Source organism: Crinia signifera, chromosome 7 (genome assembly GCF_055691185.1).
Source record: "Crinia signifera chromosome 7, ASM5569118v1, whole genome shotgun sequence".
NCBI lineage: Eukaryota > Metazoa > Chordata > Amphibia > Anura > Myobatrachidae > Crinia > Crinia signifera.
In genome coordinates, this window is record NC_139223.1 from 39113494 (window position 1) to 39257672 (window position 144179).

The following is a 144179-nucleotide window of genomic DNA, read 5'->3' on the forward strand; positions in this document are numbered from 1 at the left end:
GTATGGGGACACCTTTTTAGTGTTGGTTTTCACCAGCTGCCAGCTATAGCGCATTTATAACCATCGGTTTATTTTCTTTATATACTGCTGTATTGGCAGTCTAGCTCTGTCATTAATAGCTGACTGTAGCCATACACTGTACTGCAGTGCTTTTCAACCACTGTGCCGTGGCACACTAGTGTGCCTTGAGCTGTTCTCAAGTGTGCCCCCTGATCTAGAGATGCCCAAACCAGTTTACAGCCACCACCAGTTCATCTGTTATTTACTGGTCGCCTCTTTTCATGTAAAGGGCCAATGTATTTTATTTTGTTACCTGTGGGGACCAGTGTGGTTGTTTTTCATGTTTTTTTTATTTTTTTTCCTGTGGGGGCCAATGTGTTTTGTCCTGTGGGGATCTGATGTTGTGTCTTGGCAATTTTAAAATCTTGTTTAGTGTGCCGCGAGGTAAAAAGGTTGAAAATCACTGCTGTACTGTATACATACCACTAGGGGCCTAAGTTCATCTAAGTTGCCTGGAGGCAATTTGGAGGCTGAGGCACCCCTCAGAAAAAAAAAAAATATGGTGTGTGCCAACAATGACCTGTGCATATCATCTTAGAGTCCAGCAGTTAGCACTGCTGCTTGTATAGAACCAATTAACTACAGGTGCACTACAGAGCTCCATTGCAAAAGCAGTGGTTAAGCTTGGATCGCGCTGTGAACCACACAGATGCTGCTTTAAATGCAGGTGCCCCTTCAGGGCTTCAGCCCGGCGGCTGTAGCCTGCATTGCCTCTGGGAGTTACACCCCCTGCAATTTAAGCTAAAAATGTTGCTGAAGGCCTTTGATGTAGACAAGGCTGGAATATTGGGTAAAACAACCCCATTATCCAATGCTCCAGTTTACATGCAACCAGCTACCTTAGACCATTTCACACCTGGTGCCTCCATCTGGGAGTTGGGTGTCTTCAATGTAGAGGTTTTTTTTTTTTTTTTATAGGGGGGTCTGATGTCTATTACGGTGCACTCTAACTTCTGCGTTTCAGTATCTGTTTCTAAATTTCATAAATAGCTGAAAAGATAAAAAAGACTAGAGTAGGAAAACACGGTACTTGTTTCCTAGCACGGCGCCCACGATATTCAATCGTATGGCATTGTATTCTTTTTATAATTGTATACCATTGTATATGGCATACAATGGCATACAATGGCATACAATGCAATGCGATGCGATTTTAAATTGTATAAGCACCCTAATGGGTCTTTTCAATGCTAAATGTTCCCCCTATACGATTTTTAATTGTATAAGCATCTTAATAGGTGCTTACAATGTTAAATGCACCCCCACGCCACCGCCACTATCAACGCCAACCTGAAGCGTGGCGATCGGCGGCGGTACGCGTCCTCCGACCTTTTCATACCCCCACTATCTACGTCGGCGTGGAGTTGATTTTATATAGCGTGGCGAGCGGATTCGTAATACTTTACATGTATTCTCGCTACGCTCGCCACCATCGGGTGCTATCGCGTCGCATCGCATACCATTGTAAGGCTTATGGTATATGATGCGATGGGCGCCGTGCTAGGAAACAAGTACCGAAAACACACCTAGAAACATGTATTACCATACACTGTTGCGGGAGTTACGTGCTCCATTTCAGCAACAGCTGGGCTGCCAGAAGTTGCCCATCCCAACATCTATGCTATCTGCTCCTCTGTCCTCCGGGAGGTAGCCTGCGAAGGAGGTTTTCTCCATGTACATAAACACTGTGTCTTGTCTTGAGCATCCTTATCCCCTGTAAACATAACACGTTAAAAGAAATTAGAAAACAACAAATCTCTTTGCCGCGCTGAGCCTCCCCCTGCAAGCTGCAGCCGATCAGACGGATAATCTCCTGAGAAAGGAATTACTGTCCCATGAACACCAATCTGATTAACAACTGCAAGCATGAATTACTTGTGACAAAGCTGGAACTGCTCTGGAGTCAGGGGACAGCGAGAGGCGCAGAGCTGGTAATAATGCTCCGTTGGCAAACGCTCTCTAATGCAGTGCTGATAGAGGGGACTTGCAAGCTACATTCAAGCGTTAAGATGCCAGTTAACTGAAAGAAATGGATCATCCTCCTGGGCTACATCCCTGGTGTACATGTAGTCTCCGATAGGCAATTCACACAGCTAACACAGCCGGGCCTGCGAATGAAGAAGGCGCAGCGCTCTGTTAATAGTCAAGCCTGCTGTGATGCCCATAAACTGGGACGATGTCATTAAAACACGCAGTAAAACCAACGTAATCCCTGAACTGTACATATTTGTAGATCAACGTAGTGGTAGCGGCTGGAGCACAGTGAGACCTCCAAGGTTTCAGTTATAATAGCCTCAGTTGTTAGTGATCTGGCAATTTACCGAAGGCTCTTGCATACAATTCATTTTATTTTCAGAAACAAGGCGATGTGGCAGATTTTTTTTTTTTTGTTCTACATTTTCTAAATTAATATCCTTCAATTATAATGATGTGCAAATGTGTTTGTATTTTTTTTTTCTGCCTGATCATTATGTCTGGTACCCACAGATAATTATGCTGCTGAAATAAGATACACGTGCAGACAAAAACCTTATACTTGGTCCTCGTTAAGACTGTGTAAGAAGCATATTGATGTATCGCAAAGATTCCTTGCAGCATGGCGGACCTGGTTGGGAGACGTACATAAACCCAGTGTAGGGATGCCATTGACCAATGATGATCCAATATTATCGATAGTCTTAAGCTGTGCACACACACTTTGTTTTGCTTTCGATTCGATGTTAGATTTGATTTTCTATTAGATCTGGCATTAGATCTTCCCATTCAATTTGGCATTAGATCTGTACTTTTGCATTATATATCAAATTCGATTTACATTCATTGTACATTGTACACATTCGATTTACTAGATCGAATTTGATATTTCCTTGGTTGCACAGTAGATCGTGCATCGATTCGAATGCAGATCGAAAGTGTCCTAAAAAAAACATTCGATGTGGATTCGATTTTGCTTCTATAAGCAAAATCGAATCGAAAATAGCCAAATATCGATGCATGTGTTCACAGCTTATTACTGATGTTGAATACTTGTATCATTGATGGGGGAGAACCGCATGATTTTTTTTTTGGTTTTAAGGAACGGGGAACGGAGTTTAGTTCCACCCCTGCAGCTGCCGTAAAGCCCCACCCTGGTCTTTGATTGGCCTGCAGCCAAGTGTATAGGAAAGCAGGAGTGACCATCGGTGGGGTGAAACAATTGAAGGTCCGATGCAAAAAAACTACGCCATCGATACTATCCATTGATGTTAATGTTGATGGTTATAATCGATAGTTGACCCACTGATGGTCCTTACCTAACACATTTTTTTATGTACATCCCTGATGGTGGGGAGCATGCGTAAGACCTGCACTACACAGGTAGGGCATGGTCACACGTAGTGTCCCCAAAGGCTAGCCTAATTGCCATTTGGGGCCAGGGGGTAGGTGCAGCTGTGCTGCATTCCTGAAAATAGGGGTGTTCTTGTCCCTGTTTTCTGGGAGTGGCAAGGCCAAGATTTCTTGGCCCCAGCATCCTGTGTCACCTTATTCCCAAAAAAGCAGCAGATTCAGAGGCATAGGCAGAGTGACTCAGGAGTACCACAAGCTTCAAGAGCTGAGGAGGAGGAGAAGGGACATGCCGCCGGCTCCCTCTTCTCCAGGGGTGCAGATTCTCTGTCCACATGCAGATAGAGACCCAGCGCCCCTCTAAAAATGGCTGCCGCCTTACCCGGAGACAGACTCTCCTTTAGTGTCTTGTCAGGGGAGCCCATCGCTACCAGGAAGTGTGGAATCCGGGAGTGCTGGTGTGCGGTGCCTCTACAACCCCTAGCAATGAGCATTTAACCCCCTGGCAATGAGCTTGTATCGTTCCCTAGCGATGAGCATTTAACCCCCTGGCAATGAGCTTCTAACTTCCCCTAGCGATGAGTGTTTAATCCCCTGGCAACAAGCATGTAACTTCCTGAGCAATGTGCATGTAATTTTCCCTAGCACCGAGCATATATAACCTCAGGCAATGAGCATGTAATCCTCTCTGTCATTGAGCCTGTAACCCCTGGCAATGAGCAAGAAACCCTGGCAAAAGTAAACAGCACTAGTGGGGGCATGTATGTAAGCAGCACTTAAGGGGGCATTATATTTGTAAGTGGCACTAGTGGGCGCATTGTGTGTAAGCGGCACTACAGGGGGCATTATGTGTAAGTGGCACATGGGGGTGCACAATTTATAATGATGCCATTGCGTGTATAGTGTTACCTGGAAGTGCCGGGAACGCTAACTCCACCAAGGGAAGATGCAGTAAGATTTATCTTTTGCCATGAAACATCTAGCAATGAGTAATAAGAAGTCTTACTGTGGGGCATCCTTTGTAAGAGGTATTTTTTTGTGTGGGACATAAAATGGTGTCAACGGTATAACTGTGTGTGGCATAATATATAATAGGAATTATGGTCTGTGGCATAAAGTGAAATAAGCATTACAGTGTGTGGCATAGTGTGCTATGTTTATTACAGTGTGTCATAAAGTGAATTAAGCATCAAAGTGTGTGGCATAAACAAACCATTGCTCCGGGCACCATGTCACCAAGCTACACCTCTGAGCGGATCACACAAGCATGCAAAAGCAGAAAGACGCCTCTTTCTGCTTTTGCGTATTTTTGGAAATCAGCTACAACCAAAGATGCAGCTGCTGTACGACCTGCGTCTATTCCGGAGAAAAGAAAGGAATATCAGTGGGAAGACTGATTAAGTACTGTGCTTGGATGGTACAACTGGCCTGATTCAAAGTCCATATTACAGTTCAGATAAACATTTCACAATTTTAAATGAATGTCCAAAGAGTGTGATGAATCTTCAAAAGTATCTACAGGGACTTTGTTCATGTATGAAAATGGTGGAAACTCTGTTCTTCTACATCTCACCACCTCCTGAGAATTGGATTTAGCCAATTAGAGTTAGCCATTCTAGAAACTGGGGCTTGTATAGATATACACCATTGTCCTCTGAATGTCTGAGTCCTACAGAACCTATGTATCTTTGGGGTTTATTCTGTTTCGTGCTGCTGGGCCGTAAGCGTACGTTCCGGGTTTTTTTTGGATCTGCGCATGCGTACCTTCCGCAATGCGCAGGCGCGACGACTGCACAATGCTCACGGACGGTTCTTTACGTGCGAAAAAACCTGTCCGCAAGAGTACAGTCATTGTGGGCGGCATAGGGGCGTGTTGAGGGGAGCGGCCGAAATAATGAGGAAAACTGGGCGTAAACATGGGCGTACACGGGGGTGTGCACAAAAAATGTATGCTGCTACTACCGCTCGATCGGCAAAAGCACCGTGCATTTTGGAAACAAAACAGGCGGCCGCCACCGCCACCTCCAGACCACCCCTTCAGATAACGCATGAGAGCGGACGCCTGGGTCTGCTAATTAACGCTGATTACTACTCAAACACATACACCTGAATGTAATAAGCAATGCTGCAGCCTTTTAAGTCCAAACCATTATTTCACTACCAGCAAGCCACACACAGCACTCAAACACATTGGAAGCATATCTTTCTACACTTCTCTACATGTAAAGGTTGGTTTAATTTTAGGTAAGATTCATTCTAAAGGTGCCCATACACTAGTAAGATTTATCTTCAGATCTGGCTGGTTGGAACAAAAACATGGTTATGGATGAGTGACAGTTTGTCAGGTTTCCAGCATTTCCAAGCAAATGGACAACTGTCATTTGCTCTCATCCATAACCATGTTTTTGTTCCAACCAGACAGATCTGAAGATAAATCTGTGTGTGTATGGCCACCTTAAGACCTGCTTATATAGATCAAGGTAGTTATTTTATAACCATCTACACCCATTCAATAAGTGTTTTTGTATACTTTAAAAAGCAGGACACTCAATTCACAGAAGTCGACATGTGTCAACGTTTTCACTGTAACACCAACATAACTTTATTTAACCCCTTCCCGACGCAGCATGTTTTTGCCTTCCTGACAGAGGCCTTTTTTTCAAATCTGACATGTATCACTTAAGTGGGGATAACTTTTTTTTGCTTTTACTTATCCCAGTGATTTTGAGATTGTTTTCCCGTGACACATTGTACTTTAAATTAGTGGTAAATTTTGGTCGATACAGTTTTTTTTTTTTGTGAAAAATACCAAAATTTCGTAAAAAAATGGAACATTTTGCTATTTGCAAAATGTAAAATTTTCTGCTTGTGAGACAAATAATCATACCACTCAAAATAGTTAATAACTTAAGGTGCGTACACACGTACAGATTTTTCTGTCTGATCTATCTGGTGGGAACAAAAACCTGTAAATGTATGGGAGCATATGACAATCAAAAAATTCTACCCACATTTCCACCCAAATGCAGGAAAACAGAAAAAAATATATGCTTTGAGAAATTTGTTATATCAGAATGATTTACACAATTTGTCTGACTGATCACTGTCTGTTTTCAAGCGTTTGGGAACAATTTTTTGATTGTCATTTACTCCCATACATTTCCAGGTTTTTGTTCCCACCAGATAGATCAGACAGAAAAATCTGTACATGTGTACGCACCTTAACATAGACCATATCTAAACTTTATTTTTAAATCATTATTTCAACCTCCTTTAATTTTTTTTGGACACTAGGGGGCAGCAGAGTCTAAATTTTACACATCACACATTAAAACGCTGTTTTTGGCTGTTCACGTTTGAACAGCCAATCGCAGCGATCGCCCATGACGGGGGGCATCTCTGCCCCCCCTGGGCAATGAGGGGGATGTCTGCTGTCAGGGACAGCAGACATCGTCCCTCTGTCTGTAGACGCGGTGGCACTTTGAAGTCATGACGTACATGTACATCATGTGTCGGGAAGTACATCCCGGCCATGACGTACATGTACGTCAAATGTCGGGAAGGGGTTAAATGTAAAACCAATTTGGGGACACATAGATAGTGATTAAAATGCAACATTAGAAGAACATAATAAATATACATGTAAGGAGGGGTAAAATGTATTTTTATTAGGCTGTTCATTAAAGTAGACAATTGAGGTAATAAAAAACAATAATTGATTAACAAATAGAATAATTATTTTAATTGGCTTAATCACAGTTGAAAGGCTAGATTAGCAGGTCCATATATGTGAAGGGTATGCCAGCGTGCACGGACGTACGCTCACTCTCACGATCGGTGACATACGCTGAGTTTTCCATTGAAAACGATAGAGACCCGTCCATGCACTGTGGCGTACGCTCAGATAGCCGCAAGATGTCGGTGGGAAAACGGACGAGAGACGTCCGTATACGGTGGCGTACGCTCAGATAGCCGCAAGGTGTCGGTGTGAAAACGGACGAGAGACGTCCATATACGGTGGCGTACGCTCTGTTGTACACCAGTTGTCGGAGTCGAAGCGGTGATCCGTCCGTTTACGGTGGCGTACGCTCAAGTGTACGCCACTCCCCATTGTCGGTGTTTGTGAGCGTCCGTATGCGGATGTTTTGTGGGTGGACTTTCGCTCAACGTCCGCGTACGGGAAACGTACGCTGATACGGAACGTACGTACGTTTGGCCACCGCAACCAGAATAAGGTCCTTTATGAGGTCAGAGAAATGTCTGTACCATCCCTTTCCCTCTTGCAAATTCATTTGTGCTTATGTGGTATAGTAACCAAGTTTTCACATCCTTGTGTGAGCCATGTTCTATTAAATGTGTGTCAAAATGTCAGCTGATAGGTTAGAAATCCATTTATATTATGGGGTTTTACTTTTTCTTACAACTGTATACAGTACAAAGTAATTTTGTCTATGGCGAAGTCCATAGTAAAAAATTACTACTTTGAGAACCTCCCGAGTTTATGATATCTCTGAATTACTACCAGAGCTGGATTAAGGGTTAAGAGGACTCAAAGGGACACTGTGTCCTGGGCCCACTATTGTAAGAGAGCCCCTCAGTTGGAACAAACTAACATCACTGGCTCGGGACTATGTAAAAACTGGACCCGGACCGCCGGACATCAAAATCTGCAGTCCGGAGCTTGTAGTGTCCGGTCCGGGGGGTGTCCCATCCAGGGGGTTTCTTGTCCGGGGGGTTCCCTGTGATAGCTATCATCAGGGACATGGGGAAGGGTAGATTGCTGCCTCCCCGTGTGGTCCGGACCGTCCGGTTTTTGCTATCTGCCCGGACCATACAGGGAGGCTTTATTCTCCAGGTGTCACAGGCAGCCCCCCCCCCCCCGGACAGGACACCCGGGGGTCTTGTCCTGGTCCGGTTTTTACTTTTTACCCATACCCTTAATGGCTCTCCCTCTTGTGCAGCAACAGAAGGAAGAACCAGACAGGGAGAATGTGCTGTGCAGGCAGACTCCGAAGTTATCAAGTTTCATGAGATTCCTGACAAGAGGAAAGCTAGGATGAAGGAAAGGACTGTAAGTGACCCAGGAAGATAGGAATGGGGGCTTGTTTAAAGTGCCCAAAGCAGGGCCGGCGCCACCACTAGGCAGGTCTAGGCATTTGCCTAGGGTGCCGGCCACCGGAGGGCGGCAGTTCGGGGGGTCCATGCCGGCTTCTGACAGAAGCCTGCAGTGGTGTCCTTGCTGCGCGGGTACCTCCTGCGGCGCTGAGATTCAGCCAATCAGCGTGCGCCATGCGGCCAGTGTTTTCAAAACAGAAGCGCTTCCCGCGCCGCCGCATAGCGCTAGTGATTTCTTATTCACTGAAGGGATCCCCCACCGCCGCCAGCTTTATATTCAGCTCCGCAGGAGGTACACTTGCGGTGCTGGCTCCTGTCAGACGCCAGCCTGGACCCCCCTGCCCGCTCCCCAGATGGCGCAACAGGTTCTCCGGCACCGGGGCGCCCCCACCCCGACTCGCCTGGGGCGCTCCGGTGTCTTGCACCGGCCCTGGCCCCAAGCCCCTGTAGTCAGTCTTAACTTGGCCCCGGTTATTATGGGGGTTATTTTGGGGCACTCTTTCTGACAAATTCCTTCTTAGATGGACAAAACCATGTGCACTGCAGGTGGGGCAGATGTGACATGTGCAGACAGAATTAGATTTGGGTGGGGTTTTACTTCAAAGTGAGATCTATATTGCAGTGTAAAAATAAAGCAGCCAGTATTTACCCTGCACAGAAACAAAATAACTAACCAAATCTAATTCTCTCTGCACATGTTACATCTGCCCCACCTGCAGTGCACATGGTTTTGTCCATCTAAGAAGGAATTTGTCAGAAAGAGTGAACCAGAATAATTCCCTATGTGCTGATGTATAGCATCCGTCCTCAATCAAAAATACTGGAAAATACCTACTTGTGATGATAATTTCATTAAGAACATTAATGTAGTCAAAAACTATCGGAGGAGAAAAAGGCCAACACACGTACAAACATGATTTTATCCCTCGAGGAGTTGTCATTAATTTGCGAACTGCTTCTGTTCCTGCTCACGAAATGTTAACAGATGCAGATTTATTAATACTAATCCTTGGAGTCTTGTCGCTGTTCCCCCTGCCTTCTCAATTCCTACTAATACACTAGAAGCAAAATAGTGCGCAATGAAGCTGTAGGTAATATTCACAGCACTCTATGCCCACCCCCTACGTCACTCTCACCTCACTCTCTCCATCAAATGTCTTTAATAAGAGCTGCCATTTTGTCTGTCAGGACATGGTACTGGTGTGTGACAGGGAGAAACATGGGGCCTAATTCAGACACCATTCGCAGCCCGAGCGATAATGGAACAAATGCACATGCACACAGCTGGCATGTGTATTGTCTCCCTGTGAAGAAACTCAGGGATAACTTTTCATTGTCGGCCGTACGCAGGCTGATTGGCAAGTGCCCAGCCAATTCCTGGAAATTTCAGTTGAAATTGGAGGCGGAGCCAGTCATTTTCAAGGAGAACCTCTGATTTCAGCAGATTTTCATAAGGCTGCAATGCAATTCGCAGCCTTGTACATGGGCGGGATTTCACTCTGGCGGGTCGGCGGCTAAATGATCAACGAAAAGAGTAGCAGCCCAGCAATCAGGTCTGAATCAGGTCCTTTGTGCTAGCAGAGCCGCAGTCTGCGGCGTCTCCAATGCTGCATATACTCTGGTCACCAGAGTGTATGCAGGACCAGGAGTCGGCAGGGGGAGTGACTTCCAAAGATGCTACTGCATCTTGTTCTACCTGTTGTGTAAGCTCAATAAACCCAGTATACTGACATTGAAATCCCGACCGCTGGTATGCCGACAGGGAGGGGAGCTTGCTGCACTCACCACAGAGCGGGCCTGGTTGCTCGCTTCGGCCACCACAGGTTCTAATCCCCCTCTATGGGGGTTTGTGGACCCCCCTGTTGGTCAGGATTGCATCTGTTGGGCAGTTGAACAATCGGGATTTCGCCGTCGTTATACTGATCGTCGAGTCATCTGGTACCCAGGAAAACAGATGCTATGCATTGTCACACCCCTGTACCACAAGGTATCTGTCATTTGTCACCCACCGGGTCCCGTTCCTCATTTACCTATAGTTGGGAGGAGTGATTAAAAGAATGAGTGATAGAGGGGACAGAGAGATGGAGGGGGACAGAGATAAAAGTGACACAGGGGCATAAGTCAGGAGAGACACATAGGGTGGGTGGCATGAGGCTGTACAGAGCTGAGAGATAATTGGCTAGCTATGATACGCAGGTTGTCATTAGGCAATTTACATCTCATCTGTAGATTTGCATTTCGGGAGTGATCTAGTTTTTTGTTTTTACGTCACAGATGTATTTTAACATCCATTTATTTATTTTCTTGTATATGAAAACCGCTCTTTTTTTTTGCATTGTATCAATTTTCTTTTTAGTCTTATCTTACCCTCCTCCTTGTCTAAAGAGAAGGCCTTTATCTAATAATATATATATATTCATCCATCATCTTATACTCCCTTTATGTGACCTGGTTTCCTGATAAACTATTCACAATATATAAAGGCTATTGCTGCCTTCTTACCTTGAAAAACATATCGCTGTTATCCATCTATTTATGAAAGGGTAAAAATAATCCACTACGCTAACATTGATCTGTTCTACCACCATTTATCATTGTCACTGGAAACAGCATGAAAATAAATTCATTAGGTGTGCTTTGTTCCTACTTGGGGGAATTCAAATGTGCAGCTAGGTCTGTCTGGCCGAGCTTCCGGTATACCCTGCGACCATTTGTTTTGCACTTCTACTTTTTGGCATCAGTGACCTTTTTGTTTCTTTGGCATGATTAGGGTCCATGCAGTAAATGGCAGAGATTTTGGACAAAAAAAAAAAAAATTGTGTTGCAGCTAATTCTTTGCTTGTGGTGTTCCTCTATGGACTGCGGATCACACCCGTAATGGACCTGTCTCTTGTTAAACAGATATACTTTTATTGGTTTGTGTGGATCGTTCCTGAAGATTCTTTCAGCTGCTGTTTAGAGGCATCTGGAAAGGCAGAAAGTGGATCAATAAGAATTGATTCTGCAGAGGACCCGGGGAGCACGTTTAATAATCTCGTTTAGAGGTTGTAAAAAACATTTGATTCAAAGGCCAGCGGAGAGGTGGTGGTGGGGAATAATGCTGTGAGCTCATTTAAAAGTCTCTCCACCCAAGAAAGAAAGCGGTGATTAAACTGCCAAACAATATGATTCGGGTCGCATCGCCACTTCCTAATACTGTGTGATGTCCTGTGCACATGCTCAAAGCGTTGATGTTCATAGGTAAATCGTTATCCTCCAATATTTTTATAGAATGATTTCAGCAGAGGAATGCCTTTGATCACTGGCTGCCTCTGTATGGTGGCCTGTGGCTTCCTCTATATGGTTGTACTATACATTAGCCCCTTTAGGGTGATCAATGAGTCTGCATTGATGACTGCCAATACTCTGATTGATTTTAAATGTGTAATAGACCAACAAGCTGTATGTGTGAACTTTGTTTCCTTTAGTGGTGCATTTGAATCTACAATCTTTCAGCATCCGCTCGACAAGAACCACGTCTGTATGGAGTTTGTATGTTCTTCTCCTAAGACTTAAACCCCTTTTTTACACTAAAAAAACCCAGGTCCGACCTAGGTAATTGAACAAGAATTTCAAGCAAGTGATGAGCCCGGCTCTCCATTGACACTGCATCCTGGGTCCAACCCTGGTTTCTCAGCTACCAGGGTCATATTCCATTGAACTGTGACCCAGGAAGACCCAGCCATTTTGCCAGTGGAAAAGGGGTATTACATTGTCCTGTCAGAGGACCCTGCTCCTTCTACTATCCAACTCTGAGTCTTTCTGCTTATGTGAAACCCCCTCCTCCTATCAGGGCACTGCCACTGTGAAATGCAGCCCCGTTCTCTAACCTATGCACAACCTGGACTTGGAACAACAACGTCAGGACCCTAATGCCCTGGCATACTCTGTGCTGCTGTTAAGATTAGGACGATCTGCTGTTCTATGCACACCACTTCCACCACACAACAGGCGTAGTAACAATAAATACAGTAGGGGGAACTTTGACCATAATTTAATTTTAAACCTAAACCACATAACAGTGCTTTCCATAGGTGGGCCAGGAGGAGGTGGGGATAGCGGTAGCCTACTTCTTGGGGAGCACATTTGGTTCCAGCGTGGTGGAAGTTCAATGTCGGTGAAATTCAATGTCGGTGAAGTAGAAAGTGGTACTTTCTAAGCGGAATCATCGCTGAATATTCTTTTGAGAAAACTAATAGAAAATAAGTTCATCCTTTAATCTCAAATTCAGATCTTGACATATGATGAGGAAAACACATTTTGATGTGGAGATTAAAGATGATATTCTGCAAAGAGCAATGTTCTGCATTTAGGGCACAGATAATTAAAGATTGAAGGAGGGATTTAAAAGAGAAAGTATGGATCCTGTGACAATGTGTAGGTTTCCTTTGTCAGACTACAGTATTGTAGTCCAATGCCTACCACAGGAAAAAAAATCATATTAACTTCTAATTCCATAGAGCTGGAGGCGACGTAGCTAAATCTTTAATCCAATCAGATATTAATAAATCAAAGCTGGAGGATTTAATTGCATTTGTACAGACGAGATAAGGTCTGTATAGCAAAGAGTGAGATCTGAAGCTAACATGGCAGCAATGTACATACTGTATGTGTAAGTAAGCACAATGCTCACAGCCAGTGGCGTTGAGAGGGGAAGGTACTTTGTACCGTGTGCTGAGATGGGGAGAGAGACAGCTGCAGCGGCAGCCTCCATTTCACCGGGGCCAGGCCGACATGTCGGCACCCCTGCCCACGGCTGACACAAGTGAAATTCCACAAGTTAAGGACACTAAGAGATGGGCAAAGCAGAATCCTTCCACACTAGGGGGCAGATTTATTACGCCTGGTAAAGTGGTTGGTAAACACCGCCCTACCGGGCTCCCTCCCCCCATTCCTGTCCACACAGGGTGAAAGCCAATCACCATCTAATGATTTCCCCCCTGCTGAGTAAGATGGCTGTGGGGGGAAGGAGGCCACTGCTGACGACGGTGGCCCTTCCTTCCAATGTCAGGGGAACACCCCCCACCCCCGGAAGACCTCGTCCTGCACACAATCCCGTGGGAACGCCCAGTGTCTTCATGGGGCCGTTTGCAGTCGGGGTTGGCCATTGGGGGCAGGGGCCGAATTTGTCTCGCTCCGAGTGAACCAAAATCGGTCCCTGTGTTAGATGAACAGGTACAAATGATGCATTTAAAAAAAAAAAAAAGTAAAAAGAAAACTTACAGAACTTAAAGGTCAACAAAATAGGCATGGTAAATGCTATTGAAAACGATAGTAAATAAAAGTGAATGGAGTACAGTTTATTTTCAAACATATTTTTTTGGGTTCATTAATGGTACTTGGGGCTTGATGCGGGAACTGACCGCTATTTAGAGAATGCACATGTGCAAGGGTTAATAGCTGCAGAAAACGCATAAGGATTGTAAATGCCAAGCCAACCATTGACTGACAGGAAGCCGGAGCACGAGAGTAGAAACCTGCTGTTATCTGGCTGTTCGGAATAAACGCAGACGATCACAGGCTTTTTATGGGTGTCTCTGACATCAGCGCTGGCCTTGATCAGCTGGTCTCAGTCGAATATTAGAGGCAGCCGCCGACCTACTCACATTTGCATTTCCTTTCGATGGTTTGGGAATTGCATATGGATTTGTGAGGCATTTTCTGTTTTGGTGGCGGCTTATCTACTCGCAGTCCACTGCAACTTCTCACATTAGCGACCAGCTCTGAATCAGGTTCCTGGCCAATGTTTGTAGACCTCAGCTGTCAGAGGGCACTGTTGGCTGTGTAGAGACCTTTTCACGAAGTTGACAAATGAATGAGACCTTCTCCAGGAAATTGCAGCGATATCCCCAGAAATGACCCACTGAGTAATGCCAATCTTTGGGGTTCGACTACAAATGTGTAATACGGATTCAGGCCACCCTCTGGATGATATCATATTCAATACCAATTGGAAAGAAACTGTATTTCATTCACTTTTAGATTATGGACTCAAACTTTTAAGGTTTGGTCAACCCTAACATACAGGGGCACAAGCAGGTAGGCTGGGCCCCAGTAAAATAGAGGGGGTGTGGCTACTGGGCAGGGGTGGGGTCTCGGGGATGGGGTGTGGTTATGACCCTGTGGGAAAGAAATAAAACAGAGGGAGAGAGATGACAGGCTGCCGCAGGGCCGGACTGGGACCAGAAATCGGCCCTGGCATTTTGAGCACACAGGCCCACGTGTAGTAGGCGGGACCCTTGCAGCAAAAAGGGGATGTGGTCTCATGGAAAGGAGGCATTACACATTATGGAACACACCGTAATGCCCATTACAGAATATGACACAATCTGGACCCCATAAGCTGCTCCCCTTGTATAATAACAGGACACAACAGGCTGCTCCCCCTGTATAATGACAGAACATGCTACTCCACCTGTATAATAACAGGAAACCACAGGCTGCACCACTGCACAATAGCAGAACACCACAGGCTGCCCCCCCTGCACAATAACCACACACTGCTCCCCCTGCACAATAACCACATACTGCTCCCCCTGCACAATAACCACACCACATGCTCCCCCTGCACAATAACCACACACTGCCCCCTCTGCACAATAACGACACCACATGCTCCCCCTGCATAATAACAGGACAGAGGAGTCAGGACACCACAGGCTTCTCTCAGAGAAGTTCTCTGGGAGAAGGCTGTGGTGTCCTGACTCCTCAGTCCTGTACGGGTGCCGGACGGCTCATCGACAGTCTGGATTCCGACAGTCATTACTCCGACATCGGAATCCCGACAGCTCCCTCATGGGGGTCCACGACCCTCATAGAGGGAGAATAAAATAGGTGGCGAGCGCAGCCACCGTGCCTGCAGCGTGGCGAGCGCAGCGAGCCCGCAAGGGGCTTCATTGTGCTCCCCCCGCTGTGCAGACGGGATTCCGACGTCAGAGTAATGATTGTCGGAATCCTGACTGTCGGTGTGTTATACCACACCCTCCTGTACAGTCCAGGCATTGCTCCATCACCACCCGCCACCATGATTACTGCCTCCAGGAGTTCGGCCATCCCAGCAGCACCACTGTTGCCAAGCTAAGCCCCACGCTGCAGCAGCTCCCTCAGGCTGGGGACGGGGTGGGGGCAGCGGGCGCTCCAATGTCCGCGGTCCGAACATACTTGTATATAAAATGCGCTGATGGATCTGTGTGAGGATCGGCATTCGGCACAGGCAGGCTGCGCTGCTTCCTGGTTCCTCCTATGGCCCCCTTGTCTGCCCACAGCCCTGCCCTCTGTAGCAGCCTCCTGCACTGTCTAGACAGGTCCTCAGGGCAGGAGGCCGGCGGCCATGTTCCCTGAGCCGCAGCCATGTTCCCTAAGCCGTGGCCAGCGCCGCCGAACGCCGAAAAGTCCAGCCGCGGATAGCAGGACTTAAATTCGGCCCACCTGACCATCGGCCCTTCTGGCATTTGCCAGAAGAGCCAGATGGCCAGTCCAGCCCTGGGCTGCTGCTTCAGCTGTCTCTCTCCCTGCTCAGCACACAGCACTGAGCTGGGGAGAAAGGCTGTGCTATAGCGGCAGCCTGTGCCCACTGCCCGGTTCTCTAAAACTGGGGTGGGGAGAGTAGGACCTAGTCCCCTCCAGCAGACCTGAGCCCGGATAAAAAGCCCCCCCCCATCGACACCACTGCTGACAAATATCATATGCCCAAATGTAATAGAGTGCAAGATTTAAATCTGTTCATGTGGATCCACTAGCTCACCTGGCCACAGTCTGATCATCACTAGAGGATCATCAGTAACAAATTCCAGGAATATATGGGAGTAGAACGGGTCTATTTACTAAGATGGAAGTTCTGTAGAAGATGGGATGTTGCCCATAGCAACCAATCAGAATCTACTACTTATGTATTTAGCACCTTCTAGAAGATAACAGAATCTGAATGGTTGCCCATAGCAACATCCCATCTTCAATAGAACTCCCATCTTAGTGAATCCATTCCTAAGGGTGCACTTCATGTAGCACATGGTTTTGTTTCTATGTTTTACATCGGTACTAAGGGCATGATTCAGACCCGATTGCACTGCTGCGATTTCGCAGCACGGGCAGTTATAGAACGACCGTGCATGGGCACAGTCCGAAGGCAGCCAACAATGGCTGCTTGCAGGTTGATTGACATTTTGCGGCCGTTTGGGGGTTTTAATCCTGCATTTCTGGGCGTTCCCCAGCCGTTGGGAGGGAGGGTCTCTGACATCATCATCTCCTTTGCCAAGTAATGGGCCCCATACATCAGCAATCACAATTTATGGATTTTCAGATACAGGGATATTTTGGCCAGATAAATGGATTTTACAATCTATCTGACTGTGCCCACACATTACAGATTTATTTCAGTGATCGGCAGATTTTTCCATCTAAAGATTGCATCTTCATATCTGGAAATTGCCCAATCGATTGCTGTTCATAATGTAAATAGCTGAAGAAGACGAATTGGGAATGCCCACACATATAAAAAAAGATCTGAGGATAATACCAGATTATTAAACATGTTTAAAAACCTGATTAAGCAATCGATTGGCGATTTTGATTGGGATTGCCAAAAGGGGGAGCCCACACATCTAAAATTAATTGTGGCAATCATCTCCATATCGGAAAATTGTCACAATTAATTGCTGATGTATGGGGCCCATAAGTCCTGGCATACTCTATGCTGCAAACAGAGGGGAAAACCATACAATGGTGAATGGTTTTCCCCACATTTGCATGACTGCGATCGCACACGCAGCCGTGCACATGGGCAGGGGGAGTTCATTTGGCGGGAGCAGCATTTACCTGCAAACTCACAACTGAGCAATCAGGACTGAATCAGGCCCTAAGTGCACTGCTAGATATTTGGGCACTTATTCTGGTTCATTCGCAAAGGCACATTCCTTCTTAAATGGACAAAACCATGTGCACTGCAGGGGGGCAGATGTAACCTGTGCAGAGAGAATTGGATTTGGGTGAGTAATTTTGTTTCTGTGCAGGGAAAATACTGACTGCTTTATTTCTACACTGCAATATAGATCTCACTTTGACGTAAAACCCCACCCAAATCTAATTCTCTCTGCAAAAGTTACATCTGCCCCACCTGCAGTGCACATGGTTTTGTCCATTTGAGAAGGAATGTGCCTTTGCGAGTGAACCAGAATAAGGGCCTTATTGTACTAATCTGTACCGTTTTAAATAAACTTCTCTATGCTTTTCTTTCACATACTGTAGGTGTAATGTTTTCTGTGTTTGCACATCCAAGTGCAATAAAAAGTGGACAGATGGTGCAGGCTTTGGTGCAACAGTGATGAGCAGAAGAGAGGCTGGGAGAGGGATTATACCCAGCGTTACTGATAGCACGGGCCAGGTGTGACTTGTCCTATCGACAATCATTCCTGATAGTAGTGAAAGACTTAGAAATTGCAGCTTTGCTGGTAAAATATAAGGGCCCTAGTTTCTTAAGACCTGCAGGCGATTATCATACTGATGTAGACAACGGAATGTGGGTCAGACGGAAAGCACCAACCATGATTTTGCAGCTGTTCTGTATGCCCTCGGGGGAAGAGGATTGGTGTAATAAGGATTATGATTCCCACAGCACAAGCCTTTGAATAAATCTTTTAAACAATTTAATTGGCCATCACATCCATCCACAGTACCACTGTCTGTTGCTGTCACTGTATATTCTTCTTAGCTCTGTGCATGTAAAAGAGTAATCACATTTTATAAGTGCTCCAGAGCTGGCAGCATTTACAGAATAAGCTGGTCCCAAATGAGTTGTTCGTTAAAACATGGCTCTCTGCACTTCTATTGCCCTGATCTGTTAGAATAAGGAACGTAATATATGTGTGATTGAAAGGTCCGAGACCCGGGTCATTAGAAATCAATCTTATTAATTTAAGTAACTAATTTGGTGGTTTCTTCTTACTATTCATTTTAGTCTATTCTGGAGGAAAGGAGGGGGAGGGGGGGGGGGGTTGGACTTATGTGGACCCCTAACTTTATCTATGGTGAAATTATGTGGCTATTTGGCTACCTCTTCTCTCAAGATTTTGGAAGATTCAGATCCCAGTGTTTCGATTTTCTGGGTGATTACACTAGATCCTATGTATACGTCTATGTGCACTGGCTGGGGCAATAAAACTTCCAAATGCTTCCAAAGGGTCTCCATACCTCAACTCACCAGCGATAGGTGCTAACATCACCGAGCAGAGATATAAGGGTCTCCGTACCTCAACTCACCAGCAATAGGTGCTAACATCACCGAGCAGAGGGATGAGGGTCTCCATACCTCAACTCACCAGCAATAGGTGCTAACATCACCGAGCAGGGGGATGAGGGTGTCCGTACCTCAACTCACCAGCAATAGGTGCTAACATCACCGAGCAGAGGGATGAGGGTCTCCGTACCTCAACTCACTAGCAATAGGTGCTAACATCACCGAGCAGAGGGATGAGGGTCTCCGTACTTTAACTCACCAGCAATAGGTGCTAACATCACCGAGCAGAGGGATGAGGGTCTACGTACCTCAACTCACCAGCAATAGGCGCTAACATCACCGAGCAGAGATATAAGGGTCTCCGTACCTCAACTCACCAGTAATAGGTGCTAACATCACCAAGCAGAGGGATGAGGGTCTACGTACCTCAACTCACCAGCAATAGGTGCTAACATCACCAAGCAGAGGGATGAGGGTCTACGTACCTCAACTCACCAGCAATAGGCGCTAACATCACCGAGCAGAGATATAAGGGTCTCCGTACCTCAACTCACCAGTAATAGGTGCTAACATCACCAAGCAGAGGGATGAGGGTCTACGTACCTCAACTGACCAGCAATAGGTGCTAACATCACCAAGCAGAGGGATGAGGGTCTACGTACCTCAACTCACCAGCAATAGGTGCTAACATCACCGAGCAGAGGGATGAGGGTCTCCGTACCTCAACTCACTAGCAATAGGTGCTAACATCATCGAGCAGAGGGATAAGGGTCTCCGTACTTTAACTCACCAGTAATAGGTGCTAACATCACCAAGCAGAGGGATTAGGGTCTACGTACCTCAACTCACCAGCAATAGGTGCTAACATCACCAAGCAGAGATATAAGGGTCTCCATACCTCAACTCACCAGAAATAGGTGCTGACATTACCGAGCAGAGAGATAAGGGTCTCCGTACCTCAACTCACCAGCAATAGGTGCTAACATCACCAAGCAGAGGGATGAGGGTCTACGTACCTCAACTCACCAGCAATAGGTGCTAACATCACCGAGCAGAGGGATGAGGGTCTCCGTACCTCAACTCACTAGCAATAGGTGCTAACATCATCGAGCAGAGGGATAAGGGTCTCCGTACTTTAACTCACCAGCAATAGGTGCTAACATCACCGAGCAGAGGGATGAGGGTCTCCGTACCCCAACTCACCAGCAATAGGCGCTAACATCACCGAGCAGAGGGATGAGGGTCTACGTACCTCAACTCACCAGCAATAGATGCTAACATCACCGAGCAGAGGGATGAGGGTCTCCGCACCTCAACTCACCAGATATAGGTGCTAACATTAACGAGCAGAGATATATGGGTCTCCGTACCTCAACTCACCAGAAATAAGTGCTGACATTACCGAGCAGAGAGATAAGGGTCTCCGTACCTCAACTCACCAGCAATATGTGCTAACATCACCGAGCAGAGGGATGAGGGTCTCCGTACCTCAACTCACCAGCAATAGGTGCTAACATCACCGAGCAGAGGGATGAGGGTCTCCGTACCTCAACTCACCAGCAATAGGCGCTAACATCGCCAAGCAGAGGGATTAGGGTCTACGTACCTCAACTCACCAGATATAGGTGCTAACATCACCGAGCAGAGGGATGAGTGTCTCTGTACCTCAACTCACTAGCAATAGGTGCTAACATCACCGAGCAGAGGGATAAGGGTCTCCAAACTTCAACTCACCAGCAATAGGTGCTAACATCACCAAGAAGAGGGATGAGGGTCTCCGTACCTCAACTCACCAGCAATAGGCGCTAACATCACCGAGCAGAGGGATGAGGGTCTACGTACCTCAACTCACCAGATATAGGTGCTAACATCACCGAGCAGAGGGATGAGGGTCTCCGTACCTCAACTCACCAGCAATAGGCGCTAACATCACCGAGAAGAGGGATGAGGGTCTACGTACCTCAACTCACCAGCAATAGGCGCTAACATCACCGAGCAGAGGGATGAGGATCTCCGTACCTCAACTCACCAGCAATAGGTGCTAACATCACCGAGAAGAGGGGTGAGGGTCTCCGTACCTCAACTCACCAGCAATAGGTGCTAACATCACCGAGCAGAGGGATGAGGGTCTCCGTACCTCAACTCACCAGCAATAGGCGCTAACATCACCGAGCAGAGGGATGAGGGTCTACGTACCTCAACTCACCAGATATAGGTGCTAACATCACCGAGCAGAGGGATGAGGGATCCGTACCCTTAACTCATCAGCAATAGGCGCTAACATTACCGCGCAGAGGGATGAGGGTCTCCGTACTTCAACTCACCAGCAATAGGTGCTAACATCACTGAGCAGAGGGATGAGGGTCTACGTACCTCAACTCACCAGCAATAGGCGCTAACATCACCGAGCAGAGGGATGAGGGTCTCCGTACCTCAACTCACCAGCAATAGGTGCTTATATCACCGAGCAGAGGGATAAGGGTCTCCGCACCTCAACTCACCAGAAATAGGTGCTGACATTACCGAGCAGAGAGATAAGGGTCTCCGTACCTCAACTAACCAGCAATATGTGCTAACATCACCGAGCAGAGGGATGAGGGTCTCCGTACCTCAACTCACCAGCAATAGGTGCTAACATCACCGAGCAGAGGGATGAGGGTCTCCGTACCTCAACTCACCAGCAATAGGCGCTAACATCGCCAAGCAGAGGGATTAGGGTCTACGTACCTCAACTCACCAGATATAGGTGCTAACATCACCGAGCAGAGGGATGAGGGTCTCCGTACCTCAACTCACTAGCAATAGGTGCTAACATCACCGAGCAGAGGGATAAGGGTCTCCGTACTTCAACTCACCAGCAATAGGTGCTAACATCACCGAGAAGAGGGATGAGGGTCTCCGTACCCCAACTCACCAGCAATAGGCGCTAACATCACCGAGCAGAGGGATGAGGATCTCCGTACCTCAACTCACCAGCAATAGGTGCTAACATCACCGAGAAGAGGGGTGAGGGTCTCCGTACCTCAACTCACCAGCAATAGGTGCTAACATCACCGAGAAGAGGGATGAGGGTCTCCGTACCTCAACTCACCAGCAATAGGCGCTAACATCACCGAGCTGAGGGATGAGGGTCTCCGTACCTCAACTCACCAGCAATAGGTGCTTATATCACAGAGCAGAGGGATAAGGGTCTCCGTACTTTTACTCACCAGTAATAGATGCTAACATCACCGAGCAGAGGGATGAGCGTCTCCATACCTCAACTCACCAGATATAGGTGCTAACAATAACGAGCAGAGAGATAAGGGTCTCCGTACCTCAACTCACCAAAAATAGGTGCTGACATTACTGAGCATAGAGATAAGGGTCTCCGTACCTAAACTAACCAGCAGTAGGTGCTATCATCACCGAGCAGAGGGATGAGAGTCTCCATACCTCAACTCAACAGATATAGGTGCTAACATTAACGAGCAGAGAGATAAGGGTCTCTGTACCTCAACTCTTCAGCAATAGGTGCTAACATCACCGAGCAGAGGGAGGAGAGTCTCCGTACCTCAACTCACCAGCAATAGGTGCTAACATCACCGAGCAGAGGGATGAGAGTCTCCATACCTCAACTCAACAGATATAGGTGCTAACATTAACGAGCAGAGAGATAAGGGTCTCCGTACCTCAACTCACTAGCAATAGGTGCTAACATCACCGAGCAGAGGGATGAGTGTCTCCATACCTCAACTCAACAGATATAGGTGCTAACATCACCGAGCAGAGGGATAAAGGTCTCCGTACCTCAACTCATCAGCAATAGGTGCTAACATCACCGAGCAGAGGGATGAGAGTCTCCGTACCTCAACTCACCAGCAATAGGTGCTAACATCACCGAGCAGAGGGATGAGGGTCTCCATACCTCAACTCACCAGCAATAGGCGCTAACATCACCGAGCAGAGAGATAAGGGTCTCCGTACCTCAACTTATCAGCAATAGGTGCTAACATCACCGAGCAGAGGGATGAGGGTCTCCGTACCTCAACTCACTAGCAATAGGTGCTAACATCACCGAGCAGATAGGTGCTAACATCACCGAGCAGAGAGATAATGGTCTACGTACCTCCACCTTGGTCCTTGCGCCTGCAAATAAAAGAAAGTTCATACTAACCTTTATTTGTAAAGGCTCGAGAAATCATTCGATGGTCGACACCATCAAATGATTTCTCCTGCAGCGGGGCATGTCTTTGTTGCACATTCCCTCGCATGGTTGCGAGGGAAAACGGCGAGTTAATCAGAATAACCCCCTATATGTGGTGTTGCCGACCTTTTTTTCTTAAACCGCCACTGACATCAAACGGAATAAATATCTGTGTTGAACGTGTTCTTTAAATTCTCCTTCAAACTGAGTTACATTTTCCAAGTATTCAATAGTATAAATGTTCCCACACTTATCAAAGTTACAATAACCCATCTCAGAGAATAAGGATGTCCTCCAAATACAATACAAGCCTCTCTACCTCGTGCGATAATGAATGCAGCAATGCGACTTGTACTGTAAGTCATTTCACACGCACGTGAATTACATTTTAGGGGTGCAGTGATTTTATCCTGCACACAGACAGATTCATTCTTCAGTAAGACTATAACTTACAATGCGCAGCAGCACCCTGCTCCGATATCTCTCTTTGCCAGGTGCTAGGCTTATGTATTGTAAATGGTAATGGGTAATATAGAACTTCGTTTTCCTGGGCTCCATCTAAAGATCAACGACTATGAGCTTTCTCTAATAAGAGTCAATCTGCCAAGTGAAACAACCTCTCCCCCCCCCCCCCCCCAACAATCACATTTCAATCTGGAGGCAAGTACCTGACGGAACATCAAGATGACAGTAGTATCGGAGATTGCCAAGCGGGTTCCTTGTCCCATAATAATATTAAATCCTATTACCTCTTTTTCACAAATAGATATACTTTCATTTCCGCAGTGAGAATGTCACGCATTTATTAAAGAGTAAACCGTGCCCAAAGTGAGTAGAAGCTTATGCGCATTAAAAAAACACGAATGTTAATCCCCTTATAGGCATTAAAAATAATTTCAAGCCTGAGTATTATCTGACGTGACATATGTCCCTGTCCTTTACTGACAGTTACCATCTTTGAAAGCGGACTGCCATAGTATAACATCTCTACCTGGTATCAATAGTTCTCAGTACTGGCTTGCACTGATTGGTAGATAAGTATACATTAGCATAATTGCAATATGAAGAAACAAAAACTGACATGCAGTGCTTTGCTACTGGAGCTTTTTGACAGTTGTTAACTCTTTTGGGCCTCATTCCAGACCTGGTCACTGAGCTGCTAATATTTGGAACCCTGTGATCAGGGATACACCGTTACCCCCCAGGCAAACCGTCCATTTGCTTAGAAGGTCTTGCAAAAATTAGCTGGATCGGCAAATTGCTGCAAATCCGTTCTAATTATATTTTTCAGTGTGGCGACTGTAAAAGTCTGGGCAGGAGCAGACATCACACTACTTCCCCTAAAAGGCCTTGACGTGTCTACGTTTTCCACGACACTCCCAGAAAACAGACGTTCCCACCCTCAAATGCCAGCTTTCTGTCAATCAACTTGCAAATGGCTTGCGATAAAAAAAATAGCAGGATTTTATCGCATGATGGCCTCATGCATCCGTACTACGGGCCGTACGCAAGCTCAATGTATTGATTGATTAAAAAAATGCTGTGCAAAAAATGCTGTGCAAATTTTTTTTATTTTACTCGCTATAATTACACAGAAGTGAACCGTAAACAACCGCCAAAAGTGCAGAACGTTTATATTTGCCACTTTAACATGGCTGCAGAATGGGCGTGTAAGGCGGAGAACCAATGAGAAGCAACAGTGTCTGTGATTCTGGCTCTCATTGGTCCTTCTGCTCACACTAAGCTGCACCATGTATTACCTTTAAACATCATTCATGAAGTAATAAAATAGAGACTGTTAATAATATTATTTTGCTATGTCTTTAATACAGTTATTTATATTGTTAGCATAATATTCCAGATAAACACATCAAACACTGTATGTCTTCTATAGAATGATTTGTGGTTGCTCTTCTAATTAAACTGTAACCAACCATATTACCTTTCAGGAATTGCTGAGGAAGACACATTGACCAGATAAAGGATTAATTAAGTCTTGTTCTGAGGCAACTAGCTGTGTATGGCTCTGGAGCCTTCAATCTAATTACAAATAGACATTTCTCCTGTGTAGCACCTGGTAGGCACAAGAAGAGCACATCCAACATAAATTGGGCATATTTTACCACCAGCAGATGAGGCAGTTGTGACATGCATACAAAAGGGCCCAGTGCCATGTGCAGCTCCATCTCATACTATTTCAGGACAAGAACTAGCATTTGTATATTTTCCAAAGACAATGGCCCAAAGATAAATTAATCATTGGGCCATCAGGCCCACAGAACAGTCTAGACCAGCGGTTCCCAACCTTTTTTCTCTCCTGTACCCATTAATTAGGCTTTTCATTTATGAGTACCACCTCCTCTAAATTTGAAATATCCACAGCACTTACAAGTGGAGTGGAAGTGAGCAATATGAGTATCCTTATGTGTTCTTATATTCAGGAGTAGCGGGGGAGTAGTGTGCGGACAGGAACTGGTTCCCTCTGTGTCTGGCCGCTGGCTGTGTACGGGTTCCCTCGGACACCTGAAGAATTAATGCTGCTGCTTCCTCCACCCGTGTCAGCGCGGGGCAGATGATCGCTGATGTCTGAGGGCAGCATGGGTAACTCCCAGTGGATTGCTAGTCAGGCAAAAGCACAAGGAGACACTGATGATGCTACAGACGGAACTGGAAGTAAGGCAATGTGCTTAGTCTCCATGACAATGGGAGTCTTCTTCTGCCATTGGGAGTCTTCTTCTTCAGACATTACCAATATTATTTTCATGTACCCCCAACTGGTCTGTAGAGTAGCCTAGGTTGGGAACCGCTGGTCTAGGCCTACAGTATAACCAGCAGCAGCTCTCAATGCCTATGTGGTGGAGACAATGGGGGCATTTTTATCAACGAGTGATAACCCTCATTGTGACTGATAAAACTTGTTGCGTTTGATAAATGGTGCTTCAGCCTATAAGATCCCAACTGTCATTTTGTTAACATGTGGCAGTTAGGAACTGATTAGCTTGAGCACCATTTATCATATGCAACAAGTTTTGTCATCCACCATGAGTTTTATCACTCATTGATAAATTAACCCCAATGTTTTTTGACATGCCCTCAGGGAATGTGCCTTTAAGCTATGAATGATTGAGAATTTGGCAATAAATGAAGAGGACCAGCGGATGGGCTCTACCAAAAAATATACTGAGCTTACGGCAGAAGATGGGATATCCAGACTCTGTGAACTAGCGACCTCTACATAGCTCAATCATCCATTGGGCAATGTAGCCTCCTGCTTAAGGCCCAGTGGATGCTGAGGCTGTAACCAGTTTGTTGACTAGAGCTCTATGCAGACTCTTTCTGGCTCTGAGACTCCCTCATTGTGCTGGTAATACACAGCTTCCCAAAGTAGTATACAGCTGCCATCATGTTCTCACCACAGTTGGCTGGCAGAAGCTCCCTCTATGATCATGATAGCAGAAGCCTTTGATTGATTAACAGAACATCAGCTACTGTACATATGGATGGTGGCCTTATAGTAATCATTAGTAATCCTGCAGTAACCTTGGTGGCAACTCCCAAAACCATTTGTCACTTCTTATCTCTGCCACAACATGGGTCTTCACAGTACACCATCATCCAAACAATTGGGACACGGATGGTTTTACGATCAATTTGGTTTTATGATGAAAGATACAAATTTCTTTGTAAACTATTTTGTGCATAAAAATATTTAGTTTGTTAACGCCGAGGAGTAGTTCAGGCCGATACTTACTATAAGATTACCTTTCCAATCTGACTCGTTGGAATGAAAATCTGGAAATTTTGGGAAGCAAATGACAATTGACCCTTTGCTCCTAAACATGGAAAAACAGACAAAACAATGGTCATTGAGACAAATTGGTTAAATCAAGTTCTGCAGATGACTGCTTTTGTCTATTTTCCATCTTTTGGAAGCGTATGGTTGATTGTAATTTGTTCCCAGAAATTTCCCAGATTTTCATTCCAACCGGCCAGATTGGAAAGATGTTATAGTTTGTATAGGCCTTTAGCCATACTATATATATATATATATATAGCAGGCGTTAGTGTGGCACTCCGGACAGTAGTAGAAGAATTTCAGACGGACACCAAATGTAGTCAACGTTTCATTTCTTTTATCAGAAATTTCATCAGGATACAAATAACAGGCACCACGTCTGTGTATGGACATGGGTTGCTATGGTGACGCGTCTCCTCTGAGCCGCGTGTGTGGACGCGGTACTGATGACGTCACAGACACCGGCGGCGCGGCGTGGCTCCCGGAGGTGTGGGATCTACTCAGCACTGATTATGTGGGTTATATAAGGTATGTACTACACTGTTATTTGTATCCTGATGAAATTTCTGATAAAAGAAATGAAACGTTGACTACATTTGTTGTCCGTCTGAAATTCTTCTACTACCGTCCGGAGTGCCACACTAACGCCTGCTATATTCTCCTTTATTGGATGTGGGGGCACCGGACTCAGCAGATTTGCCATTTTACACAGTGCCGGGTCAAGACGCTATATATATATATATATATATATATATATATATATAATCAGGAAAGAACGGGCACTCAGGGTCTTGTTGATGGTGAAACAAAGGACTGTTTATTCAGTCAGGTTGTCCGTCTACGTTTCGGGGTCTCCCCCTTCGTCAGGACAGGTAGTAGGTGTAACTGACGAAGGGGGAGACCCCGAAACGTAGACGGACAACCTGACTGAATAAACAGTCCTTTGTTTCACCATCAACAAGACCCTGAGTGCCCGTTCTTTCCTGATTATCTACAAGGGGCTGAAAGGTCCTTACTGTTGGCACCTGGGCAAGGATATATCCATTGGCTACCCTAAGACCTGTTGTGCCGGACCTTACTCTCTGTATATATATATATATATATATATATATATATATAGATAGATAGATAGATAGATAGATAGATAGATAGATAGATAGAGAGATATTCTTCTTCTGTAGCATACGATAATATAGGCTGCAACTTATCTATACACCACCGAAAGCATGGAGCTATACAGGCTGCTCAGTACTGAATAATATGGGAAACCTTTATTGCACAAAAATACATTTTTTTTATGATAACATTTCCAGTTTTGCCAGTTTCTCCATGATTCCATCATTTGTTTTCTTAATTTCAGTGTAGTAATTATTTACAATATGTAATAAATAACATCTCTTTCATATTCAAACAATGGGAGGGGAGCTGGGTGGATACACTATATATTATTAATACATTTTACATTCTTCAGTGTTTCTATTTTAAACATTCTTTTTATTTATTTATTTGATATAGATAAAAAGAGCGGAGAAATTGCCCAGTCAACCAATCAGCTTCTACTGACCATTTTATAGAATGTACTTGATAAATGGTACCTCAAAGCTGATTGGATGCCAAGGTCAACTACGTCATTGGCCACTTCTGCACTCTTTTTACTGCTGTATACATCAACCCCAAAGAAAGGCTGGCTTTCAAAAGTTACCCCTGAGTTCCCTATTGTTTTGTGGGGAACAGCGTGGGTCCCACAGGAAAACTTACAGTGGGAGGAGGGGCTATCAGAACACTGCAGCCCCCTGTACTTCCGCCATGGTGTCTTAACACGACACAGGCACAGTATCAGCCCTCTAGTTTGGGGTGGTGTTATATGGGCATATTTAATACTACAGTGGTTTACTAATCATTAAACACTGAATATAAAAATAATATAAAATAAGACTCGAGGATAAACTCTTATTTACGTTTCACAACCTGCTTTTTATGGCTGTGAATGTAGAGCACCAAAATAATGATCATTTAGCTGGTGTTTCGCTTCTATATTTAATCAGAGCAAAAAAGCTCAGAGAAAATAGGCTCAAAAAATGCTCAGTAACTCCGGACTTTTTTTTCCAGATACCAAAAAAAAAAAATAGCTCTTGACTTATAGTTTAGTGCATTGTGTGACCTGTCGCTGGGTTCTAGGAAATACAAATTAACAATATAGTCTTAGGGTTCATGCTATGGTCGTTTAAATGACCCTAAGCTCTTGAACTTGACTTGAAACGAGGATGTTGTTTGACCTACAGACTTGCGGGCCTTAGGACGGAAGACAAAATATGGGAGACACAAAGATTGTATATCTATAGCTTGTAAGCTTGTGAGCAGGGCCCTCCTACCGCTATGTTGGTCTATTATTACCCAGTTTGTTTTATCGCTGTTGTTTCCAATTGTAAAGCGCAACGGAATATGCTGCGCTATATAAGAAACTGTAAATAAATAACATAAAGTGCATGGAGGACGTTCAGGAACATGGGAGGAAATCTAACCATCCAGGCGGTGTCCATGTCCTGTGGTTACGGATACCCATGTGCAATTATCACAGGGAACCATCGATCACTGTCTCAAGTTCTATTTGCAACATGGATACTACAGCTGAAACGGAACTACATTCAGATGTTATTCCACCGAATCCAATATTCCTGCCTACTTAGAGAGTTATTATTGTGTACACATTAGTGCTCTTATGGTAGTTTTGGAGTAAGACCTCTTATTTATTATTAAAATTATTTCAGGTAAAAAGCAAAGTTCCAATGAGAGTTCTCAAATTGATAAAAATGTCCCCCCCCTCCCCCTCCAATAAAACAAAGCATGTTGCATGTTCTCAGAGTGGAATGGTTGGGTCTGTAATCTCTTATTACTGTCTGTTGCCATGACAGGGAATTTGGGACCTCGGTATTAAGATGTCTTGAGCTAAAAATCAATTATGTCTCCTGCTAGTACCTGCAATGGAGCAATGAAGTATGAAGTGTGCTTCATCTACTAGTCTTAGCATCTGGAGAAGATCCACCTACTGATGGTTTTCCTTGGACCTCTGAATTTCTGTTCCCTGTGATTAATTCTCCCACAGGTGGCTATTTTTGCAATAAATCAGTGGACGTTATAGATTCTTAGCATAACCTTACATTGTTCCCAGCCCCAAAAATTTTAGTTGTCCTCAAAGACTTTAGCCTTCACATCTTGGTCTTGTCTGATTGTCTGCAGTCTAAAGCTATGTTTTCCCCAAGACACCGTCCATTCTCTGCTCACTTCTCAGGGATCATATACGTATAATTTGTGCTTCTCTACTCAGATTCTACTCCCAGTGAAAGTCCTGCCCCACCGTCTCATAGAACCTAATATTATGGGGCCTATAGAACTCCCTTAACTGTTCTATATCTTCCGTGGTAATCTGTACATGATTCCGACCCTTCGATTTGCCCAGGCAGCGCGGTGCTCCACCACCCCCAGGCTTCTTGAGACAGGGAAATCCCTTTGTCTTGTTGAAGTAGAAATGTTTGTCTGTCACCAGACGCTTGAGGCCAAGGAAGTCCTGCACACGCGCCATCTCCCCAGCGGGGTCAGTGATCAGCCGCTCTCCACTTACAAAGTGCATTTGGGAAATTGGGAAGTGACTAAGCCAGGGCTGCAGGTGTAAAGCATAGAGCCCAATCCTGATGGCATTCCAGGAAGTGTCCACCTCCCCGCTGGTCCTGTTGCGGAAGGCCAACTCACTAAAGCTGGGGATGTCCGGTTTCTTGGATAGGGTCTGCGTATAGTCAGAAATGGCACGGGTCACAGGGTTGCGCACCACCACGATCAACTTCACCCGGGGGGACATGTATGAAATCCTACGGGGGGCCTCCCGCGTCACAAAGTAGCTGGGGGTCTTCTCCACGGTGATCTGCCGGTCCAATGACCGCGGCATCAGGTTTCTGTGGTTGGAGACAGAGAATGTGATTGGCTGTTGCTTAGACACAAGGCAAAACATGCAATACAGCTATAGGCATAAGAGCTGGGGGTATGCGGATTAATAGATCAACAGTGTGTAGGTCGACACTTTATTTTCAACATGCATTTGGTCATGGAATACAACAAAGTTTTGTACATCCAGAGCCGGCCCTAGCCTAAATGACACCCTAGGCAAGATTTTGGCTGGTGCCCCCTAGCACCGCCACTAGTTCCGCCTCTGACCCTACTCCCCTTTCCCAGCACCATCAACCCTCATCATAGCAGTCATCATTTTGGTGCCCCTACCCGCAATAGTTTAAATAGAAACAGCGCACACATTTGGTGCGCAGCCCAAACAGGGGTGTGTTCTTGCTGGGAAGGGGCATAGCCACACAATAGTACCCCCAATTCAAATTATGCCACACAGTAGTGCAACTTTATTAACATTACATCATGTGATGGTGTCCCTTATTCACGTTATAACACACAGTAGTACCAATTTACCTTATGTACATTATTCCTCACATTATTCATATTATACTCTTAGAAAAAAAATCCGGAGAAAATATTGTATTTTAAGCACCTCCATGGCCACACTGCAACCCAGCACAAAGCAATGTATGCTGGGCAGAGGAGAAGAGCTGCAGCTGCTGCTGTCACTTAAGGGGAGGGGGCCCGGAGCCCCCACTGGGCCCTTCCATCAGACTTTGGCCTGGGTAATTTGTACCCCCTACCCCTTTCTCTCGGCACCCCTGATAATACCACACAGTAATGCCCCTTACACATGACACACATTATTAATGTCCTTATAACCATAATGCCCCTTACACATTATGCCAACCTTTATTAATGCCCTTCATACACATAATGACACACATAATGCCCCTTACACATATGTTGCACATTATTAATGCCCTTATACACATGACACACATAATGCCTGTTACACATATGTCGCACATTAATAATGCGTTTATACATGACACACATAATGCCCCTTACACATATGCCGAACACTATTGCACAACCAACCCACCCGCATACAGCACTCGCACAGCTGCTAACACTGTGACCTCTGCCTTGGATACAGATGTTTCCTCATACATCTTGCCTCAATAGGCCATGCAGCTCCTGGCTAGTTCTGCGAACATTGGGTGCCTTTTTTGCTGAAAATTCATCTTATTTGCATTGTTATGACCAGGACACACAAGGAGCTTCCAATGATTAAAATGATATGCGGCATGCCTATATTCTGTGAGCGGCTGTGGCTGTACCTGCATACGGAATGCTATGTTACAGTGATTTCCATGAATACACTATTTCATATGCAGATACAGTCTCACTCACACACAGAATATAGGCATGCTGCATATCATTTTCATCAGCATAAGCTGCTGATGCCCCTAGGCATTCCAAATGCCCTAGGCAATTGCCTAGTTTGCCTATGCCTAAGGCCGGCTCTGTGTACATCCACTGGCGAGTTTTCACACAAATAGACGTATAAATCACTTACACAATGATTAATATACTCTAGAATGGAGTCTCTTTGGATCTAAAAGAAACTCAAACAATATTAGTCCGTCATTTCCGGCCAATTGGAACACATCAATTGGCAGGAAATGACGGACTAATATTGTCAGATGGAACGGAACGTCACTTCCGGTTTCGTAAACCAGGAAGTGAACGGCTGAATGAGCGTATCAGCTGTTGTAAGTTTGTAATTGGAGGGGGAATAAAAAGGCCCCGTCCGATGGTGTGCATTAGACTTCTGAGGAAGGGCTTTACCTGCCCGAAAGCGCGCTTAAGCTGGATGAACACCACCGAACGGACCCTATTCTGAGGCCATTGGAGGAAGCTGTATCCCCGCTGAGGACCGCTGGTCGGTTACCTAGAGGGTTTTACTTGATGCTCCACAGCACAGTCTGAGGATCCTATCACCCTGAGGGGTATTTTGTTTGTTTTTATCAACCACATGTGAGTGTAATAAAGAATTGTTATTTTTAATATAAAAAAACGGTGTTGCACTATATATCTTTCATCGAGTCCCTAGGGAACTTATATGTGGAGGATCATGTTGGAGTGAAAAAGAAAAAGACCTATTGATATGCGCATTTTATCCTATGGAATGTGAGTGCACTGAATAAATATTATCATTGCTTCACGTTTAAAACATTGCTGCACTATGGTCGTCTTTCTTTGTTTGAGTTTCTTTTAGATCCAAAGAGACTCCATTCTAGAGTATATTAATCCTTGTGTAAGTGATTTATACGTCTATTTGTGTGAAAACTTGCCAGTGGATGTACAAAACTTTGTTGTATTCCATGTCCTTTTGAGCTTTTTTGGTGAAGGCTTTATTGTATTTCCTGGGCAGAGTGTCACTAATTGCGCTGTGGGTGGCTCAGTAAAAATCCTCTCTATCCAACATGCATTTGGTCGACATTGGCAACATGGTTAAATGGGCAACGTTAGTGTTTTTGAAAAACTTTTTCATACTTTAGCTTAAAGCATGAAGAGTGAAGTGATCAATGCGAGGGGACACTGTACACTAAGGGGGTTATTCTGGTTGATGTGCTCGGATGCGTATGGACCTGAATACGATCCTAAATTAGGGTCCATGTGCTCAAGCAAATTGACACCAAAAACTCAATGCGGCCATTTTCTGTGTCCACCATTTCCATGTCGACCTTGTACCTGCTGACCTTTGGGGTGTTAATCATTTTATCGACCACACTTAGGTCGACATTCATTTGGTCGACACCGTTGGGTCGACAGGGGGGGGGGAAGGTCCACAGGGTTCTAGGTCGACATGGGTCAAGGTCGACAGGTGTCTAGGTCGACAGGTCGTTAGACTAACTACACACCTAGTGTGTCTAATACCCCACTTTCCCCTCCCCACTTACAAACTGTATATATATTTGTTGTTGGCTACATTGGGGTTTCCGTTGGACACGGTCCCCAATCAGTACACTGACACGGTCTCTGGCGCCAGAGCCGTGTGTGTCCCTGCCTGTTCTAGATCCACATGAGCGAGGGAGTGCACACAGGCACACCTCAGACTCAGCTCTGCGGTTGGAACGCAGGTTGTGGAACTACTGGCTCCAGCAAGCCTAACAGCAGCGCTGAAACGGCATCACATCCGTGTTCAAGCGCGTGCTGGTGGCTGCACTAAGTGAGCCTCAGGACTATTGTGATACATTGTATATGATAAAGTTACAAACCTGACTTATCCACATTACATGACTTTGGTAATATAAACAAGTCTTCTGTGCCACACTATATCTATTATAAATAATAACGGTGATAACGGGTAGTGGGGTCCCGCTAGGTGAGGATTCTTATCCTTTTTAAAAATCACTATTTGTTGTCTTACGTGTTGTCCAGTCCTTTTTATATCTTCGCAACTATTTTAAATGAACTCAATAAAAGTGATGTTTTACTAAGTATTATTTCTCTAGGTGCACCAAGAAAAGGCACTCTTTTCTGTCCTCCTTAAAACATTTTCTGTGTCCACCATTTCCATGTCGACCTTGTACCTGCTGACCTTTGGGGTGTTAATCATTTTATCGACCACACTTAGGTCGACATTCATTTGGTCGACACCGTTGGGTCGACAGGGGGGGGGGAAAGGTCCACAGGGTTCTAGGTCGACATGGGTCAAGGTCGACAGGTCGTTAGGTCGACATGGGGTTTTTCACCCGTATGTCGACACAGTCGACATGGACACAGTTGGAAGTCAACCGCAGCTGCTCGCTATGCTTCAGGTACGGTGCCTCGCTGCGCTCGGCATGCTATTTTATTCTCACGCCCTAGTGGATGGTAAGGCATGAAATACTACTTGTCGGCACATGTCGGCTCAAAAAACAGTGAAAAAACCCATGTTGACCTAACGCATATGTCGACCCAAACCCATGTCGACCTTGTCCCATGTCGACCTGGACACCTGTCGACCTTGACCCATGTCAACTATCAATACCTGATATTTATATGACCAAAGAACAATAAGTGAAAAGCATAGGTTACGTATTATGTCCGTAACCTGTGTACCCTTTATTCCTAGCTACTTGCGAACAAAGCGTAGCGCAGCGTAGCGTACCTTTACAGTGTATTGTACACGCTTGAATCAATGCAGTGATAAGAGATCCTTTCACAGTACTTTGTCTCTAATCTGCGAATACACTTAAAGGACAATGTCCGTAATACACCTTATCGCAAGATGCAAATAATTTAGACGAGACCACGATATAACAAGTGAGGAGATAGATTCTCCGTATATAGTGTATTTAGTCCCTAATGGACAACAGGGGATTACAGAAAGAAGAAAATACAGGGTAACACGTGATACAATTATCTAACAATAATTATACAATAAGACTCTACTTGGGAAAGAAAACAGGCACAGGATACAATCAGCCAACGATACAATAAAAGTAAGTACAGGGAATGCAACCGTTTACCGTCTCAAATATGCGCAGCGCAGTCCGGTCGGAGCTCGCTATATTCAGATTGAACTATAGCCCGGTCAATGGTAAGGGATAGAAGCAGTGTCGAAGTGACAGAGCCCGCCCAGGGTTAGCTATCTTATAGGGTCAGAAGGGGGAGGTCAAAGGCCATTCCTATTGGTCAGGGTTCGAATGTCCAGTCCTCAGTGATTGGGGCAAAGTATTACACCTGGTTTGCATAGGTGCAGGGGGAGTGAACTTTGGAGTCCTTTGTGTGTTGGCATCGTCGTCGGGGGTCGCAAATAGCTACAAGAACCGGTTATATCTAGATTCTTTTGACACACGCATTTTAACAGAAATAGTCCTTGGAATATAGATTTTGTCCGTAACTATCGGACCGTATGAATTGCGAATTATTCGCAATGACCGGAGCACTGCGCATGAGAAACGGAACGTAACGGTACCAAACATTATACAGACAGAAGTATGTAATGCTGATTAAACTATGTGTAGTGCTCTAAACCTTTAATTAACTATATTTTATTTGGTGTAAGTATGGTATTATGAATTTATGTGTAATAGGATGGCTGCGCTCCTGGTCCACTTTGTCACACAGACTCGGGTATGTATACTTTATTTGCGCAACTCTGCGAACCAAAATGGCGGCCATACTATCCTAAAATGGCGTGTGTGCAACTCGACTTTAACACAACCTAGAACCATGTCGACCCAACAGTGTCGACCTAATGACTGTCGACCTAAGTGCTGTCCACAATACGACCGTATCCCGACCTTTGCATGTTTTACTACATCCTGTGGTTACCGTCATACACTGCACATAAACATATCCCTCAAACAGTCCAGCGCTGTCATATATTATACCAAAACCCAATCGCTTGTTACGGTGAGCGCCGAGCTCTGTGTTTTTTTAGTAATGTGGTCACATACCATTTTGCACCCCAAACCTGGTGGTGGCGTGTGCTGTGGATTTGCACTCGCCACCACAGTGGATTCATAATTTTTGTTTATTTTATAATAGTATAATGATTTCCAATGACGTATGACATGGTGAACCTTCTTCCTCTATTACATAGGACCTCATTCACACCTGTTAGCAAGGCTGCATTTTTTGCAAACAGATAAAACCATGCTGCACTGCAGCTGGGGCAGATGTAACATGCACAGATTTAGATTTGGGTGAGTTATTTTGTTTCTATGCAGGGTAAATATTGGTTGCTTTATTCTTACACTGCAGTTTAGATATTCATAAGTGGAGGCTGTTATATTGCCCTACCTGGTGATAGATGCAGGGCTGCCATCAGAAATCGTTGGAGACGGGACTGACAAAATAGTCAGGGCCCCCCTTCCGAGCGCAGGGTAGCAGGTAAATAAAGGAGGCTGGCGAGCGGTGGGCTGCGGAAGATGATGACATGCGACCCGCCGCTATTAAACGGATGTTGGTGGGTGGCTGCGGCAGCGGGTGACCCATGGCCTGCCACTATTAAATGAAGTAGGGTGGCGGATGATGCGCGGCGCGCTGCGGCAGCGGACGACCCAGTCAAATCAAGGTGGCGGTCAAAGATCGGCCGGGGGTGGGGTGGAATGTGCAACAGAATGCCCGGGCTCTCCCCTCTCTGCCAGGGTGGCAGGGCCCAGGACAATTGTACCCATAGCACCCCCTGATGGCAGCCCTGGATAGATGTCAAGCATGGCGCCGGATCGGTCCATTGTTCCGGGGGCCGGACCGTTTTAGTTTTTACCCAATCCCCATAAAACACTACCCACGCCTCTGGATAAAATGCTCTACCTATAGTTACACTACTCAGCCATAACATCTAATTGACGGCTGGTGCTGTAGTTTAACAACAGATTTAAAAAAAAAACCACTGTCGCTACCATTAGCTTATTTATTCATATTACCTGAGCTGGGGCTAATAATAATTAGTCTAAAAGCCGCCAGTCTCACCCAAGAGAAATAGAATTTAAATACCTAAAGCCTTTCAGCACACACTACGGTGCCAGAAATCATCCCGAATACCATAATATATCCATATATATGTGTCTCTGCAGCCTCAGTCTCTTAGACAAGCATTTAAGTGCAGTTAATTTGTCTCAAAATAATTAATCTGGGGTGAAATTCCAACCCAGATAAAGCAAGCTACATTCATTAAAAACCTCATAATACGATACAGCTGCTGCAATTATTTCCTAATCAAAAGCTTGTCGGGATGAAGATTTATCCGTGTATTACGCATCTACATTGCGAGAAGCAGACTGGAAATTACTGCGCCCGCTCATGTGAGGCGATCTGTTAGGACCATATTTGCTTCCCCTGCTTGAAAAGCACTAAAAAAAAATAGGGTTAACGCTAATTCTCCTTCAGCACTGAGGGGGTGGAATGGATCAATTAGTTATCCCTTCCTCTCCCTGGGGAGTTCTGCTGAATAGACCTACTCAAAAGAATTAACTGTACCGCGCCAGAACCCAGGAACTCATAGATCTGTGGAAATGTGCTGAACTTTTACCGTTGTGCACCAAGAGGGCTGTGGTCATACCCCTTCAACCGCATGACACCCCCTACATGATTGGCTCAAATAAATAAAAATAACAGACTGTTAGCCATAGTCACAATACAGAGAGCATCCCTGTGACCAACATAAAGGCCCTTAATATGGTTCACTCGCAAAGGCAAATTCCTTCTCAAATTGACAAAACCATGTGCACTGCAGGTGGGGCAGATGTAACTAAATCTAACGGTACTTATGTAGTATCTGGGCTGCCGATTTTTTGATTGTATACCTTAACTTAAGGCATACAATCAGTGCGATGCGATATCACATCGCATCGCATGCGACCATATCGCATGCGATGCGATGACCCGATTTTTCCATAGGATTCAATGTTAAAATGGACTGAGTCCACTACTATCGTAGTGAGCATGGAGTTGGATATAAACCTGCCAGAAGAGTGGCGAGCGAAGCGAGCCCCGCGAGGGGACGGTATTCTGTGTCCGCACGCCACGCTTCGGGCTCGGTGGCTCGCTACGCTCGCCACAGGTTTATATCCAACTCCATGCCCACTTGGATAGTAGGGGTATGAAAAGGACCCCTTTTCCCATTGAATTCCATGTTAAAATGGACTCAGTCCATTTTAACATTGAATCCTATGGAAAAATCGGGTCCATCGCATCGCATCGCATGCGATATGGTCGTATGCGATGCGATGGACCCGATTTCAAAATCGGCAGCCCAGATACTACATAAGTACCAATCTAACTTTTATCTGCACGTTACATCTGCAACTGCAAGTGCACATGGTTTTGTCCATTTGAGAAGGAATTTGCCTTTGTGAGTGAACCAGAATAAGGGCCATAGTGCAGACAGTATCCATGTGACTCCCATAAAGTAAAAACAGCATCCACATGACCACCACACAGTAAAGACAGCATTCTAATTACCCCAGTGCATGTCCGTGAATACCAAACAGTACAGACTGCATCCCAGTGATCATCATGTAATACACAGCATTCCAGATAGCACCACAAACCACAGAGCACCACAGGCATACAGCACAGCACAGAGAACGACAAAGTATATTGAGGATCCCAGTGACCACAATGTACAAATACACTGAACATCCTAGTGACCACCATACAGGGTCTGATTCAGAGATGTACATAAACAGAATTTTTACGCAGTTAAGAAATTCCCAGCAGATGATCATGCAGCTGAGTAGCACGGTGTATGTGTTGCAGTGCCCTTATCAGGGCCGGATTATAATGGAGGCACAAGGGGTCAGTGCCCCTGGGCCCCCCTCTAGCTAGGGGCCTCTTGTGGTTGGCATGCATTTAAAAAAAAAAAAAAAAAAAATTTTTAATTTTTTTAGCTAAATGTTTTGTGCATGGCAGTGGGGTAGTGCTGCAGCTTCACCTATCTGCCAATGTGACAATGATTAATGGTGCTGAGCATCGGGAGCCAAGGCACACTGATTACATGAGTGTGCTGTGCATTACTGGGAGTTGACTAAGTCCCATGACACTTTGCACCAGAGGGCAGAGGCTGAGAGGTTTGTACTGAGCTCTGATTGGTGGAGCTCATTACATGCTTCTCAGGCCCATGGAGAACAGCAGCAGCAGCTTAGTCATGGAAGGCTTTTTAATCAGAGGCAGCACTAGGACTGTGAGGTCTCCAACAGAGTAAGGTTCAGAGGGACAAACACAGGCTTTTCATGTGGTAAGTATGTATGTGTGTATATATATATATATATCTATATATATATATATATATCTATATATATATATATCTATATATATATATAGATATATATATATATATATATCCCCTGCAGTTACCCATTGACCAAGTTTATACTGCCTTTACTTTGTGTTTTGACAGTGTAATATTCTCCCATGCAGTTTGCGGCCAGTAATGACAAGTGCAAGGGGGCCCCCCTGTCTAAAGTACCCCGGGCCCCCCGAAGGCTTAATCTGGCACTGGCCCTTATGACAGTGGTCGCATATTGGATTTATTAGCAAAGTGACTGACAGCCAGAGACTGGCGGATGTTACTGTCATGGCAAAAATGTAGATCTGGCACAACCATTTTTGGGGCGCTGACTGTGATTCTGTACTGACCTGCGACAGATGCTGTGTCTTTGTATGCAGCCAACTGGATTTGCAGAGCCACCGGTGGATGTCTCCGTACATGCAGTATTCAGGTGTTAGTGACATTGGAATATTTATGCATAGTTGCTGCGTAATAAATTCACAGCTCCAAATTCGGTTGTGTACATCTCTTAATAAGACCCACAGTACATTAAGCAGCCCACTGACTGTAATACAGTTCACAGACCATTCCAGTGACAGCTATACAGTAACAAAGCATCATAAAGTACAGATAGCACCTCAATGACTACCATACAGTACATTTAGCAGCAATGTGGCTGCCATGTGGACTAAGCGCGCCCAGTGCTCGCAGGTCCACCTCGCACGCTGGGTTGCCTGCACGGCTGTGAATGGATGTAAAACATGCGCATGTGGATTTAAAAACGCTGAGCTCACATTCGAATTTGCATGCGAGTGTGTAGACCAGAATAACCCCCTTTTAGTAGGAATGAATGCAGCAGGTTTGAAAATGTGACAGTTAGTAGTGACTACAGCTGTGTACCATTGGTAGATCTCGAGAACCGGTTTGGCCAAGCCTGCAGGCCTGCACTAGAGGATATTGCAGGGCTGCCGACTTTTGTAGTCTCCTCTCCGGCATCATTAAGCCCCGCCCCCAGGATGGAAAATAACCCGATTTGCCGACCTCCGTGGAGGGGCTAAAATGACGTAATTATGTTAGCACGTTAGCCCCGCCCCCTCCTTGGTGACCCACAGATGGCAATATTTAAACGTCACGGTCAGGGGGGAGGATGCGCAATCGGGGGGCGGAGCGTTAGTCCCCCACAATCCAGGAGGGTTGCCCACCTTTCCGGGGGTCGGGAGGGGGGACCTGATTTTCAGGACACTCCCAGCCATTCCAGGAGGGTCGGCAACCCTGGCGTATTGTGAGTTATTGTTCACTATATCCTCTATTTATGCTCCTGCACGCCGTTAATGATGATTGCTGTCATTACAGGGGTGTACAAGGACTTCTGAAGCAAGCCCCAACATTTTTACCATGACAAATATCTTTTGGACACACACACACACACACAAAAAACAATACAAATTTGTTCTGGAAAAGCAATGAGAGTGTGGAACTGAATTGGAAATGGGGCAGTATGGATGGTGTAATGGTTCGCATTACTGCCTCACAGCGCTGAGGTCATGAGTTCCATTCCCATCATGGCCCTAACTGTGCGGAGTTTGTATATTCTCCCCGTGCTTGCGTGGGTTTCCTCCGGGTACTCCGGTTTCCTCCCACAATCCAAAAATATACTGGTAGGCTAATTGGCTCCCAACAAAATTAGCCCTAGAATGTCTGTGTGCGCGTGTACATGTGGTAGGAATATAGATTGTAAGCTCCACTGGGGCAGGGACTGATGTGAATGTTCAAATATTCTCTGTAAAGCGCTGCGGAATATGTGTGCGCTATATAAGAAACTGTTAATAAATAAATAAATTTGCAGTGGGAATTTACTGTGACAATGACTCGCTGGAACCAACTCGCACCGAACTGAGCCAAGCCCTGGAGTGGAAAAGGTCTGACGTGATTTATCTGAATTTGAGGCTTCCCAAGTCACACATGTCACGGTGTGGAGACTTTATATTCACTGTAACACTATTTGTAGAAAATCTCTTCTTGTGGGATTGTCACTTTTTTCATTTAGAGCTGTGTCTAGGAATCAGGACATGGGGCCTGATTCTGGATCACTTTCCTGCAAATTCACTGTGGGGACCGATGTTTCGTGTCTGCTAACGGGAAAAAAAATATGATTCGATGGTTGGATACACATTAATTTACATGCTGGCGCTGACATTCGTGCTGTGGTGGGGTGCGTGCGGCCGTTCACTCACCTGGTAAGCCGCGTTACCTATGAATATACGCTGCTTAGCAAGTGGATCTGAATCAGGTCAACGGTACATAAAGCTGTACAATACCCGCTAGGATGATGATAAAAAAAAAAAAAAACGGGTATCTGGTCAACAGGTAGACAATGTCTAGGTCGACCTAAAGGTGGACCACTAATGGTCGACAGTGATTAGGTCGACACTTGAAAATGCTCAACATACACTAGGTCAGCAATGACACAAGGTTGACACAAGCAAATGGTCAACATAGCCATGGTCAATACAGCAAAAGGTCTACGTGAGTTTTTTGGATTTTCTTTTTAGCCGACTTGTTCATACTTTACCGTCTCTGTGGGCATAGAGAGAATATAATAGTGTGCCAAGCGCAGCGAGCTGTGCCAGGGGATGCGCTACACTTATACAGTGTCCATGTCGACGTAGACACTAAAAAAATACCGAAAACCTTGTGTTGACCTTTTCCTGTGTCGGCCATGTATACGTCGACCATTTACTCATGTCGACCTTGTGTGACTGTTAACCTACTGTCTGTCGACCATTTTCAGGTGTTGACCTAGTCACTATTAATGGTCAACCTTATGAATGTCGACATGGACATTGTCTATCATTTATCCCAGAACCAAAAAATGTGAGTTCTATAATCTATTACATACAAGAAATTCTATGAAAACAAGTATTTGCTACTTTATACAGGCCATTAGGCAGGGGCATGGTAAGAGATAAGGGGTCCGTGTGACCTGGACACCCCACCATACAGTGAGCCTATCCCCATACCTGTGCCAGCAGTATATGTGTGCCCAGTCATGCCCCAGGCCAGGTATTCACTATGATGGCCCCTCTCTTGAGGACAGGGGAGGAGGGGCTGCAGCACAGTATCAAAATTCTAATAGGGGAACCACACCCACTGCCACCAACTGCCATTCCAAATTGACTCCCTGGTGGGTGTGGTTCCCCTATTTGAATTGTGAACTGTTCTGCAGCCCCGCCTCCCTGGAGTTGCCACTGGTGCATGGCATCACTCTAGAAGTGGGGTGCGAAATAAATTTTCACAGATATATGGCAGCATTTAGTCAGCAACCGCCAAGTTATTTGCTGAGAACACAACAGCAGTGAAGCATACTACAGCACAGTCCACCAGCCTACATATGGTTTCATTCAAGCTGTGTGTGATATGCTCTTATTGTCATTCATAACTTCTTGTGCAATGTGATATATGCAGGAGATAGCGCACAGAATACACTATATACAAATAGCACACAATTCCTACTTACTGTAAGAGAACCTTTATATAACCTGCAGATTCCTATAGCAAGCTCTGTGCTATTCCTTGAGAAGCGATGCAATTCTCCTTTATATGCCCCTGCAGACTTTACAGTCACTGAAAGGCCGACAAGCAAATGTCAGGGACTGAATAATCTTTCAGCAAAAATTAAATCTTCCGTGGATGACTTAGACTTTTTTTTTTGCATCCTCGCTAGTATTGAGTGACATTCCGGAGAGACCTTGAAATGTGCAGATTGTATCCTCGGCCGGGTGCTAGAGCAGGGAATTCTACTGGAAAGAATATTGGGCCTGATTCATACCTGAGTGTAATCGCAGCCTAGTGAATAGTGCAGGGTTGCCTACCCCCCCTCCCCCCCCGAAATGGACGGGAGGCTCCCGAAAATCAGAAAGGTGGGCAACCCTCCCAGCTACCGCTGCCCTGCATCTCCCCCGTGGCAGCGTGAATTTCCAGCGATTAGCAGCTTTTCTGGGGTGGGGCTAAATATGCAAATTGGGTACTTATGTACTAACTGGGCTGCCGATTTTGAAATCGGGTCCATCGCATCGCATCCGACCATATCGCATGCGATGCGATGCGATGGACCCGAGTTTTCCATAGGATTCAATGTTAAAATGGACTGAGTCCATTTTAACATGGAATTCAATGGGAAAAAGGGGTCCTTTTCATACCCCTACTATCCAAGTGGGCATGGAGTTGGATATAAACCTGTGGCGAGCGTAGCGAGCCACCGAGCCCGAAGCGTGGCGAGCGGACACAGAATACCGTTCGCTCGCCACGCTTCGGGCTCGGTGGCTCGCTACAGGTTTATATCCAACTCCATGCCCACTTGGATAGTAGGGGTATGAAAAGGACCCCTTTTTCCCATTGAATTCCATGTTAAAATGGACTCAGTCCATTTTAACATTGAATCCTATGGAAAAATCGGGTCATCGCATGCGATATGGTCGTATGCGATATGGTCGTATGCGATGCGATGCGATGGGATATCGCATCTCATCGCATCTGATTGTATGCCTTAAGTTAAGACATACAATCAAAAAATCGGCAGCCCAGATAATACATAAGTACCGCAAATTGTGTCATTTAGCCATGCCCCCTCTGGGATTTCCAATACTGGGGGCGGGGCTTGATGATGTCTACACCGGGCCCTGCCCCCGAAGGGCTGCTGACAGTCTCTCTTCTCCGGGCTTCTCCCAGAGAGGAGACTTTAAAGGAAGGCAACCCTGGGTACATGCTTCCCGCCACGTCGCACGAATCCCCTCGATAGCAGGAGAGAGGATGTGTATGTGATCACATCCCCTTGCATGCGGCCGAATGGGAGAGAAATCATTCGATGGTCGCTAACCATCAAATGATTTTTCTCCCCTTTGGTAATTAAAGTCGTTCTAGACTGACTTTTATTCAGGACGCTATCTGCCAAATTTGGGGGCACCACTTGCGTCATGTGACGTTAGCCGCAGGCATCGCTACTCCTGCGTTCTCAGGGGAATGCCCAGCACTTTTATGGGGTCGCCCATGCTGAGCGTTCCCCTGCTGCTGCCCCCTGCCCTCCCTTCCTGGAGAGAATGGCTTGGCCAGGACCTACTCGACCAGTGCGATAATAACCGGCCAATAAGCCTGCGCTGATGTCACACGCCTTCCCTGGAAACTCCTGGGCACGCCTGCCATTTCCATGACACTCCCAGTAAACGGCCTGGTGACCACCACCACAACTGCTGGCTTTCTGTCAATCACCTTGCATACAGCCAGCAAGTAAATAGATCGATAATCGCTCGGCCTGCATCAGGTCTGGATAATCCCCTTTACAGTACTATGGGAAGGGTTATCAGAAACGGAAATGCGCCCACTGCAATGCTTCAAATTCTGCACCTTGGTAAATCTGACTATGGTGGCTATGTCCCTTGTCATACATTCTAGGTAATACTTATTAGCGGGTATCACTCAAAAACGTTAATTTTCATATGCTGCGAACATTAAATGATAAATAAATATCGCAGAGATCTGCAGACAGACTGGTTACCAGTCCCCCCATGACCTGCTCCGCAGTGCATTAGGCAGAGAGGGCATAAAGACAGGGAGGCATCCTAAGTGCCTAATTCAGCATGGATCGCTAATTAGTGACAAAGCAGTTGCCTGCGATCAAAAAGTCGTCACTCGGAAATATAGCATAAACGTGCCTTGCAAAACTGCGAACGCATCACAAATAGCTAGGCATTCGCAAAAACAGAACCATCAAACAGTTTTTTCCACCTGATTAAGTCTAGGGCTTCCACTACTCTGGTACAGAACCAGGCTGGTGGTCATCGCTGACGTCAGAGACCCTCCTGAAAAATGCCGTATTCTGCATTGCAGACCTACAGTATGTACACAAAGTGGAGAGATAATGCATCACTAAAATATGTAATACAGGTTCACCACCGATTTTCCGCCTGTCATCGGTTCCAGCACTGAGCCGGATTACTGATTTTGGCGGATTTTCGGTGGTGTCACCTGAATGCAGTGAGCTCCCTGCAGCGTGACCCCCGCAGCTCGATTCCCTCCTCCCCAACCCCCCACAGCTTGTCTCCTGCTTGCAAGGGATGCAAGCCTCAGTGCCCGTTCCCCCCCCCCCCCCAGTGTGACTCTCCCTTTGAACAACCTGATACCCTCCAAATTCACCTCTAAGCCCTCCTTCTGCCCTCACACTGGCGTCCTAAACCCTCCCACAGATGTGTCTGAATTAAAAGACATTGCAGACCATCGGTTGCCATAAAATCGATGGTGTACCTGTATTATAAAGATCTATGTACTTAGCCTTGGAGAGTAGGGGGTACTGGGAGACCACCCCAGCTACTCTGTTACTAATCTGGCTCTGCTTTCAGCCACCTGGAGGAAGCTTTAATATACTGTAATATAGGGGGAGAAACAGATTAAGTGAGGGTGGGGGGCAGTTTGGAGGCAGTCTGTGATTGGGTGCAGGGAGATCTGCAGACTCCATAGCACTTCTAATGGGTGTGGATCATATTGTTGACTGCACTTAGGTTGACAGTCATTAGTTCGACACCATTGGATCGACAGGTGGGAAGGTCGACAGGTGTCTAGGTCGACATGGGTGAAGGTCGACAGGTGTCAAGGTCGACAGAGGACAATGTCGACATAGGGTTAGGTCGACGCAGCGTTAGGTCGACATGGGTAAGGTCGGAAGGTCGACATGTTTTTTTTTACTGTTTTTTTTACCCAAATGTCGACCCGAAGTCGACTGCGGCCCCTCGCATCACTCGCTACGCTCGTAATGCTTCGGGCACGGTGCCTCGCTGCGCTCGGCACACTATTTTATTCTCCCACCACACCCTAATGGATGGTAGGGCATGAAATACCGCCTGTCGGCACATGTCGGCTCAAAAACAGTAAAAAAAAAAAAAAAAAAACACGTCGACCTTCCGACCTAACCCATGCCGACCTAACGCTGTGTCGACCTAAACACATGTCGACATTGTCCCCTGTCGACCTTGACACCTTTCGACCTTCACCCATGTCGACCTTCCCACCTGTCGACCCAACGGTGTTGACCTAATGACTGTCGACCTAAGTGCTGTCGACAATACGACCGTATGTCCTTCTAATCCAGTCACAACACATGCAGTTCCTCTTTCCTGCCTGTGGTGACGCTCTCTGCTCTGTTGCTTTTCGCGCACTCTGGTTCGATTCGCAGTACTGAGATACAGACCAAAGTGTGCTAGGAGTTCAGGGTGCTAGAATGATAGCATGAACACATGTTGCTTAGGTGACATTACTGTAGGGCGCTTGGCAGAATGGTGCAGTTAGGAAAGTGCACAGTTATTAAGAGCACATTCTCCTGGAAGGCTTCGGGAACCACAGCCTCGCACAGCAATAGAAACGCACTCTCCCATAACTATTCTGTAACACTGGTGTTCCTCTGCGGCCCAAGTCAGTTACTTCCCAGATCCTCCGATGCTGACACAACTCCCAGCTGACACATCACACGCGGCGCTGAGGCGCACAATGCACCAAGCCGCTTACATACATTAGATGAAACAAATCAAAGGACAAACTGGCGAGGGAGAGAGATCTCAGCGGCTGCCAGAATCTAATCACAGCCCTCCATAGATTTTCCCATTATGCCTCTGATCAGAATTATTGATCTATTTGGAGGACAGTCTATTAATTACAATCCAGATGGATCATTTTCTTTAGTTTTAATTTTGCTACTGATCAACTCGTCTCTTGAACTATTGAAATGAGTCTGCCCTTGCTGGCTGCAAGTATATTTATAAAGTGTCAGGACAGTGATGAGAAAAAAAGCAGCACAGAGAAGCAGCATTTTCTCATTGTGTAGCATTGGGTTTTATGTTGTGTGCAGTGTTCCCTCTAAGCTGTGCGCACGTGCGCGCGCACACAACTCGACAAGCGTGCGCACAGACATTACAACAGAGCGCACAAAGCAGCAGTGGTCCCTTTTTGCAGTTGTGGACTCAATTAATGTGTGTTTCACACATTAACTACATAGTGTGCTGTGTTTTGAATGTTTAAATGTTTAATATAATTTTGAAGTAAAGTTAACACAAATGCTGAACGTCATTTTCCAGTTATATATAAGTGACGCACAAAAATGTAAATTTCCTTCCAAAGTTGCACAGCCAAAATCTTTTGCCGCACACAGCCTTTGTAAAATTAGAGGGAACATTGATTGTGTGTATACTATAAACATACATTTTCCTGCAAAATATATGTAATAGGGGTCGAGTTTGCCGCTGGTGCGGGAGTTTGGCCTAGAATGGCCATATTATTAAAGCGGCAATCATTTACAAGGCAAAACCAAGAATGGACATATTTTAAAAGTGGCAATTCTCAACCGAAATCCTGCACCTCTGGCAAACTCGGAATAACCCCCACGGTTTGAAGGCGCACCCTGTAATGCAATGTAGAGATTATTGGTTCTTGGTGCAGGACGCAAATGTTTCATGCAGCGCAGGACATCAGCAGGTTGTCAGTGATTGTACGGGGTGTGAGGGAAAAATAAAGAGTCAGGGAGAAATTTACTATGGTGATGGGAGGACTATTTCAGGTGGGATGTTGCTATCTTCTAGAAGGTGCTAATTAAATGAGAAATAGCTTCTGATTGGTTGTCCACACGAACATCCAATGTGAAATAGAGCTCTCATCTTAGCAAATTTCGCACCCTTCAACACAGTCCCCGTATCTCTGACTAGCTCGCTGTCAGAGAATGAGGCCCAGCAGAGGCTGCATGCGGGTCCTCTCCTCCCTTGATAGGCGAAATCCCGCACGGCAAAAAGCCGTGCCGTGCAAAGTAGTTGTCAATGGACACTATTGTGTCCATTCATACGGGTGGTTGCAGCCGGATCCCACCACTGGAAGGGACTGCTGCTGGGCTGTGGCCATCCCCTCCATTCTAAACTTCTTAGTGCGGCACAGCTTCCTGGCCGGGCGGGATTCTGCCGTCCGGCAGGAGCCAGAATGTGTGAAATAGCCCTTAAGCTCCTGTACACACATACAGTAACACGCTTATACACATACATGCTGACACACACATATACCCATAAACACACACACTTATACACATACAGATTGTTACAGACAGTCACACACACGCACATATACATATTGGTCATAGAGTTATAAACATAGACATGTACCACATAAATATTACATACTATATATATATATATATATATATATATATATATATATATATATATATATATATATATATATATATATATATATATATATATATATATATATATATATATATATATTACACCATGAGGCCAAAACTGCACACACTTACTAAAATAGATTCAGAGTGCCAGGGCTCGTATATATTGTAATGCATCCATGCATTAGGAAGCCAGCAACATCTTTGTGCAAAAATATAAAAAAGTTTTATTTATAGTGAAAAAAGGCATAAGTGCACTTATGCCTTTTTTCATTATAAATAAAACTTTTGATATTTTTGCACAAAGATGTTGCTGGCCTCCTAATGCATGGATATATATATATATATATATATATATATATATATACACACAGTATAGTGTGACCTACTTACTACAGGGTGGGCGGTGCTGTTTGTGGACACTGTGAGTGAGTACAATAGCAGCTCCTCCCCTGCCATGCTGCTGCAGCACTCGTCTCACCGTGTAGCTCCGCCCCCTGGTCAGACTCCGTTTGCGCAGTTACACAGTCAGTATGCAGTCACTATGCGTGCGTGCGCTTCAGCTGTCATGAACGCTGCTGGGCTCGACTCGACTCGGAGAGCGGGGGAATGGGGGCCACCTTAACCTGACTCTCTGCCGCTGCCCATAAAACTGCTGCTGCTTCAGTCCCATGGAACCAGCCCTAGGTTAGGCAATTGATGCCCCTAAGCATTGGCTCTGACAATAGCAGGACCACAGGTTGTGTCTGTGGCGGCAACTGGCCGCGTGGGTCAGACGCCGAGCTGCAGCAAACAGAGGAGCATAGGCCGGAGTAGGGGCAGACATGGGAGGTTATTCTGGGTGGTGCGTACATTTCCGAAATCTTTCGGAGCGGTCCGCACGCCACGCTGTGCGGACATCGTCCGAAGAAACGCCCACCGGACCTCCGCATACAGACGGACTCACAGTAGAAGAACGGGGCGTGTTTACGGACGACATCCAAACCTTGCGTGTGCGGTGGAAACACACATATTCTGCACGGTCTTACAGCGTATGCACGGTCTTACCGCGTCAGAACGGACGGGAACCTGGCCGTACGCACCGATGCGGTGTATTTTCGCAAAAATCACCACTCTTATCTGAACTCCGAAATCGGTCACATGACACACTTATGCAATTAGGTAACCTCATTAAAAAGTGTTTGTTTGGAATTGGAATCAATTAAATCCTAATACATACTTAAACACATTACTACCACATCCATTACACACATTAACTCTTACATCATGTGAAGTGATATTTGTTGCATGTGTCAAAAAACATGCTTTTTCAATTTTGTGTTTGACCTTAGTGTAATAAATTTATATTTTTATCCCCAAATGTGTGGTTTTATTGGTGAATGTAGAAGTGACATGTATATTTATATTAGTGATAGGAAGTTCTGTCCATTGCTTGCAGTGTAAATGTGTGTCAAAAATGCAGCATATATTTGTGTGTTTAGTAATGGTCCATTTAAGCTGCAATGGTTCCAATTGAAGCAATGACAAGAGTGTAATTAATGAGTAATGAGTAAAGGAGTGGATTGTATTGTGTTCAGCTGACATTGGTTGAGGTGCGCCCGTACTGATTGGGCGTTCCGAATGCCTAGCACATGACCGAGTGGTGTCCGCAAAGCAATACTTGCGTATGAACACCGCATGTTTCCTGCCTTTTTGTTCGTGTGCATTCGGTGTGCTGTCCGAAAGTAGGCGTACCAGAATTAGTGCACTCCCTCGTGTACGCCCATGTTTACGCCCAGTTTAGCCCACTTTGAAACTACGCCCCTGTGTACTTCCGAATGACGCCCATATCTCCCGAGTGAATGCGGTGCACATTTCTGTCAGTATTAGTGCGAACAAGTACGGAGACCTTGCGTGGCACATGCGCATAGCGTTGCCCATGCATGCGCAGACGGCTAAAAAACGCCATCCGAAAGAGTTCGGGAAAGTACGCACAGACCAGAATAAGGCCCATGATGACTGTGAATGAAAGCAGCCGGGAAAGGCAGGGGATAGATACCCTGGTTTGCAGCCCTCCCTCATCCATCAGTACGCCACTGCTGCGCAGAAAATGTATTTGTCAGTGTGCGCACAGTGCTCCCATCTTGTCCATTAGCACAACACACTGCCTCACAGGACACTGTGTTATGCGTTACCTAGGCTGAACACCCAGGCAGGTGCTGCTTCCACCAGGACCTGCAGCAATTGACTCCATTGTCTCTGACAGGTCCACCCGTGAGGCACGGGCCTAGTAACAAATCCGGCCCTGCCTAAACCCACCACAGCCTACCCCTCCCCTCTAGCCTAACCCTAGGCCTCTCTTCTAACCCCAACTCTCCCTCCCACAGCCTAAACCTAACCTTCCCATTATCTGCACCCTGACCCTAAATCTAATCCACCCCCCATGGTCTAACCCTAACCAGCCCAAGCATTCAAACTATCAAGTTGCCAGCAGCCGGGATTCCAGCATCTGTATCTCCAGTGGTTATTCTGGTGGTGCAGGTTCAGGTTGAGATACTGCCGTCAGTATTATGGGGGTTATTCCGGCAAATTCTTTCTTAGATGGACAAAACCATGTGCACTGCAGGGGGGCAGATGTAACATGTGCAGAGAGAATTAGATTTGGGTGGGGTTTTACTTCAAAGTGAGATCTATATTGCAGTTTAAAAATAAAGCAGCCAGTATTTTCCCTGCACAGAAACAAAATAACTCAAATCTAATTCTCTCTGTACATTTTACATCTGCCCCCCTGCAGAGCACATGGTTTTTTCCATCGAAGAAGGAATTTGCCAGAAATAGTGAACAAGATAAACCCCCTATGTGCTTGATTTAAACAGTAGAATTGGCTTGTAGTAAAAACAAGTGGGGGGGTTCAAATCTATGTAGCCACAGATAAAAAATGATTGTGCATCCGGCAGCAGTAGAACAAAAATGTCAACTGCACGTCCACCTAATTCTGCACCAGTCTCGTAGCACAAAAGATAAGGGAGACCTAACAATGGCAGATCACCATTACTGCAAGTCCTTGTCAGGCGCAGGATAGAAGTCAGCAATGCAGTGTATTAGGAGTCGCCTGTCTCACACCGCTGCCTGAGACTACTCAACCTTAATTGCTTTCACTGAGATCATTGGGGGGATATTCATTAAAACAAGGGCACAGCAGCAATAGGTTCAGATTTGTTTTATATTGAAAAGTGGTTCTCTTCCCTGCGTGACATTTATAGGAACATCGAACACTTTCTATCGATTTGTCTTCTTTTTCTCTGTACAAAGGTGTCTCGTACCTTCCACATACCAGGTCTATACTATATAGTCATTTATGAGTCTTTGTTCGGTGCAAGAACATGACACAAGATGTCGGAAATGTCACCGGCATGGTCACTCTCTCCCACATCCACCCCACCTATTAGTGAGAGGATTCATGAAATGCCAGAAAAGCCGCAAAGGACGTAAGAAAAATGTAGTTCTCAGTTCCAAATATATTGCACATCACTATATATCAAAGGAACATCGAGTGTACGAGCGATAAAAATCTGTGAACAGTGTTGTTCGCGTATATATTATATCTAAAGCATATATCGACGCATTGCGCTGTGTGTACGTGCAATCTGCTGACCACCCGTACAGCCGCTGCAGGAGCTGGCGGTTATTCCATGGCGGCATATACTATATGACCTGGGGTTTCTGGCATAATGTGAATTGGTTGGGGCAGTACGGATGGTGTAATGGTTAGCATTACTGCTACACAGCGCTGAGGTCATGGATTCCATTCCCACCATTGCTCTAACTGTGCAGAGTTTGTATATTTTGGTTTCATCTCCCACAATCCAAAAATATATTGGTAAGTTATACTGGTTCGCAACAAAATTAACCCTAGAATGTCTGTGTGCGCATGTACATGTGGTAGGGAATATAGATTGTAAGCTCACTGGGGCAGGGACTGATGTGAGTGTTCAAATATGCTCTGTAAAGCGCTGCGGAATATGTGTGCGCTATATAAATAACTGGTAATAAAAAAAAAAATGGGGGCCCTATAGTGTGTTTAAAATACTTGTGGTGCTGGTAGTTTTTACTTTTTACTGAGAAGCATATCCTACTGCTAATTTTATTGGTAGGGGCCCCAACAAGTTAGTTGCACTGAGCCCCTCACCAACCCTTATCTGGCCCTGAGTATTAGAATCTCACCACACTTGAAAATGTATTAGGCTTTATTTGTGTGGTTAGTGTATAACAGTATATACCCTCTTAGGCAGTGGTATAAATCCCCGAAACCTCAAACAGGTCATGTTTGCCAGGTTACCTAACAGGTGCACAGGTGTACTCATTACTCACTGATACATGTTTACAGCAGGGTTGCCTACCTGACCCTCTCCTTCAGGGAGAAAATGCTCTGTTCCTGGACTTCCCTGGTATTGCCATCACCTGTTGTGTGCTAGGTAATTTATATATAAAAAAAAAGGTGTTTCACCACAGGCGATGGCAATCATACATTACCAGGGAAGTCCAGGAACAGCGCAAGCCTGACTAGGTTGTAATGCAACCTGTGCCCAAATGGTTAAAACACATTGACTGAGGTACAGATTCTTCTTTTTAATCTGTCTGTTACAAATGCTGGAAAATGGACAAAAATGATTGTTTGGATAAATTTGCTACATCAGACGGATTGAACCAATTTTTCTGAATAACCTTTGTCTGCTTTCCAGTGTTGGATCCTCATATACTCCCATACGTAACCAGATCTTTGAACAGGTTTTCAAGATTTGGAAAAAATCTGTGGCGCTATTATGATTGGAATTCGCCCGTCCCGGGTAATGGGATATTCCCCTTATCCCTAGTAGACGTATATGATTTTTGATAATATACTCGGGATATAGGCGCTTTCCTCACGGACTTCGAAGGTTTCTGCTTAGATTTTCTTGTAACATATATGGGAGAATTATTCTGCTTTATGTACTTTATTGTCAGGTAAATAAAATATGTATATACTCCCCTTCTGGTCGATTTTGGTTCCTTTCTTTCTTCAGAAGTAGTCACTTATGTCACTCCTCAGTCGACATATAGAACGGGGAGACAAAAATATATACAAGATCCAATGTGTAAATTCGTTTATAACGATATTTGAGGAAACTTTATGGTGTTCTCTCAGAAGTGGGTTTATTTTAATGCGTACCCAACTCACTTGAAAGAACAGCTTTATACACTAATCAAGGTATCTTTAGATTTGGGTTGCATACCTGTACTCACGGTGACGACAGCCGTGGAACATATAAAAAGGTATCTTTTCCAATGGTTCGAGATCAAACGTTTTTTATTTCACAATACAAGATAATAAAAGATAATAAAATCCAGGATGCGGGCAGTGTCAATATTGGAGTCAACACCCAGGTGTCCAAGGGTCCGACCTGGAACCTGTGTGGTCTTCCAATCTTACACTTACCTACTTCTCTTGGGGTGGTAGCACTAGTTCAGGAACAACATGTTTCGAGACATGTGTCTCTTCCTCAGGCTCCTGACTAGTGTATTGTTCCTCTTCTGCTTTTATACCCTATCCCTCCAGGGCTTCCGGTTCCGGGTCTCCGTGACCGGAAGTGCCTCTTCCGTATATCTTTAGATCTTCCCTATTCATAATAAAATATTTAAGCCACCTCTACTGAGACTAGGCGATATATATAAGTCTCAGCAGTGGCGTAGCTACGTCTTGGGCGCCCCCCCGCCGTTAGGGGGGGGGGGGCGCCCACCCTCCCTGTCGCCGCCCCGCTAAGCACCCCTACCCCGCCGCCCATGCAAACCCCCCCTCAATCCCCCACATCCTTACCTATCGCGCTGGTCCCGGCGGCTCCGTTCTTCTGCTGAGGACCACCAGAAAATGGCCGCGCCCATACAGCAGACAGTTTCAGAGAACTGTGTGCTATATGGGGGCGGCCATTTTGTGGTGGTCCTCAGCAGAAGAACGGAGCCGCCGGGTCCAGCGCGATAGGTAAGTCTGCGGAGGATTGAGGAAGGGTTTAACTATAGCACCGCAGCCCCCAGCGCCCCCACATGCACAGCGCCCCCCCGCGGTGGCGGGGGCTGCGGTGCTATAGTTACGCCGCTGAGTCTCAGATTCCGCATATGTAGGGCGGCAGACAGCAACAATAAACACTCGCGGCATATAGTGAAACATTCTTCTTCCGGCCACGATGTCATCACTTCTGGTACACGCAGCTCACCGGAGACTAGTGTACACTCTGAATAACTTCCCCCGGCGTCTTCTAAATTCCCGCTCTTTACTTTATTTCTGTTGGAATAGTTGGCTCACGTGTTTATTGTATTAAAGTCCGCTTGGTTTATCCATTCTATTGGCGTCCTCTGTTTTCCCGCTTTTTAACTTAGACTTCTTCTGTATAAGGCCGAGTGGTTCTTCCTACATAAGTCAAACCACAACAACACTCAATTAAATAGATTACATTTGATGTCTCGCAGGTGATAAAATCTCTAATCTTTAAGGTGACGTTATTGATGGAAACTTCTGTTACTTTTGACGTTACTGCTGAGACTTGTTTTCATCCAATGCATGATCCACAACGGTGGAACCCTTTTGTGCGTACAAGATTTTTTCTCTCTTCTGGGAGTGCACTTCGTACTAGGTGGTTCTTCAGATTATTTGAATTGCGGTAAACAAATTTTGTTCCACGGCTGACGTAACCAGATCTTTGTTCCCACCAAATAAGTTGGATGGATAAATCTGTAAGTGTGTAGCCAGCTTTAAGGGAAACATTAACAAGAATGGTCCCACCAGCATTTTGAATTGTTTCCTTTGTTCATACTCATCATCATCATGAGGGTTTATTTTTATTAAGGATTGAGCGAATTTACAATATGTTTCACTTTATCAGCAAGACATTATGTTCGACAAATATTTGACAAACAACATTTTTGCATATACAGAAGAAAGAAAAAAAAATTATCAAGACATGAAATGTAAAAGCAACATTAATATTAATTCAGGTAGACAAGACCAAAAAGGAACCCTAATGGACCGGAAGGTCTATTGGACTAGTCCCCGTGAGGGCACGAGTCTCGTACCACTGAGTAGAGTGGAAGCATTTGTAAATCTGTGTTTTTAACTCATTGGACAGTGAATCAATAAAACCTTCCCAAATTTAAAAATAACGCCTCTGTGTGATCTTCTTTTTGGAGGGATGTTTCCACCCACTCCATATGGAATATGTGGAATAGTCTATTCACGGGGTGACAGGGTGGGACTCCAAACTGCCCCCCTGCCACAGGACACTGCCAGCCCTGGGTGGGACGTGTGAACTTCCCCAAAAATCGGGACTTTCCCGCAGACAGTTGGGAGGTATGCATTTAAGTACCTGCCACATTACCCCCAAACCATTGGCACAAGTCATGGCCTAAATCCCTCCCCTTAAAACATGTTGACGTGCCATCCATGTAAACATGAATTACGTTGACATGGTCACTGTTACATGGCACTGCATGCCAACATTTGTGTCCAAGATGCACCACGCATGTGTCCTGATTTTCAGTGCACGGAGATGCAGCCCAAAATCCATGTCACTGACAGAGGGTGGCAAGGCTGATACAGGCATTTTGTGGGCATGACTAGGGATGGCCATTGACCATCGATGATTTGAAATCATTGAGGGTTTCTGGCCGATGTAGGAAAGTTTGCCATTGATGTGGGAGAACCAGATAGTTTCTTAACATCGATGTCAACCTTAAACGAATAGTTTAGTTTTTTTTTTCCCCCCAAGGGACTGGGACACGGAGCATAGCTTCGCCCTGTGTTTTGATCAGTCAAATAAAATGGAAGACCATCGATATGTAAAATCATTGATGGTCATCCATTGAATAGTATGACACTATTGATGGCCAGTGGCACTATTGCCATCGATGGCCATCCCTAGGCATGACGATGCAACCGGCTGCATAGACAGAAGAGCATATCAGGAGAATCTGAACCTTTCATAGGCTGGTTGACGTTTCGATGTTGCAACCATCGGGACACCTAAAGATGCACTGTAATGAAACGCACTGGCTTAAGACACTGCAAGCGGGCGTTTTAGTTCATACAAAACTGTGGTGGCAATAACATAAATGTGCAGCACTACCTGCACCTGCGTCCACCTTAGGCTCAGACCCACTATTTCATATTACCCCTTTTGTCACTGGATTATGGTCCAGGGAGCCAATAAACTAGATATTTTAGTCAATGTCCTGGACAATGCTGAAGCTGCCATTGCACGCAGTACACTATACAGCAACAATTATCTAGTAAGAAATTTGCCTATAGATCCTGACAAAATACTGTACAAAGTCTATACCCAGCATAATTCCTATAACCTGACACAACCCACACAATTTCCTATTCACATAATAAATAATCTATGTAACAGCATGATTGCTAACAATTTAAAATAGTTTTCTTTTCTGCCCGAGCTGATAAATCTAAGCACGTCATGCAAAATACATCCCAGAGAAACCGTGTAGTGCTACATCTCCCTTCACATCAAATTACTGGATGGTATTCTAACCAGTGGCGGATCCCGTGGTGGGGCTGCAGCACAGGTCAGAATTCAAATAGGTCGCACCAACTGCCAGTGAGTCCTGGCTGGTGATGTTTGGGTGTCAGTTGGTGTGGTTCTCTTGTCTGAAGGATGGCACCTCTGGTGCCACCGCTAACATTATTTTTGCATTTGAATGTTTCTCTTAAATGAATACATATTCACTTAGAAAGCCAAGAGAATAACACATACATGTTAAGCAATGTAAGAACTACCCCAAATAGGCATTATATCAGTGGTTCTCAAACTTGGTCCTCAGGTCACCAGACAGGTACACAGGTGCACTCATTACTGACTGACACAGGTGGACCAAATTATTTCACTTGATTCTGTGAGGAGACCTGCAAAACAGGCACTGTGTGTGGTCCTGAGGACTGACTTTGAGAACCTGTGCATTATATCATACCCTCCAAAATGGCCCATTCCAGTAGGTACAAAATGCTCTGCTACTGGACTTCCCTCTTAGGCCCTTATTCAGATCTGATGGCAGCACAGTTTGGCAAAACCATGTGCGCTGAAGGTGGGGCAGATGTAACATGTGCAGAGACAGTTACATTTGGGTGAGGTGTGTTGTAGTATTTACCCTGCACAGAAACAAAATAACTCACACAAATCTGACTCTCTCTGCACATGCAGTGCACATGGTTTTGCCCATATATGTATATAAAAAAAGGTAGGAGCAGATATATACAGTATCTATATATGTCTAGTGTCTGATTGTGTGTCTCCGAAACACTGCCATCTGAAACATCTTTCTCGCTCACACATGCACAAACACAGAGGCATCACAAGGTAGCAGACTAGCTTTCGAAGCATTTGTGACAGAAACAGGCTGATCAGGGCATCATACCCTAATGGAGGAGGCCGCACACTGGCCTTCTCCTCTCTTATAGCGCCTCTGAGTGGACTATACACAATTACGGAGAACATCGATGCTCTCAGTTAGCCTATGGCTACAAAGAGTTAGCGACTCGGACGCCATGTATCTCTAGGTTTTCCCATCTACTCCTCTTAAACTCCCCATTACCACCTCCAAACGGCAGGGTGGCAGTGGCACTCCTGCATGCACATAGCTATCACAGCACGTGTGCAGTCTAACGATAATCACCATTTGGTGATAATTGCCCGTTGCGTACAAACATGAATTAGGCCCTTCACAATTAAAGGCTGGAACAATTCCAGGTATATATTTTCCAGCGGAAACCTGGCACTGCAAATGGTAATTTAGTTGCAGTTGAAAATGATATACAGAACATAACATCTGAACTACTGTATGCTGTATTCAATACATAAAAGATGCACTGGGAAATGTATGCGAGATTCCTATAGAAAATGTATACATATACAAACATAGGTACTTGTTTCCTAGCACGGCCACAAATCTTCGCCATCGGGGGTAATTTGAGTGGCCTGCGACGGGTCGGTCGCGTTGTGTGCGCCTAAAAATGCTTAATTGGTCCACCCACGATGGGCGCGATTTCCCCATAGGGAACAATGTTAAATGCCTCAATTTACCCGCGATTACCCCGATTTCCCATAGGAAACAATGTTAAATGGGTCAATTTACCCAAATCATCATAGGGAAGAATGGTAAATGGGCCAGAAAGGCCAAAAAACCCCCCTGACCAGTGAAATGTCCCCCCAAAAGTAGTTCACGCCACCCCGCGATGAACGTGAACCCGAAGCGTGGCGAGCGCAGCGAGTCCGCGAGGGGTGGCGGTACGCGTCCTCCGACCTTTTCATACCCCCACTATCCACTAGGGCGTGGAGTTGAGAATAGAATAGTGTGGCGAGCGCAGCGAGCCACCGAGCCACCGAGCCCGAAGCGTGGCGAGCGCAGCGCGCCCCGCGAGGGGACGCGGATACCTTCACAGGTAAACGCGTCCCTTCGCGGGCTTCACAGATATCCGCTCGCCACACTATTCTATTCTCAACTCCACGCCCTAGTGGATAGTAGGGGTATGAAAAGGTCGGAGGACGCGTACCGCCGCCCCTCGCGGGCTCGCTGCGCTCGCCACGCTTCGGGTTCACGTTGATCACGTGGTGGCGTAAACTACTTTTGGGGGGACATTTCAATGTTCAGGGGTGTTTTTGGCCCATTTACCATTGTTCCTATGATAATTTGGGTAAATTGAGCCATTTCACATTGTTTCCTATGGGAAATCGTGGTCATCGTGGGTAAATTGAGGCATTTAACATTGTTCTCTATGGGGAAATCGCGGGCATCGCGTGTGGCCCATCGCACCCGATTTTTTTGCACATGCGATGCCCGCGATGGCCCCGATTTTACCCCCGATGACCGCGATTATGATCGTTGTGGCCGTGCTAGGAAACAAGTACCCAAACATACATTACATACATACACATACACACTGCACCTCTCCCTATCCTGGCGGCCTCCACTTCTCTGCCACAGTGCGATGGTACATGGAAACTAGCACAGCATACACGTATATATTGAGAATCAGATATACTGATGACACAGTGAAAAGAATCTGCTTACTGCAGCATAAAGGTAAATACAGTACAAACCATTGTACAGTACTGTTGCTATTTCTTTTTGTGCTTTCAGCAAATATGTTATAACATAAATATTTAATGTACATTGTATAGAAAAAAAAATAAACAACAATAATGTGTCAAAATGTAATGTATATATATATATATATATATAACATGCAGTTTTTGGAGGGAGCACTCGTGACAGTTTCCAATGGTAATTAAAGAATGAAATAAGCAAACGCACACAGGAAGGTGCTGTTAATCGACGTTTCGGGTGATTTACCCTTTATCAAGACAAGACCATGGCCCTTATTCTGATTCGAGCGGTACGGCCCGCGTGCGGCCGTACCGCCGATGTTTTCCGTCTGCACATGCGCAGAGGTCAATCTGCGCATGTGCAGGCGAATTCGCCGCACATAACGTTACTACGCCGCAAAGGGGGCGTATAGGGGAGTGAGGGGCTTCATGCCCTCATTTCCCTATGTATACGCCCCGCGTTTCATGGGCGTTCCCATGCAAACGCGGGGCGTACGCATGCTAATGAGGGTATGACGCCAGTGATGGGGGCGGAAAGCTGACGTCGCCGGATGTCAGCTCTCAGCCCCCATACAAGCTATCACACGGACGATTGTCCGTGTGGTCTCAGCTTGCGGGACCTGGTGGGGCGTGCAGCCCTGCCTTCGATGGTCGCCGACCATCGAATGCAGGGGGCAGCTCCCACCATGGTGGAGGCGTACGCCCCACCATTTTCGTGCGGATCGCCAGCCGTCCGTGTACGGACGGCCGTGGCGATCCGTCTCGTGGGCGGGGATTGGTTTGTGCGGCCAGAGCACCGTGTGCGGCTCTGGCCGCACCAACCAGAATAAGGGCCCATGTCTTGATAAAGGGTAAATCACCCGAAACGTCGATTAACAGCACCTTCCTGTGTGCGTTTGCTTATTTCATTCTTTAATTACCATTGGAAACTGTCACGAGTGCTCCCTCCAAAAACTGCATGTTATATTTCCCTGTTGGGATCAAGGAGGCACCGGACAAGCTGTCATTGCAAGGAGAGTGCCAGGCGTATCTACAAATATATATATATATATATCCTCACTAGGTGATTCATCGCGCCCTACGGGCGCTCTTCACACCGTCGTAAGGGCTGCGCCCCCTTAATTTGTGAACATTTGTATATGAGAAAGATGGTTAGAATTGTATGAAAGATGGCCTGTATTGCAACTTGAGCTATAGGTAAAATGTGTTAAATAGAGAGCATATGATGTGGAAGGGGGTGTGTATTGTTTTGTTTAATTAAAAAGCGGTTACAGAGTAAGATGTACATTGATAGTGTGGATGGTACAGTGAAATTTGTGGGTGTGGGTGGGGCTGTGTGTGCATGTTGTTTAGGTGTGTGTGTGTGCAATAGTATAGTAGGGTGTTTTTGAGTCAGCGGCTCCCCACTGGCGGAGGTCACGACACAGGAAAACAGGAGGCTGGGTAGTGATAGGGGTGTGTGGACATAAGGGGGACTAAAGAGGAGGGTGGGAGATACTGTGCAGCTTCTGCCAGTGGGTGAGGGTCCAGTGTGGCAGTACAGGAGTACAGGATGGTGGCCCTGAGTCAGTGTCTCCTCCTACTGGGTGGGAGTTAGGGTACATGAGAGCAGGAGGCTGGGCTATGAGGCATGATAGGGGCATGTGGGCAACACAGCATCAGCGACTCCCCAGTGGTGGAAGTTATGGTTCAGGAGAGCAAGAAGCTGGGTAGTGATAGGGGTGTGTGAGTATACGGGGGACTAAAGAGGGGCTTAGGGGTGCCGTGAATTGTGGGAGGGGCGTGGGGGGTGCCGTGAATCAAGGGAGGGAGGGAGCGCAGGTGTCCGCGAATCGCGGGAGAGGGCGGGGGTCCGCAAAGCGTGGGAGGGGGCGTAAATTGCGGGAGGGGTGGTTGCGAATTGCGGGAGGGGGGGGGTGTGCGGGGGGGTGACGTGAATCATGGGGGGGGTGCGCGGCAGGGGGGGGGGCACGGGGCACGATAAATCACCTAGTTGGTTATATATTCTTGTAGAAGGATGGTAGGATGTTGCTGTCATTCAGAATGCATTTACATAAACAGTAATAGTAGCAGTAAAAGATCTGACTTAAAACACCTACAGTAAAACAGAACAGGTGTTATATATTATACAAAGAATTGGTTGATGATGTGTAGGTTGATTTGCACATAGTTGTCACTGTAAAAAAATTGCTACAAAAAAAATCAACACAGAAAGGTCAACACATGTAAATGTTGACATAAGTGTGGCACTTCATTGGTGTCCATGTCGACACATGAGAATGAATATGAAAACATTCAAAAAAGAAAAATAAATCTTCAAAAACTCATGTCAACCTTTTTCATTGTTGACCATAGCCGTGTCAGTGTTTTGCATGTGCCATTTAATCCTGGGGTTACCGTGAATCGCGAGCGGGGGTGGGGGGGGGGGAGGAGGTTTGGTGTGTCCGCGAATCACGGGAGGAGGGGTCGTGGGTGGATGCCGTGAATTACGGGAGGGGGGGTCGCGGGGGGGGGGGGGGGGGTGAGTGCCGCGAATCGTGGGAGGGGGGGACGCGGGGGGTTGCAGTGAATCGTGGGAGGGTGGGTCGCAGGGGCGGGGGGTTGCCGCAATGACGAGGGGGAATCGCGGTAGGGGGGGTCGCGGGGGGTGGGGGGTACCGCGAGGAAGGGGGGGACTGGGGGGTTGGCACAAATCGCAGGAGGGGGTGTGTCACGGGGTGGGGCCGCAAATCACGGGAGTCGATGCGAATTGGGGGGGGTGTGCTGTGAATCGCGGGAGGGGGGTCGCCGGGGGGTGCCGCGAATCGCCACAAGAAAAAATCAACACAGAAAGGTCAACACATGTAAATGTTGACATAAGTGTGGCATTTCATTGGTGTCCATGTCGACACATGAGAATGAATATGAAAACATTGAAAAAGTGAAAAATAAATCTTCAAAAACTCCTGTCAACCTTTTTCATTGTCGACCATAGCCATGTCAGTGTTTTGCATGTGCCATTTAATCGTGGGGTTGCCGTGAATGGGGGGGGGGGGGGGGGGGGGACACATTGCTCTGTTTCTGGACTTTCTTCTTAATTTATGGATTACTATCACCTGTGCTTAAACACCTTTCTTATCAATTACCCTGTTTAAAACAGGTGATGACAATCATAAATTAAGATGGAAGTCCACAAACAGAGCATTCTGTCCCTCCTGGAGAGGGTCATGTTGGGAGGTATGGAGGTGTGGGGCGCTCACCTGGTGTGTCTGGTGAGTAGCTGTGTCTTTGCTGTGTAACATGGAGAGGCAGAGGATGTCTTGCACTGTCTGTGGGCTCACTGGGCTGGTTCTCTGTCGTGTGAGTCAGTCATGTGAGTCAGAGGCTCCACCCAGCTTTACAGCTTCAGACACACTTTGAGTGACAGATGTAGCCAAATATATAAGAGATTACCAATCACATTACCTGCCCGGGCCCATTAATTATCTGCTATTAATTAACAATATGTGTTATACATGTGTGTTGCAATGCTCTATCCAGCCACACTACTGTGGATGCCTTTCACAATATAACAGGTTTCATTTCATTCAATAAGAACAGACAACCATACATGCACCGTGATGTAAGCTCATTCATCTTACACCTGTGACAGCTGCTTCCTTTGTGGTAGTACAGGAGTGGTATTGGTGACTATATCACCCTTAAAAGCCATGAGCTAGTTGACAGGTGAGCTTTAAACCAGGCAGCACTTGTTCAGTTGATGTGATAGCAGGTGACAGATTCCCAAGAATCTGGAGGGTGGTAGAGAAGAACTTGCAATGAAATGGGGTTCCTTAACGTGTATATATATATATATATATATATATATATATATATATATATATATATATATATATATATATATACCAACATTACTGTCTTCAGCGCCCTATGTATGTGATGTTATAAATGTAGCTCTATAAAATAACTTATATAAAAACGAATAAAAAAAAAAAGAGAATACATTTGTAGCTTTTTGTTTTTGAAGAGTATTTTTCTTTTATTTTCAAGAGTTGTGATCAGGACCCAACGCGTTTCGTCTCTGTGCGAGACTTCATCAGGGTTTTTTGATCTATAATATATGTATCTATAACACATATATATGGTTAAAGATAGTTTTCATTAATAGATGTGGGTGGATCTTTAATAGAGACTACTTTGTATTTATTGTATATTTAGATGCCTATATTGAATATATGTCTCATAACACCCTTTAAATATTAGCTTAATAAATTAAAACTGTCAAAAAAGCCATATCAACTGTAAAAATGTATTACATAAAATATTAAATAAAAGATTTTTGCAGAAGAACTATCTTATGCAGTATTATATCATTATTCATGCAAAACGCATTTTTGGTGAACGGCTGTAAGAATCTAACTTCAGAGGTTAAATATTTCACACTAGCCAACAGAGATCTACTCCATAGTCACTGGCCAATCATCATCAACAAAGTGCCTAACCCTCTCTCCCCTCCCCCCAGTAGCCTAACCGTCCGTTGGTGGCCCATGCAGAAAGGATGTGCACTGCTCTGGCACATAAACGGGGCTCTTTAAACTATGTACCGATGCTGTGTTGTATAGAAGAGAGGCGACTACAAGAGGAGGAGCAGAATGTAAAAGGATCAATGAGAAGGACTGCAAAAAACTAGGATGGAGAATGAGAGACGTATGAGAGTGGCAAAGGAGTAGGAGGAAAGGATATTAAATGCAAAACGAGGAGGAGGTAGAGAAGGATAAAAGAGGGACAAGAGGAGGTTAGCGAATAATAAAAGAGGAAAAAGACAGAGCATAGAGAAGAATAAAATGTTTCAGTATAAACCACTGAGTTGGTAGGTAAGAGAGAGAGGTGTGAGGAAAAGGGGGGATGGGAGGAGCGTGGGTATAGAATTGGAAAAAGGAAGGGAGAGAGATGGAAGAAAGAGAGATAATTGGGAGAAGGAGCTCAAGAGGTAAAGGAAGATCAAAGGAAGAGGTGAGAGTATAAATGTTGGGAAACACCAGAATGATTTGGCCTCAATTCCCCCAATTTCGATACAATCTTGGCATGTTTTAGGGTATTGTTATACATATTGTTATACTGTGCCTCAAAGTTCTGCTTTATTGCATCTGAATGTTGGGGGTTCTCAGTTAGTACACCATCACCTGCCTCATATTGTTATTGTGTGGTCCCTAGGCCAGATAAGTTAGGGCCTTTTTTTGTAGTAAGCCATCCATATGTGATTTAGAGCGAATACAGTTGGCATCCGGATGGTCACAATCCCGACTTTCAGAATATCGCATGCGGGATCCCGACAAGTGAAAATGAAGAAACTTGAACGGTACATACAGTAGGAGGGTTAGGTCTGGGAGGTTGGGTTTAGCCGAAGAATTCTTACCAAAGATTGTTGCCATTTTCTCTGTTGGGATCCCGCTGCCGGAATTCTCACCGTAGGGATTCCATACCCAACATCTAGTATAATACATTAGATATGTGGGAATTCGTAGGTGACGTCAAGATTGTCCAGCAAGCTGACAGCAATTATAACAGTCTATGTATGCCTTGTTATCCATCTCCCTTTTCCCTGGGCCAAGTACAAAGCCTGGTACCCAACACTGTAATCCTATAACTTCAATCTTCGCTGTATGAAAATACAAGTTGTGGAACATGGTTACTGAGCCTCATGATTGATGATGATGATGATCAGTCACCCACAGAATGAAGATCGCCATCACACCTGACCGAGTATTCTGTCCCTAGTGTAGGAAGGTTCCCTTGTAACCTGGTGCTCGATCCTCTGCTATATTCCGCCGAGTAACCATATAAATGAATCTTGTGGATTCCACCTGGGACACTGACAGATAGTGAGTGTCGCGACAAGTCGCTTGCTTTCTAGTTTTCTTGGGTCACATGCAAGAAAAAACAGGTATATGGGGAGCGCTATTAACAGCAGCTGGCAAGGGGTTGTCACTCCCCTATTAATCAAGAGAGAAATATATACAAAGTGCCAGCGCTGGCTGAATAATTGTTCAGACGGTAATCCGAATAAAATACATTTATTTAACTCTAATAATAGCAAATGTAAAACACAATAAAATCTAACTTAGACAATGTACAACAAAATACATAAAAATGAAAATAAAGGATGGGGTAATTGTCACAATAGTGACATATAGTGGTATGTAGCAGGATTTAAAAGTCAAATGTCATAAAACATCCATGATAGGAACTTATATTACCGATTGGGAAATTGCTCCACTGATGAAATCGGATGAGGGATTGTAGGTGTGTACCCTCCAGTTGTAGATGGGTAGAGGATTGTAGCGATGATGGGCTCTTGTATGCAAAGAGCTTGGTAGAATCCTGATGGCAACCACTCTTTGAACTGGAAAGTCTCTTAGGGACCTGGCTTGGTGTCCCAGCAGCTCTGTTTGAAACTATAAATCCAGAATTTGGCGGTGGTGCTCTATTATTTTCAGGGATCAAGGATGACTATCAGTGAGATCGAAAGGGTCCAGTGTGATGCTCAACGCGTTTCCCCATATCAGTAAAATTCCGGCTTCCTCAGGAGCGAATGATTTGAAATGGGCCAAAAGCTCCTATATATACCAATATATTTTATTCGGATTACCGTCTGAACTATTATTCAGCCAGCGCTGGCACTTTGTATATATTTCTTTCTTGGGTCACATGACTGATGCCTCTGGCCAGGTCACAAAGCTCCTTGCGTGGCACCGTCGCTGTTATGGTGGCCCAAGTCTGTGGGTTGTGGGGTGCCTGAAAGGGGCATGGATCAATGGATCAACAATGTTACGGTTGACCGTCATTAGGTCAAGACCAAATGGTCAACATGCATTAGGTCAACAGGTACGAAAGTTCAACAGTGCTTAGGGTCAAGGGGTACAAAAGGCAAACATGGTCAAAAGGTTGATATGGCAATGGTCAACTCAAAGGCTAACTACTCTTCATCTCTATGAGGTGACGTACTGCCACTGACCACTAGGGGCTACTCGACGGCCCAAATTACTACTTTGTGTGCTAAAAGATGTCATAACACATTGTGAAAGCATGTTTTGCAGGGACACGGATCTGTTTCAAACCTGCTAGATATGGAGAGAGGGAGCAGTGAAGGCAGAGATTGGAGGTAGGAGCAGATAAAGACTGAGAGGGTGGGGTGAAGAGTTTGTGGGCTAAAAATGGTAAAACCTCAAAGTAAAGGTAAAAACTGCCACAGCTCAAAGTGAAAGTAAAAACTGTCACAGCTCAAAGTGAATGTACATTGCAGAAGCCGTCATTTTGAAGGGCTTTTATAATATCCAGCATATTATGTAACCCCAGTATCTAGCATTACTTCCATTTCTCCAGGTGGTGCTCACAAAGATAGGGGGTATGTCCTGAAATTACATTCTTATTGGCTGTTTGGTTGCTTTACTGAAGTCGATGCAGGTTGTTTTCTTAAATGTATGACTTAAGAGTTCTAGCTACGTTCTACTGACATGTCCCAAATTATGTGTGGCACATTAGAGCTGTGTTACTTGGCAGATCTATATTTATGCATTTTGTATATTGCACCTTGTTCCCGCATTGGATGTTGGAAGATCACGCATGCTTTAAAAAAAATCCAAATCCAACCAAAAATAGGAGAGGGCCCCCCAAAAATGGGTACAACAAAGAGGTGAGAATCAAAGTGAAAGAAATCCACGATTCAATAAATTAAACTCATACAATCATCCCAATAATGATTGGAGAACACATAATCACTCCCACCATCCTCCTTCACCCATGATTAGGGAAAGGCAACGATTTAATTATGTGACACCCAGAAGGCACCCTCAAAATCTTGGCACTACTCCAGAGAGAAGTTATAGATCTACAAATAGGGGAGAACCAGTAAATGTGAGAAATAGATTTGAACCATTAAGAAATGAAAGCTTTGAATTAAGACCACAAAAGCCTTTTTTGGGGAGGGACTGAATGCCACCGAGAAGGGAATAAAAAGCAAAAAAAAACATAGAGGAAAAAGAGGCGGCAAGACTCATCCAAAAACTCAACCTAGAAATTGTTTACCACAGAGATTTTCTGATGCAAACAGCACAGAAATCACTAACGATAGGGGCAAGATTTTCAACCTAAGTGATACACAATTGACACAAGAGGAAGAAAAAATCTTAGAAAAAGGCCTCCAGTTTGCCCCCACAGCTAAAGCCAACCCATTCAAACTTTTTGTAGACCTCCAAAAATTTGTGAGGAAAGTAAGCATCAAAAAGTTTTTTCTATCCAAAGAGGGTGAAGAAAAATTGGAACCAATCCCCTCAGAGGAAAATCAGACTACCAATAATACTTCCCTACGATGCAAATCAAAATTTTACCCTAAGCATGTGAAAGGGGGGAGTATAGATTGTTTCAATTCTATAGTAGCAAAAATAACTCAGAAAGGTAGAGACTTCAAAAAAGAAAAACATTTCAAAAAAAGAATGGGAGGCAATTGAGAAACTGCAACAGAATGACACAATAATAGTGAAACCTACAGATAAAGGGGGGGCGTAGTAATTATGAACAATGTTGATTACATAAAGGAAATAGAGAGATAATTGGGTGCTACAACAACGTATAAAAAATTAAGAAGTGACCCTACGGTCTCCATTGTCAATAAATTAAAAGAGCTAACCTCAAAAGCAATGGAAAATGGTCTGTTATCAAAAGAGGAATTTGATTTTATCAATATCCCTAACCCCACAACCCCCACCATCTATGTTTTACCTAAAATTCACAAACACTTGACTAAACCACCAGGGCGACCTATAATTACAGGAACAGGAAGTATTACCTCAAATCTTTCAGCCCTGGTGGATTTTTATCTGCAGCCATTAGTTAGTAAAACACGCTCCTTTTTAAAAGATACAGGAGATGTTTTAAGAAAGATGGACCCGATTTTATGGAATGATGGTTGCTTCCTTGTCAGTGCAGGCGTGAGTACACTGTACACCATCATTGATTGGAACAAAGGGCAGGAACCAATCAGATTCTTCTTAAATAGAAGTGAGTATTCCAGTGATCTACAAGATTTTATAGTAGAGAATCTATTTTATTCATTTTATCCAACAACTATTTTTATTTTAATGGCAGCTATTTTTTACAGATAAAGGGGACCGCCATGGGCATCAGGTTTGCCCCCAGTTATGCCAACCTCTTCAAGCCATTTTGGGAGACAGGTGCGGTGGATGAGAGGTTGGCGGGGGGGACAGTCCTCATGGCCTGGTGGAGATTCATAGATGATGTTTTATTTATATGGAGAGGGGAGGAAAGTTTTTTAAAGGATTTTTGTGACCTTTTAAACCTTAATAATTTTAATATTAAATTAACTTTTAATATTAGCAAGTCAAATCTGGTTTTCCTTGATCTGAATATATATATATATAGATCAAGGAACAATTCACACTAAAACTCACAGAAAGGAAACTGATTCCAATTCGTATATTCAAAAAAACAGTGAACACCACGAAAGATGGTTGAACAGTATTCCCTTTGGACAGTACATGCACTTAAAAAGAAACTGTACCAAACAGGAAATATTAGAGGAACAGTTTACCAAAATTGACCAAAGATTTATTCAAAAAAGGTTATACACGTGAAAAACTACAAGAATCAAAAGAAAAAGTGAACAAAATGAGTAGGCAAGATTTACTCAAAGTAAAACCAAAAAAGGATAGAAATAATGATTCTAGTTTTACTGAGTGGGCTTTCTTCATGTAATATGGGTCTCACCATAAAAAGGTAGAACCAATCATTAAAAAGAACTGGCAGATCTTATTAGATTATCCTGTGTTGGAAAGAGCAATGCCTGAGAAACCAAGATTCATTTACAGGCGTGCACCATCACTGAAAAATCTTCTGGTAAAGAGTGCCTTACCAGAAAAAAGTGGAGGCAGTGACCGCAACAAGGGGTTCCATCAATGCGGGTCCTGCCTTATGTGCAGATCCACCAACATGAAACCTTTTGACAAAAAAGCCACTCATTTTGAACTAAATGGGGTAAATTACAAAATAAATCAATTCATTATAAGGTTAGCTAAAAGTGAGATGAAGTGGATTTTTACACTAAACAGCCTTTATCCTAATGGTCACAATGCTGATTTTGAATTAAAGTGGTTTTTAGATTGATTAGATTTTATGCTCTTTTAATTCTTTTTTAGCAGTTTTATTTGTTATTAATGTGATTCTAATTCTCTCCTTTTAATCATTATTTTGCATGTAAATTCCGGATGTGATTGAACTTTCAATATGAATCCAGTGGGAAAGGGCTCTCCCGGTAATGAGGGATGGACTATGCAGCAATACTAAGTACTGCACAGAAGGTATGATGAGGAGAAGCCTTTTTCCCACTGGTAGATCCTGAAATAAAGAAAGGAAAAGTATCTACCTCACTTCAGCCCACAATCACGATGGCGGGCGGACATTCAATATGTCACGAATGAAAAGAAAAAAGAAAATATCGTGGAAGCGAGGTGGATTTGAGAGAAACTATGAAGTCTGGCAGGAAACACAGATAACTAAGAGAATCTAGAACAAAACATGCCTATACCGAATTACATTTTCAGTCATCTCTGCAGAGATCCACTAAAGCGGAAGTGACGTGAAGCCAAGTGGAACGCAAACCGGAAGTGCCATGTGGAACGCACGGCACTTCCGGCCCGCGAAATGAGTGACAGTTCCCATTGGCTAACAAGATCCTAGAAGACCCAGGCAGTGGGTATAAAATAGGATCATGGTATACAGGTATCCATATACAGCTTAAAAAAAAGAAGACTTCTGTATCTCCGAAACGCGTTGCAGCTACCCAGTGGATACGGACCGCCAACTCCAGTGCACTTTGCACTTTGCACTTTGGACACCGGACACTTTATATGGACGCACCAGCACTTTACCATTAAGGACTCCTCCATAGCAAGCCATCTGCGGTGGTGCCGCAGAACTTCATTGGAAGCATAGCCCACCGCAACTTCTATCTATGGTGAGATAAAGCCCACATGTTATTCTGCATGAAAATCTTCAGTCCATCTTCAATCTGGTGGAAATATTGTAATTATTCCAGCACCTGTTTCATGTCATTTATGTGTTATATGTCATTTTATATGTCACAATAAATCTTTATAAATTGATTATTTGTGCATAACATCTTTTTACAGGCAAGCATGCGCAAGAACACCACAAAATAGGCCAGAAGATAGCCTCAACCATCATCGTTTCTGGATCGCCCTCATGCCTTAGTGCGTAGTGATGAAAAATTTGTTATTTCTTTTCTTAAGCCTTTTCAAAAAATCGGTGTTCATACCAAACTTTGGGGCTAATTCATTATGGATCTTTAATGTGAGATTTGGCAGTGGGCTGTGATGAGAAAGCTGAGGCCCCAGACAGAAAGAGAAAATGTGACAGAACTACGAATGGAACATTAATCCACTCACAATTCCATACGCTATTCTAAAACTATTCAGTAGTTTTGCCGTCTGTGCAAATGTTAGTAGGCCTGAGGCTTCCACCAAACTGCGGCTGAGACAGAGTGGAAGTGGTCATCAATGATGTCATAGACCCTCCTCACAAACTCCTGGGCACACCTGCATTTTTCAGACACACCCAGAAACAACAGGTTTTACACCCCCAAATGCCGGCTTCCTGTCAGTCAAGTTCCAGCCACATAGCATTTTTAGATGCTATTTTCCCTCGCACATGTACAATACTATAGTACGCATGTGCAGTTGTTCAAATATCATGCGAATAGTAAATTCTATGTATAGTGATCCAAGCTGAATTAGGCCTTTGGTCCAAACCCACCCAACACTACCCAATATTTGCCTATTGCACTCAATCCAAGAAAGCCACTCCTATTTTCCGATAAGCCACACATCGTTGGGTTTTCCACTCGGGGGAATACTATCAAAATCAGAGCTACTGAGAGGTGTGCAAACTTTCCAGGGATAAAAATCCATACAAAATTTTCCACACCCAACATCCAGTGGCGTAACTAAGTTTTGGGCGCCCCCCCCGCCCCCCCCCCGCCGCCGCCCCCCCCGCCAAGCACCCCCAATCCCCCGCCGCCCATGCAAACCCCCCCCAATCCCCTGCAGCCTTACCTATCGCGCTGGTCCCGGCGGCTCCGTTCTTCTTCTGCTGAGGACCACCACAAAATGGCCGCCCCCATACAGCAGACAGTTTCAGAGAACTGTGTGCTATATGGGGGCGGCCATTTTGTGGTGGTCCTCAGCAGAAGAACGGAGCCGCCGGGACCAGGGAGATAGGTAAGTCTGCGGGGGATTGGGGGGGGGTGTAACTATAGCACCGCAGCCCCCGGCGCCCCCACATGCACAGCGCCCCCCCCCCCCGCGGTGGTGGGGGCTGCGGTGCTATAGTTACGCCGCTGCCAACATCCAACATATGACTAACCACAGCCAGGCATATCTCCATTTTTTGGAATCACTACCCAAATTCGGGATGGTTATCGAATGGTTCGCCATTAATGGTGTCCATCGATGGTGCCATCTGTGGTTTCCATCAATGGCTGAAACCATTAGAGGAGAACCATTGATGCTTTGAGCAATCAACAAGCATCCCTGATAAGTACATAAATTATAGTCAAACACTTGGGGGCTATTCAATCTGTGCTCATATTTCCCGACAGCATTGAAGGCTGTCAGATCCGACTTTTTTCTTGTTAAGTCGGATCTGTTTTGTCGTAAACGGATTGTTGAATTCAAGTCCGATTTCAGACAATCCGCGGCCATATCCAACAATTTGCGGACTTTCCGACACTCTACAGTGGGTTTATTGAATACCAACTGTCAATGTACTGTCGGAAGCTGTAAGAAAAGGCCTGGATTCCGACCATCGGGACGTCCCGACAGACTGCTCCCCATTACGATTTCATTGATTTCGTACACCGCCCTAATATGAGCAAAGTTCCAGGATTCCAGTGTGCGGACACGTCTGCTTTCTTTCTGGCATTGTACCATTATTTGTCATTGTAATGATAATGTAAGATGGGAAAGACTCGCAGCAAGTGATTTACTAGTATTATGTCGAGTGAACTAGATACCTGACAATTCAAGAGAAAGACAGAAGAACCCAGCGGCCTTGAGTACCATGAAAAATGTGCGGTATAGATGTACAATTTATTTTTATCCTCCGTCGGTGTCTGTTTTCCACTTGGTTTTACAGTAGCCGTCTTATCCGGCATCTGACAGCGACAGTCGTCACACAAATATTCCCAGCTTGTGCAGCCGCACAGCGCAGGACCAAAGCTGTCTTCTCAAGGTAAAGCAGCCTCTGACAAGTGAACATTGTGGACATACAGCAGCCAAAAATAGTAGATAACAGAGTTGCAATTTGATAATGTCAAATAAAATGACATAATTTGACTGGCTAAAGTACAGAGATAAGTAATAGGATTTGGATTACACTGTGATTTTATACTCTCAGAAAGATGTCAATAAAATGACCCCCCTGAAGAACAACCCCATTGAAGAATTGGCTCGCCGTCACTTCCAGAAAATTACATTGGAACCTTCGTATTAATGACATAATCCACTTTCTGATTTTATGTCATGGTGATATCTTTTAGATTTTCTTCTGACTCAACAACACATAAAGAGAAGCCTGAGACTGCTCATCCGCTGAACAGACGCTGCTTAATAAATATCTGTTTGGAAACATGCACACTTCATAGATAACTATAATTATGTTGGTAATTAATAGCAATCATTGACTGAAAGGTACTTGATGTTTCTTAAGGACGTCCCTTCCCTCAGCAAGTGACGGACTGCTCTCTGGTTTATTAATAATAATCAACGAGGCACAACTGGAAAAAAAAATGTTACATACTGTGCGTTCCCTTAATAAATACCGCCAGTGGCTGAACCTCTTTATCCCTTTGATTCTATAATCCTGCTGCTGAACAGAATATGTTTCCGCAGTGCACTGACAGCACTGCACTTGCAAATCATGACACAGTAGCAGGGAAGCAGAGAACATGGGGTGTACAGAAAGAAAGACATTTCAATGGAAAGAAACAGACATTTTGGTCACTTGATGTTTTTTCAGCAATTCATCAACGAATGCTTACAGAGTGACTTTAATGGCCTTATTCTGACCTGATCCCTGGACAAATTTGTTCTTAAAAATAGGCAAAACTATGCCGAGCTGCAGGTGGGGCACATGTAATATGTACAGAGAGAAAGAGTTAGATTTGGGGGAGTTATTTTGTTTCTGTGCAGGGTAAATACTGGCTGCTTTATTGTGACACTGCAATTTAAATTTCAGTTTGAACACACTCCACCAAACTCTCTCTGCACATGTTACATCTGCCCCACCTGCAGTGCAGCATGGTTTTGCCCGTTTTGAGACCAAACTTGTCCTGCGATCAGGTCTGAATTAGGCCCTTTGTTATAAACTAGCTTAAAAGGAACACACAGGTAGCTGTATGAAGCAGTGATAAGGGAGGAGAAGTGAGCCGGAGGAGAAGTGGCCCATGGCAACCAATCAGCTGCTCTGTATAACTTTATATTATACAAATTACAGTTGTTACTTCAGTGCTGATTGGTTGCCTTGGGCCACTTCTCCTTTGGCTCACTTCTCCCTCATCACTACATCTGAATTCGATCCATCACATAGTGTGCAGTATAAAGAACTATATACAATGGGGGGCCCATTCTGCAATAATGCGTTTACTGTGTTATCCTGTGGGGGAGATATACCAAGCATTGGAGAGAGATATGGTGTCATGCGATCAGCTTCTGTCATTTTACAGGTTCTGATTAAATAAAATGGCAGAAGCTGATGTCTTGGTATTTTGGAGTCTAAATTCAGAGAGATAAAGGACTTTATGTACTAAGCCTTTGGGCCAGATTCTCTAAGCTTCAAAAGTGATAAAATGGAGAGTGATAAACAGCCAGCCAATCAGCTCCTACCTGCCATGTCACAGACTGTGTTTGAAAAATGTCAGGCAAGAGCTGATTGGCTGGCTGTTTATCACTCTCCATTTTATCACGTTTGAAGTTTAGAGTTGTCGCGTTACAAGTTGTGCTTGAAAAAAATGACAATTAGGGGCCGGTTGGTCATTTTATTACTGTCTGCATTATCTTCATGTTATCTCTGGACTCACTCTGATAGAACATTCGACAAGGCTGTAAGAAAGGGTGAAAATGTGGGAAGTCTCCAGAAGGAAACGTGACCGTTGATAATATGTATACTACAGAATAGTTTCTTTTGGCAGATCCTCCTAATAATTGCATTTACCTGTCCTTGAATAAACAATCCTAACTCCGTTTTACATATTTCTCTCCATATAGGTGTGGGCTACGATAACCGCAGGGTTTGGGTGGTAGGTCACTCTTATGTGCATTGGGCTTCTAGGCTTATGGCTTCTGGTGAAGGACCTGTGTTGGATTGTTGTCATCTGGTGCGCTGGTTGGGAGTAAGGGGGATGTCCTGGCGCGAGCTAAGGGCTTTCCTTCTGCTGAATGTGAAGCTTTTTGGCTTACCCGAAGTGTTGGTGATCCATCTCGGTGGTAATGACCTCGGGAAAATGTCCCAATTGAGGCTGAGGTGCATAATTTTGGATGATCTGGACGCAATCAGGAATGCCTGGCCTAGATGCACCCTGATTTGGTCATTTGTAGTGCCCCGACTGTGTTGGAGAGGGGCGTTGGATTGTCGAGCAATTGACGAGTCCAGAAAGAAGTTGAATGCAGCTGTTGCTCGGTGGGTACTGGAGTTTGGTGGTGTTACGGTCCAGCATGAGAGGATCAGGTTTGGTTATCAACATCTATATAGGCCTGATGGGATTCACCTAACCAAGGAAGGTCTTTGGATCTTTGTGGAGGATCTGTTATTGGCAGTTGTGTCGGTGCTCTAGATCGGTGGCGGGCGGGGCCTCGGGATCGAGATCCCCGATTTGGCGGGAAAGAACGGCTTGTTGATAGGTTGTAAGACTTTCACTAAGTTATGTTTGCTGCGTATTGGTTAGTTTCGGTGCGCTCGCCTCTCATTGGCTTAGGCCTTTCGCTGTATCACCCGCTCGGGGACAGCGTCCCCATCCGGCTGGGTGGGGTAGTAATGGTAGTAGGAGGAGTGGATACCGTGTTGAGTTAGGCCAACCTACGTATGCTAGTTTGGGGTGGAGTTTAGTTTAGTTAAATAGACGTTCTTTTCTGGGCCACCATTAAATTAATTAAAATTAAATAAAACAAACATCAAAAATTAGCTTAAAGAATTATAAATAAATTCAGCTAACAGTTTCTGCCAACCTACGTCTCTGAGTCTTTATTTCTATTAGAGTGTTTAAGTTGATGAAATTAAGGTATGCATGCCGAAGGGGCACACATCTGCCATTACAATGTTTAGAACATCGCAGTGGCTGCATAGACAGGGAGTAGTTTAAACATGATAGGCTGGGTGTGCAGCCTGTGGGTCATGTGACTCGGGGACCCTATCAGATCCTAGGTTTGGCTGGTTAGCTGGGAATATTACCTCAGGAATGGGAGGAGTCTGCCTCTTTTTCCTGAGAAATCTCCCGCCCTCCCTCCCTCCCTCTTTATTCATGGCTTGTTGGGTGGGTAAAATTTTTTGTCTTAAACGCGTTAGCTGTAGGCGGGAAAGAACGGCTTGTTGATAGGTTGTAAGACTCACTAATTTATGTTTGCTGCGTATTGGTTGGTTTCGGTGCGCTCGCCTCTCATTGGCTTAGGCCTTTCGCTGTATCACCCGCTCGGGGACAGCGTCCCCATCCGGCTGGGTAGGGTAGTCATGGTAGTAGGAGGAGTGGATACCGTGTTGAGTTAAGATAACCTACGTATGCTAGTTTGGGGTGGAGTTTAGTTTAGTTTAGTTAAATAGCCGTTCTTTTCTGGGCCACCATTAAATTAATTAAAATTAAATAAAACAAACATCAAAAATTAGCTTAAAGAATTATAAATAAATTCAGCTAACAGTTTCTGCCAACCTACGTCTCCGAGTCTTTATTTCTATTAGAGTGTTTAAGTTGATGAAATTAAGGTATGCATGCCGAAGGGGCACACATCTGCCATTACAATGTTTATAGATGTGATGCTATACAGTAGATTGTTGTTGTGTACTAGGGGTGAGGCGTAGCAGTGGGATGCTGTCATATTATGTACAGTATACAGCAGTCACGTAGTATTGCCTAGCCGCATGGTCATCTGTGCCCCTGCTGTTACTGCACCCAGAGACGCTTCGCACCCGATGTACTGTAACATTGTCCTCACTGTACTACCATAGACCATAGAACTGTGGTGTCACCCAGTCAGTGGATACCATACATGACAGCTGCATTTATTCAGCAATACACAGTGGAAACTGTTCTTATAACAAAGGGGTGAACAATAGGCCGCTGTCTGGCTGCTCTGCATATTTGACATCATTGTTGTATTTTCTGGATAATGATGAGTAATGCTGAGGGATTGAGACCCCCATCCACTAGTGGGAGTCACCCGGCAGCTCCCGGGCAGCTGGATGGCATACGATACATCGTATGCGGTCCGATTGCATGTGATGTATCGTATGCGGTCCGATTGCATGTGATGTATCGTATGCAATACCATTCGTGGCTACGGGATACGATAAATCCTCGTGGCAGCCGCTGAGATCTGCGAAGCGAGGCGCACGGGAACGCAAATGTCAGGAAAGGGACATGTCATATGACACTTTCCATGCGACCCGTCGCAACAATGCGTCAGAATCGCATGAAACCATTGAAAAGTGGCACTAGTGGATGGGGGCTTTAACTGTGCCGGGGGATCCAATAGGTTCTAGGTCTGTCATTGTGACCTGTATTTCTGCTCTTGTTCTGCCTGTATAGTGTCCTCAGTCATTGTTCTGCCTGTATAGTGTCCTCAGTCATTGTTCTGGCTGTATAGTGTCCTCAGTCATTGCTCTGCCTGTATAGTGTCCTCAGTCATTGTTCTGCCTGTATAGTGTCCTCAGTCATTGTTCTGCCTGTATAGCGTCCTCAGTCATTGTTCTGCCTGTATAGCGTCCTCAGTCATTGTTCTGCCTGTATAGTGTCCTCAGTCATTGTTCTGCCTGTATAGCGTCCTCAGTCATTGCTCTGCCTGTATAGCGTCCTCAGTCATTGTTCTGCCTGTATAGCGTCCTCAGTCATTGTTCTGCCTGTATAGTGTCCTCAGTCATTGTTCTGCCTGTATAGCGTCCTCAGTCATTGTTCTGCCTGTATAGTGTCCTCAGTCATTGCTCTGCCTGTATAGCGTCCTCAGTCATTGTTCTGCCTGTATAGTGTCCTCAGTCATTGTTCTGCCTGTATAGCGTCCTCAGTCATTGTTCTGCCTGTATAGTGTCCTCAGTCATTGCTCTGCCTGTATAGCGTCCTCAGTCATTGTTCTGCCTGTATAGTGTCCTCAGTCATTGTTCTGCCTGTATAGCATCCTCAGTCATTGTTCTGCCTGTATAGTGTCCTCAGTCATTGTTCTGCCTGTATAGTGTCCTCAGTCATTATTCTGCCTGTATAGTGTCCTCAGTCATTGCTCTGCCTGTATAGTGTCCTCAGTCATTGTTCCGCACTAACGTCTTGTTTCATTCAGTCCATAACCTGATTATTTTCATTTTGCCTCGCTGGGAAGGTTGTCAGGCAAAAGGTCGACATGAGTTTTTTTTGCGTGTTTTTGTCCCGAATGTCGACATACTGTAGGCTTCATGGACACAGTCAAAGTTTGCTGCACTGGCGTAACTATAAGGCTGCAGCCCCCGCGGTGGCGGGGAGGCGCCGGGGGTCTGCGGGCGCTATTTTTTCTCCGCCAGCTCCCCACTGCTTGTGGGTGCAGCCGGGAGCTGGCAGAGGGGTCCGTGCGGCGCGGAGGTACCTGTATTCAGGGAGAGCCTGGAGGTCCCTGCACCTGCAGCGCTGAGTATGATGTTGCCAGCCGGGGTCCCTGCAGTGAAGTGGAAATAACGTGCTATCTCCGCCGGAGATAGCGCGTTATTTCCACTTCACTGCAGGGACCCCGGCAACATCATACTCAGCGCCGCAGGCGCAGGGACCTCCAGGCTCTCCCTGAATACAGGTACCTCCGCGCCGCACGGACCCCCCTGCCAGCTCCCCAGGGGGGTCTTTTAACGGGGGGCAGCGGCAAAATTGTCCAGGGGGGGGGCGGCGAAATTGTCCCGGCGGGGGGAGCAAAATTTTTCGTTACGCCACTGGTTTGCTGCATCCCCTCGCATGGCTTGCGGTGGGCACGGTGCCTCGCTCCACTTGCCACACTATTATATTCTCCCACCGCGCCATAGTGGATGGTAGGGCATGAATTACCGCCTGTCGGCACATGTCGGCTGATAATAAAACCAAGAAAAACTCATGTTGACCTTTTGACTGTCGACCATGCACTGTCAACCTTATGCTTGTGACGACCTCCTGACCTTGTCGACCTATTTCAGGTGTCGACTTAAGCTATGTCAACCTTCAGTGGTCGACCTAATGTATGTTCGACCGTCAGAGGGTCGACCTAGTGGGTGTACCCCAAAGTATTCAGCCAGATATAGATTAACAGGGTGACATTGTCAATGTATGGTAGAATGTAATCTGGGATTGATTTTACCGCCCATGATTGTATTGCAATATGTGATCCCTTTAATCAGAGATTCCTGCTGTCGTACCCCCCATTTTTTTTTTTTAAATAAAGTTGATTTTTATTAACAGGAAAAAAAAAAGTCATACAGCATGATCGTCATTTTGCATATATATATATAGCTTAGCAGGGGGAACCGGCACTCCGCTCTTTGGTGTATAAATACTCCGGTGCCAGCACGATATTGGGCAAATATAGAATAGCAGGAGATGGGGCACTCGAATATAGAAGAAATAAATATGCTGTACAAGCGAAAGTTTTATCAACGTTTCAATCGTTTATATATATATATATATATATATATATATATGGCCGTGCGGGTCAAATACCAGGAAATAATGGACACGCGAGTAGCGTGCGGTCCATTTACTAGGAAGTAGCTCAATAGTAATAAGATCTAGTAGCCGCAACCGGAAGTGACGCTTCCGGAAGGTAACAGACGGCATGGGAGCTGCAATTAATAGCAGGGTACTTATGTAATATCTGGGCTCCCGTTTTTCTTATGAGACCGCGTGCGCTCGCCACGCTTCGGGCACGGTGGCTCGCTGCGCTCGCCACACTATATAAAATCAACTCCATGCGTAGTTGGATAGTAGGGGGTATGAAAAAATGGGGTGCATTTAACATGGGAGCCCAGATAATACATAAGTACCAATAGCAGTATAAATATAGGTAAGGGGGGGACATTATTTTACGCTCCTGAAGAAGTCCAGGATATTTTAAAGGACGAAACGCGTTGGGCAGAGGGGTAAACCGTGGAGGTTACCCTGCAATCCAGTACTTGCTTGGGAAAAAAAGCACACTCAGATAAGCTCTATTTGTTTTTATATCATGTACGGGCAAATTTTGTCTTTTGTTTAAATAAAATCCTTTGTATTACAATATTACACTAGGATTTCTCCCTCTTTGTTTTTTCTCCTGTGCTTTGTGAGGATACATGACACAGCGGCCATCTTTATTGAAACAATACAAGTTTAACAATAACCAAAACATTCCCCACGGAGGTGGTCCCCGAGGCCCCCAATAAATCTATCCACACGTTCAAGCACTTCCAGGAGTTCTTACCCCCAGCCGATAGCGATTGGCTCGAGGGCACCAATTGTCAACACCCAGTGCTCATTACTTAACCTCACCCAGGGGAGTCCAGCCCCCTCATGGGGCCCTCCCCGCCGCATAATTAAGCCTCAATGCCACTAACCTCGAGGACCCCCCTCCGCACAGGCCACTGTGACAAAAAGACATTCTATCAATTATTTTACCTAAAACCTTCTAAAAATAGGGAGGGTGGGAGCTGTTGAAAAATTCTCACAGTGACCCCTATTTCCCGCCTGAACCCTGCTTATAAACCCTACCAACACCCCGTTAAGCCCCTCCCCCTATGACCCTCTCCTTTGACACCCCTTCTATGACTATCCTGCTAATCAGCTCCCTACAAACCCTGTCAGGGGAGCCTACCCCTAGGCTTTGCCTCAAGTCCGGCTCCTACAATACTGTTGTCTTTTGGACTGAGGAGGCTCTCTTTACTTGCTGCCTGTGATTTGGGAGTGACGATAGAACGTGACATACGAGGAGGTTGGATACCACCATTAATGGTACACCTTCACGATTTGGGGTGTTGCACGACTGGTGGAAGTGTCATTTTGAATATATTAATTACTACACTAGGAGGCGCTCTTTTCACCCCTTTTTTTCTAGATTCTTTATGAACTTGGCTAAATTGGACTAGCCCATTGGAAAAGTGCAGCCGCCCTAAAAAAGGGAAAGTGGTGTAGAAGAAGAGACTGTGTTCCTTCTAGAAACTATTACTGACACTGTGAAAATACTTTTTTGAAAACAGTTGGACTATCGCGGGTACCACTACTTGTCTTCCATATATATATATCTCACACATCATACAATCTAATATTACTAGCATGGTATAGTGTCAAACATAACAAGAGCAAATATAAAAACAACACTGTGATCATACAGATAGTAGAACCCATTATTACATACTGTATGGTGTGGTCCCTTTTACTTACATTGATATTTGCAGCTGACCCCCGAAACCAGGGGTTTTCTGGGAATTAGAACCCCAAATATTGAATGATAAATGGGCCCCATGATGTTTTTCTCTGTTAGCTCCGTCTTTATTTTGTTTGGTCCCAAACCATTCAAACTTTTAATGGGAGTATTGGCCTAATTCAGACCGGTTATCAAGGCTAAAGACAAAAAAAACACTGTATCGGTTATCAAGGCTGCAATTTTTGCAGATGGACAAAAGGGATGCAGTCAATTTGCCGGCAGTCGGGATCCCGGTGGTCGGAATCCCGACACTGGAATCCCGACCGCCGAAATCCCGAAACTTTCTCCCTCCGTGGGTGTCCACGACACCCATAGAGGGAGAATAAAATAGCGTGCTGAGCGTAGCGAGGCACCAGGCCCGCTGCGTGGCGAGCGCAGCGCGCCCACAAGGGGGGGCGCTCCACGTCCCCCCCTTTGTCAGGATTTCGGCGGTCGGGATTCCAGTGTCGGGATTCCGACCGCCGGCATTACATACCGGATCCGGACAAAACCATGCTGCACTGCAGATGAGGCAGATGTAACATGTGCAGAGAGAGTTAAGGCCCCCATACATTACGGCGACTTCCCCCCTATGTACTAAGCCTTGTTGAGAGTTTAAGTGGGCAGAGATATAGTTCCAACTGATCAGCTCCTAACTGCCACATTTCATGTGTTGCTCAGAAATGTCCGTTAGGAGCTTTATGTTGATATTTTATCTCTGTTCAAGGTCTAGTACATTGCTGATTCTGAATTGCAGTCCCTTACCAACACATTGCGTGAGTGGGAAACCTAATGAAATTCCCACAGCTATTATGAGTCACACGTAGAGTGTGGTCCCACCACCCGTTATACTTCCGCAGCAAAGAGCAACCATTATGATTATAATCCCAATTTACATCAGAAAATGCTGAGTGCAGCCATCCATCAGAAGGAAGTATAGGTGCCACTCGGAATACCACTGTAACTCCGTATACACGCCAACATTATACACACTTCCTCTATGGCCCAAAATAAAATAAATAAATACAAAATAAGTAACACTGCACCAGGGCAAAATCATGCTGCGCTGCAGATGGGGCTGATGTAACATGTACAGAGAGATTAGATTTGGGTAGGGTGTGAACAAACTGCATAGATGAATTGCAGTGTAAAAATAAAGTTTACATTTGTGGGCTTCATGGAAAAACAGCCAGTATTTTATATGCACATAAAAATATAACTGTATTTGGTCCCCTTGCAGTGTCCCTGGCACAAAGTTGCTTTTTTTTTGCCTTACTTCCATGTCAGAATCATTCCCAAAATACTTCTGTACAAACACATGCGTATGTTAGCTGCAAGTGATGGGGACACATGCATAGCATAGACGGTCACAACAAGGGTCCCTGTAAATAAATAGCACTCAGTGCACAGTTTTCTGTATGATGGACACAACTGGACTCAACAATATGTGTCAGCAATATTGCATCTTTTGCTGTCATTGAGTTGGGACTGCACACATGTTCACAAAGTGGGAGTAACCTCAGTTAATAGGGGTGTGGCCTTACCCAGGAGGGGGCATAGCTTTGAAACAGTACTTTTTTTTTCCTTTGGGGTTGTGCACAGAGATCCCTGAGCCCCCCTGGACGGTTTACGTGCCGTGTTTAGATGTAGGAATCCATTCAGTGATAACTTTGGAGGACAGAGCAGTAGTGAGCAAAGGCTCTCCTAACCATCCTCTCCCCCATGCCCACTGGACTTTGTGGGTGGGACAGCGGGACAGTGCCCAAATACGGAGTGTAGATAGACAATCACGTGGTCGAACGCATCTAGTTAGATGCCTAAAGATGGTCGTCAGTGTCTAGTTCCACCATAACGAAAAATACGCAGAAACATGATGGACAGTCTCTAGGTCAACACCATTTTTTCATCTTTTTTTTCTTTAGACCAACTTTGTTCATTATGTTGACATAGACAAAAAAAAGTGAAAAATTTGTGTCGATCCCATTCCTGTCGACCTAATACTATCTCACTGGTATCGAGACAATTCCTGAGACAATAAACAAGCAATATGAAATATTGTAGCCAGCTGCTTTGCCTTCCCGACAACACCTGATTGCACCTAGTGGCTCCCAGCGTGCACAACACTTGAATCCCCCATAGAAGTGAGGAGCCGCATTAGCCTTTTAATGTATATTGTAATATCAGCTTCAGACTAATGTTGGTGTAGTACCGTTGTTAATGAAGGGTGAAATACTGTATTTATATTATTATCATTATTGTTATTTTTATATTAGGTCATTAAAGGTTATTTTTAATTCACCTACGTTTTGAAGGAGTTAATAATAATGTTATTCCTCAGTGTTATGTGTTACTTTTCACTACATTAAATTATGAGATTACGGGGGGTATTCAATGCCGGCCACTTGTGGCCACCACCTACCAAATGCTGCCATTTCCGACAGCATTGGAGGCAGTTTCTTACAAAACATATCAGACTTTAAAACAACTCGGATCTGTTTGTGTCAGAAACGGACACAGATTGTTGAATTCACAGCCTTTTTTGGACAGTCTGCGGCTGTTTTTGACAAACCTCTGACTTTCCGATACTCGTAACATTGAATTCGGACTGTCGAGTTCCTGGTGAACGGAACGAAAACAGCCCGGGACGTTCCGACAGTTGGAATCCCAGATTGACTACCCTCCTATATATCAACCTCACATGGATAAAAGGAAATGTGAAGTTTATTACCAGCATCCTAAATATAATAATAATAATAATAATAATATACCATATTCATTCTAATACAAGGAGAAACAAGGGGAATTTATCGATGTTAAACAGCATATTTTAAGGGATTTTGTTTGTCTATTGCATTTCCCTCAAAAACCAAATAACCTTGTTAACAAAAAACTCAGTACTTGTGTATTATCACGGCGCCCATGATCGCAGTTTGAATCGTATGCAAATCGTATGTAATATCGCATATGATTTGCATACGATTTGCATACGACGCAATCTGCTATGCGATTTAGCACACAACCACTATCCACGTCAGCCCGAAGCATTTCGAGCGGACGCGGTACGTGTCCTCCCGACCTGTTCATACCCCCACTATCCACGTCGGCGTGAAGTTGCATTTATAAAGTGTGGCGAGCGCAGCGAGGCGAGCGGGCGCGTACAACGAGCCCAAAGCTTGGCGAGCAGATGCGGAATACACGTACCGCGTCCCCTCGGAGCCCTCGCTGCGCTCGCCACGCTTCGGGCTGATGTGGATAGTGGTGGTGGGCTAAATCGCATCGCATGGTGTGCAAATCACATATGGTTTGCATACGCTAACGGGTATGGGCGCCGTGATAATACACAAGTACCAAAATTTCTTCCTATCATATCACATTCCTCAATTCATGAGCTTATTATGTTGTATACGGGTGTACCATGGCCCTCATTCTAATTCCTTCGCTCCCCTGCGTGTTCGTGCAGGGGAGCCATGGTGAGCGGTCAGTGCGAGCGGGCACGGCGAACTGCATGTTCGCTGTCCCTTTCGCACCTAGCAGTGCTGGCCGGCAACCATCAAATTATTTCGTCCCCGCACCAAAGATGATATGATAAAACACCCATTTGAATGCCTGCAGGGGATGGCGGCATGCAGCGTTTGGTGGACTCGCAGCCTTGCGAGTCAACCAGAATAAGGTCCGATATGTACATTATAACTGTGATTTTCAATATTTACTTCAGGTGACAACGCCGCAGCCCCAGGGCAGAGCGCCGCAGCCCCGAGTCCCTATAGTACTTGCTGTACCTGAAAATCTAGGTACGTAGAACACAATGGATAAAAAAAAAAAATCTCATTTACAAGTGCTATCAATTAAAGTTTACGTGTAAAGCAAATAACCACTAAAGATGAACTATTTTGCAGTTACATTTTATTTGTAGGGTACGAAGGATGAGTTCAGGACACTGAAAGGGTTAATGGTTGTTTTAAAGCTGAGGAGACACAATGATGAATAACTGTACAGAATATGGTAATTTCTATACAGAAACAAATGTGTGTGTGCCCCGGCTCATGCTGGATGCCTACTGCAATACTTCTAGATGTACAGTCATTTCATTACCGGTCAGGAATTGGGTGGATCACAATTTATCACCCCCCCCCCCCCAAAAAAAAAAGACCTGGAGTGATCCCAAACCACAGGCTATACAGGGTGCTGGGATACACAGTCCCCATAGAATTTGGGGTGAAGGCACTGCAGGGATATTCTCCAGTCGGACTATTGTAAACCATCTGTCATGCCCACAGCGCTGCTGGCACTATTTGCGCAGTCCTTGCGATGATTGTAGGTAACCTCTCAATCATTCTGAATGGTTCCTGTTTCAGATGGGAGTTTCAAGATGTGTCAAATTAACATTTTTGATGACTCCAAAAATCTTTAAAGGAGGGGGAAAAAAGATGTCATGGAATATAGAACAGCTGAAAATATGAGAAAGCATTTAACCCCGTCATCGCCAAAGATGCATGTAGCCCTCATAATGCCCCAATTAACCATTTCCTTACAGTGTTACAGGTGTTTCTCATAAATACAGTACATGGAATGAGGGGAGGGGGGGGGGGGGGGGCATGAGGAACCTTTGCAGAACTTCACAATTAGATGAGCTGAATGAGAGTTTTCTCTGAGCTGCCGATATTAGGAACATCGTAATCTGCAATGACAGGTAGTGGTTCCTTTTAGTGGCTCAGTCGTGAATTTCAAAACCTTTCTTTGAAGGCTGTGAATGGAGATTTGATGTATCCTCCAACACATACAGTAGATGCATCGTGAATGGCATATGATAAAAGTGCACAGAGTTATGCTGGCATACAGTGGGCACTTACCTGTACCAGTCCAGACCCCTCTCATAGTTCCTGTCAAAGAAGTGGGGTTCAGTGCCCATAGCTCGCACCTCTGGGTGCACCCTAATAAATTCCAGTACTGCCCTTGTGCCTCCCTTTTTGACCCCCACAATGATAGCTTGCGGTAGCCTTTTGTGCCCATATCTGGGGGCAGCGGTGCTGTTCCCAGAGGGGTGCCCCTTCTGTTCAGTGGGCTTTGCCGGGGTCCCCGTTATCCTGGTGGGTTCAGTGAGGTTCCTGCCAGTCCAGTCGGTGTACGGGAGGTCGGTCCCGGGGAAGGGAAGGGTGGCCCCGGAGTGTGGGCAGAGGAGCAGCTTCTGCAGCAGTTTCTTGCCCCCCAGTAGTGGGGGGTGCGGGGGGCAGCTGAGCTGCTGTGGGTACCCCCGGCTGTGCATGGTGGAGTGCCCTCGGAGAATCAGGTTGTAGCAGAGGAGGGTGCAGGATAAGCAGAAGGTGCATAGGAAGAGGTATCTCCGTGCCCGGCGGGGGCTCAGTCTGGGTGCCATGACTCACAGCACAGGGGCCACATTGTGGCCCCCGGGCTCCTGCATGTGTGACTGTCCTGGAGCTGCAGGCAGAGCCCAGCACTGGAGCCTAGCACACCCCCTTGTCTGACTGAGAGCGGCTGAGAGCAGCTGGGGAGGAGGGAGGGCTTTCAGGAGGATCCCCCCCACCTTCTTCTACCTTATTAACCCACCATGTGCTACAACGGGTCAGTGATGCATAGCCAAATAGGGTTAACCCCTGCTCTGCCACAGCGCTGCCGGCACTGTTCGTGCAGTCCTTGCAATGATTGTAGGTAACCTCTCTCTATCATTCTAAAGGGTTCCTGCTTCAGACGGGAGTTCTAAGATGTGTCAAATTAACATATTGGTGACTCCAGAAATCTTTAGGGAGGGGAAGTCATGGAATATAGAACAGCTGAAAATATGAGAAAGCATTTAACCCCGTCATCGCCAAAGATGCATGTAGCCCTTACAATGCCCGAATTAACCATTTCCTAACAGTGTTACAGGCGTTTCTCACAAATAGATGAGGAGGGGGGATGGACATCGGCACATCCCCCATCGATGGCTTTTAGAGCAGGAACCATCGATGTCTATAAACCATTCTACCTCACACCATCGGTGGTTCCTGCCATTGCTTAGCCGCGCATGCGCAGAGCAACGGGAAGGGTCGCTGCGGGTAGCCTGCCCGGCTGGGACCCGCGCGCATGCGCAGAAGAAACTTTAGCCATCCATCCAGTTCAAGTTTATTTTGCGGGCCGCCCGCAGCGACGCCGCTGGACGCAATGACGCTACGCACGCAGTGTGCATGCGCCCCCAACTTTTACAATCGGAAGCCATTCATCGATGGCATAAAACTATTCGACCATCCACTATCGATGCCCAAAACTTCGAGCACTAGGTCCCAACCATTGATGTTTTGGGAACATCGATAGTCGATGGCCATCCCTACATGGGGAACCTTTGCAGAACTTCACAATTAGATGAGCTGAATGAGAGTTTACTCTGAGCTGCCGATATTAGGAACATCGTAATCTGCAATGACAGGTTGTGGTTCCTTTTAGTGGCTTTAGTCGTGAAATTCAAAACCTTTCTTTGAAGGCTGTGAATGGAGATTTTGTGCCTTATTCTGTCCTGTTTGCGCGGACAAGAATATGTGCAGGTGCTCCGATGGTGCAGGGTCATATCATCGCATGTGCATACGCCGGGCGTTCCCAGGGAAGGGAAGGATGTCCCCAGAGTGTGGGCAGAGGAGCAGCTTCTGCAGCAGTTTCTTGCCCCCCAGTAATGGGGGGTGCGGGGGCTAGCTGAGCTGCTGCAGGTACCCCAGGCTGTGCATGGTGGAGTGCCCTCGTAGAATCAGGTTGTAGCAGAGGAGGGTGCAGGATAAGCCATACCCGATAGTAGCATGTCAGGGGGCGGGGCGGGGCGGGCAGACGTCATCTAGCCCCGCCCCAATGGCATTCAAACAGCGTAATTTGCGGGTTCGCAAATTTGGGGAGGGGCTAAAATGGTGAAAAATTATGCGATTCTCATAATTTTAGCCCCGCCTCTCGACGCAGACCTGCGAAAAACTGTAATTTTGTGCAGCATGGAAGGGGGGTGCGGGGGCTGCCTGGCCAATTCGGGGGGATTTCCCACCTTCCTGGGGTGACAGGAGGGGCACCCAATTTTCGGGAGCCTCCAGGCATGAGGGTAGGCAAGCCTGGGATAAGTAGACGTCTTGTACCTTATTAACCCACCAAGTGCTAGAATGGGTAGGTTCAACCCCTGCTCTGCCTCTCCCTCCATAGCACACATGGTTCATTCAGGGCCGTCTTTTCGTATGGGCTTAATGGGCACTTGCCCAGGGGCCCCAGGTGTATAAGCCCTATTCTGATAGCTGAGGATCCCCTTTTTCCAGGGATACCAGAATTTTGAAAATCGGCCCTGGGGAACTGGAGATATCCAACTTCAAAGCAGCAGTCCACATCTGACCTGTTAATTGCAATTCCCAGTCATATTTCTCAGGTTCTCTCTGGCAGAGTTTTTCTCAGAGTATGTTCCAAAAGCTGGGACTCTCCCCTGTCGACACTAGTAGCTTGTCTCTATCATGCCCAGAACCAGAGATATCAGCCTTCCAGCAGCCAGTCCCTGCTCCAGCTCCAAACGTCTGGTGTACAGTTTTATATTTTTGTCAATGGATTACTCTGGCTCCTGATCTCTGATTCCCAAGTCCCCAGCACCTCCTGAAAGTTGGGACGGTACTTGTTTCCTAGCACGGCCACAATCGTGGGCATCGCGGGTAATTTTTAATGGTCTGCGATGCCCGCGATTTCCCATTGAAATGCATTGAAAAAGTCAAAATCGCGTCGGTCGCATCGTATGCGGCCAAAAAAAGCATGCGATGGTACCGACGCGATGCCCGCGATTTCCCATAGGGAACAATGTAAAATGCCTCAATTTACCCAAATCAACATAGGGAACAATGTTAAATGGGCCAGAGACTCCAAAAAACCCCCCTGACCAGTGCTATGGCCCCCCAAAAATAGTTAACGCCACCCCACGATCAACGTCAACCCGAAGCTTGGCGAGCGCCGCGAGCCTGCGAGGGGCGGCGGTACGCGTCCTCCGACCTTTTCATACCCCCACTATCCACGTCGGCGTGGAGTTGAGAATAGAGTAGTGTGGCGAGCACAGCAAGCCACCGAGCCCGAAGCGTGGCGAGCACAGCGAGCCCTGCGAGGGGACGCGGATACCTGTGAAGCCCGCGAAGGGACGCGTTTACCGGTGAAGGTATCCGCGTCCCCTCGCGGGGCTCGCTGCGCTCGCCACACTATCTATTCTCAACTCCACGCCGACGTGTATAGTGGGGGTATGAAAAGGTCGGAGGACGCGGACCGCCGCCCCCCTCGCGGGCTCGCTGCGCTCGCCACGCTTCGGGTTGACGTTGATCGTGGGGTGGCGTTAGGTATTTTTGGGGGGCCATTTCACTGCTCAGGGGTTTTTTTTGTGGTGTCTGGCCCATTTAACATTAAACATTGTTCCCTATGTTGATTTGGTTAAATTGAGACATTTTACATTGTTCCCTATGGGAAATCGCGTCGGTCGCATCGCATGCGATTTTTTAGCCCGCATGCGATGCGACCGACGCAATTTTTTTACCTGCGATGCCTCAGATCAAGATCGTTGTGGCCGTGCTAGGAAACAAGTACCGTTGGGACTCTAGGTTTTTATACTATTGAAGGCTAAGAAATCTATTTCCAGATAATGGCGATATCTGCAGTCAAACAAGCTGCCCTTCCACCGGAAAATGACGAATATTAAGCCCAGTCCATTATCCAACCCTCCTCTGTGTATAAAACACCCCCTACCTCCCTGGAAGTCATTTACAAGGGACCCTTCATTCAGCTCAGTGCCCCCTTCCACTCGTTAGTGTTCACCCTCCCACCACCTGTGCAGTAAAGGAGTAATTAGCAGAAGTTACTGCTCCAGGTCCTACATGTTGTATGGAAGATGGAGCACCCCCTGCCACCCGTGGGACATCAAAGCTGCTGCTGATAGCACCCCCCACCCCTAGGAGGGGAGAATGGGTAAGGGCCCCAGTGCATTGCTTTGCCCAGGGGCCCACACTGCTGTTAAGATGGCCCTGGGTTCATTATTACTACTCCCAGGATGGTAGCCCTGAGCCCCGTGCATGTAATCCTGGCCACGTGCAGTGATAGCAAGCGCCTCACACACACACAGCATCAGCAGCACCCGAAGGGAGTGTAGGAGCAAGATAAGGGTCAACGGCGGGAAGCCTGGGGGTATGGGGGGGGGGCAGCAGCCATGCTGGCCGGTCCCCTTCTTGACACCTAGCCAGTGGGGAAGGCCAGTAAGAGGGCCAGGGTTAATTGCAAGGGAAGGGGGAGCAGCAACAGGGTTAAAAGCAGGGGGGGCAGAGCTCATTCAACCTCCAGCTAGGACAAGACACCCGCCCACCCAGCCCGGTTTAGGGGTAAAGATAGAGGCGTCTAAATAGTATTTGTCAATTGCCAAGGATGTATATATTGTATTGTTAAAAAAAACAACACAAAAAATAAAATAAAAATAAACGAGAACATGTATATTTGCATACACAGAGAATTATGTTGAATAGTAATGAACCTTTGGTTGTCAATGTCATATGTGATTTGCGTTACAGATAATCAACTAATAGTGGATTGTCACAGTATTTGGCAGCGGGGAGGGGGCGGTGCACAAGGCAGGAAAGTAGGGGAGTTACAGAATGCCTCGTGAGTATCATCAATAGGAGGATGCACGCCTGGTTCCAGCATTAATACAGTATGGACCCTACGGGTTGCGCGCCAGGTAGGGTGCTGTGCGGATGGTAGCTGATCCCAAAATGGTAAGGGGTGTGCTTGTGTAAGCCACATGGTGGTGGTGGACACATCCCAGGCAGTACATAAAATGGTAGGGGGCAGTTTCATGTACCCACGGTGGTGGAACGGACACACCAAAGGGGCCCCAGCTACACCTCTACCCCACTACCCCACAGGCTCGTGTAAGGATTAGGTGAAAACCAGACCGCCGGACTGGACCAGCTGCGCCCGGATCCCTGCAGCGACCTCTAGTGGTGTGGAGCCCCTATGCGTGCTCCCGTCTATCCTGGGGGAGTGATCACACACTCACTCCTTCCCCGTAGCTGCAGCTGCTGCCGGACAGAGCACTGCTCCCAGACTAGCGCTTCTGCTCCTGGACTGACTGCGAGACTCTCGCAGCCAGTGGTACTTCCATGATGCAGGGACTGGAGACAGCTTTCTAATCTGCTGCTCTTGTAAGATATCAACAGCAGAACAATTTAATTTAATACTGTCTACACTTGCGGCATATGGGGAAGGAGGGAGTGGGCAGATTTTCGGTGGGGGGGGGGGGGGGGCAGAAAATCAATAATAAATAAAACTATTACGATATAATTCATACCCTCTAGTAATTAGTTACTTTATATAATGATAATAATACAATTCTTGTATAATATTCCATACTGCCATAATTCTGACAGCTGATATGGGGCGTGGAACACCTTAGTCCACCCGTTCCGGATGCTGGTACGAGGAACTGACAACCTTTGCCATTTCAGGTGCCGGAAAGATAGCAGGTCCGGGTGCCGGAACGGGGTGCACAAAATCTCAGATAGCTGTTCCGAGTGCAGGAACGGGGTGCACACCATCTCAGATAGCTGGTCCGAGTGCAGGAACGGGGTGCAGGCCACATTAGATAGCCGCCTGGCGTGCCAGAATGAGCAGATCACCCAGACCACCATGATAGCCATTCCAGGTGTCAGAATGGGACACAGACCACCTGACATAGTCATTCCAGGTGCCAGAATAGGGTGCAGACCAACTTAGATACAGTAGCTGTTCCATTTGACAGAAGGGGGTAAAATGCACCTTCACCAGCTATGACAGCCATTCCCTGTGCCACAGTGGGAGCAAACCAACTGTTCGGGGTGCACAAAATGGGGCGCAGACAATGGCGGATTCTGGGGGGGGGGGGGGAATGCTCCCCTGTAATTTCTATTTCATTTTTTTTACATTTTATTTGGAAAGACAGCTTGGACACTGTCGTCTTCACATGGAACCTGAGTATCTCCTGCTACCGGTGCTGTAGTCATGGAGGAAGTCACACGCTATCTCTCCAGCTCACTTCCTATCTCACACACACACACTTTCTCTCTCCCTCTCTTTACCACTGCAAATGACACCTTTGCACCCTCACTCATATGTAACAAAGGGACACACATACTTTTCAGATGAGGAGAGAGGAGCAGGCGCATGCGGCAAAGGCACATGCCCAAAATTAGGGAGCGTAGCTTAGCGACAAGGGGCAGGACCTACAACTCACATCATTCATGTGAGGCCACCCCCCCCTATTTTCGCTGCTGAGGGTGCATGGCTAGCGGCTCTGTAAGCGGCTGGCCAGCCCCCAGCCTCTCTGCTGCGGGAATACATGCTGTGCGCACAGTTATAGTAGACTCTATCACTGAAATGGTTTGTTAACCTGTTTATGTACAGTAGAACAATTTCATCTTGCACCTCTTTTTTTGGTGGGGGGGCAAAATTAAACAATTATTTTAGACACAGTTTTGCCAGACTCCAGTGGTGGAACTCCCAAAGGCAATGGAATCATCTGCCGCTGGGCACCAGCCTTAAAGGGGGCACTGGCTCCATTGCCTTCTGGGAGTCCAACCGGAGACTCCGCAGCCCGTGCGGGTGAGACAAAGTGCCCCAGGCACCAAAACAATCCAGACCTCTGTTTGTATGCTGCGCCGGTCCCCGCTCATTAGATATGCACGGACGGGGACCTGCTCATTCAATATGCATGAGCGGTTAATAGTTATGTAGAGCCAGCAGAGGTGCTGCGGCTGAGTTTTTCAGGGGATCTGCACCAGAAGTAGCTGGTGCGCAGACTGCAGTTTAGAAGGCGGGGACCCAGCTGCGGTATACTGCTTTCCCCTCTCTCGCCCATGTAGACAGCACAGCACAGCCCTGAACAAAAAGCACAGCCCAGTGCAGAGTTCAGCATTGCAAGACCTGGTCGCAGGTGGCAGAAGAGCCGAAGCATGGGGTGAGACACCAGTGCCCCTGTTCCCCCTCTTTTTCCTCCAAGCCCACTGCAGTAGTACCTCTGTGTGTCAGTATAATGGGGGTATGCTCCCCTTTTATCCTCCTGCTTCCTTAGTGATTATAACTACTGCTACTACTGTGTTATTAAGGAGTATATTTAGGGGTAGCCCCTCTCCCTTTCCTTTAGGCTGCCCTGCTTTTGTAATAAATATAGGGCAGGGTTGCCGACTTTTTAATGCTCCTCTCCGGGAGAAGCCCGGAGAGGAGACTTTCCTTACCCGATCGGGGGGCGGGGCATGACTGTGACGTCATTAAGCACCGCCCCCACTACGGGAAATAGAAGAAATTACTGCTGTCCATGGAGGGGGCGGGGCTAAAATGATGCGATTGTGCCATTTTAGCTCCGCCCCCTCCTCTGAGACCCGCGGATTGCGGCATTTAAATGCTGCGATTCGGGGGATTCAGGGGGGTCCCCCAGATTCCGGGAGGGTTGCCCACCCTTCCGGGGGGCCTGGGAGGGGGTCCCGATTTTCGGGAGACTCCCGGGAATTCCGGGAGGGTCGGCAACCCTGATATAGGGGGGTTAGGCAACCCTCTTGTGCTTATTGCATTCTGCCGGTATTGATTAAATACTGAGGTTGGGCTTCCTTGATGTGGTTTTCTGCAAAATAGCGTCTTCTGCAACTGTTTTCTCTCTAAAGGTGCCCATACACGTTCCGATTATCGCATGCGTTTTGTACTTTTAAAGTACAAAACGCATCTCATGGACGATAATCGCGCCGTGTACCTGCGGGGATGCGATGTTGGAAATATTGTAAAGCACAAAAAGTATCTGCATGCAGTACTTTTTGTACTTCATTGCATCGCATCAGTACAGGAGTACATGCGATGCAATGCGATGTCCATTAGTAGCTATCAACTTAAAAAAAAAAAAAAGACTAAAATCACATTGCATCGCACCCGCACATGTAGGGGATCACATCGCATCCCCCTACAAGTGCCAAAATCACACGGCACATTATAACGTACAAAACGCACAGCCCCATATCTCAACGTGTATGGGCACCTTAATGCTGATGATGTTAAGAGGTGCAGCGGTACCAGGGGGACAGAGAGGTAAACGGAGTGAAATATGCAGGGACAACAGGGCTTGGAGGTGGATGGAGTAAGAGGTGTAGGGTTGAACACCTCAGTGGTCAGTGTGGAATATATGTATGTATATACAGTAACAGTATATATAATTTTAGATCTTAGAGACCCCACAAAAATCGGGGCGGTGACACACCTGAATTGCGGCTGAGTGATGCGTGACACGGTCACTCCGCTACGGCGCTCACTGGGAGGAGGAGGGAGGTGGGACACAGACAGTGTGTCACTCGTATGATATCACGTGTCCTCCGGCTCCTCCTCCTGCCGGCGGCGCTGCGTGACTGACACACCTTACCTGACACGTGAGTACCTGCCTGTGTTGGACGGGACGGACAGCGGTGAGTTGTAGTGGCACAGAGGAGAGTATTTTTAAACTCAGTTTGCTTGCTGGATTATTACTGAACATTGCATTCCTTCTAGTTTGTATGAAGTGACCAAACTGCTACTGTACTAATTTAAATACTAGCATTATGTCTAATAGCGACTTGGTGCATTGCTTTCAAGCAGACTCTGACAACTGCTTTTTAAATCATAGTTCCCACATTCTCAGGAAGAATGTAACGCACAGGCAGTAATTTCCAAAGCACAAAATGCCCAGTGTGCAGAGTAGGCTAGGGACCTGCTGCATTACATACCTGTTTATGCAAGCACGATTAGTTTATTGCCAAAAAAGCATGGATTTTCCAAGCATGATGGAAGGATTTGTGGAGAAGCATAAGTCAGCACAAACATAGTGGGGGGATTAGACAATATGACAGCGGGATTTATCAAACATCTCATTTTGAATGTGAAACAACTCACCACTAATCACACGCAAAGCAAAATTATGAATAGTACAGGGGTTCCCAATCTTTTTGTGATCACAGCACCCCAGAGTATCAGAATTTTTCCAAGGCCCCCAAAAATATATATCAAATTAAGTAGATTGTGTTTATATGTGCTTCTTAGGTTCAGTTATGTGGTAAAGGGCAGGATTTGGTTCTGATTGTACACATTTTATGATTGGCAGCCACCAGCACTGGTTTTGTCCAGATATTGATCATAAATAAGTTGAATTAGTCCTAGATGACCAACCCGAGGCACCCCTGCAAGTGTCCAGAGGCACCCCAGGGAGCCTAGGCGCACAGTTTGGGAACCACTGGAATAGCAACAAAACATATTGCCAGGCTTTATAGAAACTTTTGAGGGCCCAGTGATGCCGTTTCATAAGCTGCTTAGTTGTCAGGTTTTGCTCTTCTAAAGGCAATACATGCACAAGGAAGCCCCACTTGTTGGTTGTCAGTTCTTGAACTAAGAGCCGAAATTAGGTTTTTCTGTGCATGCACTGGACCCACTCAGGATTACAGGGGTGGGTTGTTGGGTCAGCCATATAGGAGGGGGCTGGAGCAGCGTGATCTCCTCTGCCCAGCTCAAACTGACTGATTCATTTGCATTCCCCTTGGCAATGAGCATTTGTACTCCCCCTTAGAAACAGGCATTTGCCCTCCCGTTGGCAACGAGCATCTGCCCTCCCCTTGGCAACAAGCATTTGCCCTCCACCTTGGTAACAGGCATTTGCACTCCCCCATGGCATCGAGCATGAAGGCCCTGGCATCGAGCATGAAACCCCAAGCAATTAACATGGAGGTAGGCGGCATTTATATGGCATAATATGTAATAGCCATTATGGTGTGTGGTATATGTGATGGGCATTACGTTGTGTTTGGAATAATGTGTAATGGGCATTAGATTGTGTGGCATAACGTGTAATGGGCATGTAGTATACTTATGTAATGGTTGTGTGACGTATAATAGGCATTCTGGTGTAAGTTTTTGGCGCATGCCTAACATAACTCGTAATTGGCATTATGGCATGTGGTATAATATGGATGTGTGACATGTAATAGGCATTATGGTGCAAATGTTTGGCACGCACTGTCCATTTTGTCCCTATTTTTTTTTTTTTATTGTCCACTCATGGCATAACGTGTAATGGGCATCACAGTGTGTAGCATAATGTATAATGGGCATCAGTGTGTGGCATAACGTGTAATGGGCATTACAGTGTGTGATGTGACGTAACGTGTATGTGGCATTACCGTGTGCGAAATCAAGAATAGATTTGAAGCAAATGTAAAAAAAAACAAAAAAACCCCATAAGGTGGTCAAGGGGTGGGGATGGGGGCGGGTCAATAGGTGGGCTGTGGGTGTGTCAAGGGGTGGGTCACTGTCCGGGAATCGCTCAACACAAAGGTGGTAACCCTATCACAGCAGATGCGGGAGCCCTCTATTCTGTGGTGGCGCCTCCCCCACCCACCCAGGGAGGTATTATAAGACAATCCGGGGCAGCGGCGTGGAATTCCACCCAGGGAGAGCCCAACTCGAGCCCCAGGCCTCACTGTCTCTCCCCAGACCTCAGTGACTCTCTCTCACCCCCGGCCCCCCAACCATCACCACCATCACCACCACAAATAGCCAGCCAATCAGCTCCTACCAGCCATGTCACAGACTGTGTTAGAAAAATGTTAGACAGGAGCTGATTGGTTGGTTGTTTATCACTCTCCATTTTATCACTTTTGAAGCTTTGTGCATCTGGCCCAAAGTGTACCAGTAATTAAATAATCATATACTCTATGTATATAGTTCTGTTGTGCAAGACTTGACAGAACACAAAAGGGACAACATTTAACCAACTGATGACTGGCTATGAGGCTAAATAAAAACACCCAGGAATAATAAAATGCTTTGCCTGAAAAACTAAAATGTAAATAAATAATAAGTATAAAAGTGACATACATCGGGTGAAATTTACTAAGATGTAAAATGCACTTCACAGGTCATGTTGCTATGGGCAACCAATCACATCCTGTCTACTATCTTCTAGAGGGTGGTAAATAAATAAGAAGTAGCTTCTGATTGGTTGCCCAAAGCAACATGACCTGTGAAGTGTATTTCACATCTTAGTAAATTTCACCCATCTCTTCTGTCCCTTATACCATTTCCTATACAGTATACAGTGATTTTCCTTGCTGTGACGTACAGTATATAAAACAGGGATGGTCATGGAACTGATAATCAAGTGTTCACTCCAGGTTGCACTTTGCAAAAGACTAGAGTTGATCACGTACGTTCCATCTACCTCAGCACTTGGTGCCTCTGATCAGTGGCGTAGCTACGTTTTGGGCGCCCCCCCGCTGTTAGGCCCCCCCCCCGTCGCCGCCCCGCTGGCACCCCTACCCCGCCGCCCCGCTGCCCATGCAAACCCCCCCTCAATCCCCCACAGCCTTACCTATCGCGCTGGTCCCGGCGGCTCTGTTCTTCTGCTGAGGACCACCAGAAAATGGCCGCCCCCATACAGCAGACAGTTTCAGAGAACTGTGTGCTATATGGGGGCGGCCATTTTGTGGTGGTCCTCAGCAGAAGACCGGAGCCGCCGGGACCAGCGCGATAGGTAAGTCTGCGGGGGATTGAGGGGGGGTTTAACTATAGCACCGCAGCCCCCGGCACCCCCACATGCACAGCGCCCCCCCGCGGTGGCGGGGGCTGCGGTGCTATAGTTACGGCGCTGCCCCTGATCAGGAGTACACATCATTTAAACACATATGAGCCTTTCCACAGGAACATCAAACTGTCTATCCTAAATCAATTTACAACTGTACCTCTATACGAAGGGTAGATCCTTTGTCATCACCCAAATCCCCAAGTTGGGAATTCGGTCATTAGGTTTGACAGTGTCTACCAAGGTCGACCACTATTGGTCGAAAATGTAGAAAGGCTGACACTTGAAAAAGGTTGACTTGCATTATGTTGACATGGTCAAAAGGTCAACCCAAGCAAAATGTCGACATAAAACAGGTCAACATGTAAAAAGGTAGACGAGTTTTCGTGATTTTTTTTAAAACCGACTTTAAAACTGACTAAACAATAAAAAGAGTGAAAAATTCACGTCAACCTTTTCCCATGTCGACCGTATTCATGTCGACCTTTTGCTTGTGTTGATATTTTTACCATGTCGACCTTTGTCATATGTTGATCATTTGACTGTCGACCAATAGAGGTCGACCTTTTGACTGTCGACCTCACAACCCATACCACCCTTTCCATCATAATTGTTCATCTTTTGGATCAGCTGTATGGACCAGTGTAAGTATACTTCTCTGCCTTGTAGTAGGAAACGTTACTGACACCGGAAAAGGATAGATATTTACTTTGTTGTCACTGACAGATGAAAATATCACACTTTTGTTTTTTTGTACTTTCAGTAAATGTATTAAATGTTGGCAGCTCTGTTGCGTATGGTGTCAGACGTGATGTATAGCTGCTCTGCCGTGACTGCAGCAGGTCTGTGTCATATCAAAGGGCAAACAATAACTCTGCACAGAATTGATAGCACACCAGAAAGAAACATCTGCAGGGCCGAATATTCAAGGCATGTTGGCCTATTTATCAAAATGTGAAAGCCCTCTGACGTAAACTGAAGCATTTTTTTTTCATCAGCGACCCGGCTTTTCTTTGCGTAGAAAAGGTAGTTGCAAAAGGACTTCCTCGTGGGAAAGATGACAGGTATATAACAAGCCTGACTATGGTACAGGTAATGCAAAAGCTCAATCCATTCAAATGTTTATTGTGTTTTTAGATTTATTATTTCAATAAAAAATACTTCTAAACATGAAAAAACTATTTTTATATATTTATTTAATATTTATTCCATACTTGCCGACTTTGGCATACTCCTTTCCGGGAGAAGCCCGGAGAGGAGTGAAAGGGGGCGGGTAGAGGCTTCGTTTTGGGGGCGGGGCACGGGTGATGTCATCAAGCCCCACCCCCATGACGGGCCGAAGCCTCAATTTGCGGGTCCGTGGGTGGAGGGAGGGGCTAAAAATGCCGCGAAATGCCGCGAATTGCGTCATTTAGCCCCGCCCCCTCCCCGCGGACCCGCGAAAGTCATAGTTTTTAGACCGCGGGGAGAGGGGGAGCCGGGGCTGTAGGGAAATGAGGGAGACTTGCCCCCCTTCCCGGGGGACCCGATTTGCGGGACCCTCCCGGCCATTCCGGGAGGGTAGGCAAGTATGATTTATTCATACATTAGGAATTAAAAGCCCTAGGCTAGGATTTATTTTCCATAATAGATGGCATTTCGGAGGTCATTCTGATTGACCCGTGAAGCTGCGAAATTCACTGAATATTTATTTAAGTTTGCTTCCACAAACACAAGTATGGGGCTGGAAATGTAATGTACTGCGGTAGGCAAAAAGCATAATGCCAGCTGTACAGGCGTCTTATCAAATTTCAGAACCACCCACGTAACCTTTGTAAACCTTTCCAATCCAATTACATCCCCACTGTACAGGATACACATATCCTCACCTACAGTATGATCTCTCTCACTTTCCCATCTTCCCAACATTGCTGGGTCACTGTATCATACAGCCCACCAGGAACATTTGTAAACTTCTGGCCCAATATACAATATGTAGCACTTATCCCATACCGACTATCCCATATTTTTGGGAAGTCTAGGCCGGGGCCAGCAGTATCTTGTATGTGTGTGTGGGGGGGCAGCGGACAATAGATGCAATTCAGGCAGGGAGCGGGGCTTAGGGTATGGCCAACACAGCGCTGTCCATGCCCCCACAGTGGCAAAAATGTAGGCGTGACCTCGTGGGAGCACATAGGCCATGCCCTCTGGTCATGAGGCTGCGCCCCCAAAGATTTGGGCACGATCAAGTATCTCTCTTCAGCCTCCTCCAAAGTTGGGAGGTATGCCTATCCTTGCATACCGATTTCCCTATAGATTGTAAGCTTGCGAGCAGGGCCCTTCCTACTGTTTTAGTTGTCTGCAACCACCCAGTTTGTTTTATCATTGTTTCCATTTGCAAAACGAATTTGCTGCGCGATATAAGAATCTATTATTAATCTCAGGATGGCATTATACAGTGCTGTACTTGCCCATCTGCCATCCTGGTCAAAAGTGGTACTGCACTCTACTGGCACAAAATCTGGGTCATTTATGAAAGGTAATGCTACCTACAGAAACCTCTTAAAACATTATCAGATATTCTGGACATAGGGGTCACTTCTTCAGCCACAAAAAGGTAGAACAGACCTAGGGGGTGAAGATGCAACCTCTGTTCTGATCGCTGCTCTTATTCTGCAGATGGACACTACTGTATGTAAATTGGCACATTCTGGTACCCTCCATTATAAAACGCTGCTGCTTTTTGACATATGAGCAGGAGGTACGTGTTCCAATCAGACTCTCTCTCTGCATAGCCCTTCTCCAGCCAGCAATGCTAATGAGGACACCAGCCAGAGCCAGGGCAGAGGTGGTGAAAGCAGTTTATAATCTGCTGTCACGTCCTTTATTTTGGTCCTGTCTGGGTCTTTCAGCCTAGCAGTGGTCCTGTGCCTGGGACAGACTGTTTCCTCAGAAATGTTCAGCTTTCTGGCTCCTAAAATAGATTTTTAGTCCTAGGAGCAGAATAACAGATCGTAGCCGGGCTGCCATTGTCATGAATTGACATGCAAGCTAATGAATCTAGCAGGATCACTCTATTAGTGCGTGCTTCCAGCATTATATGGACAGAAAAGGAAGCAGGCAGGGAGTCCAATCGCTGCTGCGGGCAGAACACAATGAAGTGGTCAGTTGAAGGATCATTGATATTTGAAGTCAAATATTCCATGAGACAAGGGCCCTTATTCTGGTTCACTCGCAAAGGCAAATTCCTTCTCAAATGGATAAAACCATGTGCACTGCAGGCGGGGGCAGATGTAACTTGTGCAGAGAGAATTAGATTTGGGTGGGGGGTTTTACTTCAAAGTGAGATCTACAGTATATTGCAGTGTAAAAATAATGCAGTCAGTATTTTCCCTGCACAGAAACAAAATAACTCACCCAAATCTAATTCTCTCTGCACATGTTACATCTGCCCCCCCCCCCCCTGCAGTGCACATGGTTCTGTCCATTTGAGAAGGAATTTGCCTTTGCGAGTGAACCAGAATAAGGGACAAAGTCCCCCCATTCTCTGAAAGTAGGTTATGCACAAGATGAAAGGAAACCACTTGGAGAGTTTGTGGAAAAGAAGAGAACGGGGGAGGGGCGCGACAAACCGCTGCATGAATGAGGACTATACTGTTAAAGGATAAGTTGTGAAGTTGTAGTATTCTAGGTGAGAGAGAGCGAGGGCATATATAAAACCTTTAGGGGGAGATGTACTAAGCCTTGGAGACTAATTATATGGAACGAGATGAAGTTCCAAGTAATCTGCTCCTAACAGTCATGTTACAGATGCAGCATGTGACAGAGATGCCTTAGAATGCCATACTACTGTATTTGTGATGGGTCAGGAGGCACAGGACAAATAACTGATTATGGCAGTTATTAACTAGCGAATAGCTTGTTTTTGGCTGAACATAAACTGTGCTGACAAAAAGGAAAATGGAACAAGTGACCAGCGCTGTAGCAGATACCCAATGAAGGTTATCTTCAATGTAGTTTCTTTTTTCCGCAACTAATTCTTCCTGATGTTATAAGGAAGTGAACTTACAATTAATTTCAACTAAGGCGTGCCCGTAGCGGTTTCTTGAGACAGCCCTCACATTTGCAGAAAAATCGACATGCAGAACTACCGACATGAAATCAACTTACATGGGAATTCAATCTCGCATGCACATCAGAGGTATCTTTGTTAGTCAAACCACCGTGGACGTCCAGGAACAGGTAACAGGGTTTTATTCTTACACTTGATACACAGATCCAACATAGACAAACATCGGTAAAAAGGTCCAAATGGTAGCGGTGCAGGTGGGCGGGTAACCGGCGGCTTCTTCCTCGCTGTAAGGTGTGCTGCAGACAACACCAAAGGTCGGAGGTCCGGAGGTACGTGTGACGACGCACAGATCCGTCCCACTGCTCCTGCCGTATGGGATGAGCGGCTCAATCAACGCGTTTCGGATATTTCAGTATATCCTTTTTCAAGATGTGCCGCCATGTTCACAGGGAGTTGCTTTTATCACACCCTGCGTTGGTCACGTGGTTCTCAGCCGGCCAATAATCTTAGACCTGTGTCAGGCTATATTCTGTTTTGCTACATTCTAACTATATGGGCTAGAATAAAGTGCTAAATGGTGTACATTTTAAGCTACAGAATACACAAAGTGACATTATTTAAAATGATCGGAGACAATACATAGTATAAATACAAGAAAAATACATTAAAAAATGTATATAAAAATTTATATAAAAAGATTAAAAATAATTTAGAACACTCAGGAATATTGCACACAGAGAAATAGCAGCATGTATATTGCACAATAAAACTGGCTAATAGCTCATTTATAGCCGGACATTTAGAGGGGAAAAAAAGAGGGAAGAGAATAATGGGCCCCATACATCACCAATTAATTGTGACAATTTTCAGATATGGAGATGATTGCCACAATTAATTTTAGATGTGTGGGCTCCCCCTTTTGGCAATCCCAATCAAAATCGCCAATCGATTGCTTAATCAGGTTTTTAAACATGCTTAATAATCTGGTATTATCTGCGGATCTTTTTTATATGTGTGGGCATTCCCAATTCATCTTCTTCATCTATTTACATTATGAACAGCTGAAATGACAATCGATTGGGGCAATTTCCAGATATGAAGATGCAATCTTTAGATGGAAAAATCTGCCGATCACTGAAATAAATCTGTAATGTGTGGGCAAAGTCAGATAGATTGTAAAATCCATTTATCTGGCCAAAAAATCCCTGTATCTGGAAATCCAGAAATTGTGATTGCTGATGTATGGGGCCCATTAAACATAGTTAGTGGTATATAGATATAACAATACCACCCCCATAATTATTCATATCAGCCATTTGTACTCATAATCCACATTAAGTCCATTAGGGACCATGGTGTTCAATGTGAATATGCACTTCATTTCCAATTTGGCTAAGCGTTCCTCTATATCATTTTTTCTCCAACTGGATTTACAGATTTTAATTCCACAGAATGATTTTAGCCCTCTTATATCACAACCATGTTTCTCCTTAAAGTGTAAAGATACATTGTGTAATTCATGGCCTTTTCTTATATTGCGGGTATGTTCAGATAAACGGTCTTTGAGATATCTGCCCGTTCGTCCGACATACTGCTTTCCGCAATGACACTCCAACAAATACACCACGTTCTTGGAGTTACACGTGATAAAGTCATTGATGGTAAAATTTTCATTGTTAGCATTTGACTTATATTCAGTGATTTTAGGTGCAGTTTTACATGCTTTACACATTTGGCAAGTGCCACAACGATAAAAACCCTTAGACAACACTCTGGTGGTTCGTTTAGGGACTGTTTGAGCACTTCTGACCAGAATGTTATTTAAGTTATCAGCCCTGCGGTATGTGAATTTTGGACGGTGTCCTACATAATCTTTTAAAAGGGGATCCTTTGTAAGGACACCCCAATGTTTACTGATGAGTTTTTCCAGCTGTACATGTTGGAAAGTATATTTAGTAATAAATCTTACTTCCCTACTTTCTGGTTTTTCAGTTTTATTTCTGTTAGTGGGAATAATCTCATGATTTTTGTCATATGCTTCACATACCCAGGAGGGATGCAGTTACAATCCCGGCGGTCGGGATCCCGGCGTTCAGAATCCCGACGCCGGAATCCCGACCGCCGAAATGCCGACACTTTCTCCCTCCTGGGGTGTCCACGACACCCCTGGAGGGAGAATAAATTAGTGTGCCGAGCGTAGCGAGGCACCGGGCCCGCTGCGTGGCGAGCGCAGCGAGCCCGCAAGGGGGGGCGATCCACGTCCCCCCCTTGTCGGCATTTCGGCTGTCGGGATTCCGGCGTCGGGATTCTGAACGCCGGGATCCCGACCGCCGGGATTCAATACTGAATCCACCCAGGACTGGTTATACCCCTTCTGGTAGAAGTTTTCTCTCATTTCTTCGGTTCGGATTTCATAATCGCTGGTATTGGTGCAATTCCTTCTCAGCCTATAAAATTGGCTGGATGGAATGCTCTTTATCCAGTTAGCATGGTGGTTGCTCTCACTGCTTATGTAAGAGCAACAGTCCGTAGGCTTAGTGTAATTTTTGGTGCAAATTTTTAATTCATCCACAAAAATAGTGAGGTCAAGGAAGTTAACAGCGGTAGGGCTGATATTGTATGTAAGCTCTATATTTTGGTCATTGTTATTTAAATACATACAACATTCATGTATTTAAATAACAATGACCAAAATATAGAGCTTACATACAATATCAGCCATACCGCTGTTAACTTCCTTGACCTCACTATTTTTGTGGATGAATTAAAAATTTGCACCAAAAATTACACTAAGCCTACGGACTGTTGCTCTTACATAAGCAGTGAGAGCAACCACCATGCTAACTGGATAAAGAGCATTCCATCCAGCCAATTTTATAGGCTGAGAAGGAATTGCACCAATACCAGCGATTATGAAATCCAAGCCGAAGAAATGAGAGAAAACTTCTACCAGAAGGGGTATAACCAGTCCTGGGTATGTGAAGCATATGACAAAAATCATGAGATTATTCCCACTAACAGAAATAAAACTGAAAAACCAGAAAGTAGGGAAGTAAGATTTATTCCTAAGTATACTTCCCAACATGTACAGCTGGAAAAACTTATCAGTAAACATTGGGGTGTCCTTACAAAGGATCCCCTTTTAAAAGATTATGTAGGACACCATCCAAAATTCACATACCGCAGGGCTGATAACTTAAATAACATTCTGGTCAGAAGTGCTCAAACAGTCCCTAAACGAACCACCAGAGTGTTGTCTAAGGGTTTTTATCGTTGTGGCACTTGCCAAATGTGTAAAGCATGTAAAACTGCACCTAAAATCACTGAATATACTGTAAGTCAAATGCTAACAATGAAAATTTTACCATCAATGACTTTATCACGTGTAACTCCAAGAACGTGGTGTATTTGTTGGAGTGTCATTGCGGAAAGCAGTATGTCGGACGAACGGGCAGATATCTCAAAGACCGTTTATCTGAACATACCCGCAATATAAGAAAAGGCCATGAATTACACAATGTCTCTTTACACTTTAAGGAGAAACATGGTTGTGATATAAGAGGGCTAAAATCATTTTGTGGAATTAAAATCTGTAAATCCAGTTGGAGAAAAAATGATATAGAGGAACGCTTAGCCAAATTGGAAATGAAGTGCATATTCACATTGAACACCATGGTCCCTAATGGACTTAATGTGGATTATGAGTACAAATGGCTGATATGAATAATTATGGGGGTGGTATTGTTATATCTATATACCACTAACTATGTTTTATTCTCTTCCCTCTTTTTTTCCCCTCTAAATGTCCGGCTATAAATGAGCTATTAGCCAGTTTTATTGTGCAATATACATGCTGCTATTTCTCTGTGTGCAATATTCCTGAGTGTTCTAAATTATTTTTAATCTTTTTATATAAATTTTTATAAATTTTTATATACATTTTTATATACATTTTTTATGTATTTTTCTTGTATTTATACTATGTATTGTCTCTGATCATTTTAAATAATGTCACTTTGTGTATTCTGTAGCTTAAAATGTACACCATTTAGCACTTTATTCTAGCCCATATAGTTAGAATGTAGCAAACAGAATATAGCCGGACACAGGTCTAAGATTATTGGCCGGCTGAGAACCACGTGACCAACGCAGGGTGTGATAAAAGCAACTCCCTGTGAACATGGCGGCACATCTTGAAAAAGGATATACTGAAATATCCGAAACGCGTTGATTGAGCCGCTCATCCCATACGGCAGGAGCAGTGGGACGGATCTGTGCGGCGTCACACGTACCTCCGGACCTCCGACCTTTGGTGTTGTCTGCAGCACACCTTACAGCGAGGAAGAAGCCGCCGGTTACCCGCCCACCTGCACCGCTACCATTTGGACCTTTTTACCGATGTTTGTCTATGTTGGATCTGTGTATCAAGTGTAAGAATAAAACCCTGTTACCTGTTCCTGGACGTCCACGGTGGTTTGACTAACAAAGATACCTCTGATGTGCATGCGAGATTGAATTCCCATGTAAGTTGATTTCATGTCGGTAGTTCTGCATGTCGATTTTTCTGCAAGTGTGAGGGCTGTCTAAAGAAACCGCTACGGGCACGCCTGAGTTGAAATTAATTGTAAGTTCACTTCCTTATAACATCAGGAAGAATTAGTTGCGGAAAAAAGAAACTACATTGAAGATAACCTTCATTGGGTATCTGCTACAGCGCTGGTCACTTGTTCCATTTTCCTTTTTGACTGCACATTGTATTGGGGTTTTGGCGTTAACCCTTTACAAAAGACCAGCTGCAACCCACTGTTCAGCGCTGGGTACACACCTATTCCCCATTTCTAGTATAAACTGTGCTGAGTCCTGAGATGTTGTTGAGCCCAATGAGATGTTTTTCCTACAGCAACCAATCAGGTTGTTGCAATCATTTTCTAGAATTAATCAGATTGGTTGCTATTTGTAAACCACTTTTGAGGGGACTCTGTAGATTTAATACAAACAAACGTTAACAAACAATAAAGTTTTAACATTCAATTTTGTATGCTGAAGTTTTATTCCTGCAAGCTTCGTGTCAAAAAGTAAAAGTGAAAGCAGATCGGGACCCATACAGCAGCAATTTATTGGGCCAATTCCTCGCTATGCTGACAACTGGCTTGGAGGATCAGCAAAGTCCAACATGTTTGAAAATCCCAAAACTTATTGCACCCAATCAGATTCTGTCTATCATGTTCTAGGATGCAAAAGAGAAATGATAGACAGAATCTTATTGGTTGTTATGGGCAACATCACCACTTTACATTTTTAGAAAGCTTTTGTAAATTTACCCCTTAGTATTTTACTAACTGAGATATTGCCGTTCACCCTTTGCCCTTTTGACAGATTGGATCGGCCTCTGGGATTTACCCATTAGATGTATGGACCGTATATAAAATGTATTGCACGGTAAAGTCTCTAACAATATACAGTATAACAATGAAACGTTGATTTTTTTGACAAAAATTTCATTTAGCCCATTTTTTTTCACTGAAATTTTCGCCGAAGACCTGGCGCCAGCCTATTGTTTTATCGGTTAGTTCCTTGAGCGTTCTCGGCAATACCATCTGTAGCATTTGATGTCCCTATGTGATTGGCTGTCTGGGCACCAGCTTAGAATCTCCGCTACTAGGTTAACACAATAGGCCCGATGCAAATTTGCAGAAGGAGCAATTATTGGAAGACCGTGTTTGCGCACAGTATGCGGTACAAAGACAGCCAGGGAAGACCAGCCAGGGTAATTGACACCCTGCAGCAGTTTGGGGGGCGGTAACCATAGACTTACTCAATGCTGCGAATAGAGGAAAGAAACCTTGATTTTGAATGGTTTGTGCGCAGCTGCGAATGTATTTGCAGCCCTGCACACGGGCGGAACTTCACTTGTGCGGTGCAGCCTTTACCTCCTCGCTGGGCTCCAAAAACTCGCAGCCCAGTGAGCAGCTCTGAAAACAGCCCAATATACACAGGCACTTCCTGCTGCACTATGCTCTCCTGCGCACCAAGATAAGGAACCTTTTTCCGTATGTCATCAGATTTCCTATGGCCTTACAGCAGATTTTATTATACACTCTGGTGCGATGTTATATTGTTGCAATTTTAGAATCTCACATTGACTTTTGATTCCATAGACAGCCTACTATGATATTGTGTAATGTTTAAAGGAAGGAATTTTGCTTTATCTGGTGGAATAATAGCACGTTCTACATCTGTATGAGGCTGATAGAGGCAGCTGTTTAATCCTTTCACTGCGGTGCAGTGCAGGCCTACCGGGCTGTAACAGGATTATGGGCCCAGGCCAACCACCCCAATGCATTGACAGCAGCTCATCCTTTAGTCATCCTCTCCTGTGATAATCGCAGCTTGATATCTGTGGAAGAATCATAACACCTAGTTTGTGATAACTTATCAAAATAAATCTCTGTTAATTCGATGACAGTGGTTTAATGGATTTATTAAACTGAACGTGTAATGAGGAGGGGGGTTATTCACAAGTAGATGGGACAAATTGCACTTGTTATCATTCTGTTGGCAGGGGACCTGTTAGCGTTGCGATGAGGAATTTATGGAAATTGGAGTAAACTAACTGTACCAGAAAGACTGGGCTCCACTTTCAGAACGCTCTGATGGATGTCTAAAGGGAATTCCATTGCCCTATGAAGCATTCATGCTGCTTTCAGACCGCAAAACTGGCTTTGACCAGGTATTTTAAAATGTTTCTAAAAACGAGTCTGCCAGCTGAACCCCTTTCACACCGCATGTCTTTAAACGGTATTTCAGTGCAGTTGTTGTTCCTTCACAACACTGAACCTGTTTTAACCCATAGTGGATGAAAAAAAAACGGGTCTGAAACGGGTAGGACCCTGCTTTATTACTGTTTAGAAATACCAGTTCAATAGAACCGGAAAACTCTGCACCTTTCAGACTGCACAAATTACCGTTTTAAAACGGTGAAATACAGTACATGTACAGAAGTGTGAACATTGCCGGAATGGGATCATTGGATAGACAGCAACTAGGTCTACAAGCATTAGCTCGACACCACTAGGTCGACATGACTGAAGGTCGACATGCAGAAAGGTCAACAGGACTGAAGCAGACATGGGTTAGGTCGACACACACATTAGGTAGACATGGGGAAGGTTGACAGTCAAAAGGTCGACATGGGGTTTTTCATGTTTTTTTGTCCCAAAGTTTGACACGGTTGACATGGACACTGAAACGTACCACCCCGTCCCCTTGGATGGCTCACTGCACTTGCCATGCTATAGATGATTGCATAAATTTGGTGAGTGTGTTATAACATATACCAGGGGGGACGGGACAGCTTTGTGGAGGCCCCGAGCTGTGAGAGTGGTGGACCGGCAGTGGCTGCGGTGTCTCCGGAGAGGCGGGTGTCCTAGTGGCCAACCCTCCGGCTCTTCTTTACATATGTTCCGCAGAGACCACCGGTCACGGTCCGAGAGAAGAACATAACTATTCTAAAAAATGAGCAAGAAGACAGATGAATCTGATTCTGATGGTATACCACAAAAAAACAAGCAAGGAAGCAGCGCTAGTACATTGATTATTAACACAGTTACAAGGGATTGTCTCGGCAAAAATAACACATTTATTAAAAATTAATAAAGGAACATAAAAAAAATTACATATAAATAAGTTGCAATTAAAATGTATACCTTCTCTTGTTTTGTAATTGGCTTTGCTGGTCTTAGGAGTCCTCTTATATATTGGCTGTAACATTACGGCATGAATTACAGAGTTTATGTCATCTCACCATAAATGTTTGAAGCGGGTTTTCCAACTTTGGTCCAATTGTCCTCACTATGGGGGTTATTCTGGTTCATTCTTTCTGACAAAATCCTTCTTAGATGGGCAAAACCATGTGCACTGCGGGTGGGGCAGATGTAACTTGTGCAGAGAGAATTAGATTTGGGTGGGGTTTTACTTCAAAGTGAGATCTATATTGCAGTGTAAAAATAAAGCAGTCTGTATTTTCCCTGCACAGAAACAAAATTACTCACCCAAATCTAATTCTCTCTGCACATGTTACATCTGCCCCCCTGCAGTGCACATGGTTTTGTCAATCTAAGAAGGATTTTGTCAGAAAGAATGAACCAAAATAAGGCCCAAAGTGATGCGGTTGTGCACAGGTGGTAAAGGGCCGCTGGAGGATTGTCAAGACTTTGTGGGGCTTCCCGGAATGGCAGGTCCTTTTGGTGTACTGGAGTCAGGATGAAAACTCTTTCAGTTGCCAATTGTTAGTAGCCGTCTTAGAGGTTTTTCATAAAGCAGTTGTTGCCAGAAGTGGAGTAACAAGTTGAGGGTATCTTGAGTGATCAACACGACGCTGCAGCGAGCCGGAGGGCGGCGGCAGGCAGGGAGATGGAAGCCTCCCTGCCTGCGCCGAAAATTGTGGGACAGAAGCAGGGCTCCCGGGACACAGGCAGCAGAAGCTGCCCCCCGGGAGAGCTGGCAGGGGACTGGGGTAGGGAGCCGCTGCACTGCCCCCACTCTGCATATGTAATGAGCGGAAGCAGTAATTATTTGAATATCTAATGAGCGGCTCTCGGCCCCCTGCTGGCTGTTATGTGTAAAAATGTATATTCATGTGCAGTAAGTACATAAAAAAATAGTATGCCACTTCACAGAAAAAATACAGATTTTTTGACACCAAATAATACAAAAAAACCTTTATTTTAAAAGATCACAGTTCAGTTCACCATAAAAAGATGGCAATTGCTACACGGTGACACACGGCTAAAATCACTTAAAAAACAATTCGCCATCTGATCATTGAATACAGTCACGGTGAATCACATTGAAAAACCCATTGAAAAACCACAGCGAATTACGGCAACTATCAGACGGCGAATTGTCCGTCATTCACTGTTCGCCGTCGGCTAATAGTGCATGTTGAATAGGGCAAATCAGTTTTTCAGTAAAAAGATTCACCTTAGAGCACGAAAATAGCACACATTCGCCGTAGAACATGGCGAATCAGCCTCACTGAATACTGCCCTTAGAGAAAGAATGTTCTCTGCCACCAATAGTCATAATAAAGACATTCCCAAATCTCCATCTTCAACAATGCAGTCTAGTCAGTTTGGTGCAGTGTCTAATGTAGAAAGTGCCGATGAAAAAAAACATTTCCAGTTATAATAACATGAATGGCTTTATTCCTCATCCTCCCACTGGATCTAAAGGCCGGCACCAGCTCTGCTAAAAATCCATTGAAATCTCTGCATAAAGTAAAGCCGCAACGGAGAGTACAGTCTGCAAGCATATATACTGGCAGCACAACATTCTGCCTTTCTTCTCAGCAAAAGGAGCAACTAAAAAGGTTTCAAGAAAAACTTAGGAACGAGGAAGAAGAGCGTAAAAAAACAAAAAGAAGAAGAAAAACAGAGAGAAAATGAGCATGCATTTAAGATTTGGCTGCAAAAGAAAAATGAACAACTTGTCCAAGTTAGAAGAGTCAAACAGGACAAAAAGATGGAGGCGAGCAGCAGAGCTGATGAGGAGAGAGATTCGAAAAAAGCTGTTGATCTTTGGCTTAAGAGAAAACATAGTGAACAAATTACAGAAAAGAAGATGGAGGAGCTGCGAAGGAAGGAGAGTCATGCATTTTCTCATGACAGAAAAGAAAGAGAAGAAGCTTTTGCGCAGTGGTTAAGAATGAGGAGAAAACAAAAATGTGCCGAATACCAAGCTGCTAAGGAGAGATCTAGAAGACTTTTGTTAGAAACCAGAAAAATAAAGCAAATACACAACTTGCTCTACAGTGTATCTGACTCCAAGCCATTCTGCTACATGAACCATATGTAAACTGGGTGTGGTATAGGGGTCCGACAGTTGGGATCCCGACAGTCATTATCCCGATGTCGGGATCTCGACTGGCCGGACCCAGACAGCATGGTGAGCGCTACTAAGCCCCTTGTGGGCTCGCTGCACTCGCCACGCTGCGGGCACGGTGGCTCGCTACATGAGCCACCTATTCTATTCTCCCTCTATGGGGGTCGTGGACCCCATGAGGGAAAATAGCAGGTGGCCGTGGGGAACCCGGCTGTCGGTGTTTTGACAGTCGGTATACCGATGTCGGGTAAATGCCTGTCGGGAATCTCGACTGTCGGGACCCCGTCCGGCACCCATGTAAACTCTCTTTCAGTATTTGTCATTATCTACTGGATGGTAGGGCATGAAATACCACCTGTTGGCACGTTGGCTCAAAGAAAAAAGGAGGTGGGAAGCCTGTGTCGACCTGGTGCTTGTGTCGGCCTTCCATCTGGGTCGGGCGTGTCCAGGCTGCGGCCCTTTAGCTGTCGTGGAGCTGCGGGTCCCGTCATGCCTTGCCACGGTTTTGCTAGTAGGGAATGCTAGGGCTGTGGCGGAGCATGCTGGGATGTGTGGTTTCACAGCAGCTGGAGGGCCACGGTTTGGACATGGCTGATCTATGTCGGTGTCAAGCTCAGCCATGTCGACCTTCAGTGGTGGACCCAATGCATGTAGATCTTTGCTGTGTCTACCTAACGACTGTATACCCACATAGCATAATATAATACATTCACCACTCATTCATAAGAGGGTTGTCACACAGGTGACCTGTCTAACAAACGACTGGTTCAGTGGTATCTAGCATTCTATTCTGTACAACCTTACTCCACTCACAACTGCAATAGTACATTAGGTTTAACAATATGAGCAGTACTAACATTTTTAAAGGTTTTTAACAATTTTATTACATTTAATAAGGTTTACATGATTGGACTTTAGTAATATTTAAAGGTATGTGTGACCGGACGCCTGCCCTTAGCTCTGGCTACGCCCTTCGGGTCCACAGATAGTGGTTCCTGGTCTCACGGGACCTGGCCAATAGGGGATTCCCTGTTACCGTCAGTAACCGCCTGTTACTGACTCCACCCACTACGCAGTGGGCGGGGTTATCGCTGCCACCACCAGACTCCTCCTACGTGGCGTCTGGAACCACGGATACCTCCTCAGGCCCAACCGCTGGCCCTGAGTACTACCTGCGTCGACACACTGCTGGTGTCGACTAGTCCCCCACTGGTCACGGACCAGGCCTCTGCTTTGGTAGCTGGCAGAGCGGAGACTCGGAGACGCTGGATGCTATGCCCAGAACAGCCGGAGAACGGAATTATTGCAATTAATTCTGTTGGTCGCAGATGAAGCAGACTTCTTGGGCAAAAGATGGTTTATTTGCTCAAGTAGAAGCTCTGAAAAGAGCCCTCTCCTAGGTCCCTAGGAGGTACAGCATACAAGTGATGTTACAGCATTCAGATACAGGCAGAAGTACAACAACTTGGGCTCACAGGCCCTGCTTATAAAGACAGAAAACACACTGGCATTGTCAGATCCTCCCCCATACATTTACAATTTGCATCTCAATCTGACATGTTACTTCCAGTGCATAACGAACCAAGATTACATACTACAAAGGATGAGTCCAATTTCCTTAGCATATATAACTTCCAGGAACAGGGGAGATATTTATCTCCTGGACATGATTACATAAAGAAACACAAATGTCTGCATTACCAACACCTGGCACACAGGATGGCCTGGGTTCAGTGACCCATCACATATAGTACATAAATTTCCTTATCACCAAGATTTGCTAAATTCCTTCCCCCCAGAAATGTACAAAGTGCATTGTAAGTCCAGAATGCATTCCTCAATATTCAATACAATATACCCAATATATGATGCAGTCCTAGCTCAGTGCTACTCATACAGTTTAAAACATGTCAAGTGCCCTTGTCCTGGATAACGGCAAAGCACGGAGAGTTAACCCCTTCAGTGCTGTAGCCGCCATTAACCCCGTGTGCCGGGCTCTCCGGCCACACTTCTCCCCCCCCCTTCAAGCGGGAAACCAGAGGGCCATGTCCCAACGACTTGGCTCCTGGTCCCGCAGCCCATTTGGGGGTTACTGGGAGTGCCTGGGGGTGTTGGCCCCCAGCCTAGACAGTTCCTCCAGACTGCAGTGGGCCATATCCGGTTGGTGCTGAAAGTCCACACAGTCACCACAGTGTCCAAGTCCAAGGCCCCACAACAACAGTCTGTCTGTTTCCCCCAAGGTAGGGAGCAAACCTTCATCAGGTGGGTGTTCCTTCACCCCAGTGGGGTGCCAGTGGCACCATCTGTGCCAAAGCTGGTCGGCTGCATACACAATTGCCACCCAGTGTGTCCAAATTGTGGCATACCCCACCTCCCACCATAGCAGTATTCTGCTCACACAAGCCACAGCGTGCTCCTGCCCACATGGCTCCTCCTGGCTCAGTACTGCTCCCAGTCCGTGCAGTGACGCAATAGTCCCTACCACAATGTCCTGGTAATAAATATGCATCATCAGCACTGGAGCTGGTACCAGAGCCTCCTTCAGCGACTGGAATGCCAACTCACAAGCAGGTGTACAGTCCACTGTCTTGGGAAGACCCTTCCTAGTCATTACTGTAAGGGACGTCACTACCAAACTAGAGTCAGGGACAACTGGTCTGTAGGGCCTTACAGTTTCTAAGGTCAGTACCTGTCTGGGGGTTGTGGGCCGGGGACAGCCTCTGGTCGCCTCTACCTTCACTGGTCTGGGCCTACCCCTGTCTCCTCCCACACTATCCTCCAGGCACTGCACCCCTGTCACTTCTCTCGGGCACCCATCTGCAACAACCGTCAGACCTGCCCTCCTGTCCTCCTCAAAGGACCTACGTCTTGGGGAACCCACCCTCTCTGGTGTATCCCCTTCTACCTTCCTGACTACCCTGGGCCTGAACCCTTCCTGCCCGGGCACACTCACCACCCCCACCCCATCAAGGCCGCTGCGAGCTTGGCACCGTATGCCTGTCAGGGATGGGTCAGAGAGCGGAGCCTCCTGAACCCCCTGCCATTGCCCCTCACTTTCTCCTAAAGGGGGACACTCTACAGGGGCATCTAGGTTGGGATGTCTAGGGTCATTCTGGTTTGGGTCAGTCATGTAAAGGTCAGTGTGGTCACTCATACTCACCGCTGGAGTTGGCAAACCACTAGGAACAGGAGCATCGCTGGGCACCCTCACAGGATACAACAAGCTGGCACACACATCCTCTGCGTTGCTAGGGGACGTAGGCACACCAGAGGCAAAAGGCATGCTGGGGAGATGCGCTGATCTAGCCGCTGTAGTCTTTTCCTCTGGGCTGGTTGATGCTGTGGTTGGCTGTGCTGGCAGTTGTCTGGCCGCTGTGGTCTTTTCCTCTGGGCTGGGCTGTGCTGGTGTCGATGGTAAGGACTGTAGTCTGGCAGCTTGACTCCAGGCGATGGCGTTAGCAAATGTAGTAACGATTCCACCCCCAAGATCATTCCCCAGGACTACATCTGTTGGGAGGCCATCCATGACGGCAACATCTCGCAACTCTGGTCCAGCCCCCCAATCCAGGTAGACTCTGGCCATGGGCACCTCTCGCTCCGCTCCATCTGCCATTGTAACTTTGGCAGTGCGACCCTGCAATACTGCAGCAGGATCAATCAGTCTGGGGCTCACCACAGTGATTGAGGCCCCAGAGTCTCTCAGGCCTTCCCCCTGCAGGGGCCCCACTTGGACCGACTGCAGGTGCCGCCACATATTTTGTAGAGGCCGCATGGCCATGCAGGTGACTCTATCAGAGTCTGCCTGCTTCTCACCACACTCCATCGGACTGACTGGAGGGGGTACAGTCTCTGTGGGCTCATCTCCACGGGTTAAGCAAGCAAGCCGGGATCCAGCATTCGGATTGGTAGCACTAATCTGGGGTGCCGGCAGTGTGGGACAGTTCATCCTCAGATGTCCGATTTTCCCACAGCTGTAGCACTTCTTGACCAGGTGGGGCTCCGATGATCCCTGATTACTCGCAGGGACGCTGCGGGGCGATTGCTGGCCAAGAGCACCCGGGTTGGAAGATGCTTGCTTTGGGGGGCGATGAGCTGAAGAGGGGTGTCCCCCTGGTGGTAAAGTCCTTTGTAGTGGGCTGCTACTTGGGCGTTTCAGCCCCTGTGACCGAATTGCCACATACTTGTCCGCTAGCTGGGCAGCCATCTTTACACTGGGTGGCTCCCGATCTAGCACCCACTCCTTCACTTCCTGGGCACACCTGCGGTAGAACTGCTCCCTGCAGATCACATCAATCAGGGTGTCCCAGGTTGTGGCCTTTGATTCCTGCACCCACTTCACCAAGTACTGCCGCAGCTGGGTGGCAAACTGCTCGTGGGTGCTGCCCGGATTCTTTGGCAAGTCCCGAAACTTTTTCCTGTAGGACTCAGGAGTTACAAAAAACCGTTGGAGGAGGGCCTTGGCGACAACATCATAGTCCCCACAGTCCTCATTGGCCACTCCTCGATAGGCCTCCAAGGCCTCTCCATACAGGGTGGGTACAAGGTGTCTTACCCACTCCTGTTTGGGCAAATCATGTAGTTTACAAGTCCTCTCAAAAACTTGCAAATGTCCATCAATGTCCCCATCGCTGTCAGCAAACTTAGCAAACTGAATCCGTCCCGCTCGGTGGGTAGCAGCTGACAACGGCGCCCGGGGTACCACAGCCTGTGGTGCCCGCTCCGCATGCCACATCCGAATGATGAGCATGCGTTCTTGTTCCGTTGCCCTCTCCCCTAATTCCGCTAGCCGATCCGCTAGGCTATCCGCGCCGTCCACCCTGGGACGCGGGGATCCTGGCCCTGCTAGGGAATGTTGGGAAACATGGCTGCTGCTAGAGGGGGCGGGGCTTGTGAGTCTCACCGGGTCCAGATGAAGGTCCTCTGTGTGGCTGTCCTCCTGGACACTGTCACCATCAGCGTGCTGCACCTCCTCCCGACTCGACTCCTCCAAGCGCTTGAGCGCCACCCTCATTTCGTTTACAGTTGCTTTGGAAGGGATATCCACACCCTTCCCCCAACACACGATCTCGAGGTCATCCTTCGACATTCCGCTGAAGTCCGCCATCTTGCGCGTTCTCCTGGCTGCAGTTACTCTTCCCTGAGTAACTCGGCTTCTCCAATCGGGTGACTGAAAAGCCGCCTGGGTTATCCCACCGGCTTGCCACCAATTTCTGTGACCGGACGCCTGCCCTTAGCTCTGGCTACGCCCTTCGGGTCCACAGATAGTGGTTCCTGGTCTCACGGGACCTGGCCAATAGGGGATTCCCTGTTACCGTCAGTAACCGCCTGTTACTGACTCCACCCACTACGCAGTGGGCGGGGTTATCGCTGCCACCACCAGACTCCTCCTACGTGGCGTCTGGAACCACGGATACCTCCTCAGGCCCAACCGCTGGCCCTGAGTACTACCTGCGTCGACACACTGCTGGTGTCGACTAGTCCCCCACTGGTCACGGACCAGGCCTCTGCTTTGGTAGCTGGCAGAGCGGAGACTCGGAGACGCTGGATGCTATGCCCAGAACAGCCGGAGAACGGAATTATTGCAATTAATTCTGTTGGTCGCAGATGAAGCAGACTTCTTGGGCAAAAGATGGTTTATTTGCTCAAGTAGAAGCTCTGAAAAGAGCCCTCTCCTAGGTCCCTAGGAGGTACAGCATACAAGTGATGTTACAGCATTCAGATACAGGCAGAAGTACAACAACTTGGGCTCACAGGCCCTGCTTATAAAGACAGAAAACACACTGGCATTGTCAGATCCTCCCCCATACATTTACAATTTGCATCTCAATCTGACATGTTACTTCCAGTGCATAACGAACCAAGATTACATACTACAAAGGATGAGTCCAATTTCCTTAGCATATATAACTTCCAGGAACAGGGGAGATATTTATCTCCTGGACATGATTACATAAAGAAACACAAATGTCTGCATTACCAACACCTGGCACACAGGATGGCCTGGGTTCAGTGACCCATCACATATAGTACATAAATTTCCTTATCACCAAGATTTGCTAAATTCCTTCCCCCCAGAAATGTACAAAGTGCATTGTAAGTCCAGAATGCATTCCTCAATATTCAATACAATATACCCAATATATGATGCAGTCCTAGCTCAGTGCTACTCATACAGTTTAAAACATGTCAAGTGCCCTTGTCCTGGATAACGGCAAAGCACGGAGAGTTAACCCCTTCAGTGCTGTAGCCGCCATTAACCCCGTGTGCCGGGCTCTCCGGCCACAGTATGATCTGGATATAAGGCGCCTATTGAATTATTGTGATAGGCCTTTTCTTCTAACTTAAACATTGATTACCCCTAGAAATAAATCACACGGACACATGACCTGAAATAACCACACGGACAACCACTGCGTAAGTTTAAAAAGGTCAACAGTATTTATTGTTGGTATGACCCTATTGAAAAGGGATGGCTTGGAGAGCGCTTGGAGACCAGCTAAGTCACAAACGTTAACAATGGCGGCGACTACAACGCCCCAACTTGTAACCAGGGCGATGAGCCGCCCCCATTGAATTCAAAGCACAGCCTGCACTGTGACGGTCTTACCGCACTTCCTATTGCATGGTGAGGAAAGTTCATGGAAGTGGCCATCATCCCCCCTCGGGACAGGACTCACCAGCCGTCCTGGCAGAGGGGGCAATACCGCAGTGACCTCCTGTACTTCAAACTTGACCGCTGATCGAGAGCGCCCTCCCGCCACAGCTAGGTTAAAAAATTACCACTTAAAGGTAATTACTGCAGAACCGTCGCCCGCCAACCCTAACAATAGACCAAAGCAAGCTAAGAGAAAACTAAAAACCAACCCTAACCGAAACAACTAAACAGGTCCTGAAGAAGGACAGCCATGCCTGATTCTGACAAGTGGACACCATCGTTTCTGTAGAAAGATGGGGACTCCAGTACTAAAGAGGGGTGCCTAACAGCAATGCCTCCCATGGACGTGACAACTTTGGAGACCGCAAAATTTACTTTGCGCCTGATCTTTTCCAAAGACTTGGGGTTCCAGCAGCCTCTCCAATTAAAACGAGGCACTATGTCGGATCAAACGATCCGCAACACAGGCCAACGGCCAACCAGTGTCTTGAGATCGGCCTCAATCCTCAAAATAAGGCCTATGCTGGTACCCCGACCCAAGTCGTTCCCGCCCAAGTGGGTCACTAAAACATCAGGGCGACCCCACCGACGTTCTTTGTCGGACAACAATGATAACAAACCATCCCACTGGAGGCCCCTGACACCAAACCAATGGATTGCCCTAGCCCCTAGCGCTGACCAGGCCCTGAGCTAACTGGTGCTTGGATGCCCAGAAAATAAAGGAAGGCCCGACGAACCAGACAGTGGCATGAGTCGTTGAAGGGGGGGAAAGGACTGAAAAAGAAAAACCCTAACCTGTTAGCATCGAAAACTTAAACTGTATGATAACACAACTTTAGGGTTAGAACAGATAATGCGCAACATAAATTAGTTCACTAGGACCCAAGTGAAGGGGAAAACCTTAAAAAACCTCCGGTGGACTTGGGGGGGGGGGGAAGCCAATTGTAATCAGCCCACTATCGGAGGAAAAAGTAAAAAATTCCCATCACACCCTCGATTTCGGAACGCTGCCGTTCCAAAACCGAGTGTAAATAGTGTTTTTGGATCCTGCGCAACAGGCGCGTGCTAAACCTTATCTAAACAAATATAAGATTTATAAGCGGAGGACTTCCAGCGGCCGAGTTCTTGTATGGCATTCACTGGAAGTCCCGCCGCCGCTGCCTTGGTGGGTGTAACGTGCGTGGGTGTATGCAGCGACTGGTGGTGGGCTGAGCCCTCAGCCGGGACCGCTGTTTAGAACGGTCACGGCAAAGCCCTACACTAACTCTGTTGGCCGTCCCGGGCAAGTGACCGCAGGCTGCAAGGTGCTAGGCTTCTCCTTTAGTCGCCGCGTTCGAGGGAGCAGGTTAAGCCCGCTCCAACCCCGATGCAACCAGGTTTTATGTTGGGACAAGCCCACGGCGACTGCCAGGGATTGGACCAAAAGGAGGATCTGACTACTAGGGCCTAACTGAATAAAACACCCTGTCTAACGGCACCAGGCCAAGAACGGGGAATGTGGCCAAGCCACAAGCACCTGTACTATCGTAACGGGGTGCCACCAAACGCAAAATACGCCAACACAAAAATGGTACAATACGGTACCCCAAAACGGGCGAAAATCCCCTAGCGAGAGCCTCTCCGGATCCCGGAGAGCCAGGCAACACGAGAACAGAACAACTAAAGATACAGGACAGCTAGTCCAGAAAATAACGGATAAGGACCGGGCTCCACTGGAGCACTTACGTAACCGGGACAGAACCTCCAGCGGCAGAAGATGGTGCAGAGTACGTCTGGAGTGTCTTGGCAGGACCAGATGGAAGGATCGCTGACCAAGGGAAATCCGGATAAAGGATGACCGCAGCAATCTGGCAGCTGACACACAGCTGGCCTTTGCTGAAAGGTGTCGGCTAAGAGACGGTGCGAGGCTGGACCGACAGCTGGGGGATAGTAACGGCACAGGCGCGGTGCACGGCAGAGGAACTGCAGGGACCGGGACAACAGAGAGCAGCAGACTCTCTGTAAGGAAACAATATCACCGGCGGGGCTGTGCTGGGCCAGCTCCCTTAAAAGGGATGTGCTGACCAATCAGCCCCCGCCGTGACACCAGCCCCCATGATAGTTTAATTGACTGCCGCCATTGTCCGGGCGCGCGCCGCCCGGCGTCTCCTGGTTGCCTGGCAACCGCCGGGCGACGCGGCCAGACTACATCCAGCGTCCCCCTGCCTGGCGGAAGTGACGCGCCGCGGCCGGGCATACGTCACCCCTGCTGTCCGGCACTCGCCGGGCGGAAGTGCCCGGACCGCCCTTCTAAGGGCGCCGGGACGCTGCTGCGGTGACACCGCAGCAGCGCTTCTGTCAGTACCCCCCCCTTGAGGAGAGGTTTTGAAACCTCTACCCCCAGGCTTATGGGGAAATTCCAGAAAGAACCTTTTCTTCAGGCTTTGAGCATGGACATCCCTATCGGGGACCCACGACCTTTCTTCTGGCCCAAACCCCTTCCAATGGACCAAAAAATGAAGGGCACCACGGGCAAATTTGGAGTCCAGGATTCTTTCAATCAAGAACTCCTGCTGCCCCTGAACATCCACTGAAGGAGCTCCTCTGACGACCTTACGGGGAAATTTATGAGAAAAGAAGACAGGCTTTAACAGTGACGCATGAAAGGTGTTAGCAATCCTGAGGGATTTAGGAAGCAGTAAGCGGAAAGCAACTGGATTGACCCTCTTGATAATCTTATACGGACCTATGAACTTTGGCCCAAATCTTGCCGAAGGTTGGTGCAATTTGATATTCCGGGTTGACACCCAGACCCAATTACCAACTTTAAACGGGCACGGACGTCTAGACCTATCTGCGAACACCTTCTCTTTGAAGGCTGTTTCCTTAAGGGCGTCATGAATCTTTCTCCATGTGGCCTTAAAACGAAAGACCCTAGATGGAACCGAGGGTGGAGACTGAGAGAACGAATTGGCCTGGGGATGGAAACCATAGACTGCGAAAAAAGACGAAACTTTAGAGGCAGAATGTACCGCATTATTACTGTATATGCAAATTCTGCTATGGGGAGATGCTCTACCCAATCGTTCTGCAACTTTGAGATGAAGCAACGCAGATACTGCTTCAAAGACTGATTCAGCCGTTCCGTCTGTCCGTTGGACTGAGGGTGGAAAGCTGAAGTCAGGCTTAGTTTGATCTTAAGAGAAGCACAGAACGACCTCCAGAACTGTGCCACAAACTGCGGACCCCTGTCGGACACAATGTCAGTAGGCAATCCATGCAGTCTGAAGACATGCCTCAAAAATAACGAGGCCAACTCTCTGGCCGAAGGCAACTGCTTCAAGGCTACAAAATGTGCCATCTTGGAAAACCTGTCAATGATAACCCAAATGGTTTGACAGTTGGCTGACAACGGCAGGCCTACCACGAAGTCCATGGCAATATGCGACCATGGCCTTGACGGGATGGATAACGGCATAAGCTCCCCAAAGGGCCTAGACCGAGGCACCTTATGTCTGGCACAAACAAGACATGATCGTACAAATTCCTTGACATCCCTGGACATTCCTGGCCACCAGACCACTCGGGCCAATAGGTCTGTGGTCTTATGAATCCCGGGATGCCCGGCAGTCTTGCTATCGTGAAAGTCCGTAAGCACCCTTCGCCTAAGAGTCTCAGGGACGAATAACCGACCCCTAGGAGTCTGGGCTGGGGCCTGACCCTGAGCCTGATGGATGAGCCCTTCTAGGGTCAAACTAAGACCGGCCTGAATACAAGAGGCAGGAAGTATGGAGGTAGTCAGCTCCTGAGGGGAATGTTCCGGAACAAAGCACCGTGACAGAGCATCCGCTCGAACGTTCTTAGGACCGGGTCTATAAGAAATAACAAAATTTAAGCGAGTAAAGAACAAAGCCCAGCGGGCATGCCGGGCATTAAGTCTCTTGGCCGCTTCAATGTACTGCAGATTCTTATGGTCCGTTAAAACCATTACTTGATGATTCGCACCTTCTAGCCAATGCCTCCATTCCTCGAAGGCCCACTTGATGGCTAATAATTCTCTGTCACCAACATCATAGTTGGTTTCAGCCACAGAGAATTTCCTTGACATATAAGCGCAAGGGAAAAGAATCTGACTCTTAGCGTTGGTCTGTGAGAGTACTGCTCCTGCACCTACCTCAGAGGCGTCCACTTCCACCACAAAGGGACGCTCTGGGTCAGGGTGCCTGAGGATAGGAGCAGAAATAAAGGCCTGTTTTAGGGCCTGAAAAGCCTGTTTGGCTTGTACAGACCAATCTCCAGGATCTGCCCCCTTCTTGGTAAGAGCCACCAAGGGAGCAACGATCGAGGAAAATGAATGGATGAAGCGTCGATAGTAGTTGGCAAATCCAAGGAACCTTTGGATTGCCTTCAGATTGGTCGGCTGTACCCAATCAACTATCGCCTGAAGCTTCTTAGGATCCATGCTAAAGCCTTCAGCCGAAATGATATACCCCAAAAATGAGATTTCGGGTACCTCAAACTCACATTTTTCGAGTTTGGCAAACAAACTATTTTCCCGCAACTTTTGCAGTACCTGCCTCACCTGAGCTCTATGCGAATCAAGATCCTTGGAATAAATCAGGATATCATCCAAGTAAACGACCACGAAACTCCCAAGAAAGTCTCGTAAGACATCGTTGATAAAATCTTGAAACACGGCAGGGGCATTGGACAGCCCGAAGGGCATAACTAGATACTCATATTGCCCTGAGTGCGTACTAAATGCCGTCTTCCACTCATCCCCTGCTTTTATACGGATGAGGTTATACGCCCCTCTCAGGTCAATCTTAGAAAACACCGTGGCGGACCTTAATTGGTCAAAGAGAACCGAAATAAGAGGGAGCGGGTACGCATTTTTCACCGTGATCTTGTTTAAAGCCCGGAAATCAATACAAGGTCGTAAAGACCCATCTTTCTTGGCCACAAAAAAGAATCCTGCGCTTAGTGGCGACTTAGATGGGCGGATGAATCCTTTCTCTAAACTCTCTTGAATGTACTCATTCATGGCCTTGGTTTCCGGAATGGACAGAGAGTAAAGCCTTCCTTTGGGCAAAGGGGCGTCGGATACAAGCTGAATGGCACAGTCATATGGACGATGCGGCGGAAGCTTATCCGCTTTACCCTTGGAGAATACATCCAAAAAATCAGAGTATGCCGTCGGGACAGCTGACAGTGACACCGAGGCTTGAAGAAAAGAGGTGTTAATGCAAGACCCAAAACAAGTAGAATTCCACTGAACAACGTCCCCCATCATCCAATCAATGTGCGGGCTATGGAGGACCAACCAAGGGTGGCCCAAGACCAGCGGAACTGCTGGACAAGTAACCAAAAAAAAAGAGATTTCCTCTTTATGCAGAGAACCAATAATGAGCTGGATTTTAGGGGTACGAAAATAAATCTCCCCATTGGGCAAACGACTACCATCTAATCCTCTCATGGTAATCCGTTGACCTAACCGAATAGCGGGGATACCAAGTCTCTCGGCTAAAGCAGCATCCAAAAAGTTACCGGCTGCACCACTATCCACAAAAGCTGAACAATCAAAACACATCTCTCTATAGGTTAGAGTGGCAGGAATCAATAGGGAGTTACAGGAGGAGAACAGCTTCAGGCCCAAGTGAATCCCCTCCTTACTCACTTGGCCTGACCTTTTACCGCTCTGTTCGGACAGGAGCGATACTGATGACCTCTACGCCCACAGTAGAGGCATAGACCAGCACTGATCCTGCGAGCTCGCTCCTCGGGGGTTATCCGCATGGACCCCAACTGCATGGGTTCTTCTGCATCCTCCGAGGAATCCACAACATATGGGATGGGATGAGAGAGTGAAGCTCTCTCGGCTCTACGTTCGCGGAGTCGGCGGTCTATTTTGATAGACAACTCCATGAGTTTATCTAGCGAGCCAGGCACCGGATATTGGATCAAACTATCTTTAATGGTATCCGATAATCCACACCGGAACTGGCTACGCAGAGCTGGATCGTTCCACCCACAGTCATTTGCCCAGCGGCGGAACTCGGTGCAATACACTTCCACAGGATCTTTTCCCTGCTTTAATGCCCGTAAGTGAGATTCTGCAGATGCCTCCCGATCAGGGTCATCGTAAAGCAAACCCAGGGATTTAAAGAAATTATCCACTGAGGCTAACACAGGACTATCCGAGGGCAAACCAAAAGCCCACGTCTGCGGGTCACCCTGCAACCAGGAGATAACCAAGCTCACCCTTTGAGCCTCCGACCCAGAAGATTTAGGTCGGAGTCGAAAATATAACCTACAATTCTCTCTGAAGTTAAAAAACTCCTTTCTATTACCAGAGAACCGGTCAGGCATATTCATCTTAGGTTCAGGTGTTACTACCGGGGGAGAACGAGGCCCTCTCTCCTGATTAGTTACCCGGAGTGACAATTCCTGTACCATTTGCGTTAGACCCGCAACCTGGGCGTCTAACGAAGGGGAGGTAGGATTCATAATGAGGACTCGACACAACCACTAACACCCACGGACAAAACAGGTATATTATATAAATGAGATTTATATAATCTGTTTGGGCCGGTGATAATGTAACGTGCGTGGGTGTATGCAGCGACTGGTGGTGGGCTGAGCCCTCAGCCGGGACCGCTGTTTAGAACGGTCACGGCAAAGCCCTACACTAACTCTGTTGGCCGTCCCGGGCAAGTGACCGCAGGCTGCAAGGTGCTAGGCTTCTCCTTTAGTCGCCGCGTTCGAGGGAGCAGGTTAAGCCCGCTCCAACCCCGATGCAACCAGGTTTTATGTTGGGACAAGCCCACGGCGACTGCCAGGGATCGGACCAAAAGGAGGATCTGACTACTAGGGCCTAACTGAATAAAACACCCTGTCTAACGGCACCAGGCCAAGAACGGGGAATGTGGCCAAGCCACAAGCACCTGTACTATCGTAACGGGGTGCCACCAAACGCAAAATACGCCAACACAAAAATGGTACAATACGGTACCCCAAAACGGGCGAAAATCCCCTAGCGAGAGCCTCTCCGGATCCCGGAGAGCCAGGCAACACGAGAACAGAACAACTAAAGATACAGGACAGCTAGTCCAGAAAATAACGGATAAGGACCGGGCTCCACTGGAGCACTTACGTAACCGGGACAGAACCTCCAGCGGCAGAAGATGGTGCAGAGTACGTCTGGAGTGTCTTGGCAGGACCAGATGGAAGGATCGCTGACCAAGGGAAATCCGGATAAAGGATGACCGCAGCAATCTGGCAGCTGACACACAGCTGGCCTTTGCTGAAAGGTGTCGGCTAAGAGACGGTGCGAGGCTGGACCGACAGCTGGGGGATAGTAACGGCACAGGCGCGGTGCACGGCAGAGGAACTGCAGGGACCGGGACAACAGAGAGCAGCAGACTCTCTGTAAGGAAACAATATCACCGGCGGGGCTGTGCTGGGCCAGCTCCCTTAAAAGGGATGTGCTGACCAATCAGCCCCCGCCGTGACACCAGCCCCCATGATAGTTTAATTGACTGCCGCCATTGTCCGGGCGCGCGCCGCCCGGCGTCTCCTGGTTGCCTGGCAACCGCCGGGCGACGCGGCCAGACTACATCCAGCGTCCCCCTGCCTGGCGGAAGTGACGCGCCGCGGCCGGGCATACGTCACCCCTGCTGTCCGGCGCTCGCCGGGCGGAAGTGCCCGGACCGCCCTTCTAAGGGCGCCGGGACGCTGCTGCGGTGACACCGCAGCAGCGCTTCTGACAGTGGGTGCACCAGTACGGAACGAATGCGTCCCGTACTCGGCGACCTCCAAACCCAACGCAGCCATACAGCGCTTAAACACAGCAGTGAACTGGAAGCGCATCAAAGGCGATGCATCCGCATGCGCGAGGAACTGTGCCAGAGCGGTAGGCCTCTGAGGCAGGTATGCTGCGGCCAGCCGCACGGGGCATATGTCCCCTTCTGGCTGGGACTTTAGGGTAACCCAGCGGCCTCTGCCTAACTGATCGGTCTTAGACCGGCGGATCTTACAAAGGACTAGCCCTTCCTGGAAGACCATGTCTTCATACCGCAAACCAGAATCAGTGGCGCTCTTATTGGCTGCTACCAGCTCGCTTACCCTAAAAGCCCCAAAAAACGCAAAAGAGAATGCCACTCGAAAGAGCGACGCCTCCTCCGCACTTTCCACTATGCCCTGAACACAGGTTATCAACCTACGGAGCATCAGCAGATCAATTGGTTTACGAGAATCTGCTGCCACTCTCGCAAAGCCCTTGCTAACACAAAGGATTTGGTGGGGTCCCGTGTCCTGTGCAACCTGGCATGGAAGGATATCCCTGCCAGGGCTGCTGCCATGGCGGACTTTGACCGGCCAGAGCTGTAGTGCCCCCACACGAATGCCAGCAAACGGTCATCGACCGACTTACCGCTGTTCGCCAGGGACTCCTGAAAGGCCTTCCAGTCCTGCTGCGCAGCTGCGTACGCCCTACGGGTAGAAGGGGCCAGGGATAGCAAGGCTAACCCCATCATGTCAGCTCTACAATCTGCCATACAGAACATGGACAAGTCAGCCCGAGGGGTGACGCGGCAGGTACCAACTCACAAAATCTCGTGAAGTTGAACCGTGACAGAGCATCAGCGATGCTATTTTCCACCCCTGGAACATGTCGCGCCATGAAATAAATGTTACGCTGTAGGCAGTGCAATACTAAATGCCGTAACAGACGTAGGGCCTGGGGAGAAGAGGTACGCTGGTTATTAATGGCATGTACCACTCCGAGGTTATCGCACCAGAACACGATCGTCTGGTTCACTAATCTATGTGACCACAGTTCCACAGCTACAATAATGGGGAATAGTTCTAACAACAATAAATTGGCGGTAAATCCCCTGTCAATCCACGACTGAGGCCATAGGGCCGTGCACCACTCACCCTGAAAAAATGCCCTGAAACCCGTGGACCCGGCAGCATCCGTGAATAGCTGAAGCCTCGCATTAGGTGCAGGCTCAGAGGGCCAGAGCAACTCCCGCTTGAAATCAACTAAGAACGAAGCCCAAATGACCATGTTGTCCCGAATTTCCTGTGACAGCCTAACCAGGTGATGGGGTTCCCGGGTCCCTGCCGTAGCACATTCTAACTTGCGGCAAAAACCCTGCCCATGGGTATTACCCGGCACGCAATGTTCAGTGACCCCTGCAAAGACTGGACTTGCCACAGCTGGGCTTTCTTCCGGGGCAAGCAGTCCCGTAGAAGCCCTAACAACTTGCTGACCTTGTCGGCCGGTAGGCGACAGCAGCCGGCGGCGGTGTCAATCTCGATGCCTAGGTAAGCTATCATGCAAGTGGGACCCTCGGTCTTGTCGTCGGCAACCGGTACTCCGAGTGTCTGAAATAACGTGGTTGCCGAGGACAATAGGAAAGCACAGGTGCTACTGTCTCTAGGTCCCACAAAGAGAAAATCGTCCAGGTAATGTGCCACCCCTGGGCACCCTGTGACATCCTGGACGCACCAATTTAGGAAAGTGCTAAACTTCTCGAAATAGGAGCAAGAGACAGAGCAACCCATGGGTAAACATTTATCAAGGAAAATGCCCCCGTCTAAACGAAAACCCATGAACCTGAACGATTTAGGGTGCAATGGGAGTAGGCGAAAGGCGGACTCAATGTCCAGCTTAGCCATAAGGGCGCCCCGGCCAAAACTGCGGACCAAACAGAGTACTTCAAAAAGTTGATAACGTACACTGCAAACCTCGTCCAGAATGGCATCGTTAATGGATGAACCGTGAGGATAAGACAGGTGCTGAATCAGCCGGTATTTACCCGGGGCCTTCTTAGGAACGACTCAAAAGGGCAAGAAGCACATGTTGGATAACGGCTCAGAGGTGAATGGGCCGACCATCCTGCCCAGCGCCACCTCGGCCTGCACTTTCTGCGTTACCACCTTGGGGAAATCCACTGCCGATTTCAGGTTCCTTTTGGACACTACCCTGACAGAATCGGGGATCGGTAAACTAAACCCATAACTAAAACCATGTAACAAAAACAACGCATCTTCCCTGTAAGGGTAGGAACGCAAATGGAGTTCTAACTCCTCCAAGACTATGGGAGATGGGGCTTTACTTAGAGCTAGGATTGGAGTCGCCTGCGGCGGTGGCCTTACAGCACTTGGCAGGGTGATTGGCACCGCAATTCCGGCATTCATGGCAAAAACTGCATTTGGTGCCTCTATCGCACTTCGAATCGTTAAATGCGAAGCATTTGCCTTTAGCGGCTGGCTTCGCACCTTCTTGCCGGGGAGAAATGGTTTCTTGGGGTGTGACTCCAAACCCCACCTGGGACGCAGGGAACCCCAAAACACGATCCAGCTAAGGACCCCCCCAGGGCATCACAATAAAGAATAGGGGTAGTAAAGTGGTGAAATTATAAGTATGGAGGTCCCTACTATGTGTATGAAGGTAGAGAGTATGTGAAATAAAAAGTGCATAGATAAATAATAGACTTTACTACCCCTATTCTTTATTGTGATGCTCTGGGGGGGTCCTTAGCTGGATCGTGTTTCGGGGTTCCCTGCGTCCCAAGTGGTGACCCCAGAGTGTTAGGGACCTGCTCGACAAGAGGTGACCTGGACGATTGGTGGGCAGGCCAATATCACTGGCCAGTGATATACCAACAACCTCTTATTATATATTATATTATAATGTAATGATAGCATAGTGCATTTGCACCCTCTCTCTCTGTGTAACCCATTTTATTCTCAGCAGATGGCACCTTTCATTACTGAGGGTGTGCAATTTAGAGCCAATTTGCCCTAGCCAAGGTCTAAGTGCTAGAAGTGGAGGCCTGAGGGTACTGTGGGCTGGGTGCAGCCTGGGTAGGAAGGTGGAAACCCCCGGAAGGGCCCGGTTGCCACGACGGGGGGGGGGGGGGGGGGGACGCTGAAGGGGGGGTTTTGCAGGAGGGGACGGTGACCAGTCCCACCCAGGGGAATGTGGGTGGCGGGGGTGCCCTGGTTAGGCAGGTAACCCCAGATGTGGAGGCTAATAGGGCCCTGGGAGAGCATGGATGCTATACGGCCAGCAGGGGGAGCCAGAGCTCCATGGCCTGCCACCAGCATGCCCTGGAGGGGATCCAGGCCGCCCTCATACCTGGGCGACCTGGTCCCCCCTTGTATAACTGGGATGTCAGACCCCCCTGGTGAATTGGGCTGAGAGCCCGCCGCCGGAGTTGAGTTCTGGGCGGCTCATTTGACCCCCCCGCTGCCTGCCTTGAACGTTTATGTCCAGCCGCTATGGGGCTGGGGAGAGGGGCAGGAGGCGCACTGGTGGGAATCTTGTAAGCCGGGATGCGCCGCCGCCCGGCGAGTCAGGCGGTGATGCGCCCGCAGTGCTCGCCGCCGGAGGGGGACGGGGCGTACAGGGGGAGCCAGCCTGACGTGCTGACCGCGCCGGGCTGGATGGATCTGCTGGGAGAGGCCTGGGAGCCCGTCTGCTGCCACCACGCGCTGCTGCAGACAGTGGCCAGGCAGACTCGGCGAGCCAGCGGGGAGGGGCAGATCAGAGTGAGCGGTGCATAGTATAAATTGTGTTGTTGTTTTTTAAGCAGAGATTCCCCGCATACAGTAGTTCATTACTGTAAATCTGATTGAGCGACAGGTGTTATTTTAGCTATTCTATGCAGTCTGGATGATAAAACCCCACTGTATGATATGAATCAGAGGATAGCAATGTGCTCCCTAGGGTGCACGGACAGGCGCTACCACGGGTGCTTTGCCAAGAGCTGCCACTTAATAAAGGGGTAGTCAGCCCTAAAGTAACCAAGAAAAAAGGAAAGGAAGTGGCGCTGGTATTGATGAAATAATCAAACAAATATTTAATGTCAATTAAAACAACATCACATGTAGCAATTACATGGAAAAATACACAATAAAAAATTATATAAAATGCAATAAAAAGGTGAGTCAATGACTGGACCAGAGGCTGAATAGAGTGGACCCACTGGGTGATATTGGGGAAAAGATTGGGTGACTGAAAATTTCAGATTGCCCTGTTGGCTGATAGTTACTACTGATGGCAATTGTCATCTAGTCCCAACGGTGGAAGTGCAAAACGGTCCTCAAACTAATGCGACTGTGGGGCCACAGAGGGTCAGAACCCCAATTGATGTGATGGGGTTGGCAGCTGGTTGGATGGCCACAAGATGTCTCTCACGTCGCTAGAGGCTCCAATAGGGAAGGGTAACCATGTGCAGGTGTCCTCAGGGTTGGTGACTTTTAAGACCGGCTGGTCAATGATCTCAGTTTGTGAAGAACCAACCTTGATTCCTGCTGGAAGTTGTATCCATGTGGCGCCAACACTGGTGAACCGCAAGTGCGGGACGTTAAAGGGCTGTTTGGCTCTCAGGGTTGGAGACGGGCAGCCAAGGGCATTAAGGGATTCCAAGTGGTGGGTCCTGGTCCAGGCTGAAACCTAACGCGTTTCGCTGCTTGTGGGGGTGCAGCTTTTTCAAAGGTAGAATGGGTACTGTTCACCATGGGGTTTATATACCCCTGTGCAGGCAATTAAGGATTAACACCTGTGTAGTAATTACATATATGGTAAAACATAAAAACGAATATCAACAGAAGGCAAACGTAAGCAATTGATATACTAAAAGCACATTAGCATTAGGAATTGTAAGAACGAATGTTCTTTCATTTGATTCAAAACATTTATTATTCTGACAGGAGAAGAAGGCAAATAGCCAATCGGTTATAGAGAGAGTGATTTTAACATAATCTTGTTGGGACGTTGCTATAGTGACCGGCAGTCCGTCCAATCACCAGTTTGGACTGTCCGGTCACATGACGAAATATCGTTGGACCCGGAAGTTCGGGTGTCCGGCGTGAGTTACACGCCTCGTTTTGACTCGGTTGGGTCCGATCACGTGGTATGACGTGCGCGCCTCAGACCTCGCTCTGGTACCTCTCCAGACAGCGGGTCTGATACTAGCACGTATCTATAGTACATAGAAATAGTATACCCGATGCCAGTGAAGGAATAACAATAGTTAGTGATTTTTACATATTTCTATACAACTTGAGGATCATGGATAGCAACTCGAATGGGGGAGTACTACTATTAAGAATAATATGAATAACTAAATAAGAGACAACGGCATTCGGCAACATGTTGTCATGGATACTAGGACAACATCATGAGACAGTAGGGCTGGTACAACTGATAGTTACATCATTTTGATAAAAATATATATATACACACATGGCAATCATAATCTGAAAAATATTTCCTAATCTTTGTATGTATATGTTACTAATGAATAACGCAAACAAAAATACATGTGTTTACAGTGGTATATAACTGCCATGTATATGTAAATAAAGGAGACATATTACATTATAAACAAAGAACAATAAACATAAATGAAATGGGTGCTCACATAAATAATAATAATGGTGATGATGTTATCCCCCCCCCCCTTGTTTCCCCGTGCCCAATTCTCGACTGGGTCCCCAGAAGACTGTCTTTCTAGGGGTACCTCCAATCTAAAGTAAGTGGTGATAATGGAAGAATCATGATAGGTAATGAGAAGCATGGATTACTAGATAAACCGCAACAACAATAATGTTAATGATATTATTCTGAATGGGATTTGATCTGTATTGAGAATGAGCTGAGTCAAATTACACTGTTAAGTTCTACGGCTTCATTTAGGCTATACGGAAAGAGAGAATCCATCCGGTACATCCAATGGACCTCTTTTTTGCACAGGGATTTAAAACGGTCTCCCCCCCTTTTCGTGATAGGAATAGTTTCTACTCCCGTTAGGGTTAGTGAACCAGGGTCCCCATTATGTACAACAGAAAAATGTCTGGAAACGCTACGTGTGACTATTTTGTTTATAATGTTCCTCCTGTGCTCCAGGAACCTCTGCTTCAGCGGGCGAGTGGTTCGACCCACATAGCAGAGGTCACAGGAGCAGCGCAGAACATAGATAACATAACAGGTATTACAGTTTATAAAATTATTTAAGTAAAAGATTCTATCTTCACCATTCATATAGATGTTGGTACAATTTTGAGGCACATATTGACATGTGAGGCAACGGTTTGCTCCACATTTAAAGAACCCGTTGGGTTTGGGTCTCAGCCAGTTGAGTCTGTTCTCATTCTCTTTTTTAGTGCTCAAAGATGGTAAGAGGCTAGGCGCCAGGAAGCTCTTGAGGGATCGATTTTTCTTAAAAATAAATTTAGGTTTCTGTGTATCCCCCAATAGTGGATCATTTTTAAGTATATCGTAATTCTTGGAAATTATTTTTTTGATCTTTGAATAGTGGTCATTGTATTTTGAGATAAAAGCAATCTCATTATTATTTCGTTGTCGGTCTGATTGGTTCGTGTTATTGTCGATAGTTTTCTTTTTAAGAAGGGAGGATCTCTCCACAGAGAGAGTCTCTGTGAGAGCTTGGTTCAGGAGGGAATCAGGGTAATTGCGGTCTCTAAAGGAGCCAGTCAGCTCTTTTGCCTGTTCTAAAAAGGTGAAATGTTCAGAGCAATTTCTTTTTAGTCGTAACAGTTGGCCCTTGGGTATGTTCCTTTTCCACGCAGGGTAATGTGAGCTGGAAAAGTGCAAGAAATTTTTTGTGCTCACTTCTTTGAAGTAAGTACTCGTTGAGATCATATTCTCCTTAATTTCAAGCGTCAAGTCCAAAAAAATCTATTTTTTGTTTATCGAATGTGTGGGTAAATTGTAAATTAAAGGTGTTGGTGTTAAGGTGATTCACAAAGGAAAGTGCCTGTGAAAAATCCCCGTCCCAAATTATAAACAAATCATCAATGTACCGGCCATAGAGGACCAGACTCGCACTGAACGGCCCCCCCCAAATGAGACTATCCTCCACCTCACCCATATAGAGGTTGGCATAGCTCGGTGCGAATCTGGTCCCCATGGCCGTACCCATCACCTGTAAATAAATGGTGTCCAGAAAAGTAAAATAATTGTGAGAGAGAATGAAATTAATAGAATCCGTGATAAAAAGCCTGTGTCTCTCCTCTAGGTCCCCATCTCTATTTAATTTGGCTCCTATACAGCTAACCCCCAAATCATGGGGATATGCGTGTACAGGCTCTGTACGTCTAGGGTAAGGAAGGCATACGTATCCTTCCAAACAATAGTTTGTATTTTTTCCAAAAAGTGTGTTGAATCTCTGATGTGGGACCTTAGGAGAGAGACACGTGTCTGGAGGAGAAAATCAACATAAAAGGACATATATGAATCAGATGAAGATTGAATGCATGAATAAATAAAAACTTTAGTTTGTTTTTCTTAAAAAAAAAAAAAAAAAACATATACCAGGGGTTCCCAATCTTTTTTAAATCACGGAACCCTAGAGTATCAGAATTTTATTCAATTCAGTTAATTCAATTATGTGGTAAAGGGCAGGATTTGCTTCTGTTTGTACACATATTTTATGATTGGCAGCCACCAGCACTGGTTTTGCTCATAAATAATCAATCATAAATAATTTGAATTGGCCCTGGACCACCAACCCACGGCACACAGTTTGGGAACCACTGACATATACATTTAAAAGACAGTATATGTATAAAGCTTCAAAAAGAAAAAAATGGAGTGATAAACAGCCAGCCAATCAGCTCCTACCTGTCATGTCACAGACTGGGTTTGAAAAATGACAGGTAGGATTGGCTGGTTGTTTATCACTCTCCACTTTATCACTTTTGGAGGCTTGATACATATACTGTATTTTAAATGTATACGTTATAACACGCTCACTGAATTCATGCAATCATCTATATATATGTCCAGTGTCTGTGTGTCACCGAAACACTGCCATCTGTTGGCAGCAAGTGAAACTGCATCTCTTTCTTTCTCTCACAGAGGCAATTATGTACAATTAGCTGCCTTACTAGCTTTCGAAGCATTTACTTCGAGCGGGCTTACTAGTTATTTTACATAGATGGAGAAATGCTGCAAGTTTGGAATGCTGGAACTGAGAGGAATATAGGGCCTGATTCTGATTCACTTGCAACAGCAATTTCTCTCTCTAATGGACAAAACTGTGCTGCACTGCAGGTGGGGCAGATGTAACATGTGCAGAGAGAGAGAGAGAGAGTTACATTTGGGTGTTATTTTGTTTCTGTGCAGAATAAATACTGGCTGCTTTATTTATTATTATTTATTTTTACACTGCAATTTACAATGTAACCCCCTCCCCCAATCTAACTCTCTCTGCACATGTTACATCTGCCCCCTCTGCAGTGCACATGGTTTTGTCCATTAGAGAGAGAATTTGCTTTTGCAAGTGAACCAGAATCAGGCCCATAGTGTACAAGCTGGAGTTTGTGGTGCTAAACTGGATGTAAAATTCTTTATTAAAATGTATATAGCTCATTTAACATCATCTTTATACGTGTTTTTATGGCGTCTATGCGCTACTCAGTTTTATAGAATAGCCGTCGTTTGAAACATTTTACAGAACAACAGAATACTGTGTTCCTCATAGGCCGATAATACAGAAATGACACCAGCTCTCTACATTTCCAATATTTAAGATTCTTCTGAATACCTTTACTGTTTGGAAAGTAACAGCTGTTTTTTATTTTATACAGTACGTCATTTTAAATCTTTTCTACTTCTTACCTGTGGTGAAAGGGTATTACACCACCAACTCATTAGGCTAACGGCACAACAGTAAAAGAAAAGATTTGTCTGTTTCACACTAGTCTAATGGCACAACAGTGCAGGATTGTTGGCAAGTGGTTATACCATTGTATAGTGGGAGGGGTTAAAGTGAGGGGGAACGGGGTGGAACTGAATACCACCACCTCTTATGGTGAGGTGGAACATTTTAACCTCCACATTGGCCCTGCACAGTAATTCTCATAGAAAAGCATTCTAGTTTGCAAGGGAATGCCAAAAACCCTACCACTGGCCCTGTCTCTGCCTAATAGGGGGAGGGGAGGTTGTGTAATTAGGTGGCATACAGAAATGAGTTCCCCCACCTCTGCATGACGCCCTGTATAGTGGTCATTAGTACTGGAATCACTGCATTTTAGTCTGGGTGTTTTTTTTATATTTCACAAAGGATTCTCATTACTATTCCTTATTAGGTGTTCTAAAGAAAACAATTGATTAACACATAAATACTATAATATGCCGTCATTGTCCCCTCTGGAATACACTTTAGAATTTTATGATTAGACATTGATTGTAGTTTTATGTGTCTGTGTAATATACTGTGACCTCCGTTCATCCAATGGTGATAAAGTAGTCGTAAGCTTCAGCTAATGAGCGGTAACGGCAGCACAGGAGCAGGAAGTGACTGCCAAAGTTACACGAGTTTTAGGTGCAGAAATCCTAGTTCAAACGGGTATGAGTCATTGGGTTGACTAATATTAGGTTGACATTCATTGGGTCGACCACGAGGTCGACATGGCTTACGTCGACACAGAAAATAGGTCAACGTGGCTAAAGTCGACAGGGTTGGATGGTCAACGCAAGCATTAGTTTGACAACGGGAAGGTCAACAGTCAAAAAAGGTTGACATGAGTTTTTCACGTTTTTGTCCCAAATGTCATGGCTCACACCTCCCACACTTAGGTCACGCCCCAAAATTTTACCGGGGCCTGGCATTCCTCTCGGCTGCCATGCAGATAACTGGTAATACATAAATAGTTTCTTGAATAAAATTTTGGGGTTTAGATAAGACTGTAATATTGGGATTAGAAATTATGCATTGAAAACATTTAAATCTTAGAAGAAATGTTAAATTTGTCCATCTAGGGGCACATCTTGGCTTCTGTGGGATGCGGGGGGCACAAAGCACAGGGAAAGGCTGGCCAGCATGCCAGGTCCCTCCCTGTGATGCGACTGCAAAATATTATAATCAAATGTCTAAATTGCCAACGCTTTGCAGATAGTCCCCTGCCTAGGCCCTGGGCCTCCAATTTTGGCTTGCAGTGACACGCAGTCACCGCAAACCTCCTCGAAAACTCCGCCCCAATGCCACATCCCTGCCCACCCAATCCCGCTTTGCGTCACCCCCCAGGGATCCTTTACATTTGTAAATAGCAACTGAAAATGTGCATTTTTAAGGAATATTCCGCAAATATTCTTTAATAAATAAATAGTGTGGGTGAAAAAATAAATAAATGGGGAATCACAGGCAGAATGCTAAAGGGCTTATTCAATTAGATATGGCTTGCTCATATCTGCACCTAGGATACTGTCGGATGCACAGATTTAGGTTTTTGAGAATGGGGTGCAAGTGGGGTGCCCCCTCATGCCTTACTAAATTAAACCTTAATGGTTCTGTAAGTAAATGCAGCTATATATGTACTGTCAGATTTTTGTTTGCGGCTCGTAGTCTTGGTTGAGGTCGGGCAATGGGGGGCAAGCTGTTGGGCCATTGGCAGCAACTTGTCCCTTCACATCTACAGTAATTGAATTGACCCCTATAGGTCCAACTCTGCCGTTGAACACTGCAAATAATCATTTTAAAATGTAGGTTTTTTAAAAAAAAAAAACCTTCACCCAGAGATAGGTATACAATTTCCATGCATGTAATAGGAAATCATACATTTACTTAACTGTTGTGAAATCCACTGTACGTATCAGGGGCATATTTATCTCAATCCGCATTTTTCAAGTGGATGTGAAAAACATTTTTCATGTAAATTCTCAAAGTGAAAATAAATAGTTCCACACAAACTCGCTAACAATCTCCAGGAGACATAAATTGATAGTAAAAATCCATGAGACACAAAGCCATTACATTCATTCCTGGTTTGAGACCACCGCGGGGGGCTGAACAAGCGCACACGGCCAAATGAATACCTCCATTTTTGGGGAGGACGGTCCCTCGTCCTGCCCGGGACTGGCAATGTTCAGCGGAAGGGGGGGCAATTGTGAGTCTGCCCTGCTACCTGCTACCAACGTCTATTCTCGGAGACAGAGAGGAAGGGGGCATGGCAACCATCTCTCAGAAATGTGGCCATGCCCCCACAGCGGCAAAAAATGTGGGGGGGGGGGGGGCCCTCTTTGGATCCTACCAAAGTTTGGAGTCATGCAAAAACATCACCGGGGGGCAACAGAGAAGGAGCTGGAGATTCCCACCCTGTAAACATTCTGGTATCCGACTCATTCTAGGCTTAGTAAGTCTGATAGCATCACAGCCCACATAGAAATAGAGGTCCCTGCATGGTGGAACTTCCCGTAAATACTCTTTGATAAATAGGCTCCTAAAAGAGAGTACATCCTGTAATAGGGAGAGTACGTGTACAGCCTCCGAGCATTGATTGCTACTGCACAGCTACCTTCATTCATCTCTTTCAGAATTATAAAGTTTGTTAATTACCCTTGATTAATTAGGGTTCTCTCTGTAATTGTGTCCCTGAGCTGACTGTCGCTGCTGATAATTAGTGACCCAGAAATCTGTATTCAGGCAATTAGCATTGTGCAAGGAACAGGACAATCCCAGACTCTCAGTCACACAACGTTTCAATTGTAGGATCTATAGGGACTGGAAACCTAGAGCTAATTACTGTGAAATTAATACTGAACTGTGTTTAAACCCTTTCTCTGCCAAGTGAGGAAAAGCTGGGATATTTCACTGATGGCCCATTGCATAAATGTGAATCCATACCTAGATAAACTTGCTCATACCTCCCAACTGTCCCGTTTTCTGCAGGAATGTCCCGGTTGTTGGTCCAGGGCCAGCAGTGCCCCACGGGGGGGGGGGGGGGGGGGTTGGGCAGTTGGGAGTCCCCGCTGCCATCCGCTTGTCAGCTTCTATTCCCCATAGGCAGAGGGGCAGCAGTGTCAAAACGGGGGCCTCGTGTGTCTGAAGGCCACGCCCCTCATCAAGAGGCCACGCCCCCACCAATGGATGTTGGGAGGTATGCAACTGTCCCCATTTTCGTGGGTCAGTTTTGGGGGGGGGGGGGGTTGGGTGAACCCTTTCAGAGCAGCAAGGAATAGATGTGCGCAGGTGCACAGCATCTATTAATGGGGAATCAGTTCATTGAACGCCATGGATATTGTTTCTGTGGTGAACTCCCCTCCTAGCAGGATCTTACACCTCACACTCTTTATTGTAAACATCATTTTTTGCAAGTGTAACAACCTACTGTATGACCAAAATGTATCTTGCCTCCAGGCAACTGAAAGGAACTTACAGCGCTGGTCACTGAGATCTGCTCCCTCCTTCCCAACAGGGGCACTTTAAGAGAGGAGGGACTTCAGGGCAGGCTCTGATTGGGCTCCCTCCTCCCCGCCCTTTATACTGAATGAAGCCAGTGGCACAATGACCACAGTACCATCATACTAACTTCATGCTGACAGGCCTCATACTTATTGGCGGAACTTGTGGGTTGTGAGCCCAGGAGCAAAATTATAATGTGGGCCCCATATACTGCACCCCAACCCAAGTTCACAATATGCAACACAGCAGATGATGACAGGGAGAGGCAGTGAGTGACAGGGGGAGGCAGAGTGTGACAGGGGGAGGCAGAGTGTGACAGGGGGAGGCAGAGTGTGACAGGGGGAGGCAGTGAGTGACAGGGGGAGGCAGAGTGTGACAGGGGCATCAGTGGGCCCTTTAGTCCTTATGGGCTCTGGTGCACCAATGGTAGTTCCGCCTAATGTGGACTTCTAAGTTGAACCATCAATAGATACCTTTACACGTGGTGAACCCGATGGTAGTGTTTTTGGCATTTAATGGTGCCCTTCCGATGTTTGTCACCATCAAATGCTAATCATTTCATGGTGTACCGATGGTGGCTTGTTTTTTCTAATTCCCAATAGCTGTAGCTATGTCTCCGCTGGCTGCTGTGTCTGTTTCTGGGAAACTATCTAGGTTCGTTGGAGGCGTCTGACATGGGGGGTTTATTCTGGTTGACTTGCAAAGCTGAGAATTGGCCTTGCCAGTTCACCAGAGCCACCCGTCCCCCTCGCACCGCAGGTTTGCATGCAAGGCATGTGCATGGATGTTTTACATAAACATCCATTTGCAGGCCATGGGGAACCTCCCACATCTCTCAATGGTCACTGACCATCAAAAGATGTGGTGCATGCATGCATATATAAAGTGACTCTCAGGTCACTTAACAGTATATGTGTGCGTATTCCCGAGGAACTGGGCTGACATCCCGTGAGATGCTGGGTGTTACCATGGGAGAGTACCCCCCCCCCCCCCGCATGCACCTGCACTTGTGCAGAAATGCATCTGTGCTTGTGCAGACGCACACCATCGGACCCCTTGCGAACAAAGGGGTCTGAACGAGTGGACCTGAATACGTTTCATAAGCCTGCTTAGTCCCCTCACTCCCTCCCCTCTAGGTTGCTGTATGAGTTATTACTTTTCTCATGTTTAATATTATTAAACATATCTGATCATTCTAATAAGACTATAACTCCTATAATGAGCTAGTATAGACATGCAGGCTCTATGTGTAATAATCTAGACTAGTTCTTCTAGTTCCATTCACTCCTCTAATTCTCTGAGTCAGTGAGTGAATTATGAACTAGATGATCTTTTGAGTGAACTAGATCATAATGTCACCAAAATGAACTAGATTTCCAATCACTATCCTGAATCCTCCTGAGCTCTGTGAGTCTGTGGCAAGTGGCATGTGTGAGTGACTGCTGCAGGGTGAGGTCTGTGCTCAGTGCAAGGCACCGGAGCGCCCCTGGCCCGGGCAGGGGGGGTGTTGGGAAGGGGGGCGCTCCGGTGCCTAGCAGGGTGACTAGGGACAGATACGGCAACCTGCTATAAAGATGGGGTGCATGTATATTATGATTTTTTTCTTTAAATATATATGGGGAGAGGGGAATGCTTCTTGTGGTGTAGGAGAGATCATGTAGCTATGGAACGCCCCAATGGGTGTTCCAGCTTTGGCAGTATAGTCGCAAGAACGGCCAGCATATCGATCGAACGTGTGTACACACTGCACTTTTGTTCCGATATGGGCCCGTCCTGTTGGATGAAAATAAAACCGCAAAGAACCTTCGACCAACCGAGTATGGACGGACAAGGCCGTTTTTGGCTGTTTATCGCTCTTACAGAGTGAGTCGGGACAGCGTACACACCTATACAATTGAACGGCCGTCCAACCCAGAACGGGAGAACGGCCCGACGATTGTATATATGTGTACCCAGCTTAAATGAGTCATTTTCATGCCCCTAAATCCAATGCCCGTACTCTGCTAGGTGGGTGTTATGAGCCTTACGACTAATCAGCACAAACAAGACATTTTAATGGAAATAAACAATATTAAACTTATTTCTCAGCATCCCCTGACCAGCAGGATCACCCTTGGCATGCGCCCAGTTTGCAGACCTGTATTTACTGGTGACGTATATGGGATTGGGTCCAGAACAACATCACTCATCTCAGCTGAAGAGTGATTTTGCAGAATGGGAAGATAACGCTATCATTCTGCTGGTGTGTGAATGTCCCTCTCCTTCGCGGATCACAGGCTAAACAGATGGCTCAGACATTTCAGCACAGCTGAGTCCATCTTTATGAGCAAGAAGGCAGATCGCAGCATATTGGCTAAAGGTTCTTCAAACATATTTACTTACTATAGTGATTGAATGCACAAAGGGCCTGATTCAGATCCTTGCGCTGGACGGCCCTCGCCCCTGTGCACGTCTGCGAATGCGTTTGCAGCCATCAAATTATTTTTCTCCTTTTTTTTTGAGTGAGCCAGGACTCGCTCATGCTGCGAAGGCCGTGGGAAAAAGGAGGCTGCTGATGACATCAGCAGCCCTCAGTCCCAACGACCGTCCGCTGACAATCAAACAGCAAGCGGCTTGTAAGCACATGTGTTTGGAGTCTGTGGTTGCATAGAGGGCTTGCGCATACACACTGCAGACCTTGCGCATTTGCAATCCTGTAAATGGGGTATAAAGCAGGGTCAGACCCTGGATACTCCAGCGTTCAAAGACCAGGGTCCGACCAGGGTTTTTGGTGTAAAAGGGGTATAAATGTATCTCTCATTCATTTTTTCCCCCACAAATGTAACAACTACTGTACATAGTGGGGCAGATGTATTAAGCCTTAACAAGAGATAAATGCAAGGGTGATAAGGAGAGATAAACGTCCAGCCAATCAGCTCCTTACTGACTTTTTTCAAACACAGCCTGTAACATGGCAGTTAGCAGGTGATTGGCTGGGCGTTTATCTCTCCTTATCACCCTTGGATTTATCTCTTGTTAAAGCTTAATACATCTGCCCCAATGTGGGCTATGTGAAATGAGGGAGATTGCTAGACTAATTAGGAAGAGAGGGAGATTGTTGTTAATTCAGGGAGTCTCCTGCAGAAAGTCATATATATATAGGTACTGTATGTACATAAATACTAAGCATGGTCCACCATGGAGCGCAGTACCCGGAATCCCTCCTTGACCAGCCGAGGTCTTTATTTTTATAGACAGGGACAACTGAGCCTCTATCCTGACTGCCACAGGATAAGTGCTGATATGTGCGGCTTTACAAAATGCAGCAGATGGCTGTGGGCAGCAGCGGATACTTAATATGCTGGCATATTGGAATATATATATATATATATTCCACGAAGGGGAGCGGCACTCGGTCAGTGAAAACACGATACACAGGATTACTGCAGTAATCCTGTGTATCGTGTTTTCACTGACCGAGTGCCGCTCCCCTTCGTGGAATATATTCGTGGGGTTCCTCCTGAACCACCTTTGGTCCAGGCACCGGTACTATTACACCGATCAACAAGCGAGTGTGCTGCCCTTCCAGGACTTATATATATATATATATATATATATATATATATATATATATATATATATATATATATATATATTGTCCCTGGCAATGAAAATGTAAAGAACTGGCAAATAGAATGTAACCCCCTTGTATGTAACCCACTCGTAGCAAGAAAAAAACACTGGGGCAATGAATAAGAAATCCCTGGCAAGGAGCATGAAACCCCTAGCAACAAGGATGTAACCCCTGACAACAAGCATGAAACCCCTGACAACAAGCATGAAACCCCTGGCAATAAACATGAAACCCCTAGCAACAAGGATGTAACCCCTGGCAACAAGCATGAAACCCCTGGCAATGAACATTTAGGTAAAATGGGGGGGGGGTTCCCAAACATGATTTTCCAACAGTAAGGGATATCACACTGCCCCTTAATTATTAGTGAAGTGAGACACACTTCCCTGCCCTGAGACACAGATCACAGTATAACCATGGCAAGGTCACACAGAAAGGTTCCCCAAGCTAATCACAGCATTATTGCGTTTCACAGTTCAGATAAATCGATCAATCCCCACCTCCCATATCCTGAAGCCGCCGGTATCAGTACCCACCGTGTACAGCTGGAAATAGTTCTCTGTAAGAATCACTGACGTCAACAAGCAACACAACAGTGTGTCCACTGAGCTGCTTCTACGCTGTAATTTGGGCTGGAATTAGGGAAAGGACGCTGTAGGTGTTTGTTCCTTAAAGATAAATGTTGGAAAGTTTAGTAACTACAGGCTGCAAAGTAATTTGTTTTGTGATTTGCAGGACATTCTGTGCTGCTGCCTCTCACAGCATTTAACTGTAGCAACAGAGAGTTGAAAAATAATTGGTCTTACGGGGGTCAAAATGACCAAAAACACAGCCATAAGCAAGATTCCTAATACAATCTGTAGGCTTTTCGCAACGTTTAATAAGTTTAAATCAAATGTAAGCTCTAAACAGTCAGCATCTATTTATTTACAGAGGCAGTTAGTGGGAAAAATTACTTTTCATTTACATCCACTATGCATTATTTATTCTGCGCGATATAGTTTATAATATTGCTGTGTTCACTCAATATCATTATCGATGCGCGCTCTCGCATCGTTAATGATGTCAGGTCAATTTGTACTATGGTTAAAATTAAAATAAGGAGCGCCTGTTTAATGTTAAGATTAGCTGAAGCATGTACCTGAAAAAGAAAAACAAGGGTTAAAATCAATGTTGTACAGCTCTTTTGAGTATACTTTTGGAGCTGGAGTTTACTTGCCGAGTTTATCGTTCTGCGCAATAAGTCCAGGGAGTGCTATTCTTTCCCTATCATACCTTATGCACAGTTGAAAGGCTGGGGGAGTGTCCAGAGAAAGTATCGCCGTTCAAGCTCTCGCTCTTTCTCAAGGATAAATTTACTGGGTTCTAATCCATGTATTTGTTCCCTTTTTTGGGGGCAATATTTGCATAAAACTTTATTACTTACAATTTTTTTTAAACAGAAGTGATGTCACTTTTGGCGGCAGGCACATGCTTCAGCAAATGTCAATATGGCTTGGTGTGTCCAGTATGGGAAAAGTAAATAAATACATTATATATATATATATATATATATATATATATATATATATATATATATATATATATAAAATATATATATATATATATAATTTATTTACAATTTTTTTATATATATCAATAATTATATATAAGAGAAAGCTTATGTTTTTGATATTTTGACATATTTTTAAAGGAGTTTGTACTATATCATCAACGACTGCATGTACGAAACGGGGAACCGATAACAACACTGA

The 144179-nt window shown here is 46.1% G+C and overlaps 2 protein-coding genes across 2 annotated transcripts; one reads left to right on the forward strand and one right to left on the reverse strand.

Moving 5' to 3' along the window:
* Nucleotides 1–28003: 28003 nt before the first annotated feature.
* On the reverse strand, nt 28004–87138 carry LOC146020068 (heparan sulfate glucosamine 3-O-sulfotransferase 2-like). Its single transcript, XM_083152869.1, has 2 exons — nt 86286–87138; nt 28004–30698 (listed from the first exon to the last, which is right to left on the reverse strand). The coding sequence occupies exons 1-2, from the start codon at nt 86807–86809 to the stop codon at nt 30080–30082; spliced, it is 1143 nt and encodes a 380-aa protein (XP_083008995.1). The 5' UTR covers nt 86810–87138; the 3' UTR covers nt 28004–30079.
* Nucleotides 87139–111237: 24099 nt separating this feature from the next.
* LOC146021171 (coiled-coil domain-containing protein 181-like) lies at nt 111238–111929 on the forward strand. Its single transcript, XM_083154972.1, is given in 3 exon segments — nt 111238–111312; nt 111314–111481; nt 111483–111929. Coding segments are annotated over 3 exon segments (690 nt in total).
* The last annotated feature ends 32250 nt before the right edge of the window (nt 111930–144179 follow it).

What these genes read in the sequence shown, in the direction of transcription:
- LOC146020068 (XM_083152869.1), bottom strand. Translation starts at nt 86,809, where the DNA reads ATGGCACCCAGACTGAGCCCCCGCCGGGCACGGAGATACCTCTTCCTA. An exon ending in AGGGGTCTGGACTGGTACAG is followed by an intron (nt 30,699 to 86,285) that starts GTAAGTGCCCAC and finishes CTCCAACCACAG; the next exon opens with AAACCTGATGCCGCGGTCAT.